Raw genomic sequence first — 115,307 nt, 5'->3', positions numbered from 1 at the left:
ACAGTTTGTAAATGTTACCAGCGTTATCCCCCTTAATATATGAAACACGTTTGTTTTCCTTTCATACTTGGAATGAATATTGGGGTTTGTTTTGGTTATATTTGACAACATAATTTGGGTTATTTAGGTGAGCACCTGAGGTAGACAACATTCAAGTAATGATAGTTTTAATTGTCACCATTGCACTTCACAGCTTCCATTATAGGGATAAATGATATCAGTTAATGAAATTAAGTAACACTACCTGAGATAGTGATAGAACAGATTAAAAGTAAGTGTCTATAAGTTGCTATAATTATGTGGGCATTTGTAACATAAATACGGGCAACAGTAGAATACCGGTGTTCAAATGTCAAATTGATAGAGAGAAAAACAAATCCAGGCTACAAACTTAAACCGATGGAAACACATCAATAGGAAAACAAAGGAACAACAGGAACACTAAAGTGCAATAAAAAAAACACCAGCATACTTAGAAACGAACTATATGAAACCAACTACCATACTCTGACATGGTTCAGGAAATAAAAAAAAGAAATGGCTGAACCTGGTTTTATGGCAAGCCAACTACCCGCTTATATGAATATGTTTAAATAATATCGCAAAAATTACAAAACTACGTGACATAAATACAAAACAAACACACGGAAGAACACTTTTTTCAGAGAAACTCACAAACAAATGATATGATAGTCGACACAATATGCAAACTTTAGATCAACAACAAACATCTACCATCAAAGACAGACACCACATGACAATTGGACCTACATACTTATTAGACATAACACATTTTCAACCGAAACCATAACAGAAACATAAAAAAAACATGAATGTTGGATTACGAGACAGGATGTATATCAATGCAAATTCACACTCGGTATAAAAGTCATATTCGGGAATAGGTCATGTTCGCTATAGACAACAAAGATGTTCAACCACAATCTAAGACGTGGCAAAATGGCTTTGTTAGTACATACACATCTTACAGATCTACCAATTCGTGATGGAATCCATAAGATGTACATAGTGTCATTTTAAATATTTCCTCCTCATAACTCTGTTGGAGCAATTTCTGCGTAAGCAGCACACTACTGTATATGAAGTCAGTATAGTGTGAATTTGCACTAGCATTACGTATCAATTAAGATATGTAAACACCATACGACGGAGCAGAGGGTGTGTTTCTGCTGAGAGATGGGAAATTGATAATTGGGAATCCCGTTTGTCGTAGATTTTCGTGTGAAGTCGTCCATCTGTGTCAATATTGAGAAAAAGATTAATGTATGATACAGTCCTTCTTGTATCAGTCGTATCATTAACCATGTTAAACTAAAGTTCACTGGGATATATGAGATGCAAGTACTGACTGGAATAAGGATTATTTAGTGATAGGACATCACCAATTTATCTCTGTTATACCGTACATTGTAAATTTAACTAGTATTGCTAAAAAAAAAATTCTCGTTTTACTACTAAAAGAACACCCACCAAAATAAACGACTATTTGATTAATGGTATAGTATTTTGATCTATGTTTGTCATGAAATATTGAAAGACCGATATACGTTGGAGTGTCAAATGTAGGTCATACACCGGATGATGTGTAGGTCAAATGATGGAAGATACGTACGTACCAGAATACGTCTTAATCAAAATGGCAATACATGTAAAGATAATTGAACTGTTGTCCACCATAAAGAATGGAAATTATTTGATAATTTTATATCTTAAAAGGAAGCCTGTAGAATATTTCCTTTTTTAAAAATTGCACAAACAGAAAAAAATCTTATCTTATAAAGATGTTACAAGTTTGACCTTTGTTTTCGTAAGCTGTTAAATAAATACAGACAGTCGTCAGCATGTATCAGATAAAATGTGACATGTTAAATATTTTCGTTAAGCACCAAAGAAGAACAATGGGATTTAAAACGTTTATCTTGATTAGTTTACACTTAAAGTTACCTTGTAGTGCAGTTTATTTGCTTGTACAATTCAATGGTTCAATAAAATTCTTTTTATCTAGTAACGACATTATACACCTTTGTTATGCAAAGGAAGCGGGAGCAATTGTGAAAAAAATGTGAGTTAAAATTATATTGAAGTGTATATTTTCTATTATGTGTGTTGATGTGCTTCACTCGGTTTTAGTTTTTAACCCAGATTTGTTCTTTTCTCAATCAATTTATGACTTTCAAACAACGGTATACTACTGTTGCCTTAATTAATGTAAGAAAATTAAAGTCACCAAAATACCATGTAACTGGGTATAGAAATACCGGTTGTATGTCTATTTGAATGTTTGGTCGTTTGTTAGTGTGTCAATATGTCCAGTGTAATGGAAAGTGAAATGGTAAATTGCATCTCAAGCACCCCGACACAAGTAAGATCGTGGTGTTTGTTAATATGTTGATACAACAATGCACCAGCGTTCAAATCACGTTGAGACAAATTAAGAATATCATTATTATTGGCATTTTCACGGCCTTCAACAATGATTAAATCCATATATAACGTATAGTCAGGTTTAAAAAATGTCCCCAGCATGACAAGCTGGATGATAATTCAAACCATTCAATATTTAGTTGAAGATGTGGTTTGGTTGCCAATCATTTCAAGCAAATCTGATGTTTAGCATGTTTACCCATACTTATGTAGCAATAGTATACATTCAACGGATTTAGTTTAAAGACGTCATAAACAGTTTGAAAAACGCATAATTTTTATGTAACTTAATACAATGTATAAAGAAACATAGAAAAACAAAGGATTTGGGGTGTCCATCTATGACACAAATAAGTTTATTCACAGAAAAAAAAGGATTAAGGCATATGATTTTTTTATGAAATTATAATTTTATTAATATCAGTACCAAAACTCGATAGTCAATGTCCATCTACCATTTTGACAGATATATTGTCCATTGCATTATTTGGGAGTAGATTCAAATAGAAAATTACCTGAATACGATTTAACGCTTTCATTTCTCACAGTAACATTATCGGTAAGGGTTTCACTGTACTGGATGTGCATTTTGACGATTAATATCTCCTCAGTGATGAACAAGGTCGAATTATTGTATGATTTGTATGAAAAATAAATGTAATAAACCCGGAAAACAATTTTCATTGTTTAACATATAAAACATGCGCATTGTCAGGTGAAGTGGGTTTGCTTTGAAATGACGTTCTTTTCCTTGGAGTGTGGTATTTGGTTAGTTTACTTTTTACTTTTCAATACTATTATATTAATTACTGAAATATGAAAAAAACTTGTCATTAAAATGTGAGACAGCTTTTCTCTTAAATCATACAGCAAATTCCTGCATCCCTTTAAAAAAGAACACTATTATATTTCTTCTTATTACTTAAACATATAACAGCCATCCACAATGCAGAATTAAAACTAAAACACGAAATACAATACCATACAAAAACAAAACAACAATAAACAGAGAAACTCCTCCACAAAACGTTACATAGAATAACAGTTCCACCTACATGGGTGACAGGAATAATTATAAAGAAAAGTAATCGCAAATCTATGTCAACCGCCGTGTTTGTGACTAGCAGAAATGTTTTCACCAGAGGAGACATTACAAATCCTATATATAAACTTTTTCCCCATAATATACAGACTGCGACTTGGTCTACATTTGCACATAACATCATTGATGGTCTTATAGGAATAGCCATCATCGTTTAAGCATAAAGTATAGCAGTTTGAGATTGGTGCAACCCCCTCCCCCCTAAATAAAAGATTAAATAAACCCCTTTCACTAAACTGCTGACTAGAATAAATCCGCAATGTTTCAAAACTATATATATACAACTCGTCTAAACATCAACCCAAAAATGTTAGATCTGTAAATTTGCTTTCGCAATTTTTTTGTTCTTCCCTCGCCGGGATTCGAACCCATGCTACTGTGATATCGTGACACCTAATCGCCTGCACTGCAACCGTCCCGCTAGACCACACAACCATCTGGGCTTCACAAAAATAAAGCTTTCAGAGGCAGACATATATATATATATATATATATATATATATATATATATATATATATATATATATATATATATGTTAAGTAAAGTTAAAATACATTATAAGGTCAACATTTATCTGTTACTGATTTACGATTTCGTTTACGATGTTGCTAATAAAGTCTTTAATGTGTCAACTACTGTTTGAAATAGATATACAACGTTTAATAGTTCATTCAATATTTCTACTTATTTCATTATATCATTGTTTGCAATATTCTAATGTATGTCATTATATTATTTACAATGTTTAATAAATAGTTTATCAAACTAATTTCCTTTTCTTTAACGGATTTACAAGATCTCAAAAGTGGTAAATTATTTTAGCCTCCAATTTTACCATGTTTACGTACATCAATGAATACTAGTATGGAAACCAGATGAATAACCTATTGAATCTAGTTTTTCCTTTTGGGTTTTTATAATCATTTTGTTTTTGTAAATCATGTCAAAGTATCTTATATCTTATATCTAATTGATAGTCTGACTAAACTTTGTTCAGTGAAGTTATAATCCGACAGTTTTCAGTTGAATTTACTATTTGAATTTGATGCGACTGTCATACAAGTGAGAGGTTAAGCGCTATAAAACCATTATTTTTGTATTGTAGTCCTGTCATGTTAGTTTGTCATTTTAATGTTATATTTAACATTGCCATTAAAGCGGAAGGTCTGGCATATCCCAAAACCAGGTTCAACCTACCAATATTTTTCTTAAAATGTCCTGTACCAAGTCAGGAAAATGGCCATAGTTATATTAGAGTTCGTTTCTGTGTGTGTCGTAGTTTTCCTCTTAAATTTGATGTGTTTCCCTCAGTTTTAGTTTGTAACCCGGATTTTTTTTTTCTCAATCGATTAATGATTTTCGAACAGCCTACTGTTGCATTTATTTATCAATCCAGCATTTTTTTCATTTGAAAATGCCTGTACCAAGTCGGGAATGTGACATTTTGTTTGATGTGTTTTATTATTTGATTTTGCCATTTGATCAGGGACTTTCCGTTTTGAATTTTCCTCTGAGTTTAGTATTTTTGTGATTTTACCTTTGATGACGTGTTAGATTTTCATTTGATCATCCAAATCGTTTCCATCGTTATGCATTATGTCCCCGGTGCGATGCAGTACTTTCCTTTATATTTTCATGAATTCAACTAAACAAACCAGAGTTGTAACACTTACATTACATAGACCAAAACGCGCAGTATTAAAACCTATAATTACTTAGTTGCAACCCCAATTTAGGTTATAAATTGTGACCTTATGTAGAAAATGGTGGATAAAACCAGATTTTATAGCTTATTAAACCTCTCACTTGTATGATAATCGCATACCATTCCATTATATTATTAACAATACAACACTGTGTGAGCAAAACAAATAGACATACATGTATTAGGTAAAAACCTCAAAAGTTTTGGTACAGCAGTCAACATTGTAGTATAATCGTTATCACTATAAAACAAATACCTATTACAACAAAGAAACACAAAATGACATTAAGACAAGTACATTTGCGAACATGAACGACGGGAACTCAAAATTGACTAATATAATATTTCAGTTTTAACTCACCCACAAGGTGCATTTACTATTTAGGTTCCAAAAATATGCATTCAATCTGTTAATACTAGTATACCAATTGTGCGTATTCCCGAGTATAACATTTTGACTTAGTATGGATTCACATGTCGGTATTACCCGTATCGTTCCTTTTAGAGTTGTTTATGATTTTACTTTTATTTTTAAAAATTAAAATTGTTTTAATGGATTTGTTAGAGAATCGATTAATCCATAAAAGGAAAAGATATTATAGGGATAATCTACAAATAAAAAAAAAATGATTACAGAAATCCAAACAAAATGAAAAAGAACAAATTTCTAAACCGATGTGAAGTAAACTAAAGATTATGCTACATAAATCCAAACCAACACCCGGAGTGCATTCCTTAACACTACTGTTGCCTATTATTTAATTCTAAAAGTATGAGTTTACATGTTGAGTTTGCACTTATTTATACCGTGAATTTCCTTTCATATGAAGTTCTGGTCATATGTTAAATATGTGATATAAATGTCATTCTATTGACCATCGTAAAACTAATGATACCCGAGATCACCCCTAGTTTTTGGTGGGGTTCGTGTTGTTTATTCTTTAGTTTTCTATGTTGTGTCATGTGTACTATTGTTTTTCTGTTTGTCTTTTTCATTTTTAGCCATGGCGTTGTCAGTTTATTTTAGATTTATGAGTTTGACTGTCCCTTTGGTATATTTCGTCCCTCTTTTAATGATACCTTGATATTCTATTGATTTATTTTTTTGGCACCATTTAGTGTTCATGGTGCGGGTTTGAAATAGAAATTACCCTCAGGACTGCCTATCAGACATATCACTATAGACAGTAGGTGTTTTATATATTTTTTTTCAAAATATCAAATCTCTAAATTTACTTGAGAGTATATAAATAATATTTTTCACAATATGAAGATCAGAGACACAACCAGACTCTTTGTAAAAATGTTAGTTTCTCTTATATAAGTTGGTGGACATAAATCTAAAAATATTAACCTGAAAAATTTCAAAAAGGAAAGTCCATAAACATATGGAAAATCAATAGCTCAAGCACATCAAACGAATCGATAACAACTAACACCTTCCTGAATTGGTACAGGCATTTTTTATGTAAATAATTGTGGATTAAAAATGATTTTAAAGCTAGCTAAACATCTCACTTGTTTGACAGTCGTATCAAATTCCACTATGGTGTATCGATGTGTGAACAAAACAAACAGACATAATAGATAAAAATGCCTAAAATAGTGGTACAGCAGTCAACATTGTGTTATGATCTTAATCACTATAAAAATAAACAAATATGGAGCAAAGAACCACAAAATGACATGTAGACCAGGCATATCAAAAAATATCTTACATTACCAATTCCAGTGAGATTGACACTGTTAGTTATGTATAAAGTAACGAGGCAGATTAATAAAACGTATATTCAAATATAAAGATTTACAATGAGCAAAAATTGTATTCCTTAATTGGAATAAATTAAGTTTGAAATGCATCAATGATAATGTGGGTACATGATAATAATTGTAAAACAAAATCATACTCTAGACAATTCAAACGAAAGTGATTGTACCGATTGCACGCTAATTTTCCGTTGTTTCAATGCACATATATTGATCACATTGTTATAAACGTTTTTGTTTTAGTAAATTGATTGTTGTTATTGTTTAACTTTTCCTTCAGACAAATATATGACCAAAGATTGTATTAAATTCCTACGTGTGAGAGAATTAAGTGACCGAGTTACCGTAACACAATACAAGTGTTTAGTATTTAAAGCACCTGTCATTTAGTCTCTCGTTAAAGGCAACAGATCGATGATCACCGAGATTTAAATGTTTATTGCATGATTAAAGAACAAAACATAAAGATAATCACTGCGCCACGTGATTATGTTTCTTACTATTTAAGACTGAAGCGAAACTGCTATACCACAATTAACTTGTGTGTATAAAAAAAATTGTAATTGATGTCATTTCAATACATTATTTGTTCCAAATAGCTCAATTTGTGAAATTTGTATAAGTCAATCTTATGCATATTATACATTTCTCTTAAACATTACAAATCACTGATTTCAGACTTGTTTTTTAAATGACTAAAACGATAGAAAATAGTTTTAAAATGTATTGATTAACTACTGAACACTTACGTATTAAATGACAACCAATCAATTGTAGTTAATTATACCACTTGAATCTAATTAAATTTCTGTTTTAACCCGACAAGTTGTACAGTGATTTAAACAAAGATCTATAGATAATCCTATTGTAACGTTGATTTAATCTTATATTGTTACAAAAGCTAATCCTTTATACGATCAGTATTATTATTTTATAAATTTTAATACTGAAGGACCATTTTATTCTATCTAGAGAAGTATATTTTGTGTTTTATTGGTAAGTATGAAGTTAGAGATAAGATATGATTGTTATGTTTAAATGCTAGATGTTGTTAAGTTATATAACACCATTATCTGACTTTCAAGTTGGCGGTTGCATAATGCATTAACAAATAACAAAAATCTTGATTAAACTTTGTAAATTCATTGATACTAATTTAGAGCTTGTTGTTATTGTTTTCTTAGTAACACAATTCCCAACAAAAACGATACAAAGCTTGGTTGATATGTAGTCCATTAGTTCTTTCTAAATTTCTGGCATGGAGCCGATGGTTTTTTATGTGTATATTTTTTTCGAAGCTCGATACATATTGTAAACTGTTATAGTTAGGAGTAAAAGGTAAGACATCTTATCATTGTTAATTAAAACCAACACCACACGCACACACACAAACAAAAAACGTTTCAATTAATGCAATAGTTATCAAAGGTACCAGGATTATCATTTAATACGCCCGACGCGCCTTTCGTCTACACAATATTTTTTTTGTAAAAAGTACAATAGGAAAAACTTTGAATTCCAAAGAAAATTAAAAACAGAAAGTCCTTGATCAAATGATAGTCAAAACCTCAAACACATCAAATAAACTCATCATAATTATCAAGATTTAAATTTTGTATTTGAGCGAGAATAACGTTTCGTCTACAAAAGACTTATCCCAGACGCTCGAATTGAAAAAATCATCAAGGCCAAATAAAGTAAATGAAGAGCATTGAGGACCAAATATTCCTAAAATTGTTGCCGTATACAGCTTATGTAATCTTTTCATGAGGTAGAAAATCCTTTGTATTATAAAAATTCAAAGATTTGTAAACAGTCGAACAAATGAATAATGTTGTTCTTAAAATTGTTGAAAATGTTCAAACATGATTTTCTCTTTGGAATCTTGTTGAAAAAAAGGCCAAAGTAGAATAACGCTGTTCAAATTTCACAAATCGATAAAGAGAAAACAAATCAAGGTTATAAACTAAAACCGAAGGGAAACACATCAACAGGATAACAACGGCATAATTGAAACACTGAGAGGCTACAGAAACAGACACCAACATACAAAGAAACGGACTATTTATTACATCCGTTATATTCCTGACTTGGTACAAAGTAAAATCACAAAAATACTGAACTCCGAGGAAAATTCAAAACGGAAAGGCAAAATCAAAAGCTAAATCACATTAAACGAATGGATAATAACTGTCATATTCCTAACTTGGTACAGGCATTTTCGTATGTAGAAAATGGTGGATTGAACCTGGTTTTATTGCTAGCAAAACCTCCCGCTTATATTGCAATGTTTAAATTAGTCAATTTGCCAACACTACGTGACAGGAATACAGTTCAAAGCACTCAACACAGATAAATACATAAATAAATAGCATAATCATACATAACAACAGGTACATTGCAAAAAACAACGAACATCTATGAATTAACGACAGCACAGGACACCACAAACTGCGCGCCACATGAATTGACGTATTTTCGTGGCGTAGAGATTATCAAAGGGCGTCTTGTAACGCGTACAATTGTATTGAACGAGATCCAAAAATTCACCATGATTTTCTGGTCTAGGTAATCATCATGTTACTCACGGCCTTGAAAGGCTATTTTGAGTTTTCCATGATGTGCACCATGAGCATCTTATTCCAATAGTCGGCGCTCTAGGGCTGTCGTGAAATAGCATTGATGCGGTCATTTTCTGTCAAGTAACTCTTTGAAATGCTAACTTTAGTTTTAACAATGGAGTGTTGAGTTTCTATGGTAAACGACCTTTATCATATTTGGCATTTCTTTTATGCATTTTTGTGTTTTTGAATGATTCGAGTTTCGACTTGAGAGGTGAATTGACGTATGTTATGTCAACGAAACGTTAAGGCTTTTTTGATAATCTTTTTATATTTCATAAAACGTGGTTCTCTATCGGATTTAACTATTTAGTTATACGACGTGATGCTATAACAAAAAGATAGATACTCTGCTAATGAAAATCTGTTATCCTCTATTTACAGCATCTAGTATCAGTTGCCTTTTTTCTTATTCAATAGTATTCATCAGCTGGTAAGTCTGATATCCCTCAGAACGAATATTTCATATCTCTCTGCAGGAATGTTTGACAACCCATTTTTGTAACATCAGTTCTGGAATTGTTGTATGTGTACATATTGTATAAGATTGAATCTGAAAATAGCAGTTGTTATCATATAGTTCGGTTCTGTGTGTGTTACATCGTCTTTATTGGTTTTTTGTTGCACTTTTATCGATAATGATTCTATTTAATTTCGTATTTGATCTGACTTTATATCTGGGCGTCACTGGTGAGTCTTGTGTGGACGAGGCGCCGCTTCTGGCGTATTGAATTTTACACCTGGTGCCTTTTGTTAGCTATTATTCATGTGTTTCTTTGTCTAATGTGTTCTCCTATTTATTTTTGTTGTAGTCTTGTAATGTTATGTTGTCATTTTAATGTTATATTTAACATTGCCATTAAAGCGGGAGGTTTGGCATGCCACAAAGCCAGGTTCAACCCACCAGTTTTTTTCTTTTAAAAAATGTCTTGTACCAAGACAGGAATATGGCTATTGATATATTATAGTTCGTTTCTGTGTGTGTTACATTTTAACGTTGTGTCGTTTGTTTTCTCTTGTCTCACTTGTAGATGATATAAACTTAAGTTTGTGGGTACATGTTTATCCATCTTTTTCATTGATATTTTCAGGAATTTTCGAGAACCTCAAATGGCAGTTGTTGTTGGCAAAGCACCAATACCGCACCTTCCAAGGTCGCCACCTAAATCTAGTCAACAAGAATCGTCAGGAAAAGTACAAATACTTCCACTCCAGAGACCAAACACTGGAACACATGGATACCACCAAATGTCACTTCCGCAAAAAATCTCGTTTTCTCGACTTCCAAATATTGTTAATCGAATGCGCAGAGAAACACTTTCAAGTAGTAGAAAGAAGTGGCGTTGGTATAAAGGAGATAACTATGTTGATAAAAATAGCTACACATGGAGAAATCTAGCCTTATTTACACATTATCAAGCGCTATTATGGACAAGAGATGGTGCTGTGAAGCGATCTTATACAAAATAGTTATTTATGTTGGTATATTTCTTTATACGGTACCACTTATTTGTTATATTTGTATTTTCGTATGTTTATTCATAAATATTTTGTGAGTAGAATGGGTTTTAGTCTAAATACGTTGATGCGGCGCTTTAGCGTCAATCTCTTCGGCTTACTCGGCTGTAACATTTTATTGCTGGTTTATGTTGTTTTATGTATTCGTTTTTATTCTATAGCTAGTCACCACTTTGGTGTTATCATGTATATCTATTATAATAATATTTTATAAATTTACTGTTTGCAGAAGAATGAATTATTCTAATACTAAGGATGTTCTTATCCGAGGCAGAAAACATTTGCCGTATTAGGCACAACCTTTTGGAACTGTTGGTTCTCAATGCTCCTCAACTTTGTACTTGTTTTTGCTTTCGAACTTTATCGACCTGATCGTCACTGGTTAGTCTTGTGTAGACGAAACGCGCGTCTGCCGTATTAAATCATAAACCTGGTACCTTTAGTTAGTTGTTATTCGTTTGTTTCTCTGTCCTATGTGTTCTCCCATTTATTTGCATTGTAGTCCTGTCATGTTATGTTGTCATTTTAATGTTACATTTAACATTGCCATAAAAGCGGGAGATTTTGCTAGCCATACAAACAGGTTCAACCCACTATTTGTTTCTCAAAATGTCCTGTACCAAGTCAGGAAAATGGTCATTGTAATATTATAGTTCGTTTCTGTGTATTACAATTTAATGTTGTGTTTCTGTTGTGTCGTAGTTCTCCTCTTGTATTTGATGTGTTTCCCTCAGTTTTAGTTTGTAACCTGGATTTTTTTTCTCAATCGATTTATGAATTTCGAACAGCGGTATACTACTGTTGTCTTTATTTATACATTAAAAAGTATAATGTGTGTGACGTCACATGGAGGCTACACTGTAAATAAATTCAGTGATGTAGTAATTTTCATTCTATAAGTTCTATAAAAAAAAATTAAGCAAAACGGGAATCGATGATATTTTTTTCCCGAAGAATGGACCACAGACGAGAGCATATACACATAATATGACGAATAGAAAAGGATATGATACCAAAGGGAGATCTTAACTTATAAAATGTCGGCGACAAACTGACAACGCATACAAATACCATAACAACAAAATCTAGAAGATGATACAAATTAAAACATAAACTTAGAAAGTTCAGTATTTTTGTGATTTTACTTTTAGAAGTATCATGAAATCCCGATAATTATCTAAAACAAACAGACTTAGTAGGTAGAAATGTAAAATGGACTAAAAAAGGACCGAACACAAAGGCAATAGCCAAATTCATCTAAGGACAATTTTGCCTTAAGAAATTGGAACCTTATTTCATTTTTTTTTTAACTTATAATAAATAAGTAATAGTTAACATCACTGAAGCTGTAATTGACAACTGAGGTAAATAAATGAAATCGAGCACTAAATAAATACAAAGCCATTATCATGGTATTTGTTGATGTGTTCATTAGGCGTTTCAATACACTATCCGTAGTCAGTCACTTAAAAAAAAGACTTGTACAATTAAAATTTGCGGAATCAGAATATCAAACGAAAAAGAATCATTGATAATAAACTCATCATAGATACCAGGACTAAATTTAGTATATACGCCAGACGCGCGTTTTGTCTACAATAGACTCACCAGTGACGCTCGAATCCAAAAAAGTTAAAAAGGCCAAATAAAGTACGAATTTGAAGAGCATCGAGGACCAAAATTCCTAAAGGTTTTGCCAAATACAGCTAAGGTTATCCATGCCTGAGGTAGAAAAGCCTTAGTATTTCAAAAATTTTTAAAATTTGTAAACAGTTAGTTTATAAATATAACCATATCAATGACAATTCATTTCAGTACAAAAAGTGCTGACTACTGGGCTTGTGATACCCTCGGAGAAATAAATCTCCACCAGCAGTTGCATCGACCTAGTGGTTGTTAATAAACTCGTCATAAATACCAGGACTAAATTTAGTATATACGCCAAACCAGACGCGCGTTTCGTCTACAATAGACTCATCAGTGACGCTCGAATCCAAAAAAGTTAAAAAGGCCAAATAAAGTACGAAGTTGAAGAGCATTGAGGACCAAAATTCCTAAAAGTTTTGCCAAATACAGCTAAGGTAATCTATGCCTGAGGTAGAAAAGCCTTAGTATTTCAAAAAATTCTAAAATTTGTAAACAGTAAATTTATTAATATAACCATACCAATGACAATTCATGTCAGCACAAAAAGTGCTGACTATTTGGCTTGTGATACCATTGGGGAAATAAATCTCCACTAGCAGTGGCATCGACCCAGTGGTTGTAAATAAACTCATCATAGATACCAGGACTAAATTTTTCAGTTTCAAATAGGACGTCACTTGGCGTAGAGGTTTAAACGTATTCGGATGTGTCTACTTTTGTGTTTCAAATGTCTGGTTATGTAAATGTATTTCAGTTGTTTCCTGTAATTAGTTAATACTTCAGCTTTATCATGTACATCTTTTGAATATTCATTTTATTAAATTTACTGTTTGCAAAAGTATAAATTACTCTAAATTATAGGGATTTTCTGGTAACTTAACAGAAAACCCTTGCCGTTTTTGGCACAACCTTTTTGATCTTTTGGTCCTCGATGCTGTTCAACTTTGTACTCGTTTCGGCTTTCAAACTTTTGTATCTGTGCGTCACACATAGGTCTTGTGTGGACAAAATACACTTCTGGCGTATTAAAATTTTGAACTTGTTGCCTTTTGTTGGCTGTTGTTCGTGTGATTCTTTGTCAATTGTGTTCTCCAATTTATTTATATTGTAGTCCTGTGTTGTCATTTTGATGTTATATTTCACATGGCCATAAAAGTGCGAGGTTTGGCATGCCACAAAACCAGGTTCAACCCACCATTTTTTCCTTTAAAAATGCCCTGTACCAAGTCAGGAATATGGTCATTGTTATATTATAGTTCGTTTCTGTGTGTATTACATTATAACGTTGTGTCGTTTGTTTTCTCTTATTTTTGAGTGTAAATTCACATTGCGATAAGACGTGTCACGGTACTTGTCTATCCCAAATTCATGTATTTGGTTTTGATGTTATATATATATGTTATATTTGTTATTCTCGTGGGATTTTGTCTATATGTGTTACATTTTAGTGTTATGTCGTTGTTCTCCTCTTATATTTAATGCGTTTCCCTCGGTTTTAGTTTGTTATCCCGATTTTGTTTTTTGTCCATGGATTTATGAGTTTTGAACAGCGGTATACTACTGTTGCCTTTATTTATATATACGCCAGACGCGAGTTTCGTCTACAAAAGACACAAGAGCGCCTGTCATAGTGCAAGTTGATTTAGTGCCACGATATCTAAGTAGCACGAGTTCGAATCCCGCCCAAAGATACCAGGACTCAATTGAGTATATACGCCAGACGCGCGTTATTGCAAACTATGTCGGTAAAACAAGTAAGTGTGAACAATATCAGTCTCTATATGATTTGGTTACCACAGACTGTGGATTATATCGTCGGTGTATACTACTAGAAGATGGATACAATACAAATTGTTCAAGACAAACCATGCCTGGTTTTAATATGTCACACACTTTCTTTCTCTAAATTGATTGTTGTATCAGGCCTTGTATAATATTATGCAGAATAATATTTTCATTTGAATTCAGGATTAAATGAAAATCATTCTATTTAACCACAATATGATACATCAACGTAGTATATCACACAATCCACAGTAAGAGATGCCACCTAACACTGACACATTGTTCGGACTCCCAGCGGACAAGTCTTTGCTCTTACTCTTAAATGATGCGTGTTGAGTGGAGAAGCAGCGTATAACAATTTTAAGTCTAAGTTTGACCCTGCCTAGGATCGAACATATAACCTTCCACACTCAAGTATTCATGTACCAAGTAGATTGTGACAGGCAAAATTAAATATGGCATTGAACCCTTAATATTTTTCATACATGGGACAGTATTGTTACACCAAAACATAAGAACAAAATATAAAGTTCAGTTGGAATTGGGTTCACACCACAGATACATTAAACAGACAGTAACGGTAGGCACTGTGTCTGATATTCATTTGATGAAGACATAATTTTTCATTCAGTTTAATGGACGTCTGTAGCTGGCATGTCAGTAACTGCTAGTAGTCTGTTGTTAATTATGTTTTATTCTCATTTTGTTTAATTTTTTTTTGACATCGCACTCGGACTTCTCTTGACTTTTCTACATTGGCTAGAGGTATAGGTGGAGGGTTAATCTCCCAAAAATATGTTTAACCCCGTCGCATTTTTGCGTCTGTCCCAAGTCAGGAGCCTCTGGTCTTTGTAAGTCTTGTATGATTTTTAATTTCAGTTTCCTGTGTATAATTCGGAGTTAAGTATGACGTCCATTATCACTGAACTAGTATATATATATTTGTTTAGGGGCCAGCTGAAGGACGCCTCTGGGTGCAGGAGTTTCTTGCTGCATTGAAGACCTGTTGATGACCTTCTGCTGTTGTCTGTTATATGGTTGGGTTGTTGTTTCTTTGACACATTCCCCATTTCCAATTTTAGTAGTTCATCGATTCTCAAATTGTACAGGTGAATCTATTACTTATACTGAGAAAAACAGCCATACCACAATAACGTAATTTGGCAAATTAACTATAATAATTAGGTCAAGGTCGGATGAAATATCAATCTCTTCCAACCAGATATAATGGCCTAATTGCTCATAGTATCTGAGAAATAGACCCAACCTGACATGGAAACTCAGCCTACTCTCTACACATGGTGCAATATATTCGAAGTCCCATAACTCCAGTTAAAATGGTTGGACCAAAATAACAGAAGAGTATTGTTGGACCAAAATAACAGAAGAATATGGTCAACTACAGTTGATGGCTAAAATCTTACCATGTATCACAGCTTTATATCAAATGGTCTCAGAAAAGTGAGATTACAAGGTGTTATTGTCATGATACTAAAACAAAAGTCAAGTCATATCATTCCTGTAAAACATTTCAGGAAAGAATGAGAGCTTACTGTTAAATGGTCTCAAAGGAGTTAACCTCACTAAGTGATACTGCCACATTACTAAAACAAATAGCCAAATTCCAATTATCCCATAATTTAAGGCAGTAAGAGCCTATGTCTCACCTACACCTGTGTATCTTTTACAGTTGACATTCTCCAACATTGTACAATCAAAATATTATCTCTGACTTAAATGTATTATTTGTTGAACAGAGTTTCCTATTTAGAATTTCCTCTCTATCTGTTATGGTTTTTGCCCAAAACACAATGCAAAGTAACCATAACAAGTATTTTTCTGCAGATTAATTATTCAAATGTTTATTTTTAGTTTTACATATCTATTTGACATACTCGGCTTAATTCTTTCATTGATTTGTAGAAGTTGTGTATAAAAGTTATAGTATTCTGTTTATTGTCTATTGGATATTTATATTGTGTAAATCCAATAAGCTGTATTTGTTTACAGAAATAATGTATTATTATTACATCATTTGACAAGGCAAACAATGGAAACATTATCATGTGTTTATTATTACTAATAATTCACTATTTTGAGAACAGAATACAAATACATGGCTAATACAACATATTTACTGAATCTCACATGACTAATTAGTGTGCATTAGTATGAAGTTCTCGTTATCATTTCCTATGCTTAAAGTCTAACTTCATACAACACCTACGTATGGTTTGGTGGTCTTTACTTTGATACTTTAACATGTTTAAGATGCAAGTCTGTATCCATCACTTATGATCACTTATTTCATTCTAATATCTTCTGTAAAGTGTATTCATACATTCAAGATATTTCAATATCCTCTCATTTGCTTAAAGCTTGTGGTCTGTATAAAATTTTGAAATCTTATTCAGTTGTAAGCTTTGAGCACATTATAACATTTGATTGTTTCAATGTAAAAGTCTGTTATATTCAGCCATTAACTGAGACTTCTTTACAGCATCCCAAGTCCTCGCTGCATAATGAAACCTACAAATAGAAATGTACATGGATTAACAATACGTAGGGCAAATCAAACTTTTACTTCTGTGATATCAATATAATCAATCAACAAACAATCATTTAGCATTACAATTTTGGTAGTTTAATTTATCTTAGTGTATGGATTTTAAAAATAAAATAGATGTAGCTATTTCAAGGCTGTAATAAAACTTCTTTATTGGAAGGACAACATTCTATTTTACATTAACAGGCTGTTCTAAACCCTGTAAATAATTGTCATCTACAGAATTAATAAAGAACAGATAATATGCAGCGTCTTTTCATTTTTATGTCCATTTCTATATCTAATGACTGTAAGATTCAATGAGCACCATCATCTATAACACTAAACACTTATTATTATCTTCAAACATTGTTCTAGTATTTTAAGTAAATTGTACAAAACATACATGTGATCATAATTGAAAGTATAATAATAGACATGTTTTGGTCAGATCTAAATCAGATGTAGCGGATGTCTTTCCCTCAGTTTTAGTTTGTTACTCAGATTTGTTTTTGCTTAATCAAATTATAACTACTGAACATCAGTATAATACTGTTATCCCATGTAAAGTTGAACAAGTTTCAAATCTATCAATCAATCATTTTTCAACAACCCAACAACACAAAAACAAGAATGTGTCCATAGTACACAGATGCCCCATCCCCACTATCATTTTCTATATTCAGTGGACCATGAAAATTGTGTAAAATCTCTAATTTGGCATTAAAATAAGAAAGATCATATCATAGGGAACATGTGTACCAAGTTTAAAGTTGATTGGACTTCAACTTCATCAAAAACTACCTCGACCAAAAACTTTATCCTGAAGTGGGACAGACGGACAGACGGACAAACAGTCGGACGAACTGACGCACACACCAGAAAACATAATGCCCATAATTAGGCATAAAAAATAAAGTCCAACACAGAATATACAATAATTAACAGGTGCCTATACAATATGTAAACAACTCTTTAAAATGACCAAGAGTCTAAAATGATAATGAATGAACTGAACTGAGACAACCATGATAATTAGTGGCCTTTGGTATAATCTAGATAATTAACTTCAGATAAAAATAATTATTTACCAATTTTTCTCAGACAAAGTTGCATGTGTCAAGTGTTCTCTTGGCATGTAATAAATCTGTTGACGGAGAGAATTAATCAAGTTATCAAAACTTGGATATCCCCTGTAATCTGGTAACAGCATGGACATTGGATCTGCTAATAGAAGAAAATAGGATGTGATGATGGCTGAAATAGTTTATTGTGAATGGCTACTTTAGTGTAAAAGCTGCCTTGTTTGCTAGGACAACAATATAACTAAAAAAAACAATATAGTTGTTAATTTATTAAAACCCTGTAGCTCATAACTGTGAAACTTATTGAAGCAACATTCCAGCAGCGCTTGCATACAGATTATATAGCTCCCAATTGATACAATATTCTCAGACTTTTATTTTCTATCATGATTTCCTTGATAAAGGATTGCTGCTCACAAGGAAGCTATTTAACCAAGAGTTTCAAATAGTGAAGTTGAAATCATTTTTTCCTAAATTTTACGGACGCCATCACAAGTTGGTTGACCATTACAGAATAACCGTTTCACAGATGATATTGGATATGTTCCTTATGTGACCTACCGAATTTGACTATTTACCAGATTTGTAATAACATAAGCAACATGTGCCACATGTGGAGCAGGTTCTGCTTACCCTTCCGGAGCACCTGAGATCACCCCCAGTTTTGGTGGGGTTCGTGTTGCTTAGTCTTTAGTTTTCTATGTTGTGTCTTCTGTACTATTATTTGTCTGTTTGTCTTTTTATTTTAGCCATGGCGTTGTCAGTTTATTTTCAATCTATGAGTTTGACTGTCCCTCTGGTATCATTCGTCGCTCTTTTATTCTATTTTTTATAAATTAATTTATGTCTCATTTATAAAACGCTTTATATATATGTTCACTTTTCATTATTTAGAAAATAGACAGAACTCAATTACAAAATTCATATAAGGTCAATTTTGATTGAACAACATGAAAAAAATATATGGCATCAATTCTATGACTGAGGCCATTGAAGTTTTTATCAATTACTGTGTTGTAAAGGCAGCAAATTATCATAAACTAACTTAAATTTTTAATCACCAACTTAATCAGTTTGATACCTTCAAATAAGCAACTGATACCTGTAAACATTAAACAATAATGTTTTATTAAAAAGATCTTGTAATTTCCTTTTTTTTTGTGAGAAAATTTGATATAGTTTTAAACATATTTATTTATAGTGGATTGCAAAACATTTGTAATAAGCCAATACCTTCTGTTTTCATATCATCTATATTTGGTAACAGGAACAAGTTGACATCTAAATAAACTGTTTTATGATTTAATCCAGGAATAATTTTTCCATCAGCCATAGTTACACCTTCTGAAAAATAGAAAAGTATTTTTTAACAAAAGTCAAATGAGACAATGTTAAGATTTGAAGTGTAGAAGTAACAAAATAACCTTCAGCTTGAGGGTTTTATTCAGTAAATGACATCATGGTTGACCATGAAGTTAACACATCAAGATTGTTCATGAAAAAAAAGTGGTTCTAAACATTACAGAGTAATTTTTAAAAACATTGAATTGCAATGGACAACATGTTGACAATTGTTTCACTGGAGTTATCTACCTTTGTTTATAATTGACAAACTTGAATTAAATCAGATAGATTCGTGAACCATGAACAATTTGTGTAGTTTATCTTAATTAAAAAAGTTTTATTTCAAAACAAGTATGGTTAAATACAGAATCATCTTTTTAATATGTATATCTGAGTAAATATTATTAATTAATTGTTTGACATAGGCATTGCTTTATTATCTATATAATGTACAAACTAGTGCTCTATGCTGCTTGAATTCTGAAAAGAGAGGCTAAAACATACCAAAAGGGGACGATAAATGGCTGACTTGTGTTAAGAGAGCAATATCTCTTGCAAGTAAAAGACACCCTTGTAGATTTAAAAAAAAGAGCAGGCTAATGCCACTACAAGGCAGCACTCACACCCACAAAGTGGAAAGGGATTAATATAAGTTGCAATAACTTGTTTCCCAATCCACTATAAATATGTTCAAACTAAAACCAAAGGGACATTTAAACTTATCAGTCAAAAACAAACTGACAAAAAAATAAGACCACAAAGGCAAACAAGAGTTTAAAAAAAAACACAACATAGAAATCTGAAACATGATCACCACAAATCCCACCAAAAAAAGGGCCAGTCTCAGGTGCTCCAGATGGGTAACATTGGAACATTGGATCATTAAAGATGGAAATGAGATAACAATATGTTAAATTTAACACATATTAAATCATTTATCCAGAACCACTGTTAATCATATTACCTCTTTCAAAGCTATGAAATTATTGGTTTTCCAAGCTGTTATTTACCTAGTATATTTAATTTGGATGTATCAAAAGCCTTCTTGAGTGTATACTGCATACTGCCATAACTCTGTATACTAAAATCATCTCTGTTGGCTTTATTTAATATAAACACTGAAACAAAATTAAAATGCATTAAATATTTGAGCACATGTACACTCAACCTTCATGTATCTTTTCTATAATAGAAAAAGAATAAAAATATATGATTGTAACTAAGGGGATCTAACCAATTGTTTATTAATGAGTGTTTAATATATGATTGTAACTAAGGGGATCTAACCAATTGTCTATTAATGAGTGTTTAATATATGATTGTAACTAAGGGGATCTAACCAATTGTCTATTAATGAGTGTTTAATATATGATTGTAACTAAGGGGATCTGACCAATTGTCTATTAATGAGTGTTTAATATATGATTGTAACTAAGGGGATCTAACCAATTGTCTATTAATGAGTGTTTAATATATGATTGTAACTAAGGGGATCTAACCAATTGTCTATTAATGAGTGTTTAATATATGATTGTAACTAAGGGGATCTAACCAATTGTCTATTAATGAGTGTTTAATATATGATTGTAACTAAGGGGATCTAACCAATTGCCTATTAATGAGTGTTTAATATATTGTAACCAAGGGGATCTAACCAATTGTCTATTAATGAGTGTTTAATATATGATTGTAACTAAGGGGATTTAACCAATTGTCTATTAATGAGTGTTTAATATATGATTGTAACTAAGGGGATCTAACCAATTGTCTATTAATGAGTGTTTAATGATTGTAACTAAGGGGATATAACCAATTGTCTATTAATGAGTGTTTAATATATCTTTTACTGCAAGCTCATTATTCTCCTATCAGCTAAGTCATACATTTGTAGTTATAATCAGAAGAATACAGATTTCATGCAGTCATAGTTGGTCTGCCTGTAATCCTTGGTTAGTACGAATACTTCAACGGGGGACAAAGACAAATTTACAAAAATAAACAATCTTTGACAACCAATTTGGAAAAGAAAATGACATTTTTTAAGTGAGTGACTTTAAACTAAAGGTAAATATTATGTTGCCCAAAATCATAATCTCTTGATAGGTGCATGAGTAACAAGTACCTGAACTGAAATTAAATACTTCTATATGCTTGTATAAAAAGTTGTTCCTTTGAAAAAGCTTACGACCACTTTACAAAGACAATAAAGTTGAGCTTTTAACAAAAGTTTGTGAACATTGCAGAACACATCCTGAATTAATTCTTGGTTACAAAATTTACCAAATTGATACCCCATGAAAATGACTTGTTTGTTTGTATTGACTTGTCATTTTTCTAGTAAGCCCCTGGCCTTGTGGTCATAAACTCAATTATTGTACTCATGCAGACTCAGAAATTAACTTATCAAAATACTGGATTTAGAGTTTCAAGCACAAATTTTGTACTTCAAGTACTTGTTTGGTAAAGTTTTCATGCTGAGACATCAACCTACCAACATTAGGAAAATAATCAGCATTTTCTTCAGGAGAACTATCATGACTAGTTGATGGGGTCGAAGGCTTCAACATTTCTGCTGTTTGTAAAAACCTGCAAGTTAAACAAGATTTTAACATCAATTTTTTTTCACTTTAAAACAAATTTCGATGAATTCTTAATAAAAAAAACCCAGATTATTTCAAAGTCAAAAGCAACTTATAATTATATTTTTCTGCAGAGTTGTAACTGGCCAACACCAAATTCACTTTCCTATATTACTGTAAACCAACCTATTTTCATGGATACTTTATATCTCGTCTAGCCCAATTCTCAAATTTGCTTGATGAAGTTAAGTATTCTTTAAAGGAAGAATCTCAAGTTTTACATATTTGGAACGATTTATATTCACAATATTTTTCTACACCCCAAAGTCGCCCTAATAAATCACTCAAAAAAATTAGTTGGTTTACAGTAATTAAGGTAATATAAAACAGTAGTTTTTGACATATTTGTTTAATGAAAGAATATATTTATCTCAAATAAGTGTTTTGTCATGCATCAATCTGGCAAGTAGAACAAATTCCAAAGACAATATATGATTATCCTACCTGAGTAAACTGGTATCTGTAAACCAGTCCTGTACAACAACAATAATATGACAAACTGTCATCAGAAAAGCTGTCTGTTGAAGTGCCTGAAACATAGAAATGATATTCCAGTTATTCATAAAATACAAAGGATTGAAGACTTTTACGATATGTCTTGACTATGGAAGATGCTACTACAATTCAATACTTTTATCAAACTAAACTTAAAGAGTAATCACTTCTACATATCCTCTCCTCCTTACCAAAGATATTAGAGTTAAGACCTACAAATGTGAAAACAGCCAACAAATTAAATGTTTTCATGTACATTGTGCTTATAAAACACTCTTTGAAACCACTTTGTCTTTCTTCAAGGATATTTGTCCATAAAAAACTAAATATTATTTAAACTTTGTTGTGGTTGGATAGTTTGAAAGGGATTTTGTTGTCTCATTGACACTTTCCAAATTTCCATTCTCTATTGTATATTACATTATTAGATACTCAAAATCAATCTCATGCTTCTGAAAAATAAAGGCTTTATAGCTTGCTGATCTGTGTGAGCCAAGGTTTCATGTTGAAGGCTGTACTTTGACCTATAATGGTTTATTTCTACAAATTGTGACATAGAGAGTTGTTTCATTGGCACTCATACCACATCTTCTTATATCTTTTAAAATCTTCTTGATGTATACTTTCTGGGATATGACATTTATGAAGCAATAACATAATTTGGCAAAACAAACAAAAGACATTTTTCTTTGTATATTCTTTTTTATCAATTTTCATGGTCATATTTTACTGTTTTTCATTTTGATTCCAATCAAGATGTTATTAACAACATACTCATTGATGTTAGCAATCTAATGTGTGAATGTATATTTTTCAGAATACAGTAAATGCAGAATTAAATAAAGCAAATCTTCACAAACAACAACGTAAGAATAAATGTAATTCCTCTTCACCTAAGAAGTTAGAGGAACTTAAATAATATTATCAATTATTCTGATATTGCAATTGTTATAATGTTATAAATTATCTTGTTATTATAATTGTAAGTTTTGTATTTATCAGGCTAGCAGTTTAACTAATAAATAAGAGTAGGGCATCATATTTTTTATTTGCTGTAAAAATTAAAGAAAGTATGTATAACTTTGTTAAAAAGACTCCCTGAATGACGGTATGTGCCAAACATGATATGCCTTCAGCCAACTACTTGTAAAAACTGTTTGTGAGACTCCTAAAAAAAAAGTAAGATGTAAAAAAGTGTTTTCCTCAAATGATCTTTTTAGTTAGTATGTTTAATAGCTTTGGCGTAGACTTTTCTGAAAACCTTTTTTTTTTAAAACAAAAGAAAACAATACTTACTTGTATTTCCATGTAATTCTCTACTGTTGTAAATTCTGTGGAGACTTTTTTGTCATTTTTGATAAACTGTTCTAAGACTGAAGCACTCAATATAGGCTGCAATATAGTTTATTGAATAAATGCACATTTTTACCCATATGGGTTAAAGGCATACATAAATCAACATAATAATTTTACAATACATCATACAAAAAAAAAAGAAAAAAAAGAACAAAACATTATATACATATATATGTATCTATCATGCAGTTGTCGAGTCCACCCTCCTCAGTGACCATGACTTTTTAACAAATGGAGCAGCATACTGCATAATTGACAGACACAAAAGAAATAAAAACCAATTTATCCAAATTATCCATATAATCTATATCGGAATAGATATTTCTAACTTTCTGCAAAAATTCAAATCTCAAATCTTTATGTTTTGTACATGTAATTAAAAATCGTTCTTCATCATCTTTTTTATTTAGACAACAATGTTGACATAAACATTCTTCCCTTTTTATATTTTTGTACCTACCCCTTTCAATTTCCAAAATATGGTCTCTTAACCTTAATTTAGTAAATTCTTTCCTTATTTCAAAACTATTCTCTTAAAGAATGACAATACAATTACTCTTTTATTATGATAATATATAAAATGATTTTAATTTAATACTGAATTTGATTTTGAAAAACTTTGTTCAGTACACTGTGATGACAAATGTAGACATTTGTGGGATGCAGAAAACAGAAATATAATATTATATATTATGTACAATATATAGGCAGCATACATCTTGATGTGTTATAAGGATGTAAGAGTTTTGACAGTTGACAAGCACTTTTTATATTGAATCTCAAGACTTCTTCTTGTTAGTCTCTAACAAAGAATTAACTTCTCCCCCTATTATGCTGTGGAGAATTTTGAGTTTAGAATACTGTACTATTAAACATTATTGAATGTGATTTTTTTTTAAGCTTTGATGGAGGTTGTTGTTATGTTTTATACTGAATGTACTGTGGAATTAGTATGTTTTGTAGGATACCAATTACGGTGGAATTTGCAGTTAAATAAACAAACCACAAATTTTAAATGTTCATTGAAGTTCATATTTACTAAAGGCTTGTTTTAATACACACTTTGACAAATAAAAAAAATAAAAACTTACCTCACTCCCCAAAAAAATGAAACCAAAGAAGATTAAGATATTTCAATAGGACTTAGTGAGACCAGCTGCTTCGTGAGACCAGCTATTTCAATGCCTCCAGAGTGACATACCTGTGTATCTAAGAATATAACTCTCTGTCCAGTAACAAACATATCTATACCATCAGTCAGGTGGACACACGATTCCTGGCAATCTCTATTTTGAGGTGCAAATATGTAACTTCTGGAATGTATAAAAATGATAAACAATTTTCATTAATATTAATAAATTGATTGATTGAAAGATTGGTGTTAAATGTCACTTTCAGCACTATTTGTGTTTTTTGTGGCTGTCAGTTTTGATTGGAGGAGGAATCCTGACTTCCCAGAGAGAAACACCAACCTTTATTTGGTAAACTGACAATCCTAGCCAGTTAAGACTGGAAAGGAGTCCACCTTCAATATATCAGTACAGTATTTGTAATCAAACCAGTATAAAGATTTGATCTAGATTTGTTATCATGGCAATAAATATTGTCTTTGACCACTTAAAGGTAACTAGGGTCATTGATAATAACCTTAGTATTTGGGTTTCCATCTCATATACAAGATATCTTCTAATTTTTACAATATCCACACTTTATCATTATTTTACGAAATTTACCTTTGATCTTTCCTTTATCAGTACAGAAGAGTGATATGAAAAATTATAGCTAGAAACCAATGACAAACATGCTGTTGTCAATGTTAATGGCTCAAGCGAGATCTATAATGATCACTTTAAATAATTACCTGAGAGAGTCTTCAGGTGAGTTTCCTGCCAATAAAGACAAAATGGTGGATTTGCCTACACCTTGCCCACCTATTACACCAATGACTAGGAAATCTGTCTGATCTACTAACATCTGTAATATATATTCATTATTTGGTGACTTGATTTTGTATGTACATATATATGTACATGATTTTTTCAATTGTTTCAATCAATATGCAGCAAGGATCAACATTTTTCACAAGCAACTTATACATATATCTGAATGAATAATGTAAAAAAAACATCATGTATACAGTTTAACATTACTTTCTATAAAATGTACACTACCATTGCCTCAACCACCTTATATCTTACCTCCATTCCAGTTTCTATCCAGTTCTGATTATCATCCACCAGTTTGACTGGGTGTATCATCTCTGGAGGTAAAGCAAGTCTGCTCTGACTAGAACCTGTAAAATTACTTTGCTTTAGGAGTGTGATCTTACTAGTAAAGCAAGTCTACTACAATTAGACACCGGTGAAATAACTTTGCTTTTTGATTGTGATCTTTCTAGTAACTTATAATATCTGTATAGATTATAGAATAAAATAAAACATTTCTTGTTATTTACATAATTGAAAGGTATCCCTAACATAATGTCACTAGGTATTGTTACTTATATTTGCATCTGTTTACTCATTGGGTAAAACCATATGGAATCATCTTTTGAAAAACTTTATATTCACCTAAGGAGAATCCTGAAAGGTTAATAATACAAGATTTGGAATAGCTAAGGTGTACCTAAATAGTTATTATCCTAGGCAAAGACAGTGATGAAGGTTTATGACAACATGCAAATTCTGTTTTTGGATGGTTTTTTTTTTTATCTTTGTTAAAATTAAGTAAATTTCATTGAACAATAACATATTTTAAAACTACCAAAGCCGGTCCTACTAAAAAGCGCCCGGGAGCGCCCGAGAGCGCCCGGGAAAAGAAAAAGCGCCCGGGGAAAAGAAAAAGAGCCCGGAGAAGGAAAATTAGCGCCCGGAGAAGAAAATTATAATACATTGTATAATAATATTTTCTTACAATATGTTTTTTCCTGAAAAAAAAAATAGTCATTGCTTGTTTTGTCCTTAATATAAATGGGGATATGTACGATGCTACATTTAAAGTGTTGTTGCACTTTTACATTTTGATTTCAAAATGGTATATTAGTAAGTAAATAAATATAAATAAGAGTATATAGAAGAATCATGAATGATATTGTCTTCGATTAAAACGTATATTTTGTTATTTAAAAATAATCAGTGCCCGAGGTGTTATATTTTCGCAACTGCATGCATGGTGAACACTTTTTTATGCAGATACTGATACAGATTTATTATATCTGTTTTATATATATACTTCATGAGTATAAAACTTAAACTGTTTCAATGGATTTGCTTATCAGGGTTTTAATGCTTAAGTTTTAAATTTAAACCAAAGTCCTGCACTTTGTCCACTTGTTTTAACTACGGTACATGTATAGAACTGCTTTATTTGCTGATTTATTATGTGTAACTCTTTTAATTTTGTTTAAATTAATATTTATCAGTGAAATTTAAGTTGTGTTATACATTTTTCATTTTGATATCGTTTTTGAAAAACATGTCTTTTGATGTCTTACATATAAATCTTCCGCATAAACTGTGTGTCTTTCTCTCGAAACATTATTTATATATTATTGTTAAAGTTGAAACATTCATACTTGTTTTTGTGCTTTATTACAAATGTCTATTATCTGAATTTGCAAAATACTTGTCTAAAATTAAAAAAAAAAATGTTCATAACTTATTTCATCGACACAAAATTGTCTCATGCCAATAAAATATTTTTCATATTTTCCCCGGGCGCTATATTTTCTTCCCCGGGCGCTTTTTCTTTTCCCCGGGCACTATATTTTCTTCCTCGGGCGCTTTTTCTTCACCCGGGCGCATTTTAGTAGGACCCACCAAAGCAGAACATATATTTTATATCATGTATATAATCAAAGAGCTGAATAGCTCTGAGGGGAAAGACGGCCCTTGTTTCTATTTAATTATGTTTTTGGAAAGGGGGGGGTATCTTTTGATAGTTTTCATATGAAGAATGAAAAAGAGAACAGCTAGAACATGTAGAAAGGTTGACAATATTGAAATCAATTGTTGTTTATGTAATTTCATTTCCTTAGTTTAGGATTCAATTTGGACCAATGAAAGAGATCTGCATCTTCTAAATCTAAACATTTGATTAAAGTTGATAGCTAATTATAAAACTCAACTGAATTCTGTCATTTCACAGCAACTACAATATTTTCTGAAATCTTGATTGTGTACTACTGAACTGCAGGCTCGGGCCATTTTCCATTTTTTGTGACAGTTCTCTTGGATTTTTAGGTTTTTTCTTTAGAAAGTGTGGACTGAAAAATCTATTCAGTTTTAAATTTCCAATGAATTTTATGAAGTTCGGAGTTATAACTCTCATCACAGGGAATCAGGTACTAATAAAAAAAACAATATGAGAGATGTAAACTGTGTGAAGCTTGTTTCCAAATCTTAATTTTGAAATATTTGTAAATAATAAATATGTTTAAACTACAAAATGCAAATTTTTTTTTTTTTTTTTTTTACCATTACAATGATTATGTAGGTACACAAAAATTTAGTTTTAATAGAAGACTACTAATCCAATGAAATGTTACATTTGAAGTATTTAAATGAGACAATATCTGAAAAAGTCTAGTTTTTGGCAATAAGAAAAAACCAAATAAAAATCTTTAGACCCGGTATTTTAATAGCACAATCGAAGAACACACATTGGGGATCTAGGAACTGTTGTCTGTAATTCAAATACTTGTTTAATAAGGAAACAATGGCAATTTAAAAAATGGTACAAAAAAAATCCAGTTCTTTCCTGTTACCAAAGTGAATCAGTTTTAAAAAGTTTCTAATGGGAATAAGGAATAAGTTTAAGACACTATTTGTGGTTTACTAGTATATCCTGCAATAGTTTATCAAATGCCAATTATTGATTTTAGCATTTGCAATACAAAAGGTTTAGAAATATACTTAAATATAGTCAGATATGTCGGTAACATGAAAGAATCTTGAGTAACAGGACAACGGTAACAGGACAGAGTTGGTAACAGAAAGGATTTTTCTGCTTTATTTTAAAGTTTAAGAAAAATAAATCATTTTAGATTGGTCACAATTGGAAGATAGCAGCAAACAATGTCATTTATCCTTTGAAACTGTATTTGCAAGATGAAAAATCTGCCCAGGTAATGAAAAATTCTAAAATAAATTCCTTTCTGTTACTATCTACTATACTAGAATTGCACAATGTTCTCTGCTGTTATCAACAGCAAAAAACCTATTTTTTTATTCAATATACTGTATATTATTTTGAAATTTATTTGATATGGAGGTGATAACTTATATTAAATGAAATGGTTGGCATATAGTAGATTAACTGTTCGATTCTTCAGTGAAATTGTCTTGAACATCCTTCCTGTAACTGATGATGGTTATGCTGTTACTTTTGATCAGGTAACATGACAGAACGTAACAGAAAGGAATTACGCGATAGTTTTTGTCCTTTTTATCACATTAAATGTAAGTGTATTTCCTGTGACATATAACTTTTAAAAAGATGATATAAAAACACACTTAATGTTGTGGTGCACACTTAAAAATATTCTCAGAAAGTGTAAAAAAAGGCTATAACAGGATAGAACACCAATAAGTATTTTTCTATAAATTCTTACCTTGGATGGGCTTGAATTTTCAAACCTGGCCGCCTTTCCAACTATTTCTTTGTACTAATACATTCAGGGAATGATGCTCTTCACAATACATAATGGGAAAATAACTTTTGGTCTTGTAAACGTTTCCACAGGTAAAAAAAACCAGTGGTAACAGGAGGGAAATCACCCCTGGGGACAAATTTTTTTTCTCTTAAAATTTGCAAAATTTTATTACATGCTATAGTTATATTATAAAAAGACAAATTAGGGGCAAGTTTATTAAATAATATATCATATATGTGAGAATCAGACGCCTGTTTAGTTAATTTGGATATTATTTGTATGATTTAGTTTTCAAAAAAACACAGGGGACAACATGATTTTAGAGGGGGTTGAACATTTAAATTACAATATTTTATTGGAAGAAATATAAGAATGAGTGTTTAATTGACAGGCCATGGTGCATTATATAATTTAGTTTATACTAAAACTTAAAATTTTCAAAAAAGATGATTGAATAAAAAAATAATTGCTGGTGAAGTGCGGGACATGGAAATTAGACTTTTTCAGATATTGTCTCAAATACATTAACTTTTATTTTAGTGGATAATTACTCATCAATTGAGGTGCTCCTGAATTGGAGGAAGATTCTCAGAATTTTTACAGAAAAAGTGGTATCACTAATTAGCGACAAGAAGAATTTTAGCGACAAGAAGCGACAAGAAGAATATTTTTTTCTTGTCACTAAATAGTCTTCTTGACGCTTCTTGTCGCTTTTTGACGCTTCTTGTCTCTGATTAGTAGGACTCGAAAAAAGTAATAAAATAGTTTCTTTCCCCTGTCTCATGTAACCCCACGATCTTTGTTGATTTTGAAAGTTTTTGACCTACAAATTAAAGTATTGTATGTTGATGTTTAAATCATCTACAGTAAACAATATTATGTTTAGATTTAACAAATACAAATTTGTATTTAGTGCTCGATCTCTAAGAATGATTGAAATATTAAACCAGTGAACTGGTGAAGGATATCCCTGCTTCTTCCAAGAATGACGTCACTATAAAATGCAATGTAGGTTAGATATATTTAGAATATCTCGTCATACTAATTTTTCCGGATTGTAAAATAAGCGTTAATAGTGTAAAGGAGAGTTCAAGATACGATAATTTTGTGAGAAACAGAAGGGAAATGTGTAAAAAAGTGTTTAAAGTCAAACTATTCATTTCTGGGTCTCCTTCTCTTCAATCTAAGTAAGATTTGTTGGGGGGTTTTCCACACTTTAACATGTATAAAATCAAAATGAATGATGTGAGGGAGTGTCACTCTGGTCAACCCCATAGGGGATTGACGGCTTGAAGCCGTCTTTCCCCAAAAACAAGGAGCAGTTAAATAGCTTGAATAAATACCAGAAAATAAGAGATGCATAAAAAACACATATAATAGAACAATACTGTGGTTTCATTATTATCCGTTGGATACTAATTTTGGTGGATTTCTTGGGTACAGGCCTAGGGGAACCATGAATTTAAAGGTTTAACAAATTACAAATTTTCTTAAGAAATATATGCAGATTTTTCCAAAACCATGAATTTAAATATCCACAAATACGCAAGTTTTCCTCAATCCACGAATATTCATACCCACAAAAATAAATAAATCAACAGTAGTTGACTTTTGATATCCGATGATGTGATGGTTTGTGAACTCGAAAGAAAATATTATTCACCCTCAGCCATTGGCCACAGTGAATATCATATCTCTTGGGTTGATAATTCACTGTTTCAACATCATCATTAACAAATTAGTGTATCATAATATCAAGTTTAGACATTCTATATCTCTTAAAAATAGCTATAAAAATTTACTGTCAGAGATGAGTGTTTGCTGTGATAAATGTCTGTGTAACTGTGGAGTTGCCTCCCCTGATGTGTCATCTTTCCTCACCATGACAACAGGTTTATCTTGTGACTTTGTTATTGATACTTGACTCAGTGTCTACAAGGTACAAGTAAAGTAATCTAAATATATAATTATTATATATATTCTATTATATCATTCTGTTATTGATACTTGACTTAGTGTGTACAGCGATAAAGTAAAGTAGCATTAAAGAATAATCTACAAAATGTAAATATCTAATTATCAATCTACATGATCTAATATAATTTAATTTGGGATGTAATGCGTCTTCTGATTGGCTGACGTCATTTTGTTTATCATATCATAGACACAATTTTGTTATGTGACCATACATTTTTTCATGATTTACACCGGTTTAAAATGGAATTTAGAATTAAATTATAAGAAATGACTGTAATATTTTTTCTGTCTATTCAAAATAACATAAAAATTGTGGTGCACACTGTAGATAACCCGCTACACGCGTTATTCAGTGTGCACCACATTTTTTATGTTATTTCTTCATAGACAGAAAAAATATTACAGTCATTCCTTAAATGACGATCTCCTTTCACTTTGTAAATAACAGTGTCATAAAAATATATATATATATCTATATATGTATTGAGGGCAGATAAATATAGATTCTACCACTGCATCAAGTGTGATACGATATTTATCCACTCCAGACAGTTAAATTTTCAAATCTAAAACGCGAGGCTTGCCCGAGCGTTTTAAATATTTAAAATTTAACTGTCGAGAGTGGATAAATATCGTATTACATGAGATTTGGTGGTAGAATCAGTTTCTCTAATGATTTTTATGCAGTATGCAGGCAAACTTATTCCTTCTTCTGAAAAGATGTGTTCTTTTTATGTGATGTCATCAGGCATGGTCACCTTTTTTCATGACGTCACAATAGGAAATTCAGAAGAAAAGCAAGAAAATTTGTGGTGAGATAATTAAAAACAAAATTAATCTAATGACACTAGCTACGAGAAGCATAAAAAATCTAACATCTTTTTTTATTTGCTCAATCAATAATGAAATACAAATAGTGTAAATAATAATTAGCTTTTTGCATCCAGTATGGTTCAATTTTGTCAAAATAAGCTAAAAAACATTGATTTTGAATTATTCACTTGCAAGTGAATAATTCAACCTCATTGAACCTGTATTCATGTGAACTTCAATTTAACCCATTAGCTTGAGATGGATAACACGTGAATTGTATGTGTAAACTTATTTAAAGGAAAAGAATGTCAACATTGAAAGTGAAACAAAGGTAAATGATTTGATTGACTGGTTTCGATCCAAAAAAAATATTCTTATACTTATATTCTTATACAAGTAAAAACTACCGGTATGATAAACATTTATTTTTCATCTATAAAATGAAATTAAATAGACCTAGAATAATCACACAGCACTTGTTTATTTTAAACTATTTATATATGTTTACATCGCTTATATGGTCATCGTATGACTATAGAGGTCAACTCGATAATTAATTAGATGATGTCTGGAGTAAAATACACACGAAACGAAGCTACGTATTTTCATGTGTGTGCCCTGTTAATTAATTATTTTAGACTTTTAATAGTTTGGATAGACTTTTTACATTGTTATAAATAAAATATGAGATTTTGAATTAAATCGGTGAACATGAATTTGACAGCTTTACTAGGTCCCCTTTAAAAGAGTAACCCCATATTTTGTATGTGCCTGTCCTAATTCAGGGGCCTTTATGTTTCCAATAATTCTTCTTTTGATTAAATGTTTTTAGCAAAAATCAGGCCATTGGTTTTCTCTAGCTAATGAATTGTTCTACAATGTTCTACATTTTGTGCCTTTTACAGGTTATATACTGTATGGATTTTGCTCAATGTTGAAGACTGTACCCTATACTGCAGCTGTTTACATTGCTAATCATGAGGGTAGGAATACCCTTTACCGTCAAGCAAAAAACAGCAATTTTCTACTACTGTTAGCATCAAATTGGTTAAAATTTTACTGTGATTCCTCAAAATATCCTTATCATGAATTGTCAGAGGTCTTAAATACATGTAATTATCATTAACGTTGTTTTTGGAAAATAGTTAACCCTGATGCATAAGTTACATGTATTGCTTATATCAAATGTGTATAAACCTTTGACATAAATTTCTTTGAACTTAAATGAAAAGTGTTGACACAATAAGAGTGCTTCAAATGTTAATTTTTCATACCATTTACATTTCTAAACACATCAAAATTGTCATGATTGTTAATTTGCCCCGATTTCAAACTTGTACAAACATTTTCTGATGTTGTTTAATAGTTATAGCTGCTGCACATTACCTGTTCTTGTGACGGCTTTGCTAGGATAATTGGTGGCTTAGCAACTTCAGGTGGCTCATATTCCCTTTCCTGTTAACAAAGGAGTAAAATAAGTAAGTGATGGCTTTGCTAGAATAATTGGTGGCCTACATGTACATGTAGGTGGCTCATATTCCCTTTCCTGTTAACAAAGGAGTAAAATAAGTTAGTGACGGCTTTGCTAGAATAATTGGTGGCCTAGGTGGCTCATATTCCCTTTCCTGTTAATAAACAAGTAAAATAAGTTAGTGACGGCTTTGCTAGAATAATTGGTGGCCTAGGTGGCTCATATTTCCTTTCCTGTTAATATTAATAAACAAGTAAAATAAGTAAGTGATGGCTTTTCTAGAATAATAGGTGGCCTAGGTGGCTCATATTTCCTTTCCTGTTAACAAAGGAGTAAAATAAGTAAGTGATGGTTTTGCTAGAATAATTGGTGGCCTAGGTGGCTCATATTTCCTTTCCTGTTAACAAAGGAGTAAAATAAGTAAGTGATGGTTTTGCTAGAATAATTGGTGGCCTAGGTGGCTCATATTCCCTTTCCTGTTAACAAAGGAGTAAAATAAGTAAGTGATGGTTTTGCTAGAATAATTGGTGGCCTAGGTGGCTCATATTTCCTTTCCTGTTAACAAAGGAGTAAAATAAGTAAGTGATGGTTTTGCTAGAATAATTGGTGGCCCATGTGGCTCATATTTCCTTTCCTGTTAACAAAGGAGTAAAATAAGTAAGTGATGGTTTTGCTAGAATAATTGGTGGCCTATGTGGCTCATATTCCCTTTCCTGTTAACAAAGGAGTAAAATAAGTAAGTGATGGTTTTGCTAGAATAATTGGTGGCCTAGGTGGCTCATATTTCCTTTCCTGTTAACAAAGGAGTAAAATAAGTACATTTTGTAAGTGATGGTTTTGCTAGAATAATTGGTGGCTTAACAACTTCAGTTGGCTCATATTCCCTTTCCTGTTAACAAAGGAGTAAAATAAGTAAGTGATGGTTTTGCTAGAATAATTGGTGGCCTAGGTGGCCCATATTTCCTTTCCTGTTACAATGGTTAACAAACAAGTCAAACTGAATAATTGGTGGCTTAGCAACTTCAGGTGGCTCATATTTCCTTTCCTGTTACAATAGTTAACAAACAAGTCAAACTGAATAATTGGTGGCTTAGCAACTTCAGGTGGCTCATATTCCCTTTCCTGTTACAATGGTTAACAACAAGTCAAACTGAATAATTGGTGGCTTAGCAACTTCAGGTGGCTCATATTTCCTTTCCTGTTACAATGGTTAACAAACAAGTCAAACTGAATAATTGGTGGCTTATCAACTTCAGGTGGCTCATATTCCCTTTCCTTTTACAATAGTTAACAAACAAGTCAAACTGAATAATTGGTTGCTTAGCAACTTCAGGTGGCTCATATTCCCTTTCCTGTTACAATAGTTAACAAACAAGTCAAACTGAATAATTTGTGACTTATCAACTTCAGGTGGCTCATATTCCCTTTCCTGTTACAATAGTTAACAAACAAGTCAAACTGAATAATTGGTGGCTTATCAACTTCAGGTGGCTCATATTTCCTTTCCTGTTACAATAGTTAACAAACAAGTCAAACTGAATAATTGGTGGCTTAGCAACTTCAGGTGGCTCATATTTCCTTTCCTGTTACAATAGTTAACAAACAAGTCAAACTGAATAATTGGTGGCTTAGCAACTTCAGGTGGCTCATATTTCCTTTCCTGTTACAATAGTTAACAAACAAGTCAAACTGAATAATTGGTGGCTTATCAACTTCAGGTGGCTCATATTTCCTTTCCTGTTACAATGGTTAACAAACAAGTCAAACTGAATAATTGGTGGCTTAGCAACTTCAGTTGGCTCATTCCCTTTCCTGTTAACAAACAAATCCAAATGGTATGTCAATGTATGAACATGTAGCAATCCTTGTGCAATACATTTAAATAACACAATCTTGATAATAAAAGAGTGGACACACAGAAATGTCTCCCCATATAAATCTACTAATGTAAATAGCTAAATGATCGATCAGCAGACAGCCTTTGACCTATCTATTATACACAAAAAAAGTATATACAAATAAGTATCATACTAATGTACTAAATTATATTATGTTTACCTAAGTATATATCTCTATTTCTATGGAAGGCAGTGTTTAGAGTCTTAACTAAACCATTGGAATAAATATTTAAAAACAATGTAATTAAGTTTACATACTCAATGTACCAAATAGTCATATGTATATATAGACAGGAAAATGGTATCTTGAATAATGAGTGATTTGAGTGTGAGAAAGATAGTGTGTTAGTTATCATTGAGTGGAGGTCAAGGTTTTCTGCATTGACCATGTTGACAGTGTAAAAAAGGCAGTTGTAACATGTGTAAGTCTGGTAGGTGTAGAAGAATGAAAGTTTTGAGCTACTCAAGGTGTCACATGTCTCCGTCTTCAGCAACAAGTAAAACAAACTTGTTTCTAAAATGTTACTTATGAAAATGTAGTATTTTATGAATGCTGTTTAATAATGCCACTTCTTTTGCCTTCGATTATTGTTTTTTGATTTTTAATAAATTTCAATCGCGCAGGTGTATTCTGCTTCATTAGTATTTTCAAATTTTGTACAGGTTAAAACCATTTCTAAGCAATATTTAGTACATGTTGTAACATGTACAAGGTACTTTTGTACATGTTATAACTTGTGTTTTAGCATTGTACAAATTATAACATGTCATGCATGTACAATATGTTTGTACAGGTTACAAACCTGTACAAAATTGCAACTTGTACACGACATATATATATCAATCAAAGATCTGGAAATATTTTCACCTTCAGTCATTTTGAGATAAATTAATTTAAACATGCTAAACGTTGATGCCTTTTAAAAAATAAAGATAGGGGTCAAAATCACATTACTGCATGAGTATGCTCATACTCGTAGCATCAACTAATTTGTTCAACTGTTGCATTGCATTTACTTCATGAATTTTCCTACCATTTTTCTAAAATCATTCAAGAGCAATTAAGGGAAGGCAACAGTCTAAAAATGAAATGATTATAACAACTCATTCAAAAGGATAATTTTCTCAGTCATGGCTTATGTTTCTTTTGATTTTGAATTAAAGGAACAATACTTAAACGAGCAACTATCATGATTATTGACTCATTTTCGGGATTAGTTTTGTTTAACAAATTCACAGGAAATCATTAGCTTTTTAATTTTTACCTATGATAGTGGTTGAATATTAATGATAATAGTTGCACTTGCTTTATTTAGCATGACATCATTTTAAATGTAGGATTTAGTGTCTAATCTGGGGAAGAGAATTTCAAGCATGCGTATTACATACATGTAGTAAACAAAGCACATGTGTCCGTAGTGAAAAAAATACTTTTTTTCTACGTAAAATTTAAATCAAGTTTTAATTTAGATTTAAATCTGACAATTGTCTTAGCATTATTGTTATCCCACAAGGACGTGGTGTGTCAGTGTAAGATCACCACGATGGACGGAGGCCAGAGGGTGATCTAACACTGACGCACCAAGTCCGAATTAATTTATCTTTCAACATACAATGTACTAGTCCAAATAATTACGACGTCTGGCCAGGCTATTTAAAAACTTTTTCTGGGACGCCTTCCTACAACGTCTGGCAAGGCTATTTTAATTTATTTTTTTCTCAGACGTCGTAATTATTTGGACTATCAACCAAGGACGTATATTAGATGTTAGTTATACATCCTTGCATGTATCAACATACTACTTTTCTCCCCCTTCCACTTGGCAACATATCTCGTCTCCTCGGGCGTCGTCTTCCACCACCGCCTCTGTCACGGTCACGGTCTCGATCTGATCGATGGTCTCGATGATCTGAAGCTTCTGACATGTTTTAGCGCTGAACAAATTCTAAATAAGAAATAAATCATCAAAACATTTTGACAGGAAATTCAGAAATTCTAAAAATAGGAACAATTTCGGAAAAGGATTTCCGGCTTTGATTTTGAAAATAACATTGTTGTCGTAAAACACGTGGTTCCAAATCCTACAAATTTCACAGAAGAAATGTATGATGCAATAATTTATATATTTGGTTAAAATGACAAGACTCAAGCACATGCTCATAATTTCTGGATATGCGAAGAATATTTTTCGCAGTTTTACAACAAACAAAGTTTTGAGAATGGCGGCAGTCGCAGATGGTGATCTAGGAGCACTGAAAATGAACGGCATGGAACGTATACCCCGTCCATTTGTTATTGGAGTAGCCGGAGGAACAGCATCAGGAAAGGTTACAATGATAATTCATCTTTTTTCACACAATGTTACACGTAATTATTTGTCTCTGGTTCTCAAATGTGACCAAGTGCATCGCCTGTATCAGCTGTTTGTATGTACTGGTAAATGTCTCCGATATCCGAAGAACCCCTCGAAAACTGCGAGGGTACAGTGGCATCCATGTACACTCCCTAACGGGATTAATGGAGATGTGTCACTAACGTATGTTTATACGACAATTATTTTTACAAGGACAATCAATCCCCACCCAACACAAAGGGAGTGCTAGGACACCGGACAGTCTGTTATTATGGTGGAGGAAGCCGAAGTACTCGGAGAGAACCACCGGGCCACTCGTTGGAAACAGACAAACCAGAGAGATATCAGAAGATTGATCTCCAAGTCAAAGTACGGGACAACTTTGACCAACCGAGGCCCCCAAAGTACCCATTCTAGTTTAAACTCCGGTCTGGGTACCAGAGATGTGTGTGAGAGGGTGAAAATTACCCTTCTGATGTGCTGATATTTTTAGCACCCCGAGTGAGAATCGAACTCGGGACCTTCACCACTGTAGCCATCGGTCTTAACCACTAGACCACGAACTCACATGTTTATGATGATGGAAGGTTTTAACGACCTTGACTGACTATACAGACTATACAGCCCTTGCAAGGTCGACCCTGGCTTGTGCTTTTTTGAGCATTTAAATAATAATTGTTTTACCTGCTGTATATCATGTATATTTTGCAGCATCTCTATCAACGATACTATTTATCGTGGTGTCATACATGTATGTTTTTTCGTATCAACGTACATGTACTAGAACACACCCGCGAAATCACAGCAATTTAGAGCTTGCTTAAAAGTATGTAAACTATATGGAGAATGTTTGTAAGATATTTCTGGAGAATTTCAGAAAAGGAGCATATGTATACTATACATACAGTGTATTTGCTTTTAACTATCAATTTCAAGTTTCTTCTCCTAGGCGATCACTGCTATATTATATAGAGTCTATCAACGCGATAATAATTGTCCTGTCCCTGAGAACTCTTATGAAATTTATATTAAGTTTAAAACCGGAAGTCCTGTTTGACTTAAAAGCGAAATCGCAGGTATGTTAAGCTTGGTTGAAAGTATGTTAACTATTTTAGGCAGTGATCGGGAAGGACGTGCGACCTGCGCCTATAGCGCATATTGACAAAAAATGGCGCATACAGTGACAAATGTAAGCGCCCACGTGGCACACAATATTTTTCACGTTTAGATATCATCAAATGAAATTTCCGATCATGTTCCATGCCGCCATGTGTGTGTACACAACTGTGTAATGTTCCTCCAATAATAGGAGCACCTATATATTTTTGGGACGTCTCCGGTGTTTCCCTATCATAATAGAACCATGCGATTTAACGTCTCTGTGTTTTCCTATTGTAATAACAGAACCATGCAGAACTGATAACTTGCCCGAAAAATGTAATTAACCATCATTCATGATATATTTTTTTTTATAAACACAACTTTAAATTTGCGAAATTTGGCTAGTACAGACAAGATTTAACTCTAATAATAAACTCAATTAGTTTAGTTTGCTATTATTTCGATTAAAAAACCCCAAACCGTTTTTAGGAATATAGTTTTTGTCTCCATAAAAGACACTTAATTGTCCTTGTCATTTTTTGGTCTTTGACTCCTTTTAACATTTTGTAAACATGACTTCAGCGATTTGTTGTTTTGTTCTGTGAATTAATGGTACTCTGTACTGTTATTCTTGTCACCGTGATGAAGTTATAATAATACAAGAAGTGCAGAGGAAATGCCTGAAATGTCCTCTGACACAGAAGTCTAGAATAAGTATGGTATCGACGAAGACCAAAATTTAATGTACAAAAAAAAACATGAACAAGGCAACAGTACCAGTTTAAACATTGTAAATAAAGGTTAACTTAAATATTGTTGGGGTTGGAAGAAGTTCTTGTATATTCATTGAAATTGAAATTACAAAATCACAGGAACAATAACCATGATTTTATTTAAAATCATAAAGGTAAGTATCACATCTCTTTGCCAAAATAACCTGATACTTTTTTTTACAGAAGTAAATTCAAATGGCCCACTCATTAGACAACATGGCCCATTATTTTTTAAAATGGCCCATTGAATTTATTTTTGAGGGGCCCTGGGCCCATAGTGAAAAAAACCTTCCAGATAACTGTAGGATGAAATTTTGTAAAAGATTTTATGTCTGGAGAATTTAAGAAATGACATAAAAAATCTGACAAATATATGTACATGGAGACAGGACAATATTTTTAAGCCCTCTCTCTTTTTTTCAAAGTCTGTTATTATTTTGTTTTCTGTTATATTCCATTATTTTTGCGTTTCTGTATACTATGAACATACGTATCTCTATTGTAAATATTAAAGTGATTTAATTCTATTAACTACATGTATATATCGATTCTAAGTTTCTTCTCCATGGTGATCACTGCTACATGTATATTATATAGAGCGTCTCTATATATTATAGTAGTATATTAATCATACTAGTATTCATATAGATAAATGGAAAATAATTGTCCTGTCCCCGTCTGAGTACTAATACAAATTATGTATAAGTTAAAACCGAGGTATAATAGTAGTGGTTCTTCATTTTTGTTATATATCATACGATTGGATCTCAATTGTTAAAACCGGTAGTCATGTCTGACTTAAAAGTCAGCTAATTTAACAATATCCGGATACCTTTTTTTTCTCGTTTTTCTCCCAAAATAACCCAAACTGAATAGTCATAAGAATGGATGACAAATGCGACTATGCATGGTACCTAAAGGACATGATGATTAATATATTGTGGGAGGAGGAGAAGCGACACACAAAATGAGGTCTTCTCGTTTAAAAGTATAGATAAGAATATTAGGAATTGCCCCCGCCCCGCAACCGAGTGTCCCCCAAGTACATGAAGTACTTATGAAAAGTATGTGAATTTCCTAAACAGAAGTGTTTACATGACTCAAAAGTCAGTCCGATGGCGGAAACAATACCATGAATACCTGGACCCCTTTATTTTCTATTCTCCCGAAATAATCCAAACTGAATAATCATAAGCAAGATGAAATATACGACTATGCATGGTACATTTTTGTACCTAAAGGACGCAGAGGCATGATGATAAATTTATTGAGGAAGGGAGATAAGCGACACACAAAATGAGGTCTTCTCGTTTAATAGTATAGATTTGTTGGTTTCAATTGCACACTTGTACATGTTCACAGTGGCATGTATTTTGGTTTCTATATTTGGAACAACAACAACACTTGTACCATTGGAATGACTACAAATTGTACAACATGTACAACGTTACATATCTGTGACATATTTAAAGTTGATTTTAAAGAACTTTTAAAGTATGAACTACATTTGTAATGAAATCAAAATAACCTGTTCATCCATTTTTAATTTAATGTTTATACCAGAGCATACATGAATACTAAAATTTATGATAAAAGGGATGATTTTTCATTTCCTATCGTTAATTATCCGTTTTTAGATGGTGACGTTCCCTTGTCACCATCTTACGGTGTTTATATATCTCAACTTGTACGATTCGCTCGTGTATGTAACAATGTTTTAGATTTTAACGAAAGAAATTTATGTATTACTGAAAAATTATTACACCAGGGTTTTCGATATCACAAACTAGTCAAAACATTTACTAAATTTTATCATCGGTATAAAGACATCATTCGTAAATATAGCTCAACATGCAGACTTCTAATACGTTCAGGTATTTCACATCCAATTTTTTATGGTAATATTCTTTATAAAGCACAAAGGTGTCAGTATTCACCTCAGAAACTTACAAAACCTTTGAATAGACTTATTAAGAAGGGATATAATTACGATACTGTTGTCAAGTCATTAAAGATTGCATATTTTGGCGTTAATATTGAGTCACTGATAAGGTCTTTGCATCGGAACTAAACACATTTATTCTAAAACAGTTGTTGGCATGACACGGGTTATGTTCTTCTCATATATGTTATGATGGTATGATACTAAACCCCTAACGGGAAGGATTGTGCCTGATGTTCATATGATGAAATCATAATCTTTCAGTCAGTTTAATTGAAGTCTGGAGCTGGCATGTCAGTTAACTGCTAGTAGTCTGTTGTTATTTATGTATTATTGTCATTTTGTTTATTTTCTTTGGTTACACCTTCTGACATCAGACTCGGATTTCTCTTGAACTGAATTTTAATGTGCGTATTGTTATGCGTTTGCTTTACTACATTGGTTAGAGGTATAGGGGGAGGGTTGAGATCTCACAAACATGTTTAACCCCGCCGCATTTTTGCGCCTGTCCCAAGTCAGGAGCCTCTGGCCTTTGTTAGTCTTGTATTATTTTAATTTTAGTTTCTTGTGTACAATTTGGAAATTAGTATGGCGTTCATTATCACTGAACTAGTATATATTTGTTTGGGGGCCAGCTGAGGGACGCCTCCGGGTGCGGGAATTTCTCGCTACATTGAAGACCTGTTGGTGACCCTCTGCTGTTGTTTTTTATTTGGTCGGGTTGTTGTCTCTTTGACACATTCCCCATTTCCATTCTCAATTTTATGTATATATAAAAAATTCTGATATTCTGCAAAATAATTTAGCTACTTCATTAAAACATGATCAACATTGCCTTTAGTCATGTTTATAATTATTGCATACAAAATATCATTTTCCTTTCACAATCAAACATTTTTTGTAAATTTTTCTCTTTCACTTTCAACAATTGAAATATCTGTATGTTCCACAGATCTGAGGCAGTATAATTATTCTTTGGAAGCTGATCAGCTATGACAAAAACCCATATTCTTACAATAATTACTACAGAAACATGATTGGAACAGTTGAAAAGATGATCCCAAAAGGAAAAAAATATGCTTTCCATGCATAATGACCTCATTTTCATTGATCATTGATAATGTTAAGGTTATGTGATACTGGTACTAAGTAAAACCTTCATACTGCACACTTTTATCATAAATTCAGTCATGATATAAAAAAAATGCTGGCAAGACATTTAAGTGTGTACTCTTTTTTCTGTCATCAGTTTGTGATTAAATCATATCTGAGTTAGGATGTACTAAAATTAGACATATGTACATGTTTTTTTTCAGTCATCAGTATGTGATTAAATCATATCTGAGTTAGGCTGTACTAAAATTAGACACATATGTACATGTTTTTTTCTGTCATCAGTTTGTGACAAAATCATATCTGAGTTAGGCTGTACTAAAATTAGACACATATGTACATGTTTTTTTCAGTCATCAGTATGTGATAAGATTATGTCTCAGTTAGGACAGGATGATATGGACAGAAAACAAAGGAGGGTAGCCATTATCAATCAAGATTCTTTTTACAAAACTCTGAATGAAGAAGAAAAAAAGAAGGCATTAAAAGGAGAATTTAATTTTGATCATCCAGGTACTGTAGTCTGTAATCATGATAATGTTGAAATTAGTAATAATCATGATAATGTTGAAATTAGTAATAATCATGATAATGTTGAAATTAGTAATAATCATGATAATGTTGAATTTAAGTAATCTTCATCATACATGTACATGATCATGATGATAATTTTGAATTTTATTATTAGTCATGATAAAATTGAATTTAAGTAATAATCATGATTTATTTGATTTTGATCATATCAGTTATACTATTAAATACAAGTATTTTTTATTTACTTGTATAGCTGATTATTATTTTGGAGGTCCATGTAGAGTTATTTCCCTTTAAATGATGGTTAAATTGTCTTTCATTGATAGATGTTTTGACTTTTCAAAAAACAAATAAAGGACAGTGAAATTCTCATCGGTCTTTTATTTGGAAAACACTGAGAGACTGGCCCCTGTCCAGTGAGCGATTCTCTTTACACATTTATACTTTACTTCTGTGCTGAGTATGTAGCTTTCTTGGTCTAGGTCTAAAGACAAAGGTACAAAATATTAGCAAATTTTATGAGAAAAAAAAAGTAAAGGCATGTTTTTTATACCTATTAAATTTTGAGATTTTAACAAGTTTAACTCAAAAATGTTGAAGATGTTTTATAAAAAATACTTGTATATGTAAATGATTTGAGAAGAATTTAAGAGGAGATAATTCAAATCTCGAAATGAAAATAAAAATCTTACAAATTTACTTCTACAAGTAAATATACCATCTTCAACATGTTGAAATAAATTATAAACACAACTAGTGAAAGTATTGCCACTGATGGACTGTGGATCCCTCTTATATAATATAATTTCTCTAATTCTTCGTTAATTTATCCCTTTCTGTACCCATTGTATAAAAAAATTTAATCAACGTAGGGTTCGTTTGATCTCAGTTCTTCATTGGTTAAAATCCGATTATGACGTCAAATTTTCTTGTTTTCCTCTCAATTTCCAATTGTGACGGCATGAAAAAAGGCCACCAATGCCTGATGACGTCATATAGAAAGAACACATCTTTTTGCAGATCAGTCGCAAAGAAGGAATAACTTTGCCTGCATATTGTCTGAAAATCATTAGAGAAGCAGATTCCACCACCAAATCTTGTGTAATACGATATTTATCCACTCTTGACAGTTAAATTTTGAATATTTAACTGTCTCGAGTGGATAAATATCGTATCACACTCGATACAGTGGTAGAATCTATATTTATAATGTGATATTAATTTTGGTGGAAAAAAATAATATTTGGATGATTCACTCTCTTATTATATTCAACATGTTCAAGTACAAATGTATGATCATAAAACTTCATTTCAGATGCATTTGATTGGGAAAGAATTAAAAATACAATGAATGAAGTTATAAAAGGAAGAAAAGTTATGATACCAGGGTATAACTATGTAGAGAACAAGAGGTATGAAAAATTATCAGCAGGTTTTATTTCCATAAGAAGTTATTGCTACTTAAATGTCAATATTTAGAAAGTTTTACATTTTGAATTATTATCTTGAAAATTGTTATAGTCAGAGAAAACTAAAGCAGAAAAAAAATTACCAGACCATACACTCTTACAGTCAAAATGACAGTAACAAAATAAGTCAAAATTGCCAACAATCTGTCAGATTATCATCAATCGACTCCTTAAGGAGGCTCAAGGGTATAAAAATTTCAGAAAAAAATCAAACATTTGTTTTTCATTACAAATTTTATTTATTTCCTTTTGTAGTTGCTACTTTATCATATGGTACAAAAATCATTCAAAACAATCACTTCGTGATGGCCCCAGATGACTTTCAAAATGTATACATCATCAAAAAAGTTCCAAATTATCTCCCTTTGGTGGAAAAATGCCATTTTTTGGCTCTAAAATTGAAATATCTTTTTCAACTCATTGGTGACCTATCTTTTTTAATATGATTTCCATATAAGCTGTACTTAAACTAAATTATTGTAAAATTTTAGCGATTTCTGTAATAAATTTCTTTTTTTATTTCGATATTCCCTTTATTTCTCCTATTACTTCAACAGAAAAAAAACACCTTTACAAAAATGTATGCTTTTTTCAAAGGCAGATTGTGAGTGCAAATGAACGGTGACCCCACTTTTTATTTTATTTTTCTATTAACTATAAGATAAAGGTCATTTATAGAAAAATATAGAGAAATCCTATATAAATGATTTAGACCCGCGAACCCCCTTAACAGTGATGATCTGATCCTGTAAAAACAATGTTATTAACTTAATTAACATGATTAATGTCTAGTGAACATGTTTTATGTTTTTTTAGTACTATAACAAATTATAATTAATTAAGATATGTAGGATGTGCAATACGTGTATATATGTGCAGACAAACAGACTTTAACAGTGCAAATGAGCTTGTAAGTAAGCCATTTATTTTGTAGTGATGAGTCGTGTCATCCAGTTTACCCAGCAGAAGTTGTACTGTTTGAAGGAATTCTGGCCTTTGCTGACAAAGAATTGAGAGATAAGTTTCATATGAAGCTTTTTGTTGACACAGATCCTGACACAAGGTTATCTAGAAGAGGTAGATATATGTAGATTTATGATTATGACAGTATTCATGGTATTGGTAGTGAACAAAATTTTGTAAATTATGTTGAAAACATGTCGTTCAAATTTTACCAGTTCTAAATTTTCTGAAATATGTTGTAATATTTCAAAGCCAAAAAGGTTTTGATATAACTAGGGCCTTAAGCAATCATCTTGTCAGTCTGTCTTGTTTTATCAAAAATGTTTCCTGCTGTGTTACTTTAAACCCCCTTGTAGTTTGTTGTTGAATCTTTCCATTACCATTTGTTGCTTTCGTCACTGTTGCCATACAGTGTACACTGAAAAAAAAATTCTGAGTGTAGTATGACGTCCATTATCACTGAACTAGTATACATTTTTGTTTAGGGGCCGGCTGAAGCACACCTGTGGGTGCGGGAATTTCTCGCTGCATTGAAGACCCATTGGTGACCTTTACAGTACGCCCAGAGAGTATGTAATCGCGAACTCTAATCACCGATTTCCGAGTGTAGCGGTGTGACACCGCGAATCATGGATTACACTCCCAATTTCCTCCAAAGATTCTCTCCCAACACCGCGTGGCTGTTTATTGGTTTATTGCCCATCAGATGTATTGAAAATTAATGACGCGTGACAACATCATCGGATTAGCCAGATTTATTACATTTGTACATTTAATCAATCTTGATTGCACGTGTGTGCTTTAAAATACGTTATTTAAATGTCCTTTCATTGTCAGATAAAAGTGTGACATTTTTATTTAAAACAAGATAATTATTCTTTTATGTATACCGGTATGCACATGTCATTGTCATATGACATACAATGTACAAACGTATAAAAATACGAATTAAACACTTATTTTGTATTTTCATTATAGTCCGATCAGGTCATAATTTTTGTTTTTTCAACAAAGACGATTTTACCACAATTAGAACCTTTTATGACCTACTCAGTGAGCAATATTCGGTTCATTAATAGTTCAATATTATATAATTAATATCAACTGGCTTATAACAAAATGATGTTTTTTACGGTAATATCTCCAATCTAAATTAAACCCAAGAGTTAATTTATCGGATCAACAAGTGAACTCTGTTACTTTCAATTTATTTTGAAATGTAAACTATTATGTTTCACCAACTCGGTAGATTACCGACTTGAAATATTTGAATTTAAAAAAGAAACTGTAAAGTGACAAATAGTTTTGTATGCAATGTGGCAGCCCTATATTCATAAATACTGAGATACATTCGCCGCCCAGACACAACACAATAATCACAACCTTTAAATATTTAATTATATGGAGAAAAAAAATCATGTGTTTTTTATCCGTTATGATCTGTTATTGATCTTTAATTATTTAGAATAAAATTGGATTGGCGCAATCCGTATTTTACTGCTCGTTAAAAGTCCTCGGCGAAATATAAAAAGAAGTATTTCAACAATTTATAAAATAGAATATTTAAATGAAATTATATCGTGTTCTACAAGAAAGAAATATGTAAAAAAAAAATGTCGATCGGATTTTTACGATCGACAAATTTTCACAGAGGATCTCTACCAACACCCATCAGGAACTGAACGACATGCATCCTGTTTTCATCTACCATTATTATATAGTGTTGACTATGGACGTATAAATAATGTCCGATTTTATGTCCTCTGTTGACTGAGAAACGTAAAAATAAAAGGCTGATGTTGGTTAATTCAGAAAAGGAATGCAATTTAGAATCCGGTTAATCAATTGTAAAAGTACCTTCTAGAGCCTCAATCTTAACGCACACAAATTTATGTCAATCATTACAAAGCAAGTTTAAACCTTGAATGAATTTTCCCACGGTTATCCAGAAAGGTCACCTGAGTTTACTGTTACATGATACTATTTCCCGCCAAATAAAAATCTCGTGGACAAAATTGATGTCTCTATTTTTAGCATTCAATATTGTGAGCGAAGTCAAGTTCAAGTTCAACTACGCAGTGTTGATCACTGAGATGCGTATCGTCTTCCCACGGCAATTAATTGCTTTAAAAATATTTAAAAATCACTGTTCTAGATACAACACAAAAGTTTACATTCATTGTGCGTAAATGAATATTATGCAACGACGAGTTGATGCAGCTATAGAAGTATTCCTGTTGTAGCCGAAATGTATTATTTATCCTAAAGTAATGCTAACTAATCGTGAAGAGAAAATGCCGTAGACTTATTAAGCATAAGGAATGGTGAAAAGTATTTTCTTTTTTTCTTGCATATACAAGTTTTAAGACACGTAATTTTCTTTCTCACATTTTATACCTTCAGTGTTAATTTCCGTTTATTTTCACGCAAGTATGTCTCTTTTCGTAAGTTATAAAAATTACCGATAAAAAAAACCGAGGTCATAATCAAGTATAGATTTTTTTTTTTATAAAACTTTAATGCAATTGAAAGCATTAACAACAACCTTTTACTTTTTAAAACTTTTATTTTGTAATCGTAAAATGGAAATGGCGTAGACTTATTAGCATAACAGATAGTGAATAATATTTTCTTTTTTACTTGTATAAAAAACTTTGAGACGTGTAACTTTTCTTTAAACTACCCTAATTTATTCAGCGTAAGTCTCCATTTATTGTTACACAATTATATCTCTTTTAGTAAATTAAATATTTATTTACTGATAAAAAAGTCAAAATCAAATATAGTTGTTTTTAAAAATTGATTTAAATGTACAGAGTAATTGAAAGAATTAACAACAACGTTTTTATTTTTATTTTAATCTTTCATTTGTTTCAAGCAATCAGATATAAACTGATAATCAATAGACAGGAAATACAATTGTTTAATTACATTAGAAATCTCGCATACCTTGACTGTCGCGTGCCGGCATAGATCAGAAGGATTAGGGCAATTAATTACCTGGTGTGACACCGCGTCACTCCAGACTGGGAGAGATGTCGCTAATACAATAAACAAAAGGTAACGGATTTACGCGGAAGTTGGAGGGAATACTCCCAAATTTCTCCGAGAATTTAGGGAGTGATGTCGGAGTTTCCTGGTGTCACACCAGGAAAAAACTCGGTGTATGGAGTTTGGGATGGCTTTCGCGAAAATTGTACTGTAGTTGTTGTCTCTTTGACACATTCCCCATTTCAACTCTAAATGTTAATTGTTGATAAATATGGTAAAACAGTTGAACTGGTATTAATTACCATGGATTACTGTGGAACTGGTATTAATTACCATGGATTACTGTTGAACTGGTATTAATTACCATGGATTACTGTTGAACTGGTATTAATTACCATGGATTACTGTTGAACTGGTATTAATTACCATGGATTACTGTGGAACTGGTATTAATTACCGTGGCTTACTGTGGAACTGGTATTGTAATTACCATGGTAAAACATTTGAACTGGTATTAATTACATGTACCATGGATTACTGTGGATTTGTTAATATTTTTTGAATACCAGTTTTCGTTGATTTCATGGGGACAGGAGAATCACCAATGTAAATGTTCAACAAATTACTAATTTTCTAAAGGAATGAATGCAGAGTTTGCCAAAACCACGAATTTAATTATCCACAAAAATTCAAGTTCTGAAACCGCGAAAAATTGGTACCCACGAAAATAAATCAATTCACAGTTATTAATTTCATGCCTATATATATAGCTATCACAGTTATAACCAATGAGACAACTACCCACCTGATACTAAAGGTTGAGGATGTAAACATAAGTCACCATATATACAGCCTTCTTACATAAGAATATAGCAGGGTTGATCATGTTCCAACACTCAACCTTCCCTAACATGATACAGGGGTGTAACAGCACAAGTTACCACAATTGAAGACTAACTGTAAAAATTAGTTGGAAATGATTTATTTTATCAAATCGTTACAATTGCAAAGCACCAAAAAAATTATATAAATAAAACCCTGACTAAAAGTTAAAAGAATGCAAGCAATCTTGTGGACAGTTGTCTCATTGGCAATCATGCCACATCTTCTTTTTTATTAGCAATGACAAAGTTGTGATGTATTTATGTATTACTTATAAAAGTTTTATTCTTCATTAGTTTTACGTGATACAAGAGAAAGAGGAAGAGATATAGAACAGATTTTACATCAATATACAACACTAGTCAAACCTGCCTTTGAAGAATTCTGTTTACCAGTGAGTAGATAACAAGTGTTTGAAATGCTTCAAAATGAGTTTTTTTTTTAAATGATTTTATTTTAAAAGTATGAAAATAAGGAGATGTGGTTAATTGCCAATGAGACAACTATCCACCAGATTTCAAATGCAGTGGATGATAGTAATTATAGGCAACTGTAAGACCTTCAACAATGAGTAAAACATACAGTAAATTTAAAGTTGGCTTTAAAAAGTGCTGACGTGTAAAATGTGAACCAATGAAAACTGAACTACTTCCACCACTCTTAAGTATGTGACAGGTTTCAACATTTGAAATCTAAAATGTACCTTGAGCTGAAAATTTAATTACCGTATAAATCGTTAAATAAGCCGCAGGTTTTTTTCTCTGTCTTTGTCCCTGCGTGTTATACTCGGGTGCGTGTTATGTAAGTATTATTTTCTGTTTTCAGGACGACGGTGAAAGAAAAAAATATCTGGATTTGTTTTCTGGAGACAGTCAGATTGTCAAGTGCTTGCAGTGACTTGATAAATTGTTAATGTTGCATATTTTGTTATGAATAAATAAATATATTAACTAAATCGTTTGTTTTTATTTCATTCAATCATTGTTGGTTTACAGGAAGTCGATAACCATGTGTTTAGTGTTCATTTCGTAAACAAAGAAAGATAACTGTGTCCATACAGGATATTAATTGTGTATTTATCATAAATATGTAGTTGTTAGTTGATTTAATGTGTTTTAATATAAAATTTTCTAATGAAATAATAAAGAAAGTGATTGTGTGTCTTGCCAATATTACAAGTTTCTTTAAATGACGATGGTGATGCATGTGCTTAAATCGACACTTTAAAGTGCTTCATAAACAAAGAGAGATAATCGTGTTTGAGAAGAGGTACCAAACAGGATAAAATACTGAAGAGTAACTGTTTGTCGTTTTATTGTGTTTCAAAACGAAATATCTTTACGAAATATTGTTGGATGTTTAACTAAAAAAAAAAGAATACTAATTTTTATAATTTAATCTGTTAAAACATTTATTTATTGCCGTCTTCTTTTAATCCCCCTTGTCATTGCTCATAACACTTTCATTTCAAAATAGACAATGACTTGCAAAAAGTAAATTGTTTTGTTTGTTGTATTTATCCACAAAATTAAAATTGAAAAATGTTTGTTACGTTCAGAACTTCAACTTTTATTTTATAGACAACAATAAAATTCTTAAGATTGATTTAATTAAAAAAAAATCTTGACTTTTGGGTGAACAGTTTTCACACGTGGGTACAGGTAAGTAGGTCATAATCAAGGTAAACAATGGCAGTTTTATGGCTTGGGTGACCTTTCATGCATACATTTTTAAGATTAATTTAAATCCTTAATGCCAATTCAAACAATAAACAAGCAATCAATACCATACTAATTTTAATCAAAACAACAAGGTTCAATGGACACCCAAGCTGTCAACACATGGCCATTGTTGACAAAAAACATCAAACGAAACTGGCATAATTAAAACAATGAGAAAAGTATAATTATTTTATTACGATTTTTTATTTTAATATGACACAAATAAATATATTCAAAAATACTCTCAACTTTCTCACCAATCTGAAAATAGAAATGAAACAAATTACGGTGTGAGTTACAAAAGGAGAAAATATTCATGACACTATCAGGTCAGTAGAATAAATATACGTTTTCTTCAGTGTGCGCTTAATATTCAGGTGCGTTTTATGTAAGGACAAAAACAATCTTCCCCCCAAAAAACGGCCGTGCGGCTTATAAAACGATGCGCTTTAAATTCGAAAATATACGGTACAAATAATAGTTTAAATTTTAGGGTTTCAACAAGTGAAAAAAGTGTGACGATATAGTATCTTGTACATATTATTTTTTATGTACATGTATTAAGTTTTATCCTTGAATGTGCATGGTGATATTGCACTTTTATGTTTTGTGTAAATAACAAAACTATGTTTTATTTCTGATGTTTTATAATTGTATACAAGTCTCTTATGGTTCTTTTGAGAATGGCACATGCATTCTAAATTTTTATATTGTGTTTATACTTGTATGTATGTGGTGAGACTTTAATAAACTATTGAATCTGAATCTACATTACAAAAACCCTAAACAGACATAGTCTTAAATTTCCTTAGATTTGAATTGATCTTTGTGATCTGGATGATCTAAATGCCTCATGATATTTCTGACATTCATGTTTTTTCCTACTTTTATAGACAAAGAAGTATGCAGACGTTATCATTCCAAGAGGAGCTGATAATACAGGTACTCAACATGCTCAATACTCATATTAAATCACTGTTTTTAAAACTTGGGCATTATGGGTAATATTTTTAAATGTAAACAATGATATAATAAATTTGATAGAGATAAAGATACCTAGTGGGTTAATAAAAATCATAAGTCATACATGTATATAAACAGACAACACAAAGGCAAAAATGAAAACAACAAAAATAAACACTACCAGAAAACTAAACATTAAAATGTATATATTTGTTATTTTTTTGTGATTTTACTTTTTGTAACATTCTTTTAAAAAAAACCTTAATGGCTATGTTTGTTTTTTTTCAGTTGCTATAGATCTGATTGTACAGCATATTCAAGAGTTATTAAGACCAACAAAACAGTCAGTTAAAAGATTCAGACATAACTCTGATTCATTTGTGGGACGACCACATTGATCATGTATTTTAATTTATAAATATTGGGATATCTTTACTATTTGATGGATTGGAGGATATGTAGTAAATCAACAGTATTCTGCATTTATCAGTTATCTTAATGAATGAAATAAATCATTAAGTAGTTTTAATAATGAAATTGTGCAATTTTCAGAAATTTGAGTAGTGTGTAAGAAATATATTCTAATATGTGTTTTTGAAAGTGAGAGAGAGAAACACATATGAAATGAACAAAAAATCATTAAGTATGTTTTTCAAGAGATGAAGAAGGAAAAGGGGGTTAAATAATGTTTGTGTTTCAATCAGAAGGGGTTTTATTATGTTTGTTTTTTTTAAATTGTGGTATATATTAGTGCTATAAAATTACTGTTTACATCTCCCTTTTACTGAAAGTTTCAAATATAACCTTTAAAGTTCAGTTCATTGCTTTAGGCACTGTCGAAACTGGTAATTATAGAGGTAGTTAAAACCTGCATTTGTAAAATACAAAAAATGTCTAAATTGAAAAGCTGAATTATAATTTTTTTTAATGTACTGTAAATTAAGAAATTATTACGTGCATTTATTATGATTTTTGAAGAATGGAAAAAAATGTGAGAATAATTTGATTTCATGAAAATCTGCATACCGTACATATATATGTATTAGATATCAGAATTTGAGTTCTTATTTTTGTGATAATCACCAAGTCCCATTAACAGAAACTTCACAATAGTTTCTTAATTTACAGTATACAAGTTCAAGTGTCAATATAAAATTGTGGCATCAATATGAGATACTCATCATTATCATATATCAAGAACATTATAACATGCTAAAGGTTTCACACATAATAAACTTTTTCTGGTGACAGATATAACAGATGTTGAAATTAAGTTGTCAATATTGTCAATGGTTTGTGTGTAATTTGTTTTCAGGGGTCACATGTCAAGGGTCACATCTCAAGGGTCACACATCAGGGCTCCCATTTGTATTGTTGAATTTTCTGTAAATAGTAGTGTTCTGTGGATTAATTGATTTTTATGGGTATCAATTTTCGTGATTTAAGAAAAACTCACATGTTCGTTGATATTTAATTTCAGGGTTTTGTCAAAGTCTGCATTTATTCCCCTAGATTATTTGTAATTTGTTGAGCATTGAATTTCGTTGTTGACCTGTACCCACTAAATGAATGAAAATTGGTATCCCACGAATATTAATGAATCCACCGTAATATGTTAATTGTCACAGGTTAAATTAAATGGTCTAAATTTAAGTCTTCCTTTTCTTAATTATGATTTTCTTTATTTTACTACATATAAATATCATAAGCAAGTTTATTTATGTTCAACATCCTGTTTAAAGTGTATTTTATTATTAATTTATTATTAGCACATTGATATTTCTATTTTCGTACGTTTTGGACATAAGTTTGTATGATCAACATGTGTTCACTGTTGTTTGTATGTCAAGACAAATGGGTGAGCCTGCAATAATCAGAAATATGATTTTAATACAATATTTAATGTGACATGTAAAACTATTACTATTTTGAAGAGCCACCACTATGAATTTAACTTTTGAAGGTTGCAGATATTCATTGTTATGCATATGCAACAGTCGAATTCTACATTGAAGATGGCAGCTCCTCAAATACAGGTGTATTGTTATTAGTTAAATACAGTAGAATAATTAACCTTTTGGTAAATAATACAGATGCAAACTTTAGAGGTACTTTTGTAATTAGAAGTTTTATCTTATTAATGATACCTCACTTCCATTTATTTATTTTGTTTAAATACATCTTCCTGAGGTGTGTTTGACACAGGTATGTGTTAATGCAGGCAATGCTAAGAGAAAACATAACAACAAATGTGAGTGATACATAAACTATTGATTTTATATCAGTTGATCTGAACTGTAGCCCGGTTGTTTCATTGAACATATTTTAATTAAAAACTGTAAAAGATCATCTGTTGTTTTGTTTTAATTATTTAAAACAACAAACTCATGCATGGGAGACAATTACAAAATTTTACAGATTCAAAGAATTGTCTTTTTATTCCTTCAATTAAGGAGTGATCCATATTCTTTTATAGGATGAAAGGGAGGAGGCTTTTGTTTCTTTCATGTCTTTGCTATTGTAGGATTGTGTCATAAGGGAGACAAAAAACTCATTGGATATTTATGTACATGTTGTAGCATTGGGGAAAAAAATTTGAAGTTATTTTCAGGTACAAAATAATGAGATGCAAGGTTTAAAGTGCTAGTAGTTTCCATGGAAATGTTGTATCTGATTCTTATCAATGAGCTGCATAAATAGATTGACACTGAATATTGAAGTGAATGCAATACAAAATAGTGTCATACATCAATCAATATAGACAACTCAGTGTGAATAAATAGAGGAATAAAATAAATTATCATATTATGGACGAAGCTTTTTATACGACCGCAAAATTTGAAAAATTTTTCGTCGTATATTGCTATCACGTTGGCGTCGTCGTCGTCGTCGTCGTCGTCCGAATACTTTTAGTTTTCGCACTCTAACTTTAGTAAAAGTGAATGGAAATCTATGAAATTTTAACACAAGGTTTATGACCACAAAATGAAGGTTGGTATTGATTTTGGGAGTTTTGGTCCCAACATTTTAGGAATTAGGGGCCAAAAAGGGCCCAAATAAGCATTTTCTTGGTTTTCGCACTATAACTTTAGTTTAACCCTTTCAAGGCGAACAATGCGTTGAGGCATCCCCGTAGCCAGGCCGAACAATGTGTTGAGGCATCCCCGTAGCCAGGCCGAACAATGCTTTCAGGCATAGACAATCACGTGATAATCATATTTTTTTTGTCTTTTAACTCATTTCCCCCCGTAAAGCTACGTTTAACCAATACATATAGAGGTTTTCAGGAAGCTTGTATATCACAGTTAAAGAATACCAATTCTGACTGAATTTGATACCTTATATATACTTCAATACAATGAAAGATCGGTAGCGTCAACAAACAAAATAAGCCGCCGCCATTTTGTACAAGACATGTGATGCGAACATGTGATCTTTTTCGTCGAAAAAAGGTTATTTGGATTGAAAGTTGAATTTAATTTCATGAATATTTTGATTAACATTATGATACAAATTACGAAAAACGATTTTAAAAATTGCACGGAGAATAAAATCAAGTAATAATCCGACTTCCGTCGGCGCGGTAATTGGATTTTTCCCACGAGTGCAAAAGGTCGCACTCCTTTTATGGAAGTTCTAAATAAAACAATCCAATCACATTCCTCTCTCACTTGCCGATGTCAAGGACGCAAAATTATAGTAAATATTAGTAAAATGTCGTTTCATGGTCTGTATCGTGTCTGTAACATTCTGAGACAAAAATGTCCGATAGTTCTGAGAACGAGTTTGAGGGATTTTCGGTGGGAGAAGTAGATCTTCTTGGTCAACGGTATGAAATGCATTGACCTCAAAATGACATCGGTGATGATTTCATGATCACTCCTGAAGTGATGTTGAAAGAGAAGGGGTCAGCGAACTTTCAGACGAAAAAAATTACAGCTGGCAGATGTAAATATGTCCCTCAACAATGACTGATGGCACCAAGAATTTTATATTTTGAAATTTGAAAGAGGTCTTCCCCATTCATCCCAGAAGTAACTGGTCCACAAAACATATGAGGCACAAAGAAGGATATTTTTTCCAGATGTTTCTATCTCACAACCAAATAATTGATAGTTATAATTAGATAAGATAAGACATTTTTATTCCAAAGATAGGATATTTTGATTACAGAGATACGATATTTTTATTCTAATTAAAGGGCCCATGAAGAGCAAAGTAATATTGCAATGATTTGATAATTAACATGAAACCGGTAATGTTTTTATAAATCATATATAAATGTGAATATAATCATCTCAAATCTAAGATGTTAAACCGCAGCCAGATCAGAGCCACACACATATATTAAAGTAAAAAATATTTTTATATTAACAGGCAATTATTCTCATATTCAATATATATGTACATTGACGGAAAATAAAATATAATTGTATGAGCTTTAGAATTTAGGACAAAAATGTTATATTTTCTGACAATGTACATAGATTGTTTTTATCCTGAAATTTATTAATCCCAACACTTGAAGGTTTTATCATGTTTAAAGTTATTAAAAATATAAGTCATGGTCTCTTAATTTTTCAAAGAAATGGACGTAATTATGCAGATAATAAGGTATCTTCACTTCACTGATACGCACCAGCGAGGTGAGCAAAGATGGGAGGCTAATAATGATGTATCTTACAAACTCAGAAATAAAAGACCCCCTTAACAGACAAAAATGAGGGACCAACATGTCCCCAAACGATAGGTGACCATTCATGATACCTTACAAAGTGAGGGATGCATTCAAGCAATTCATGCCTCCTAAAACAAAGAAATGGGCCATCAAACTTTGGGTTTTGGTAGCGTCAGACACAGTGTATGTCATATTGTGAAATCTACCACGTCAAGACAGATCAAACACATGTAGGTTAACTCTGTTTGCCAGTAGACTTTGGGAAACAAGATAAGGTGTCACATATGCTGGGCTAGGGTAAATATTAAAGGTACACAGGAAAAAAGGTTTCAAAATATGGTTGTGTTGAATGTAGAAAACCCCTTTGCCTACCCCATTGCTTCAATGTCTCCCACTCAGTCAAAAATTAAACTTTAACAGTTATTTTGTTACAATTTTTAAGTTGAAAGGATATTATATACATAATTTGTTGAAAAGGTTTTCACAGATAAGTTGTTGAAAGGATATTCATAATTTATATTTGTTGTTACAGTTGACATTTTCATTTAATAATTTTTGTCATTTTTTTTAAATAAGGAACATTAAATTATCTTCATCATTGAACAATACAAAACCAAAGACAGTGAAAATTCTAGCATCCCATGGAGTCAGGACACTTATAATAAATAATTTTAAAAATAAATCATAGACTTTTTCAAAGTAATTTTATTTTTAAAAGTTCATGATTGTCTTTCAACATTTAATTATGTCTCACTTAATTTATCAACACATTATTAAAGTGAGTGTTAAATGTACATGGATTAGTGTGTCAGGTCATCTTACATTTAATTAATATTTCCATGCAGTCAGTGGTTTGATACAAAAAAAAAAACAGAAAAAAATATTGGCACATTAAAAAAAAAAGCACATATTAATCTCAAAAGTTTTGATTTTACCAGATTAAAATATCATTAGATATCTCCATTAAAATATCAAAAATTCCACAAAAGATCCCAATAGTCAATTTATATCTATATTCATACAAAAGTTCAAAGAAAACATCGGACTAAGAAAGACAACTCCAACTTATCCAGGGACACAACTTCCTATCTGGTGATTGCATTGTACAGGTAAAAAAATGGCCGCCGCGGAATTTGACAAACCATTTTCATTCGTATTTATTCTGACTAATAAGCTAGAATTTTGACTCTGGAGTTATTTTTTTCTATAAAACTTCGATAAAGGAACACTCGAAATTGTTAATTACCGTTTGTATTGTTAATTTAGAAGATGGGAGGCAAAAATGTAAACCGGTCACAAAAAAAAATAGATTTTGCAAATCAAACGTCATTTTCTTTCCACAAAAGGTTAAACAAAATCAAAAGTAGGTATTGTCATGTAAATTTATTTATATGGCAACACTCCTTTGATACTTAAGTGTAACAATATCGAGTTTGAAACCGATTTGATGAGAAACAACAAAGATACACACGTTTTTTCTAAAACGTCATTTTTTTCCCCATTCACACGTCAAATTAATTCAGGCCAGGCAAACTGCGCGCGGAAATTTGATCAGGTCACACAACGTCGCGGCAAAAAACAATTCAGTAAGGAAAGTGTTAAGTTAATAGAAATCTATGAAATTTTGACACAAGGTTTATGACCACAAAAGAACGGTTGGGATTGATTTTGGGAGTTTTGGTTTCAACAGTTTAGGAATTAGGGGCCAAAAAAGGGCCCAAATAAGCATTATTCTTGGTTTTCGCACAATAACTTTAGTTTAAGTAAATAGAAATCAATGAAATTTAAACACAATGTTAATGACTACAAAAGGAAGGTTGGTATTGATTTTGGGAGTTTAGGTCCCAACAGTTCAGGAATTAGGGGCCAAAAAGGGACCCAAATAAGCATTTTTCTTGGTTTTCGCACCATAATGTTAGTATAAGTAAATAGAAATCTATGAAATTTAAACACAAGGTTTATGACCATAAAAGCAAGGTTGGTATTGATTTTGAGAGTTTTGGTCCCAACAGAATAAGGGGCCCAAAGTGTCCAAAATTAAACTTTGTTTGATTTCATCAAAATTGAATAATTGGGGTTCTTTGATATGCCGAATCTAACTGTCATGACTGTGTATGTAGATTCTTAACTTTTGGTCCCGTTTTCAAATTGGTCTACATTAAGGTACAAAGGGTCCAAAATTAAACTTAGTTTGATTTTGACAAAAAATGAATCAGTTAGGTTCTTTGATATGCTGAATCTAAAAATGTACTTAGATTCTTGATTATTGGCCCAGTTTTCAAGTTGGTCCAAATCGGGGTCCAAAATTAAACTTTGTTTGATTTCATCAAAAATTGAATAAATGGGGTTCTTTGATATACCAAATCTAACTGTGTATGTAGATTCTTCATTTTTGGTCCTGTTTTCAAATTGGTCTACACTAAAGTCCAAAGGGTCCAAAATTAAACTTAGTCTGATTTTAACAAAAATTGAAATCTTGGGGTTCTTTGATATGCTGAATCCAAAAATGTACTTAGATTTTTTATTATGGGCCCAGTTTTCAAGTTGGTCCAAATCAGGATCTAAAATTATTATATTAAGTATTGTGCAATAGCAAGTCTTTTCAATTGCGAATATAGATTCTTAATTTTTGGTCCCGTTTTCAAATTGGTCTACATTAAGGTCCACAGGGTCCAAAATTAAACTTAGTTTGATTTTAACAAAAATTGAATCCTTGGGGTTCTTTGATATGCTGAATTTAAAAATGTACTTAGATTTTTAATTATTGGCCTAGTTTTCAAGTTGGTCCAAATGGGGGTCCAAAATTAAACTTTGTTTGATTTCATCAAAAATTGAATAAATGGGTTCTTTGATATGCCAAATCTAACTGTGTATGTAGATTCTTAATTTTTGGTCCAGTTTTCAAATTGGTCTACATTAAGGTCCAAAGGGTCCAAAATTAAACTAAGTTTGATTTTAACAAAAATTAAATTCTTGGGCTTATTTGATATGCTTTATCTAAATATGTACTTTGATTTTTGATTATGGGCCCAGTTTTCAAGTTGGTCCAAATCAGGATTCCATATCAAGTATTGTGCAATAGCAAGAAATTTTCAATTGCACAGTATTGCACAATAGCAAGAAATATCTAATTGCACAATATTGTGCAATAGCAATTAATTTTCAATTGGAGTTATCTTTCTTTGTATAGAATAGTAGTTGATAATATATGTTGGAAATTTGCCAGACATGACTATGATGTCATTTTCTATTTTTATTTGCCAATAACTTTATGTAAATAACTACATTGGAAATTTGCCAATATAAAATGTTGCTGATGAAGCTTTTTTTCCTTATCTTATCTAAAATGTTTTTAGATAATGTATGTTGGACATTTGCCAGACATGACTATGATGTCATTTTCTATTTTTATTTGCCAATAACTTTATGTAAATAACTTCATTGGAAATTTGCCAATATAAAATGTTGCAGATGAAGTTTTTTTTTATTGTTTTATACAATAAACAATGTATATTCACTTTTACTACCAACCAATCTTTACCATTCAGTGATAACAAGCACTTTATTTTACATTTTAATATTTTATGATGTATTTAAAAGAGTAGTTATTGTTGCAAACTCCATTAGAAATTTGAATTGATATCAGTTTTGGCAAAAAGGGAAACGGGGATGTGAAAAAAAGGGGGGGGTTTAAATTTTTCTCATTTCAGATTTCATAAATAAAAAGAAAATTTCTTCAAACATGTTTTTGAGAGGATTAATATTCAACAGCATAGTGAATTGCTCAAAGGCAAAAAAAAAAAAAGTTCATTAGACCACATTCATTCTGTGTCAGAAACCTATGCTGTGTCAACTATTTAATTTTAGATTTAAAAAGTTTGAAGAAGAAATCTTTAATTGATTTGTAAAATCTTGACATTTGTTTTGTGTGAAAAAAACCATGTTATGTCAAAAATTTGATCACAATCCAAATTCAGAGCTGTATCACGCTTGAATGTTTTGTCCATACTTGCCCCAACTGTTCAGGGTTCGACCTCTGCGGTCTTATAAAGCTGCGCCCTGCGGAGCACCTGGTTCTTATTGGCCCAAATATCAAAAATCTAAATACATGGTTAGATTCAGCATATTAAAAAAACCCATATATTCAATTTTTGTTGAAATCAAACAAAGTTTAATTTTGGACCCCGATTTGGACCAACTTGAAAACTGGGCCTATAATCAAAAATCTAAATACCTGTTTAGATTCAGCATATCAAAGAACCCCAAGGATTCAATTTTTGTTGATATCAAACAAAGTTTAATTTTGGACCAACTTGAAAACTGGCCCCATAAGCAAAAATCTTAATACATGTTTGGATTCAGCATATCAAAGAACCCGAAGGATTCAATTTTTGTTGAAATCAAACAAAGTTTAATTTATGACCCCGATTTGGACCTACTTGAAAACTGGGCCAATAATCAAAAATCTAAGTACATGTTTAGATTCAGCATATTAAAGAACCCCAAGAATTCAATTTTTGATAAAATCAAACTAAGTTTAATTTTGGACCCTTTGGACTATAATGTAGACCAATTTGAAAACGGGACCAAAAATTAAGAATCTACATACACAGTTAGATTCAGCATATCAAAGAACCCCAATTATTCAATTTTTGATGAAATCAAACAAAGTTTAATTTTGGACCCTTTGGGCCCCTAATTCCTAAACTGTTGGGACCAAAACTCCCAAAACAATCCCAACCTTCCTTTTGTGGTCATAAACCTTGTGTTTAAATTTCATAGATATTTACTTAAACTAAAGTTATAGTGCGAAAACCAATGTGTCTTCGGACGACGACAACGTCATACCAATATATGACCGCAAAGATTTTTTTCGGTCGTATAAAAACTTGATTTTGTGTTCAACTAGTAAAATAGAGCACACATTTTACTCGTCTAGTTTCCACATTGTCTTGACGGTACTTGACTAGGTCTTGACTTTACTTAAAGTCATATGAAACGAGTGAGTGGTGAAAAATAATGTTTATCTAATTCTTGAACCAATGCATGTATATATCATAAACTAAGTCCTCTGTGCACGATTTAATCATTATTTTCGCAAATATATCATATAATCGTCAATTTTTTTTCTCTCTGTTTGTTATGATTTAACAAATATGGCTGCTCATTAAATGCCGTGTTTTGAAGCCGAGTTTTACCGATTGTCACCTTATAGTAAACAAATCACAAAAAACATGGGTATTGAGCACGTGTTTAACATGTATAATCAGATATTTGTTTATTTCAATGACAGATCCATGCGTATTGCGATCACCGGATTTTTACGAGGAGGGTTACGCTCGGGTCACTATGAATACGGAAAATATGTCGGCGAATTGCTTCCTGGAAGCAAGCAATTAAAAAAAAGTAAACTTCTTCTTAATGTGGACAAATTAAAGAATTTTCCTCAGAAAAAAAGTATATGTACATAAGTTGTATAATGAAAACTATCCATTTAGTTATAAAAAACATATGCATATTTTTTTTTAATTTGAGGTTTCTTATGTCTTTAATAATCTGATTCAGTACTTGATGATCTTGGTGTGGTCTGAAATGATCTCTACCAAGGCTTGACCAGTCTCAACCAATCTTGACTAGTCTGGATCTTCAAATATAGTCTTGACTGGTGTAAATCAGCTCATCTAACTAAATTAAATATACATAGTTGATCTGTTGCTTATAGTATCTAAGAAACAAACTTAACCATGAAAACTTAACATTGACTAATGAACCACCAAAATGAGGTTTAGGTGAGATGATACCTGCTAGGCAGACTTATACAGCTTACAATCCTCCAATACAACAAATATAGTTGACCTTTTGCTTATAGTTTAAGAAAAACAGACCAAAACACAAACATTTAACACTGCAATGAACCAAGAAAATGAGGTCATGGTCAAATAAAACCAGCAAGACTGACATGTACATAATAAAATATTTCCATATACCAAATATGGTTGACCTATTACATATTGTATTAGAAAACAAGGAGCTGTCAGAGCGACATCAAACCAGATTTATTAACATTTATTTGTGTCCTGGCATTTTTCAATATCACAAGAACCATAGCTGCTGATAGGTGAAAGTGAAAATCGTCATTATTAAATTTGACCTCCATTTTGTCATCAGGAGCAACATATTAAAATTTTAAAAGCTTTGGTTGAACAGTTCATGAGTAAATGCACAAACACAACTGGAAACACCATTTTTCAATTTTTCAAGAACCATAACTCTGAAACAGTAAAAGTGAAAATCGCCATTAATGAACTTGACCTCCATTTTGTTGTCAGTAACAACATATTAAAATTTTAAAAGCTTTGGTTGAACAATTGATGAGTAAATGCACGGACAACATTAGGCTACTGCCATTTCAACCACCTGTCCGACCGACATACATCCCCAAATCAATAATAGACATTTTTGTCACAAAAATCTAGTTAAAAACCAAACCTCAAAAACTGAATTTCGACCAGTGAACCATGAAAATGAGGTCAAGGTCGGATGACACATGCCAGTTGGACATGTACACAGAACAATCATTCCATACACCAAATATAGTAGACCTATTACATACAGTATAAGGAAAACAGACCAAAACATAAAAACTTGACTATAACCACTGAACTATGAAAATGAGGTTAAGGTCAAATGATGATTGCCAGTTGGACGTCATGTACACCTTACAACCTAATTCCTAAACGGTTTAAGCCCCCAAAAATAATCTTGACCATCCCTTTGTGGTATGGAACCTTGTGGTAAATTTCAGAAAGATCCATACACAGTTCCACAGGTTATTGTCTGGAAACTAGAAAAATGCTTATTTTGGCCCCAAATTCCTATACTGTTAGGACCACAACCCCCAAAATCAATCCCAACCTTCCTTTTGTGGTTATAAACCTCAAAATTTCATAAATTGCTATTTACTTATACTAAAGTTATTGTCCGGCAACCGAATGTCTTCAGAGGACAATGACGACAATGTGATACCAATAATATTGGTCTTATATTGGTCCAATATATCAATATATACCGCAAAAAGTCATATAATTAAGAAATAATTCATGGAAGCCATAGATTGTTTGAAATTTACACATGGCCTGGGCTGTGATATTTGATATTTTATCCTGAGCGTTAGCGAAGGATAAAATTAACGAATATCACGGCCCAGGCCATGTGTAAATTTCCGATTCTAATAGGACAAATACGGTAATTAAAAAACTGAGGCGATGGTAGGAATGATGTGTGTGTGGCTGTTCTTTTTTTACTCCCGGTTCGATAAAGCTCAAACATTCATAAAATCTGTAGCTTGCATGGATTGTTTCGTGAATAACCACTAGAAAAAAATTTGTTTAATTCTTTAAATTCTCAAACCCAACATTTGCCATTTTTAGTTCACACGTTTTTCCAGTAAGCTACCATCAAATCCGAAGTTGACATTTCGTAACTAAGGAGCCGTCATGTTGACTTGCTGAAATCAGTAAATATTCGAACAATGCATTAGAAAATAAAATAAAACAAAACCTATATATACCTTACAAATCAATTTTAATACAATATTATACGAATTTCGATGGCACACGTATCAGAAAACGTTCAACTGTAGCGTTTTCATTTGTATGACGTCATATTTTGAAATGACTTACATGCGTCAAAAACATTAAAAAACTTTCGGGGAATTTTATTTTATTTTTATTTTGTTGATTTTTCCAAGCTCTTGTGCATTACTTCTTTTTATTATGCATCCGAATAAGAATAAATGTTATGTTTTGTCTTTTTTCAACTGCAATTTTTAAAACAATAAAATCGGCAAAAGGTTTGCAAATAGATTCCAATACATGTGGATTTACGTGGGAAGTATATTGTAACAGCCATATTATGTATATCTCTGAGTCTGCGCTAAGTATAGATATATGGAGAATTCTATCACGGTGTTGTTTACAAAGCGATAGAAGCACGTCATATTAGAATAATAGTTTTAATTCATTATCAAAGGCCAATAACTCCAATAAAGGGTTGACTGACTATTTTTAAAGGGTGAGACTGTCTACATATCTGTAGATCTTGAGTACTGATCAACTTTTCTTAAAAGTTTATATCTTTGAAGTTTTCAAAATAATAAGGAAAGAATCTTAAAAAGTGGTATAAATTGTCATTCAAGGGCAATAACTCAATGAGCAGTTGATTTTCCCCAAAATTGCAGTAAAACATGTATCAAGCAGACACTTATGGAAAGTACCAATAGTGACCACTCAAGAAAGCTGACCTCTTATATGAGATTCTGAAAAATTATATTCCATCATCGCAAGTGGCCAACATACTGCAGAAATACTGGAGAAAGCAGTCATTACTAGCATAAACAACAGAACTATAAAACCATGTTTACTTCAAATTTATAACAATAAATAAATAATAAAAGTCAAAGTCCTTTCTCTCTCCTATATATCTCATGTAACAGCTTTGATGGAGCGGGTCTCACAAATTTTCGATACCACAGAAATCCAGTTATAGCACAGAGGGAAAACCTGAAAATAAATTATAAAACAACATTATGCAAAGGTAAATTTCCAAAATTTTTGTCAACAGAACTTAATATTGACCATCTAAAATATAATTCAAATATTTATCTCTTTTATAAATTGTATGCCTATATAGTCCCCACAGAAATGTGTTCTGTTTAAATTTTTTATACATTAAAATGCATTCTTTCTATGAAACAATCTGGCTATCTTGTTAGTTGTTGGTGTGGTTGGCTATACTGTCCAGTATTTTTTGTCATTTATTTTATCCTTTTTAAATAATATACTTTCTTTTTCATAGATAACTTAATAATCACACATAAATAAGGTGGTTATAAAAACTCAAAAATTAAACCTACATGTGTGTAATGGTTTAATGAAATAAATATCCTGATGAAGGTCTAATTCAGAAAAGATAAACTTATAAATGAAGATTTTATTATAGTTAACAACAGAACTTTGAAAACTTAATAAATAACTTCTCTGACTATAGCTTGACTACTTACATGTCCAATGTTTCCTAAAAGCATTTATAACATATTAATTTTTTCTTAAAAAAGGTTAACCAGTAAAGATCAGACTGGACTCACCATGTAAAAATATATGATACATGATCATTATGTAGCTTGACCACTGTTTGACCTCCAATAGGTCCACCTCTTACTGTGCTTGCTGAAAATAAACAAAAAAATCAATCTTGTGTAAAAATAAATGGTAAAATTTTTGAGAAAGTTACCAGAAAGAATTTGAAAATATAAATACATGTTCAATGACCAACTACAAGATTTATCAGAAGTCAAAGGTCAGAAAGGTGATGTTGCTTTGGTTGATTCCGTTAAATAGGACATGGAAGTTTAGGATGGGAATTTTTAATATCAATCAACCAAAGCAGTGAGAACTTTGCATTCATCAAATGGAAATAAAACATAAATGATTAAATCACACATAAAACATATACTTCCATTCATACCCTCACACATAAAACATATACTTCCATTTATACCCTCACACATAAAACATATACTTCCTTTCATACCCTCACACATAAAACATATACTTCCTTTCATACCCTCACACATAAAACATATACTTCCATTTATACCCTCACACATAAAACATATACTTCCTTTCATACCCTCACACATAAAACATATACTTCCTTTCATACCCTCACACATAAAACATATACTTCCATTTATACCCTCACACATAAAACATATACTTCCTTTCATACCCTCACACATAAAACATATACTTCCTTTCATACCCTCACACATAAAACATATACTTCCATTTATACCCTCACACATAAAACATATACTTCCTTTCATACCCTCACACATAAAACATATACTTCCTTTCATACCCTCACACATAAAACATATACTTCCATTTATACCCTCACACATAAAACATATACTTCCTTTCATACCCTCACACATAAAACATATACTTCCTTTCATACCCTCACACATAAAACATATACTTCCTTTCATACCCTCACACATAAAACATATACTTCCATTTATACCCTCACACATAAAACATATACTTCCTTTCATACCCTCACACATAAAACATATACTTCCTTTCATACCCTCACACATAAAACATATACTTCCATTTATACCCTCACACATAAAACATATACTTCCTTTCATACCCTCACACATAAAACATATACTTCCTTTCATACCCTCACACATAAAACATATACTTCCATTTATACCCTCACACATAAAACATATACTTCCTTTCATACCCTCACACATAAAACATATACTTCCTTTCATACCCTCACACATAAAACATATACTTCCTTTCATACCCTCACACATAAAACATATACTTCCATTTATACCCTCACACATAAAACATATACTTCCTTTCATACCCTCACACATAAAACATATACTTCCATTTATACCCTCACACATAAAACATATACTTCCTTTCATACCCTCACACATAAAACATATACTTCCTTTCATACCCTCACACATAAAACATATACTTCCTTTCATACCCTCACACCTTTATTTGTATGGACAAGCTCTTAGCAATGCTGTATATGAGGTACCAGGGTATCTTGAATTGTCTATACTAGAAATGTTTTTACTAATAATAACATGCTGGTGATATTTTCTCTTTCAAAATCTTTTTGTGTACATAATCATAGTAACTGTTTCTTTGACAAGCTCAAATTGTATACAGTTATTAGGGATCAATTAAAAAAAACTTTGCCTCACCTTGTTCTCTACCCAGTCTAACAAATACCCACTCGCACTATCATTTCCTATGTTCAGTGGACTGTGAAATTGGGGCCAAAACTCTAATTTGACATTAAAATTAGAAAGGCAGTATCATAGGAGACATGTGTACTAAGTTTCAAGTTGATTGGACTTCAACTTAATCAAAAAATCTACCTTGACCCCAAAAACTTTAACCTGAAGCGGGGCAGATGCACGAATAAACAGACTAACGAATGAACAAACAGACCCACGGACCGAAAAACAGAATGCCCCTAAATGGGGCATAAAAACAGGAACTGACCAAACTATCAATGTTTTAATTGTTAAAAGTGAAAGTCAATGCTAAGATAATATACCTAAGTTTGCATCAAGATAAACAGGGACTGTTCCAAGATTTTTGGCGATCTGTTCAATATCTCTGTAATACCACAGATTATGCCCTGGATTATTTTTTGGTGTAAAACTATTTTTCTGAAAGAAAGTTGAAAAGATAAAGCATCATTCATTTTAACAACAATACATGTATCACAACTATTTATATATATATAAACGGTACACTAAACTAAGGTGACCATAAGTAAGGTCTAGTTCAAATGATCTTTCAGATGCTACTCTGAAATAGACCACAAAACTAAGAGGTCTAATTCAAGTAACCTTTCAGATGCTACTCCAAATTGGACCACAAAACTATTGTCCAGTTCAAATGACCTATCAATATATTTTTTGCAGTACCTGGTATCCCCTTTTATCAGTTTTTCAGCAATGTATTTTTGAAATTGTTCTAGTTTGTTGATGTGCTTTTACAATACTACTTTCCAAATATATATACCATGTATGCTATATAGCAATTTATTCTTTATAAAGTTTTAAAATCAAATATGACTAAATATGAATGTAAAAATGTTTCTAGTGTATTTTTTGTACATATTCTTTAAGTTGGAGATTTTCAGTGTGATCTTTTGATAAATTGTGTTTAGATGTCTTCAATTAATCAATGCCACCACAGTATTTATGAGGTATTATAATTTGTTCTATGCAGGGCATTTACTTTATGCCAAACAGAAAAGTATATGAGACAAATAATAAACAATAATAGGAGATACCATTAAAGTGTGATAATTGCATTTATGTTACAGAACACATATGGACAAAGAGGTGTTTCCAAGTGTTTCTGTGTACATGTACATGGATGCACTGGTATCTCTGTTAGATAACTAGAATATCAAAATCAAAGTTTTCCTTGAACTTAAAAAGTAACCTTTACAACTAACTTTTAACATCTAACATAAAACAGAATGCCTTACTTTTTCATCTGTTCTGACAACACCAACTATTTCAACCTCCCCTTCTGGCTGAAATAAAATGTCAGACAAGTTTTAATATATTGTAAAAAAAAACATTTCATGAATAGTGGCCACAATGCTTAAACATATTTGTTAATCTAAAATTGAAAATGAAAATGGGTAATGTGTCAAAGAGACAACAACTCGACCAAAGTTTAGAAAACAGCTGAAGGCCACCAATGGGTATTCAACACAGGGATAAAATCCCTCACCAGAGGAGTGCCTAAGCTTAATCTGTACAAGACATGTTTCCTTCATTTAAAAGAGAACAAAATATCCAGCAATAATTGAATGGCTGCTGTATGTTAACCAATCATGCTGCTGCACTAATATGTAATTCTGTATGGATTTAAACTGATTTATAAATTGTGATTAGCCACTTTCTATTTTTTGTGCTCTATATCCACTGGTCAGGAGTGTATCACATGACATGTTATACTTGCTCTTTTCTATTAAATCAATAGAGAATCAGATTTTACTTTATATTTACTCAGTTGATTACAATATTTGTTTTATCTAGGTTGATCAATAGACAAGTGTAATAGACTGAATCAATTTTTATCTACATTCTGTCCAACTGTAATGTTGGAATAGTCAAATGAAAATCAAATATATAAATTTACCTGTGTTTCTGGTCTTTTGTATAATTTTCTTTCATCTTTATTTTTTGGTATCCATCCTCTATTGACTAGAATTGTGGCACTATAACAGAGAAATATATCTAAACTTTGTTAATTTTTTATTCTGATTTTTAGATCTTAATTTTTATTTGATAAATAATATCTAACATGTCTCACTAAACTTTCAAATGAGTTTTAAATTTTATTTTTGAGTTATTGAGTATTTTGTAAAAAAGGGGAGGTTTTTTTTTACATGTCGCGCCGTATCTCAAAAACAATTTATGATTATTGCTTGAAACTGTACATACTTCTTTGTTATACTAATTTAAAGATCTGTATACTTTTTGGTTTGATTCAAAATTTTATTTTAGTGATATTTGTAAAAAACTAGAGGCTCTAAAGAGCCTGTGTCGCTCACCTTGCTCTATGTGACTATTAAACAAAGGAAGCAGATGGATTCATGACAAAATTGTATTTTGGTGATGGTGATGTGTTTGTACATCTTACTTTACTGAACATCCTTGCTGCTTACAATTATCTCTATCTATAATGAACTTGGCCCAGTAGTTTCAGTGGAAAATGTTAGTAAAAATTTACAAATTTTATAAAAATTGTTGAAAATTGACTATAAAGGACAATAACTCCTTAGGGGGTAAATTGACCATTTCTGTCATGCTGACTTATTTGTAAATCTTACTTTGCTGAACATTATTGCTGTTTACAGTATATCTCTATCTATAATAATATTCAAGATAATAACCAAAATCTGCAAAATTTCCTTAAAATTACTAATTTGGGGGCAGCAACCCAACAACAGGTTGTCTGATTTGTCTGAAAATTTCAGGGCAGATAGATCTTGACCTGATAAACACTTTTACCGCATGTCAGATTTGCACTAAATGCTTTGGTTTTTGAGTTATAAGCCAAAAACTGCATTTTACCCCTATGTTCTATTTTTAGCCATGGCGGCCATCTTGGTTGGTTGGCCGGGTCACGCCACACATTTTTTAAACTAGATATCCCGAAGATGATTGTGGCCAAGTTTGGATTAATTTGGCCTCGTAGTTTCAGAGGAGAAGATTTTTGCAAAAGATTACTAAGATTTACGAAAAAATGGTTAAAAAATAACTATAAAGGTCAATTACTCCTAAAGGGGTCAACTGACCATTTTGGTCATGTTGACTTATTTGTAAATCTTACTTTGCTGAACATTATTGCTGTTTACAGTTTATCTCTATCTATAATAATATTCAAGATAATAGCCAAAAACAGCAAAAATTCCCTAAAATTACAAGTTCAGGGGCAGCAACCCAATAACGGGTTGTCGGATTCATCTGAAAATTTGAGGGCAGATAGATCTTCACCTGATAAACAATTTTACCCCAGTCAGATTTGCTCTAAATGCTTTGGTTTTTGAGTTACAAGCCAAAAACTGCATTTTACCCCTATGTTCTATTTTTAGCCATGGCGGCCATCTTGGTTGGTTGGGCGGGTCACCGGACACAATTTTTAAACTAGATACCCTAATAATGATTATGGCAATGTTTGGTTAAATTTGGCCCAGCAGTTTCAGAGGAGAAGATTTTGTAAAAGTTAACGACGCCGGACGCCGGTAGGACGCCGGACGACGGATGCCGCCGGACGCCGGACGCCAAGTGATGGGAAAAGCTCACTTGGCCCTTCGGGCCTCGTGAGCTAAAAAAACAGGGTGGGGGGGGGGGGGGGGGGGGTTTCACATGTAACGCCGTGTCTCAAAAACAATAAATGGTTATTGCTTAAAACTTCCTCAGAAACTATTTATGATTATTGCATAAAACTTCCACACAAGACGTCGGGCGTATCATGCGTTCATGGCGCAGCTGTTTATTATTTGTTGGTTCATTTATTTCGCTGATTTCAGACAAGCTGTTTGTCCTGTTAACCTTTTATATGAAATGGACCCGTCCAAACTTTAAGTAAAATTTTCTAGACATTTTTCTTAATGTAAAATTGCTCATGCAAACCACCTCTTGTTTACAAACTTAAATATTAATTTTATTATATGACAAAAAATGCTTTTAAATTGAAATAAAAATAATTTTTGTAAGAATTTGAAACATAACCCTGCGGCTGCCTGTCAAAGGACAATCCAAACATATTAAAAAAAGGTACTCTGACAGGTGTATTACGTTTCCACTAATTTTTCAAAGTCCCAATACTACGTTTCCGGAAATTTAAAATATACGTTTCCGCAATATATGTATTTATTACTTTTCCAGAAATATTTGAATATGAATAAGATAAATTATTCATTTTATTTTTTTAATAAAGAAAAGGTTCTGGTCTAATATCTACAATAAACTAGATATAACCGGTTGACTGATTTTGGAAAAATGGCTAACACATTTCTTTGGTATGGCTTACTTGCCAACTAACAAGATTGAAGAATGCCACTGTTTTATTGAATTAATAGCCGATGCTTCATCTGACGATAAATGCATGACGTTTGCCGATTATATATTGGAATTTTTATATAGATGGCAATTCGAGATTTTCACCAACCATTTTGGCATCACCTCCTGACCCGAGGAAAAGAAAACATCGAATGGTGCCAAGTCTTTTCGTGCCCACCTGAACAAGCAGTTTTACGCTAGCATCATAACATTTTTATCTTTGTCGATGTGTTATTGAAACTGCAAACAACATCATACATAAAGATGAGAACTCTAACTGTAAAAACACCCGCTCCGAAATATGAAAAGGAGAAGATAGATTTCCTTCCTGAACAAAATACAAAACTTGTAAAATTAACGGTGAATGTACTTCTGTGCAGTCAGGATTCTACTTCGTCAAAATTATCTCCCCATTACGCCAGTTCATTTTCACAATCGTAGAAATGAAAGCCATTGTAGGGATGACGCGCTGTAAATTTTGCTCTGGGAAACCGATAAATTTATCCACATTGCACCATTACGATCCTTATATGTCAGTTGTATTTTAAAAGACAAATGTATCAACTAGCTAATGAGCATCAGTTAATGATCTTGTCTGCATTGATTCAACTTAAACCTATTGTCTGATTGGTTGTCAGGTGGAATTTTCGAAAATTCATAAACATTTAAAAAAAATCTAATTAAATATTTCGTGGAAGGGCAGACTAGATTTTTTTAGTGGTTGAAGACTATAAACCCTGGTTATAACACACAAAAAATTATAATTTTTCGAAGAAATGCATTTTCATCATCCAACTTGAAAGACTGTCGTCAAGTACTTTCAGTTAAAAAATAGCTATTCAAACACACCTACTCTGTTTTTGTGATTCACTAGATAGGTATTTCACTTGACCCATATATTTCATCTTAAGTACTGTGATTTTTTTATGTTATAAAGTCAACCTGTAGCTTTGATATATAAAAATGATAGAATCTGAAGCGAAACGATGTATGAAATATTCTTGCTTTGTACGATATCAAGACAACATATTCAACTCAAACACGCCCTAACATAAAAAGGTGCACTCGATTCTCTCTTTTCAATACAATTGTTACCCATTTTTGAAATTTTTTCTTGAGTCACATAATGGAAGGGCAGACACGACAATTACTGAACTAATAGATTGATATGTTTTCCGTCCGTGGTAATTTTTTTTTTAAATCAGAGGTTATGCATTTTCTACATCCTACTTGAAAGATACCCATGTCGTCGACTTGATATTTAATTGTTTTGCTTAACTATGTACTAGATAAATTGAAAACTTATGCAAATGGTGTTTTTAAAATAAAAAACTTCGTAATTGAGAAGAAAATTATAATTTTGTTTGTTTCGAATAACTTAAAATTTTTTTGTCACTATAGTAAACATTACAGTAAGCATTTATCGCCTTCTCTAACAAAGAGCTTCGATTCTTTTGTTTTAATTCAACCGGGTTTTCGACTTTGTGGACCTCTTTACAACGTGTTGGCTACAAATATTCTGCAAGAACTGACTTCTGAACTCATATCAAGATATATCTGATTAGTGCTGACTTTTGAACATACGTTTTCATACATTTTAATGATGAATTTTACTTGCATGTTATGACGACCTTTAGCTTAACAAATTTTTATTTTTCATTATGGCTTTGCTTTCGTTCAACAGGTATTCCTTAATTATTTGCGGAAAAGTATTCATTTATTTTTTCCGAAATAGTTACTTTTTTTTCTGGAAAAGTAAGATATTTAATTGCGGAACATAGACTTTTTTTTACGGAAACATCATCTTTTTTTTCTGGAAATGTAATGCCAATTTGCGGAAACGTAAACGCTGACTCTGACATTTTGAATTAATTTATTTCAAATGGAAATTAATATACTGGTACCCTAAACAGGACAGTGAGGTTACCTTTTCTCTGTATTACAACTGAAAGATTATGATGATTTTGAATTAATGTAATCTTCCTGTTACCCTTCATTGCTAATTTATTCAGTCTGTCTACCTGAGGGTACTAAACTGTTACCCTAAATTGTAAACTTACTTTCTGTCTGACAATTTAAGTGGTGTGATGAGCCAGAAACCAGTCTGTCTACCTGTGGATAACAAACTACCACCATGACCAGAAGAGTACATTGCATCTTTTATATTTGTTCTAGGTCCAAGTTCTATAGATTTAGAGTGGTCAAATACACCTCGGACTTTTACACACTGGTATTCTAAGTCATAAATGTCATCTAATCTGTAAAAGATAAATATATTTGTAAACAATGTAATGATTTATTTATACGCTGAAGTAGTGTGGTATAATGAGACGATTTAAAATATCTTTTTTCGATCTTTTTTCAAACGGACAAACTTATAACTCTGACAGTGTCATTTACATTGTTTTATAAATCGACCAAGCACTTCACATTAACCTATGTGATGCACTTATGCATGATTTCATGTAAATAATTGTAAAAAAACAGGATATAGCAAAATCATAATTCATACTTGCTAGGAAGAGGAACTGGGTTATTTCCTGTTTTTTCTTCTAAACTTTTTATGAGCTCCAATTTTTCTATACGTCTCTGAATTTGCCATACTCCAAGACAGAAAGCTGCTACAGGGACAGTCTGATAAAATGAAGAACAACATGTATTTTAAACAACATAATAATGAGAAATTTAAATAATGTTAGCATTCCTACATGTAATATGTTTGATTCATATCATTGCCATCTCTGGAATAAAACTCTTTTACTTTACACTGATTTCTACCACTATTAATGTTTATTAGCTAACTGGATCCCTGACTCTTTTAACTGACAGAGTAATTGTGACCGCTTTACATTTTTCAAACACCCATCTTTATTCTTATTTACATAAACCAACCCTGACTTATGAAATATATTGATTTTACAATTTAACACATTTATCAGTCGTCTGGAAATGATCTCCATTATAATATTTATTCCTTTGCTCAGTGTACTAACGTAAATTTAATAAATAAACCATGTTATCCTTAACACAGTATCAACCCAAAAAAAAGGTTTAACATCGATAATGACTTTGTTGACAGTTCTGTTAAAGAAGAGAGGTGTATGGTCAAAATCTAAACATCTAAACTAATAGGGCAGGTGATCTCAGGTGCTCCAGAAGAGTGAGCAGATCCTGCTCCATATGTATAACAATATATAGTTTTGCTATAAGTTTATTAACCTGCCTGGGCCGATGTAATTCATACAAATAAAATACACAAGTATATATACAGAATATAACGGTGTCAAGGTTTCTATCAATTTGACCATTATAGTCTTAAATCAAAAGATACAGGGATGAATATCTATTAAGTTGTCTCTAATTGACATGTTTTGACATGTTTTGACCAACCTGGAGATTGATGGTCAAAGAATGCACATATTTCTCGTGTTTTAACTAATTGCTACATGTCACCACCTGGTCCGCATGTAAACATGTTATATATATATGCAACCCAGCGGTCAATTAAACAACCTTTTACAAGGTCATGTTTTTCTTAATAGATATTCCCTTGTATTTATTTTATTCAATTTAATAAACATTTTTGAGAATATATAATCCTAAATATAAATATAAATATATATAATATATATTTATATATATATTTTAAGCCATCATATTGTCACATTCCTCCCTTTCTTAAGAAATATAATTTTATATTTTAGTTAAAATCGGTGACAATATGAATGCTTGCAATTTCCCTAAAAACAACAAAAAATATTCATAAACAAAATCATTTCAAAAGTTCAACAACATCTAAATGTTCAGCAATGTATAGTTCATACAATTCTTGTGTGAATAACTAAGTTCGTAACATCAAATATCGGAACTTCTTATTTCAAAAAAAAAAAGGCGCAACCATTAACTGCGGACCGTCTTCATAACCCCGACTCCAGTGAACTGCTCCTCTGATCGTCGTTGTCAACTCCAACAATCCATTTGTTTATCTGCAACGCCAATTCCCATCATTTAGAAGTACTGCAATTACTCCGACCTGCATGTGATCCACCATCCATCGTTGAAAACTCCAACCTGCATGTGATCCACCATCCATCGTCGAAAACTCCAACCTGCATGTGATCCACCATCCATCGTCGAAAATCCAACTTGCATGTGATCCACCATCCATCGTCGAAAATCCAACCTGCATGTGATCCACCATCTGTCGTTGATTTACTCCTAACTGACCCTAAGCTTACCTACTCAGTTAATTCAGAGTCCCTGACTAGGTTGCTCAGTTATCACCGGCTGAAACATTACAGGCAAATCTACCTGTGATGCTGTAGAACGATTCCCTCTACCAATATAAGTTATGTGATCGTATAGTTTTATGTACATCTAAACGTCTGCATTGTGTCCAATAATCAAAGCCAATATCCAGTGGTTTTGTCCAATCATCATTTTTTTTTAGTCAATTTACTTGATAGCTACTACTCATTGGTTGACAAATTGAGTACTGGATAATGGTTCTTAGTGGTTGATTCCAATAATGGTGCAGAAGCTATTTTATCATCTCTGGAGGCAGTACCATCGCCCTCAACATTAGTTGACACCACTTGATCACCACCAAGGTACCTTGTGACTATTTGAACCTCTTTATTATTATTCATTCTCTTGGCTAAACACCTATTCTTAATATTTTGACGATATTTACAAAATAAATATAACATTATCCCTATGGCAAAAGCAACAAAAAAATAGATTAAAGCATAAGCCCAATTTGGTAGTCCAAGGTCTTCCTCAATAGAATCTAACTGGTTTAATTGGTAAATTAAGTTATCCATTGGTATATTATCGATATTTTTTAGTTCTTTTGGTAGCATTGTTAAATTGAATTTGTATTGGTTGATTGTCAGACTTTAGTTCAACCTTTTGCCGTTCTGCCTATGGCAAAGTATATCTCATCCGGTTCATGGTTAATTACTACAAGGATTCCTTTAAAATTTGCAATAGCTTGTAGATATGGGGATCAGAAAATAACTTCTAGTATAGAAATTTTTCCACCTATAGATATTTTACGATTAAATGAATCATGTACTGCTAACAATGATTATATGGCGCTTTTGCCTTTTCTTCACTCAAAAAGTAAGTTTCAAGTTCAAGATCAATTTGCAGAATTAATCAAGGCATATAACTTTACTAACATAGTGATATGGAAGCCTTTTCATAAAACTTTTCCAAAATTCAATTTAATAAACATTTTTGAGAATATATAATCCTAAATATAAATATAAATATATATAATATATATATATTTATATATATATTTTAAGCCATCATATTGTCACATATGTGGTACCTGTCATGTTGCTAATCATGCTAATGTACATGATGTAAGACAGTAAGTATACAAACCCTGTGATGAGTAGATCACAATAAATAGAGGAAGCTTGATATTTACATACAGATATAAAATCAATCGAAAAAGTGCATTGCTTTTGTATTTCTATTTTATCAACTCTATCCCTGAAATGTCCATGCCTACAACAGTAACAATATTCTTTTACTGTACCAATAATACAATTCCGCCTTCATTAAATAGTCCACTTTTTATGTATGGCTCTAGTCTTGATCTCTGTAAAGGTTTGGTAGACTTTAATCTCATCAGACGCAAACATTGTGACATTATCCTCTTCATCTGAAAATAAATAAATGGAATGTTTTATTTTTTTTTACAGAAAATTGCTACAGAAGGCCCAACAACACAGCCATCTTGTAATGGTTTTTTTAAGCATGTTAAGACAAACCAGATGCTCCGCAGGGTGCAGCTTAAGCCTTTATACGACTGCAGAAACCCTGAACGGTTGGGGCAAGTATGGACACAACATTCAAGCTGGATTCAGCTCTGAATTTGGATTGTGATTAAATAGTTGACACAGCATAGGTTTCTGACACAGAATGAATGTGGTCTAATGAACTTAAAATATTTTTTTTGCCTTTGAGCAATTCACTATGCATTGAATATCAATCCTATCAAAAAAATGTTTGAAGAAATTGTCTTTTTATTTATGAAATCTTAAATGAGAAAAATTGTTTTTGGCCCCTTTTTAGCCCTTTATTCCTAGATAGTTTGCCCCATAAGGCATAACTCTTAAAATATATCCCAACCTTCTACTTATGGTATTAAACATTGTTGTACAATTTCAGAGCAATTGAAATATTTATACACAACTTTTTGTCCTGACACTAGATCATGTAGATAAATGCTTGTTTTGGGCCCTTTGGGCCCCTAATTCCTAAACCTTAGGGACCATAACCTCCAAAATCAATCCCAAGCTTCCTTTTGTGGTTATTAACATTGTGTTAAAATTTAATTGATTTCTATTCACTTGTACAAAAGTTATTATCCGGAAACCATCCATCTTCGGACGACGCTGAAGACGCCGCCGTCGATGCCCCCCCCCCCCATATGGACAATTTTATGTTGCGGGTCTTAAATCATAATAATTCAGTTTAACAGCTTCAGGCATACTTATTTTTGTCCTTTTCAAACTGCACCAACTCACTACCTCAACTGAAAATCTATACCATGTATACCCCAATTTTATTTATACATTTTTGGTATAAATCAGTTATACCACATGTTGCTGTTATACCATAGGAAAATATATAAAAAATATATAGGCGTTGCTCCATTGGTGGGAACACTACACCGTTTTGTATGTATACATATGGCGACACGAAACACATCCGGAAATCCATTTTAGGATATCTAAACGTTCAAAACAGAGTGGAGAATATCTTGCGCCTCTGGCAAAAATGTCTGGTCAAAAAGCGCAATTGGGGCATGGCGCACTTCCTTCCTGATCACTGGTAACACAATTACTCATCATGGTGCTTCTAAGAAAGAAGGAAGATGCAGACCATTATGTTATTAAAGATAACTTTTTACAAATTGTGACTTGGAGGGATAGTTGTCTCATTGACATTGCACTCATAGTCATACTGTAAAGCTGTAACTGTTACCTCAACAAGTGACAAGTCATCTAAGGTCAATACAACGGGTACAAGTCAAATCGGCACCTGGTCAAATCGGCACCCATAGAAAAAGTCAAATCGGCACCTGGTTAAATCGGCACCTGGTCAAATCGGCACTCAGTATAGTCAAATCGGCATCCAAAAATATTTGATATTATATATGTATAAATAATTTTAAAATGTATAAATTCATGATCTATTTTGGGGTTTGGATTTTATCATGCATTACATCATTAAAAAGCATCAAGCAGTTAGAAAACATAGGTTAATTATTTAAAGTTTTCCCAACATTCTATGACTGATGTTTTGATAAGTTTTCTTTTCAATTAATTTTAATAACTTTAATCAAGTGCATAGTTAATATGTTTGTGGTTTTAACTCAACAGTAGAATGTTAAAGGTATTTATTAATGTTTTATTCTTCAAAAACTTCATAAGAAACAAAGAAGCCCTTACACAAGCTAATGTTTAACAATGGGACAATTAGAAGCAATAAATTGGAAAACTACGAGTCCCTTTCAATAATTCAAACTTTCATGCAAAATAATTAGCAATTCAAGGTGTTTTTTTTCAGGAGAGTTTAAACAGCATTAAACCAACAATCCTGCAAAATGTTCAACTGTTAAAAAGTGCATACAAAATATCCACTACCTCATATATCATTGCAAGGATTTGTATAGTGAGAACTATAAAAATCCTTGATCATTGTATATATAACTAAAATACGCATTTAGTTAAGAGAAAAATATATATACATCAACCCCAAAAAATGTGAAATAATTAAGTAAATATTTCTGGACAACCCCTTCCTTATTTTTACTGTTTTTGCTTAAATTACTGTTAAAATATGTATATTAAACAAATCTATAAACATGGGTGCCGAATTGACTATATAAAGTGCCGATTTAACCAGGTGCCAATTTGACTAGGTGCCGATTTGACTATACTGAGTGCCGATTTGACCGGGTACCGATTTAACCAGGTGCCGATTTGACTAGAATTCAATACAACTGACAATGACTGATCACCCAGCTGAATATGCTCTAAATAAAAACAAAGCAATTAGTCAAAAACTTGATGCCTCAAATCGAACATTCTCAGTAGTCCCTAAATTTAGTCCTGGTAACTTAGTGCTTACATTCACTGCCGGTGCCTATGAGGAATTTAAAATCGTGACCTTGAGTGTGCTTCAGGGTGAGGGGCTCTCAATAAGAAGGACTAATACGACCGACGTAAATAAAGCAGTAGTCTCTGAATCTGTCGTTGTCAATGATGCACAGAACAAACTCTATGTATCTGATGTATTAAACTTTTACAATACCTCGTCAAAAGTAGTTTTGAATGGTAATCAGCTACATATGTCAGTTTATATTTCGTCAACCCTACCTGATATCTTGAATGTATTAGACCATAACAAGGATTTCATAACAATTAACAGTAAAATCAGACAATGCTGCACTGCATATCTTAACTCAAATCAGACTAGTTGCACTCGACCAACTGACATTAATACTAGTATTCAACAAGATCAGTGTCAACATTCTAAACTAAATAGTGCTTCCGCATCTTTAAAGTCACTAATAAATGCTTCTGATCAACAACAAAATGACTACTGTCCTATATGTGAAAATCTTTGTAGTTCTGACAATAAGGCTGTTGAATGTGAAATCTGTAATAAATGGCTTCATTATAAATGTGAAAATCTTACTGTTAACATGGTTAAGGAGGTTGATGAGATAGAGAATGATCTTACACTTCAATATAATTGTAACAGCTGCAAAACTTTAAAATCATTGCAATCAGATCTACTTGTTTCTCATTTAAAACATGCTCCGTAAAACACTGGTATTCAACCAACCACAAGTATACGGTCACGTTCAGAAAATAGCAATCCTTCTACAAACTTGAGTCACCCCACAGTTCTGTGCTCCACTCCGCCACATTTAACTAACTGTAACATACATGTATACCTATTCCTTTAACCATCAGTGCCATTCCAATGACAACATGTAATAACACTAACATTTTAGAAGAGGAAATAAAATATTTAAAATCTCAACTTGGACTAAAAGATAAGCAACTTAAAACCAAAGAATTGCTCATTTGTAAACAAGATTCCGAAAAAAAATTAATGAAAAAAGAATTGGCTACTGACAGAGCCCTCACTATTAAATTAGAGCAAGATGAAAAGGATCTTGAACATTCCTTATTGATAAAACAACAAAACCCTAGCAATACAGTACATGAACCATCTGCGTCGAGAAGATAATTCTAGATCATATGCCATGGAACAACGTGTGTGTTCATAAGAATTTGAAATACTTAAACAAGACAATAAAATTTCAAATTTAGCTGATAAATTCATCGACTTTAAAATAGAGAATGGACGTAAACAACCGAGAACACGAAAGAACAAACAAAATGTGACCAATAATCAAACTGCTGACTAGTTTAAGTATGAGAAACCTTCAAATGACTCTTGTACTAACATTTTATTTGATTCTGAGCTTGAAATGCATGATGACGAGGTAGGAGATGAACAATCTCCTGTTCATAGTATACATGGTATATCATATACTGAACAGTACCCTTTTTTAGGCTAAGTTCGTGCGCCGAAAAGACACCTGCCACATATGAATTATTCTCCACCAAAGAAACCAATGTACATGTACCACCCTCCTCCAACAAGACAGAGAATTCCGAATCATGTCCGTCAACCAAATGTCCATCGACAATACCAAGTGATCCCGAGATTTCAGAACCAGAGTCCACAATTTCACCCTCGATTCAGTCTAGAATTTAACATCACATTTGTTAAACAGTCAGGGGACTTACTTAAATAAGTGATTTTCTAAATCACTGATTCAAGTAACATTATTTCCATAAAGGTTGGAAGTTAGAGTTGTCTTTCTTTAATAATCACCTATTTAAGTAGTACAAATTAATCACTAGAAGAAGTGATTTAATTTTACTGTAGCTTTAAATATAGAATACTAATGACCCAGGGACTAATTATGTTTCTAAACTTATCAGAACCAACATCTGTGTTGTCTAGGATGACCAGGTCATTTCAGGTGATGACCTTGTACTGAATCTAGGATAATGACATAAAAATCACTTGTTTAAGTATCAGACCTCAATTTCCTTCCCAAAAATCACTTCTTTAAGTATCATTCTTTTAATTTATAACCCCCACTAATTTCAACACCCCCGAACAGTGAAATTTTTATCGCGAACAGTAGAATTTTATTACATAATCTGAAAGATGAAACCTTGAACTTCACAAGAAAAATACTGCCACTGCTGGAAAAAATCTTTTAAGAAAGTATCAGTTCATTATGTAAAGCCATTATTATAGCATTTTTTCAACTAAAATAGAATTTAGCATCAAAGGCATAAACCTTGCTACTTAAAAGAAGCAAAAAGTTCATTTTTTTAAATTTTACTAATTAAAAGATATTATTTAAACCTATGTGTTTAAAATTTTGAAAAAACTACAAAATCCAAATTTGTGACAAAACCTCGAATTTGCTACTCAAATAAGTGATTTTAAAATCACTTATTTCAGTAAGTCCCCTGACTGTTAAATATTTTATCTTTTAACATTGAAGGCCTGACCTCTAATTTAGCGTATCTTTATAAACTTATTAAAAGATCTGATATTATTTTACTTCAAGAGCACTGGCTCTATAGCCATGAGAAGGATAATTTGTATAATAATTTTACTGATTTTAACTGTCACATAAAATGTTTTGACGATGGAATTATTGATGATGTAGTTGACAGAAAACGCACACATGCTGGGGTCGCAATTTGCGTAAATAATATATAATCCATATTTGGAGAAACTCCCTGATGGAAATAATAGAATTGCCGCAATATGTTTGAACTTTGATGTACCTCTGGAATTCAGCGGAAATCCACAAAAGAATTCTTGGTATCTTTAAAAACAGTATTGATAATGATAACTCTGTCGAACGTGACTTAGCATTCCGTCAACTTGCAATGAAATCCAAGTCATGAAACAGTTGGTTTCGTAAAATAGTAACTATCACAGAATTATATGATCTACCGTCACCTCATGATCTACTTGTCAGCCCTCCTTCAAAGTCTAAATGGAAAAAAACTGGTTAACTCCTCTGTAAGCTACTACTGGATAATTAAACTAAAATCTGATGTGTCAAAAAAATGATCTTTAAATCTTTCAAACTATGACATGTATGATGATGCAGAATTTGGAAGCATTCATCCTATTTGGAATACTTGTGGATCTGAACCTTACTCTACGTTACGTGCCTGCATCAAATCCAAATTAGTGTGTAATACATACTCTTCAATGCGACAATTCTAAATTTAGTAAACGACAAGTCAGTGCAATTTGTCCGTTATGTGGAACTGAGGAAGAGAACCGGGTACATTTTGTTTTGAGATGCAGTAAATTAAATAATGCGAGAAACAGCTTTATACAGAGTCTAAAAACTTTTATAAAAGATGTTGTATCAACTAAACTTTACGATGAACTAATTTGTTCCGAAATTAACACTTTCATGACTTTACAGTTAATTATTCACTAGAGGACTTAGCTGCGAAAAAGTAGCTCTATAATTGTCCTTTGATTTTTTTTTTGCCATATCAAAACCTTTAAAAAAGAATTTGTAACTATTTTTCAATTTAAAAGTCCGCAAATATCAAAAATCATCAAAAGGATCTTAAGAGCTACGTTTTCGCAGCTATAGAGAACTATGCCAACAGGCCTTAAGATTGAGGATTGAGGCAGGTGGATCGACTTTATTGAGGTAGTACTAATGAATCAATATCAATCAGCTTTATAATGAAAAAGTGCTCAACTGTGACAATTGTTAATTTGAAATGGGGCAACAAACATTTTGAAGTCCATTGACTTTCCCTCCAGTTTCTGATATGTATATTCATGGGATGTACTTATTCTCCTGAGTAAATAGAGGTGGTGGTTAATGTGTATAAACAAACAATATTAGTGCATTGGATTAAATGACAATTTAAATGATATTCACACTGAAAAGTGGGTCGTCTGATATAGGCGGAACAGTACAGACTAAAGTAAAGTAAGTAAGGCAGCAACCATTTGATTTTCTGGGGGGGGCTATGGTTTTTTTTTCTGGACAAACTTTTTTTTTTCGCCTACGGCGAAAAACAATCTATTTTTTTCGCGACAAGTCGAAAACAATTTTTTTTTCTTTCAATTTTAGCATTACATATAGTGGCAGCTGAGGGTGAAACAAACTTTTTTTTCCAAAAAAAAACCATAGCCCCCCCCCCCCCCCCCCCCCCTAAAGTAAAGTAACTCATAGTCTGACATACATGCATACCACATCTTATTATTTTGAAATATATGACAACTATTGCAAATGATATTTTAATGAAAAATATTATTTGCCTTGACACACAGTTTGAAGTTATTCAAATAAACATAATTGTTTAACCTTTCTTATGCCTGATGAATTCATTTTGTCAGTCAAATATTAGCAGCTCTCATTGAAGAAGGTGAGTTTTATAATGTTAAAAGTAAAAGTAGAAGTAGCAATGCAACGTTTAATTGGATTGGACAAGTGCTCTGAAATTGACCAATCAAAATTAGTTTGCCAGAAAATCTCTTCTGTTTCAATATGGCCGAACTTCAGAAACGATTGCAGAGCGATATAGAAAAATATGACGCATTCCAGAAAGGTAAAACTAATTACAAATTATCTTGATGACGATAAAAAGTGTGAACAACACACTGAGATAATTTGATAAATGTCCATCTCTATCGTTTTATACGTCCAGCTATGTCATAGTGTCAGTGAAGTCATGTTTTTATATCCATGGTCACAGACACACATGTTTATAATAATTTGAAAGGTAAACTATTCTTATATAATAGATCGACGTCGCCTAGTGCCTGGAATCTGGGTCCGTTCGCGCCCATTCACTTTCGCACACGATCACGTTCGCGCCCTTTCACTTTCGCACCCTACACGTTCGCGCCCAAGTTTTATTGGTTTTGTGTTTGATAACTTTATAACCAAGTTTTGGCAAGTGTATTCATATTAGTATATTTGTTTTCATTGTCTCAAAATAAAGTGAGACAACGTGTTTTTTGTGTTGAATAAATCTTAATCATAATTTGCCGGATAGTGTATTGTTAAAATATTTTTAATCATTTAAATAAAGTGAGATTCTGACGACCGGGATTTTCGGGTGGAATAAATCTTAAATATTAATCAATTTTGGTTAGTGTATTGCTATAATTTTTTTATCTATAAATTGTTTCAGGTGCGAACATGTAGGATGCGAAAAGTGTATTGGGCGCGAACAGACCTGATACCTAGTGCCTGTGTCCATGATCACCATGCAATGGAATTCGTGGAAACAAGAGGTTTCGGTCTTTGTCGTTTCGTCCATGTGCTAGTCCCATTTATTTATTAATACCATTTATTTATTAATATGAGGTCTTGAAAGAAGTTCTGGATTGGGGTCCTTCAATTCTACATTCTTTACTGTTTTTGAAAAAATTTCGGTATTCTTTAAAAAATTTGCCCATCATTCTTCCTTCTAGTCCGAATAGTTATGAAGTCTGGCGAGGCTATATTAATTTTTTTCTGGGACGCCTTCCTTTGAAAAATTTAAAGATAAGATAGCCTTGCCAGACGTCATAATTATTTGGACTATCTCTCTTCTAAATATTTTATATGATGACGTATACACTATTCTTTAATATTTTAGTCTATTTTTCTCTATTTACTTTTTTTCTCTTTATTTTAAACTTTTTGCCCATTATTCACTCTTCTTTGCCTCTTGTTCATGTTGTTACGCTTTTTCTTCGAAGATGTCCCACAAAAAAATTAAAATAGCCTTTCAAGATCAATTATATAGATAGCAATGTATTACATAAATGTATTAAAGTAGTTAAAGGTAAAACTTTTTATAAAATTCTACTTCTGTCATGTCTGTACAGGATAATGGCCACAATCAACTAACTGAATATTTTGCCATGACTTCTGTGCACATACAGACCCCTCCCCACACTGTTTTTTAAATTAGTTCAGCTTTGGCACCTAGGCTTTGAAAGCCTCAACTGTCAAATTATGCTCATGATGCTGATAAAGATACATATACACTAGAATACACCCGTGATATCGCGGGTCCGTGACTGAATTAAAGTATATAACTATGCGTAAGCCTTATTTTAATATTGGGATTGTCATCTGATAAAGTCATGCCGATTATAAGACGCACAGTTTTCTCTGCTTTCAAAATTTTTCTGTTTGAACACGTCGACCTGGAACTTATCAATTATTGGTAATATTAATTATTTGGAAAACAAAAGGTCCTGGAATGGAGTATTTTTTAATCAACAGCATTGTCCTATATAAATAAAGGCAACAGTAGTATACCGCTGTTCAAAACTCATAAATCCATGGACAAAAAACAAAATCGGGATAACAAACTAAAACCGAGGGAAACGCATTAAATATAAGAGGAGAACAACGACATAACACTAAAATGTAACACACATAGACAAAATCCCACGAGAATAACAAATATAACATATATACATGTATATAACATCAAAACCAAATACATGAATTTGGGATAGACAAGTACCGTGACACGTCTTATCGCAATGTGAATTTACACTCAAAAATGAGAGAAAGCAACCGACACAACGTTATAATGTAATACACACAGAAACGAACTATAATATAACAATGACCATATTCCTGACTTGGTACAGGGCATTTTTAAAGGAAAAAATGGTGGGTTGAACCTGGTTTTGTGGCATGCCAAACCTCACACTTTTATGGCCATGTAAAATATAACATCAAAATGACAACACAGGACTACAATATAAATAAATTGGAGAACACAATTGACAAAGAATCACACGAACAACAGCCAACAAAAGGCAACAAGTTCAAAATTTTAATACGCCAGAAGTGTATTTTGTCCACACAAGACCTATGTGTGACGCACAGATACAAAAGTTTGAAAGCCGAAACGAGTACAAAGTTGAACAGCATCGAGGACCAAAAGATCAAAAAGGTTGTGCCAAAAACGGCAAGGGTTTTCTGTTAAGTTACCAGAAAATCCCTATAATTTAGAGTAATTTATACTTTTGCAAACAGTAAATTTAATAAAATGAATATTCAAAAAATGTACATGATAAAGCTGAAGTATTAACTAATTACAGGAAACAACTGAAATACATTTACATAACCAGACATTATAAGTTATGCATATATTGGGGATTTTGAATCTGTTCAAAGTTTTGATTTTTCTACCCTATATCATGTATATACCACTTTGCCTCATATTCTTATTAAGAAAAAATTCACATCCCATATTAACTAGGCATTTAAAAAGTCAGAATGCGAGTACATATGTTCAAACTCTTTTAGGTCATTTTTTAGTAGCAATTAACAAATTAAAAGAACTATGTCAATTGGACATGCTTTGATACTATATATGCCCTTGAATTTTTGCTTGATAACATTTTTGTTCGCTTTGGAGATTCCGTATATCGTCAAGTTATTGGAATTCCAATGGGGACTAACTGTGCACCTCTTATTGCGGACCTGTTTTTGTATTGTTATGAGTTACAATTTATGACTAAAATTAGCAAAGACCCATCAAAACAACATTTGATACAAAAATTTAACAATACTTTTAGATATTTTGATTCATATTCTACATGTTCTAAATCAATGGAATATTTTCAGATAATACTCTGATGTTCATCAAACTGTAAAATATTTACTGAAAAGGCATCTTCTTTATCATAATAATGGGATATTGTTTCACTCGTTTTAGGGAAAGAAAGTTATCATGGTCATTTGGTGGGATGTGCATGATACGTATACCCAGTCTTTATATACAGACAAAGTAGTGTTTTAAAATATCACTAATAGAATAAACTTGATAAATACACATTTAAAATTACATATATTAATCAAGAAGATACTTTATTGTTTTCTAGACTTGCAGAAACATATTTCACAAAGACAACAACTTGAAGGACAGTTGACAGAAAACACTTTAGTGAAAGAGGTATAATACATCTCATTTATGTTTACTTGTGTTGTCCATGTTGTAAACAGTTCATCAGTTTTACGGTCAGAATATCCAATACCCCAAAATGCTTACATGTACCAGTTAACCAGACAAGTTTTTCAATTTTAAAAGATTCGATATAAACATGATAAAAGTGTATGAAATCTTTAATATTTTTTTAATGGAAGTACATGTACATGTAAGTCATGCTTTATATTAATTTGACAGATGAATTGAAACACTCCGTAAATTTTTTTGAGACACCTGAGAAAATGAAACAATCATCAATTTCAGACTTTGTCAACTCGCCCACATCAAGAAGATTTCCATCTCCTTAATATGAAGTTAATAAAAACTCCATTCTGCATATAAATAATTTTCGTGATCTTGGTAGTATTGGATTAATGAAAATAAAACATTACCAGGACTGCTCAAAGCCTCATAATTTTCAAGCATGACTCCATGAGCATCAATTCATATTATTAAGCCTTGCATTTTTTAAGTACTAAAGATCTTTGAAACAATGAATTACCATCACATTCACGACTAGTTAATTGGTAATTTGGTAAATAGACTGTCCAAGTAACTGGTTAGACAAAAGAGTTATATTTGACAATACTATTTACCTAATGACTATGATGACATCCTGTACATTTTTACATGTATAGTTTTGATTATTATCAGCCAACATACAATGTACTCACATAGAAAAATAAGATTGCTTTCAGAGTAGTTTTAACTGCTAGAGAATTTTTATTCTTTCTGAAAATAAATACCATTATGTTTAAATATTTAATACTTGTGCCTGTGTGTATAAATAAATGTAATATAAAATTATATCTGGTCAGAATCATGTAAATGTGAATTGTTTGGCTGCACAGGATGTTACTTTAAACACAAAAGTATACATTTTTGTACATTTCAGAATATAAGGATATTTTACAACATATTAAGAAAAAGTTAACTTATTTATTTTAGGAGCTTGACAGATTAGAAAAAGATGCTAGTGTTTATAAAATGATTGGACCTGTTCTGGTCAAACAAAATTTAGACGAGTCCAAGTCAAATGTACAGAAAAGAATAGACTATATTGCTGATCTCGTGTAAGTATGCATTATGTATCATAAACAAACATGTACAGAAAAGAATAGACTATATTGCTGATCTCGTGTAAGTATGCATTATGTATCATAAACAAACATGTACAGAAAAGAATAGACTATATTGCTGATCTCGTGTAAGTATACATTATGCATCATAAATAGACTATATTGCTGATCTCGTGTAAGTATACATTATGCATCATAAATAGACTATATTGCTGATCTCGTGTAAGTATACATTATGCATCATAAACAAACAAATGCAAATAAACCCCATCAATTGTTTATGTTTCACCTAATACAAATTACAAAAAAAAAGGAGTTTTTGTCTTCCCTTGACATACATGTAGTAAAAAATTGAGACATAGGCATGCTGCTTCTCATCTGGCAGCAGTTTATAGGTTACCATTTAGTGGCATGTCTGATTGTTATGCCCCACCTACGATAGTAGAGGGGCATTATGTTTTTTGATATGTACGTCCGTCTGTCCGTTCGTCTGTTTGTTCGTCCCGCTTTAGGTTAAAGTTTTTGGTCAAGGTAGTTTTTGAAGAAGTTCAATCAACTTGAAACTTAGTACACATGTTCCTTATGATATGATCTTTCTAATTTCAATGCCAAAAAAGAGTTTTGACCCCAATTTCACAGTCCACTGAACATAGAAAATGATAGTGTGAGTAGGGCATCTGTATACTGGGGACACATTCTTGTTAGTATATTTTTATTATCTTTGGCACTTCTCATTTCCCTGGAGATTATTTGACCCCTTCCCTCAGGGTCTGTTGACTTTGAAGCTTTTACCTAGTTAACATGTATTAGTTTCTGAATAGGTCAGTTAATGGGGAACCACTAGCATGACTAGTGGTAGGTCAATGTATTTGATATGAAGATGTACAAAATGTATTAGCATTGGTACATCTCATCTCCATGGAGATTGTTTGGCCATGTACCTTCAATCATGGCTTTGACCTAAATTCATCATTGGACAGGATTCACAATCTATTATAATTCAGTCTGTATTACAATTTTATTTTATTGTTGATGTATGAGCAATGCATTTATGCCTAGGGATTGGGAATAATCAAGAATGATGATATATTTGTAAATATTTATTTACCATACTAGCTATAGCATACCATGTCTGACTGTCTGATGATTTGCAATGATGAGGTTACATGTTGGCCAGCTTTCAGGATTTAAAAAATGATATTATATATATTTCAGAAAAAGACATGAAGAATCGATCAAAGATTTAGAGAAGAAACAAGACACATGTAAAGAAGGAATTACTAAATTACAACAACAGTTTCAACAGGCTCAAGTTAAGGCGGCTGCTGCTAAATAAAAACTTTGTCAGGCAGCTGCTGATTAATAAACTTTGTCAGGCTTTTGTAAGATAACATCCATAAACATTAAAAATCTCTGAACTGATTGTTGTTTTTTAATCAGTGAACCAGACTTTTAGGTTCAATCAAGAAATTCTTTAGAAGAAGTATATATAGTCAATTATTTCTTGGTTTTGAAAGCATACATATGAAAAGAAGTCATAAAATTGAAAAGATTTCAAATTGTTTTATTAAAATAAAGCAAAGTAAGTACCTATACAGTTAATTTGGATGCAATTTTGTACAACATTGATACAAATGAGAAAGCTGATTTTGTACAGCATCTATAAATAAAGGAAAGCTAATTTGGTACAGCATTTATACAAATGAGAAAGCTGATTTTGTACAACATCTATACAAATGAGAAAGCTAATTTTGTACTACATCTATAAATAAAGGAAAGCTAATTTGGTACAACATCTATACAAATGTCAGAGAAAGCTAATTTCAAACAACATTTATACAAATGAGAAGCTAATTTTGTACATCTATAAATAAAGGAAAGCTAATTTGATACAAAATTTGTGCAAATAAGAAAGCTGGTTTTGTACAACATCTATACAAATTAGAAACCTAATTTTGTACAACATCTATACAAATGAGAAACCTAATTTTGTACAACATCTATACAAATGAGAAAGCTAATTTTGTACAACATCTATGAATAAAGGAAAGCTAATTTTGTACAACATCTATACAAATAAGAAAACTAATTTTGTACAACATCTATACAAATAAGAAAGCTAATTTTGTACAACATCTATACAAATGAGAAAGCTAATTTCAAACAAAATTTATACAATGAGAAAGCTAATTTCGTACAACATCTATACAAATGAAAAAGCTGATTTTGTACAACATTTAAACAAATGAGAAAGCTAATTTTGTACAACATCTATGAATAAAGGAAAGCTAATTTGGTACAACTTGAACATCTATGCAAATAAGAAAGCTGGTTTTGTACAACATCTATACAAATTAGAAAGCTAATTTCCTACAACATCTATATATATACATGTATATACAAATGAGAAAGCTAATTTTTTACAACATCTTTACAAATGAGAAAACTAATTTTGTACAACATCTATGTAAATAAGAAAGCTCTACAACATCTATGAAAATGAGAAAGTTAATTATGTATACTATCTGTACAAATGAGAAAGATAAGTATGTATACTATCTTCAAATGAGAAAACTAATTTTGTTCAAAATCTATACAAATTAGAAAGCTAATTTCCTACAACATCAATATAAAAGAGAGCCACTTTTGTACAACATCTATACAAATGAGAAAGCTGATTTTGTAAATCTGTATAAATGAGAATGCTAATATTGTATCGCATCTATACAAATAAAAAAGCTGATTTTGTACAACATCTATATATACCAGGAGAAAGCTAATTTTGTACAACATCTATGCAAATGAGAAAGCATATTATGTATAATATCTGTACAAATGAGAAAACTAATTTTGTACAACAACTATACAAATTAGAAAGTTAATAACCTACAACATCCATACAAATGAGAAAGCTGATTTTGTACCACATCTATACAAATACTAGTAAGAAAGCTAATTTTGTACCACATCTATACAAATACTGGTAAGAAAGCTGATTTTGTACCACATCTATACAAATACTAGTAAGAAAGCTGATTTTGTACCACATCTATACAAATACTAGTAAGAAAGCTGAATTTGTACTACATCTATACAAATACTAGTAAGAAAGCTGATTTTGTATCACATCTATACAAATACTAGTAAGAAAGCTGATTTTGTACCACATCTATACAAATACTAGTAAGAAAGCTGATTTTGTACTACATCTATACAAATACTAATAAGAAAGCTAATTTTGTACTACATATATACAAATGAGAAAGCTGAGTTTGTACGACATATATATATATATGAGAAGAAAGCTTATTCTGTACAATATACAAATTAGAAAGCTTATTTTATACAAATGAGAAAGCAAATTTTTGTTGTTTTATGCAAATGAGAAAGCTATAATCTATACTTTGTATTCATTATTCGAAGTAAACATTGATTGTCATGCTTTACAAGATCCAGCATGAGGTAGTGGAGATCAGTGGACATTGATGACAGTTCAATCAAACAATCGACATAATAGAGGCAAACATCATATATACCAACCACCATCAAACCACAGAGTATATAAATACTCATACTTCCCTCGGACTATACTAGAGTGGAATCATATGCTTGGCTCTATGATGACATTAAGATGTTGTCTGTATTGTTTGGTGACTAACTTACTGATGTTTACTCAACATTTACTTTAAACTTACAGTTCTATACTTATAGAACTTCAGCAGTGTCAGTTTAAAGTTTTCTCCTTACTGTATTGTTATAAAATATCACTTTACAAAATAATTACAATTGTTACAGTGGCAAACAGTTGACTCATGTGTATATCTTGCAACTTTATTTTTAATGGACAAACTTAGTAAAAACAATGTTTGCCAGAACTCCAAAAGGACTGTTTCTTGCTATTCATGCATCATTGGATGGGACCACAAGGGGCATATAGAGAGTACATGTACAAGGAAAAAGAACATTGATTAGCATAGCTACATATAATCGAAATACACAACTACAATACCATCAAACTGTAAAAAAAGCCCTTGGTTTAAAGTATAGAAAAGAACAGAACAAGAGAGGAGAAAAACAGAACAGAATAGAAAAGAATATTTTTATTCACCAAATTAGGGCCCTAGGAGGGCATATATTGCATACAAATCGCGGTACAATTGGAAAAGTGTTGCAACAAAGAGTGTGGACACAGTAATTGAGTAAGGATTTGGACACGATTAATGTTCTTCCCCCTCCCATGGGAGTAGTATGTCACTGTTTAATGTACATGTTCGATGTGAGAACAACAAATGTGCGGGTAAATGCGAATTATCAGTGAAACGGTGCTTCTTTTAAAGAACGTTAAAATAAGGTTGTTCATCTATAAAAGCTGGACCACTTGTACACCCCTTTTAAATGGTTCAAGGGATGTGCAGCTTACTAGGTGTCTGTGTGTCCTCGTACTGTTACAGGCTGTAAATTTGTTTATGGTAGTGGTATGGCAATCAGTCCGGGTACTACTCTATAAAACATGATGACTTTTTCACATTCAGCTCTCCTTTTCTGTATTGTCTCCCGATTTAGGGTTTGTAGCATTGATGTAACACTGCTCGTTCTTCTATAGTAATCATTTAGTGCAAATCGTGGTTGTAAACAGTGGCGGATCCAGAAATTTTTATAATATGGGGGGCGCTTCGGTTATAAACCAAATTTTCCCTCAAAAGGGGGGCCCCTGAAAAAACCTCTAAATCCGCCTCTGGTAAAGGCTTCTAATTTGTTTATGTTGACTTGTCCTAAGTACTTCCAGATGTTTCTATGGTATTCCATGTGTGGTCTTACAAGCGTTTGACAACATAAAGATTCAGTTTAAACTTTTTATACTAGGACGATTTTTTTATCGATCTCTTTAAAAAACGATTTAAAAAGTAAAACCACAAAAATACTGAACTCCGATGAAAATTCAAAACGGAAAGTCCCTAACAAATGACAAAATCAAATGATAATGCATTCAATTGAAACTAACCCAAACAATTATTTACATAAGAGACAAAGTGCATCAATCTTATAGCGCACAATGATCTCACAGGAGTCAGAGATGAACAATACAGGCTGTCTGGAGCTTTATATCTCTTTTACACCTCCAGCTTCCAAATATGTACTTTCACATTTTAATTTAGGCAATTTTCATAGCTGTTCTCTGGGATTGTATACTACTAGTAATTGTATAATAGTCCCAGCTTTTATATAGTGCATTAAATGCAAAATTGCCAAAGTGAATAGAAATGCCAATTGAATTTAGACATAAGACACAACACATAAAGCTTTATTTAGGGTCGGTATAAGCATTGCTCTGAAGAACTTTCATGTTAAAACCGACATAACAAAAGCAATATGGAAATACTTATAAAGTCCAAGTCTAAAACAAGATCAGGAATAGGTGAACTATTAACAGACCAAAACGACGAAACGTCTAGAAAGACCGATGACGACAAAGAAAAGGCTGAAATTTTAGCAACGTTTTTCAACAGTGTCTTCACAAAAGAACCAGAAGGAGAAGTACCTACCTTACCAATAAAAAACACTAAAAATAAAATGCTACAAATGAATATAAATAAGGAAGAAATAGCTAAGATACTTAAGGGACTGAAGGTTGAAAAATCTCCGGGACCAGATAGGATACACCCAAGAATACTCATAGAGTTAGCAGAAACAATATCAACACCATTATGCATAATATTCAACCAATCAATAAGAAACAGTCAGGGGCGGATTCAGCCATTTTAAAAAGGGGGGGTTCCTAACCCAGGACAAAAGGGGGGGGGGGGTTCCAATTACATGTCCCCATTCAAATGCATTGATCGTCCAAAAAAAAGGGGGGGTTCCAACCCCCGGAACCCCCCGTCTGGATCCGCGCCTGACAGTACTGTTCCAAGTAGATGGAAAGAAGCACAAATTAGCGCTATTTTTAAGAAAGGAAAAAAATGTATTGCTGGTTACTATAGACCTGTCAGCCTAACCTCAGTGGTGTGCAAAGTAATGGAAAAATTGGAACGTGAACATATTGTCAAACATGAAAATCAACAAATTCTTTACTGATCGTCAATATGGATTTATATCAGGCAGATCAACATCTCTTCAACTTTTAAATGTATTGGACAAATGGCTAGAAGCCCTTAATAATGAGAAATCTATCGATGTTATTTACATGGACTATATTAAATTTAAGCATTCGACACTGTTCCGCACAAAAGACTAATGCACAAACTCAGAGCATATGGCACGGGACTTTCAGTTCTGAATTGAGTCGATAGTTTTCTAAGTGACAGAATACAACACGTTTCAATAAACGATAAAACATCATCATGGTCAAAAGTAACTTCAGGTATACCTCAAGGATCTGTGCTTGGGCCTCTACTTTTTGTAATTTTCATAAATGACCTTCCAAACCTGGTTGATTCCGACGTATACCTCTTTGCAGATGATACTAAAATTTTTAACACAATTAGTCAGAAAGAGGATAAAACTCAATTACAAAGTGACTTCAATAAACTATATCGCAATGGAGTGATATCTGGCTATTAAAGTTTCACAGTGCAAACATATGCATATAGGTAAACCGGGACCGGAACCAGACTCAAAATATACACTGAAATCGACAATACTACAAAAAGTTACTGAAGAAAAAGACATTGGAGAAATTATTGACTCTGTATTAAATTTAGAAAAACATATAAAAGAGGGACGAAAGATACCAAAGGGATCGACAGTCAAACTCATAAATCTAAAACAAACTGACAACGCCATGGCTAAAAATGAAAAAGACAAACAGAAAAACAATAGTACACATGACACAACATAGAAAACTAAAGAATAAACAATAAACTATAAGTGAGAAAGTTAATAAAGCAAATTCCATGTTTGCACTACTGAGAAGAACTTTTCAATATTTAGATACAGATACCTGTGTACCACTATACAAGACACTAGTAAGAACACATTTAGAGTTTGCAAGCTCAGTATGGCATCCATATAAAATAAAATATATTGACACGATTGAGAATGTGCAGCGCCGGGCAACTAAACAACTACCAGGATTAAAGAATTTAACATACTCAGAAAGACTGCAAAAATTAAAACTACCATCTCTAAATTTTAGACGGGTCCGAGGTGACATGATTGAATTATATAAAATACTGAACGGAATATATGATAAAGAGGCGGCCCAATTTGTTAAATTATGGAAGGATGTGACTACACGAACAGGGGTATGTAGGATTTAATAATGTCCCCAATGAAAAAATGTCCGCCGGACACATTTTCATATGATAGTAAATACTGTCCAAGGATAATATTTACTTATTTAGATGTGTCCTGGACACAATTTTCTATAAAAATATAAAAATATGTCCTCAGGTATGAAAAAGTGGCCATGAATATGGACATAATTCACTACCATAATATTGTCCAGGTGGACATTTATTTCACAGGACATTGTGTACGCAAAGGCATTTTTTCATATGACTAAAGTTTTAAATGATATAATTACCTTGTTATTACTGAATGTATTTTACATGTTTTAACTCTAATTGCAAATTTTTATTAATTGTTACTTTGACAACATAGAGCTGTCTCATTTGCCCTAATACCATCCTTATCTTCATATTTACTAGAACACACTCGTTTATCGCGGGTCCGTGACTGAATTAAAGTATTAAACTATGCGCAAGCCTTATTTTAGTATTAGTATTGTCATCTGATAAAGTCATGCTGATTATAAGATACACAGTTTTCTCTGCTTTCAATTGCAAATCTTTCTGTTTGAACTCGTCGAACTGGAACTTATCAATTATTGATAATATTAATTATTTGGAAAACAAAAGGTCCTGGAATGGAGTATTTTTTAATCAACAGCATTGTCCTATATTAGTTATAAATATTGAATTCTTTGATTCGCTGTTTTACGTCATGCCCGCTAACAAATTGAAAACTGTACCTATACGCCTTATTTTAGTCCAGATTTTTAGTATTCGTATTGTTATCTTAGAAAAAAGTAAAATCACAAAAATACTGAACTCAGAGGAAAATCAATTCGGAAAGTCCATAATCACATGGCAAAATCAAATAACAAAACGCATCAAAAACGAATGGACAAGAACTGTCATATTCCTGACTTGGTACAGGCATTTTCAAATGTAGAAAATGGTGGATTGAACCTGGTTTTATAGCTAGCTAAACCTCTCACTTGTATGACAGTCGTATCAAAGTCTAACTGATTAAAATACTACAATAGGTAACAATTTGACAATTAAGTAGTGTCAACCCTGTGATTATGACCCGTGTAATACTATATAGCATATTAATCCAGAATACACCGTTTGGTGGTGCGCCTGTCAGATGCGGAACGTACAGATAAGGTAATCGGTAACAGGTGAATATACTATTGGTATCGGTATCGGACTCGACCCGGAACTTCTAAATTATTGGCAATATTAATTACGTGGAAAACAAAAGGGCCTGGAGTGGTGTAATTTTTAATCTACACCTTTGTACTATATTAGTTATATATAAAGTTGAATTCTTTGATTCGTCGTTTTTACGTGATGACGGCTGACAAATTGGACCTCGTAATTTTAGTATTATCATAGATGTAATACCCATAGATAAAGCTCGCCAAAAGTTCCCCACTGTTCTCTATTGTTAGATACAAAGAACCATGACCAAATTGACTCTCTTTGATGTTATATGTGTGTTGTACCCAATCAAGTAACTCTAGCCGTATCTCTTATCTGTTGATCTCATTGACCAGTACAGCATAATAGATTTTCTTAAATGTTTTCTCGAGTTATGTCCCTTCTGTTGTTAATATATGTCTATTTTTAGCGCACTGGACAGACAAACAGAATGGTCAAAAAATGGATGAAATCGATCAAAAATTCCACATTTTACGAGGGAAATATTGAACTAAATTCAAAAATGTATTTTTTAGGCTTGTGTCTTCATATTTCATAAAAACTGTGTTCCTGTTAGTTCCTGAAAATGGGAATATCACCTTTCTGTGCTTCTGAAATACACCTTTTCTTTGATAAGCTTCATTAAGGTGTCGAACTGCGTCGAATTTGGGAAATAAATAATAAGAAAGTACATTATTTTCCTTTTTTCATCAGTTTTTCTGGTTTTCAAAGGGAAATTGTCTTTTTAAAATCATTTTTATATTTTTCAGAATAAGTTAGTTAATATATCATAGATGAATTTTATATATTTTATGGCTAATTACAAAAATTATACTAATTTCATTCAAGTGGTTTATGAAATATGTATTTATAATTACTGTAAAGAGTTTTAAGTTTAGTGAAATAACAAAACATACAATGCATGGAAACAAATTTTTGGAGCATACATATTTTCAACTTGTTTAATGTTTTCTAACAATTATATTTTCAATAAACTTGTTTATAAATAATAGTAAACATTGTTAATTATAAGATAGAGTTAAACTTGATATAAAATTTAAACAGGATCAAAACAAAAGTTCTGCCTAAAAAAGAAAAATATTTATATTTATTAGTTTCTTTTCGAGAATAATTTGTTATATTGTTTCATCTAAACAAATATTATTTTTTTATAATCAAGTCAATATAAAATATATTTTTTTATTTTGTTTCTTTCTGATTTTTAGCATGTTTAATTGCTAAGTAACTTTTAATTGTCAGTTTTCTATTGCCATGGTTGTAAATCTGCATCTCCATGACCAACTGGTTCATGTCATTATCAGATAAGTGTGAAAGCCATTACAACGCACATATAACCTTTGAAGTAAGGGTTGAGCTTCATCTATGGGTATTACATCTATGGTATTATAAATATCTTTATAATATAATTATATACATGTATAAATCAAACTCAAATAAGTAACAGATGCTGTTCAGTTTTATTTTCCTTGGAGGACACAATTTAATAACATTTACTACAAAAGTTGCTGTAAAATGCTGCCGGCCCACTTAGGAGACAGTATTTCATGGCAGTGCATGGACATTATTTATTTTCTATTGCCTTCTTCTCTGACATAATAAATATAGTTAAGTTCTTCAGATTTGATTTTACACTTCCTTCTTATTTTTATTCTTTCATTGTCATTACCATTTGCTGGGAATTTCTAAGAACTTAAATTTCTATATTTCTAAGAACTTAAATTTCTATAGTTACAAAAAATAATTACTTTTGGTTTGTTTTTCACAGTTTTCTTCTTATAAGTTTCAAAAGTTGACAAAAGTCACTAACATCATTCAAGGACGTATATTAGTTAGTTATACGTCCTTGCATCATTTTAATTTATGTCGCTGTTAAAACTCAACTAACGCGGACGTCGAAGAAAACACCCAATAAGCAAAAACGGATTCAATGACCTTATCCGGTTTATTTTTAAGAACGTTATTTGGAACTCTACACAGTGTTTTAAAAAAGGAAAGTTCGAATCTGCTAAATAAAGATTAAACTGACATCGAATAACAACAACGTTGGTTCTTGGCTGTAGTAACCGTAACCAGAATGACAGAAGAAGCCACAGTTGTTCCCTTAGTTATACCTAAAGTTGGTTCAGTGGTTGTACACACGGGGAACATTGTTCACTGGAACAGATTGAAGAGGAAAGCAAATGAAACACCTACTACAGAGGTATTGATTCTTTACTAGACTCTAGATTCATTGCATTTTTATTTTAATTTTTTAGGGCCGATCTTGAAGTCACTATAGTTTAAATAATTTGTAACTTAATTTAAAATCGAGACTGGATATTTTACTGTCATACATTATTAAAACTAAAAGATCAATAGCATGTGTTTATAAGTTTGAAGCATTCTGTCATTGACTGTGTCAAAATTTAGGACTACATGACAAATCATTTTTAACAGGTCAAAATATGTTTTCAGTTTAAGTATATCATGTATATTTAAGTTATATATTTTGGTTAATCAGTTAATAGAGGACAATGTCATCATAATAATCAATACATGTTATATATTGTTTTTATGTAAATTTAAGGCGTTAGTTTTTTCGTTTGAATTGTTTTACATTGTTATATCGAGGCCTTTTTATAGCTGACTAAGCGGTATTGGCTTTGCTCATTGTTGAAGGCCTTACCGTGACCTATAGTTCTTTAATGTCTGTGTCATTTTGGTCTCTTGTGGACAGTTGTCTCATTGGCAATCATACCACATCTTCTTTTTTATATATACATTTTTTTGTACCAAAATCATACACCTTTTTTACAACTGTTGCACCTGCATGACATGCGCAATTATCTTTCTATTTTCACTCAATCACACCTTTTACCATTACGGGTCAATGCATTTCCTGTATCTGTATGTATATGTTGGAAGATACCAATTCTGACTTTTACTTAACAGTAAACAGGCATTTGTGCATTCATTCTCAATTTCAAATTGAGACTGCCATGATTTCCTGTAAATAATCATGTCAGATTTTGTACTCTTTCATGGTATTTATGATGAGAAAACTGTGTGATGGGACTAAATCAAGATGACATATCTATCTAGTGGTATTCAACTGCATTGTAAAACTTAAATTATTAGTGTTTAGATAAACTTTATAATTATAACACAAGTGATGATTTCATGATATATTTCAGATAACTGAGAGTGTTGGGTCAACTTTCAGATCTATCATTGATGCTACAGATAAAAACCAGTTACAGGTAAAAAGAATAAAATTGCATAAGAAATATAATTCCACATATATACATATATAAACTTTACTTGAAAAGGTTGAAATAACCTGTCACACAGAAATTCTTTAATTTATATATGGACCATAATTTGCTATTGGGCTCGTTTCCTATAACGATAGAAAAGTGATAAAAATGTGTATTACTGTAAGAAAAGTTGTAACTACATCTAAAGATGCCTTTATTTTTATCAACATACAAGTGTATGCTACTCTTCCCTAGAAAAAAAATTGAAATTAACAAATTTCAAAGATTATACGACTGTATTTTTGTGTCGTTTCTCGCGTTACTTTTCGCTTCCGAAGTGCATAACGCTGACTGATTTATAGATAATTGTCACCGGCAAATTCGTAACTTTTGCTTTCAAATAATAAAGAACATCGACCAATAAGAATAGTCAGAAGAAAATGCTGAGAACTATAAGTATTCCTGTAGCAGGTGTAAGAACACTAGCGTTACTTCGGTTTCCGATTTCGTAACGCAAATTTTAGATGATGTAATCTGCTTTGTTGTAATAGAATTCTTTCTAACAGTATGCAAATATGAACTCTCGCAAGATGTTCAAACAGGTAAATCAGAGATGATTTACATTCTAGTTTTGTTCTTCGTAATAATTCAGTTAGAAAATGACGTTATCGTTATGCATTACATTTCACACGAAACAGAAGTCCAGTTATTTCCTTTTTGTTATTAAAATTGTTTTTGTCGTTAAGTTCTAATCATTTCCGGTCATAGGTGAAACATGTGACTAACATGTGATCATGCCCTTAATACGGCCGGATATATGAAATACTAGGACTAAACATTGTTTTTGTTTCCAACGGGATGTTAGCAAACATAATCTGTAGACTTGTTTCGTCTTGTTTAAAAAAGGAAAATACAATTTTCAAAGAGATTGCGCCGGGAGTCCATTATTCTTCCTATGTGCATAATGATACATATGATCTTGTGTGAAAAGAAATGCCCAATGACTTGACAAACTCGATTTCAGATTTGACAGACGTTATAACACACTTCGTTTCCCGATAACGATGTAAAGGGTCCTTGGAAAATTCAATCGACATTACGTCTCTTATCATTGTGCCGATGCTCGTTGGATTGATTTTGCTTCAGCAGTAAATATTACTGGATATTTTAGGTGAATAAAGATAATTTAATAAGAAATACATGTTAATATACAGTTACACTTGGAATGTACAAAAGTGGTATCTTTGTCACAATTTTTAATTATTTTTTTTTATTCATGTTCTGCAAACACTTTTCAGAAACGCAATAAACTTGTCAAAGGAGAAGTAAACTTTTACCATGTATGACTTGAAAGGAAGTACTTTATTGATTTTAGCCCACTAAAGTAGGTTAAAATGTGGAAACCATGTAGATGGTGTACAGGTCACAAATATCACATGGTGCCTATTTTAAAGATTTTAATTACAAGTTAAAAGTTTTTTTCTTTACTGGATTTAAAGAATTTTACATTGCCAATGATTTGGAATAAATTGTATATAACTGGAATTTCAAAACCAAATATAAATACATTTTTTTGGCTAAAACATCAAGATACAACGATTATGGTATCCTGTATCAATGAACATGATGAAGAAAATATGGAAATTTCTAAATAAATTGTACTAATTGTTTTCAAAACAAGAACATATTTACGAGTTTTATAATACTGTTACATTTAAGTTGGATTTTAAGAAAAGTATACATGTACTGTTCAGATTATTTTAAGCAGATTTTGCAATAAAATAAAACTAAAAAAATGCTATCGGTTTCTTATGGTTTCCTGTCGCGTTTAAAAAAAACTTTAATTTAACATTGAAAATAGATTTTAAATATTAACATGAAGCAAGTAACACTAGTAATGGTGTTCATTTCAAATATATTGTGCAAAATAAAGAAAATAAAGATTAGTTTCCTGTTTGGTTTCCTGTCACGTAAACGGTGAATCAAAATGTATTAATTTTTTCTTGAAAAACTCAATTGTTCCATTAATACTATTCTAACACCAACACAACCTACAGAATAAAAGTTAAAGTTTTAGAACTTATAAAAAAGGATACAAAAAGAAACCAAAGGCTGAATACCAAATTATGGTTCATATAGCTACACCAAATACATATCATGATTTCTTTCTGTTGAAAAATTTGCATGTAATTTTTTTTGAAGACTTAAAATTTATAGTCATTTCAATTATTATATTCCTTCAATAGAGAAATTTGACAAAAGATGAAAGATTTTTATACTTGAATAACAATGTATGTAAACATTAGTTTATATGTAATTTGTTTATGCATTAATTACAGTACCAGACCGAGCTGACATGTAATAATGATAAATTTATAGAAACTTTACCAGAAGAGGAAAGAGGAGACCTCAAATTAACAGGTAAAAATAGTTTGTGTTGACAATTAGAATTTATTTCATAAAACCATTAATTACATCAAGTGAATTTCACCCAAAAAAATGGAAAATCACTTTAAGGAAACCTATACCACAGATTAAAAAAAAAAACATTTTTAGCATTTTTAAAATTTAGGCATATATTACCTGAAATGATTAAGTTACTCATAAGTTTGTTAATAAACCAGTGATTTATTTACTCTTAAGTTTGTTAATAAACCAGTGATTTATTTTTTTGACACTCATGCATTTACAAATAACATGATATTTTACTGGGGTGAAGAAATTATTTTATTTTTACTCATTTTATGTAAACAGCGAAGTTTTCTAAACAGAAACAAAAATATAGTTACTTTCAAAAGAAGTTTTAAAAGTTTTAACATAAAAACCAACAACATTCAAATTTGTCTGTAATAAAGACAAAAGTTATAATAGAAATGCAAGAAGTTTTCATTTGTCTGTACTTTTTGCCTCATTTATGCTGACACTGTTGTGTGCATGGAGAAGTAATTGACAATTTAAGATAACCTTAACTGGTGCTTTACTGACATAAATGCACTAAATGATATTATTTATGCCATTGAAAAGTATGTTTTAACAATAATGAGAGCCTATATTTTACAGTCAAAATATTTCTGTGCAGTCTATTACCAGCTGAACTACTTAAAGAGGCAACAAACAAAGGTAGGAATATCATTCTGTTAACCAAGGCATTAAAAAGTAAAATCACAAAAATACTGAACTCCATGGAAAGTTCATTATCAAATGGCAAAATCAAAAGCTCAAACACATTAAACTAATGAATAACAACTGTCATATTCCTGACTTGGTACAGGCATTTTCTGATGTAGAAAATGGTGGATTGAACCTGGTTTTATAGCTGCATGTAACTTAAAGTAAAACCTCTCACTTGTATGACAGTCGCATTAAATTTCATTATATTGACAACGATGAGTGAACAATACAAACACACACAACCGGCAAAAATACCAGCAGCCAATATTGTGTTACAATACCAATCACTTAGGGGGCTCGCGTGTCTAAATCAAATTTTTTATTTAATATAGGATTTCGCTATATTTTTCTATAAATTAACTTTATCTTATACTTAATAAAAAAATGAAATAAAAACATGGGGTCACCGTTCATTTACGCTCACAATCTGCCTTCGAAAGAAGCATACATTTTTTTTAATGTCCTTTTTTTCTGTTGAACTAATAGGAGAAATAGCGGTAATATCGAAATAAAAAAAGAACTAAATTACAGAAATCGCTTAAATTTTACAATTATTTAGTTAATGTACAGCTTATTCGAAAACAACAATAAAAAATATAGGTCATCAATGAGTTTCAATTTTAATGCCAAAAAAAATGGCATTTTTGTATCAAAGGGAGATAATTTGAAGCTTTTTCAATGATATCTACATTTCAAAAGTCACCTGGGGCCAACACAAATTGATTTTTTGGAATGATAAAGTAACAACTACTAGAAGTAATTAATAAAATTTGTAATGAAAAATAAATGTTTAATTTTTTTTGGAAAATCTTATACCCGCAAGTCTTCTTAGAGAAGAATCACAACATAGCATATAGAACAAGCATATCAGCAAAAATAAAAGACAAGAATACACAGTTTTACCATAGAACAATAACACATTGACGGGATGTACAGAGCCACGTCATATATATCAGACTTGGGGTAATTGTAATTGTAATCGTTAATCAGCTGTAATTGATTACAATTTTCCAAGTAATCATTGTAATCATTAATCAGCCAAAAATCGAATTACATATAATTTAATTTAATCAATTACTTTTCAAAATGCCCTGTAATCCTGATTACTTTATGATTACATTCTGATTACAATGAAAAAAATCTTGAACTGTGTTTATGGTCAATCAATGAACCTTTTTGTTCTACTAATTGAATGAATATTCAACAAGTTAAGATAGTTTGGTTTACTTTTTAAAGCATGTTTATAATTGATTTGTATACTTCAGTAAAAAAATAAACTGTTACAGTATTTAAAAGTCATCATTAGCCTAAGAAGAGACTTGCATACAATTTTATGTCTCTAGAAAAAGATATTGTACATATATTTACAATTTAAAGATGTACATATATATTTGGTTAAAAATTATTATATTTAAGTAGTATTATACTTTTGTTTAACCCTGAATTATAATCTTTTGTTAATATTGTGATTTTTGTCAACTCTGAATTGACAGGTAGGAAACCAATTAAGGTTTGTTTTTATTGCAATTTCCAATTGAGTATACATAATGTAGCTGTAGGACAATATATATGATAAAAGATTAATCAGACATGTGAAAATTTATCTAATTAGCACAAACTAAATTAAAAGTTGGACAAATATCTTGCTTAAAATAAGTAAATTTTAGCATGTAATTGAACTGGACATGTAAAATGCATTGATTTATAGTATTGTATTTTGTTAACAATTTGTTTAAACAATTCTATTAAAATTTTACATAGTTTTTATCTGGTAACTTTATTTCATCCATATTTTAACTTTCATACACTGCACCTTGAAATACATACAAAGTCTGGAAGAGGTCAGAAGACAAACAGCAAACTATTAATAAAGCCAGATTCAATTGAAGTCAAAATAATTCAGAGATAAATTATGATAAAGTGTAATGGGTGACACAATGTTCATGTATGTATGTAGTGAACTTTTGTGGTTTATTAAATAGATGAAGTTTGAGGTTGTCATTTTATAATATACAAAACAAAATCCTTTTGAAAAAGTGCTATATTTATATATTAAACGTTAATTCATTCACATCATTCAAAATGATTTTTTTTTGGTTTTTTTATTCATTGTAATCAGATGTAATCATGATTACTTTGCCAATGTAATCATTAATTTAATCAGACACTTTCAGAAATGATGTAATCGTTAATTTAATTTAATCGTACAAATGACAAAGTAATTGTAATTTAATCAATTACATTGAAAGTAATCGGACCCATCTCTGATATATATATGTAACAAAGAAACATAAAAAACATTTAACAAAGGTTAACCAGGACAACTTAGCTAGGAATATCATTCTGTTAACCAAGTCAATAAAGAAAAGTAGGACTATGGTACTGGTAAGCAAGACAACTTACAGGACTGAAACAGTATCTATCTGGGAACTCTTGCATTCTATAATATTTGACATTTGTTTTGTCATGAATAACAATTACATTGTACTTCTATAAGGAATCAAATATATACAGCCAGCAATCAACAAGTCAGAACTATTTTGAAATATTTTGTTTCAGCTTTAAAAGAATTGAATGTGAGTTTTATAGAGACAGTGTTGTTAGCTCTGCCTGAATTTGAAGATGAAGATGATTTAACACTAGACGTTATCAAGCCATACTGGACATGTCTTGAAGAATTAGTAGATAGTGAAGCTGTTCTGTCTTTAGGAATTGCTGATCTCAATAAATCATTACTGGAACAGCTGTATAACTGGGCAAGGGTAAATATGTTCTATCACTTAGTGGGGTTGATACCAAGAAAACATTACAGAAACACCTATATAACTTGGTTTGGGGAAATATTTTCCGTCAAAAGGGGGCACTGCCCTCAACAAAACATTACTGAACAATTAGTTGACTGGGTTAGGGTGAATATCTCTTTGCATTAGAGGGCTTTGTTCAAACACAATAATACTGAAACAGCTGAATAACTGGCATGGGTAAATATGTTCTGTCACTTGGGGATGCTGATCTCAACAACACATTAAGCTTTATATTTCAAAAACAAAGAGCACACACAGTGATGACCTTGTGAAATGAGAAGACAGCATAAAGAGCACACACAGTGATGACCTTGTGAAATGAGAAGACAGCATAAAGAGCACACACAGTGATGACCTTGTGAAATGAGACAGCATAAAGAGCACACACAGTGATGACCTTGTGAAATGAGAAGACAGCATGTGCATGCTTCTTTTGTCAAGAATAAGGAAAATGATGTTTTAAAAAATTAGTTGTATGTAATGAAACGTTTTTGAAATTAAATTTGTTTGATTAATATTACAGATTTAATATGCCATATGTTATACCCCTTTATGTTTAGGTGAAGCCACACATCAATCAAGTTAACTTAGAATCATGTTGTGTAATGCCAAAAGATTTAGTGGAGTACGCCAAGGATAATGATATACAACTGCTCACACACAATGATCCAAGAGGTAATTATGAAAACTGTTATTAATCTACCTTAAGTTTAATATCTATGACCTTAGTCTATGTAACCACCATATCTGTATCTGTATATTTTCTGCTAATATAGGCACACCTTCAGTATGAGGTCAATAATCCCCCTTCACCAGTAGAATGTTATAAGTTAAAATATCCAATCACCAATAGAATATGTATAACGATGTACACTATATACAATTGTCAGTATATCTCTACACCAATATAACACATGTTCTTGGCTATAAAATCTTAAAATTCGTAAGGGTTTCGCGGAACTCAGTGTCTCGCCTACTTTTGCTGTTAATCACAGGCTCAACAAAAATGAGAAAAAAATAATCAATAAAAATATTCCTCTTGATCTATCTTTTGATTGTAAGAAGCTTCTGTCCCAGTTTGGTCAAAATCTGGGATAGTTTATGAATCTAATATAATAAAGAAGATGTGGTATGATTGCCAATGAGACAACTATCCACAAAATCCACAAAAGACCAAAATGACACAGATACACAGGTACAAAATTTTAACAAAATTTCCTTCTAGATACTAGCTTTTGATCATTAACAAGCGTATGTCCAAGATTGGTACAAATCCAAAATAGTATAAGAAAGTTATTAAAATTTAAAAAATTAATCACAGAGTGAATGTGTTGTTTCCTGGCAGAAAAATTAAGTCCATCTATAAGTAAAATACAGAAAAAACAGATTTATATTTTAACAAAATTTACATCTATATACTATCTTATGATAAACAAGCTTCTGTCCAAGTTTGATACAAACCCAGGATAGTATAAAAAAAAGTTTGGTAGAAATCCAGTACAGTTTAAGAAAGTCATTACAAATTTCAAAAACTTTAAACACAGAGTGAATTTTTGTGGCCACCGCCCACAGAATGTAGAATTTCTATGTCTCGCTTTTTTGACAAAATTCGAAGGCTCGACAGAAATGAGTCCTAAGATGACATGAGATTTGAAGTCCACACACAACCTTTTTATTAAAAAGAGCTATGATCTTAAATTATTTTTTCTAGATAATGGTATGATTTGAGGACATTCCTTATTTTAATGGCATAACCTAAAATAAGCTTTATAATCATGATAATAGAAAATCTGGAATATTTCATCTACAAACTACAAAATTTAATTTTTTGACAAATTTGTGTCCAATAGAATTCTCATGAGTACACAATAACATACATATGTAATTCATAAAGATTTTTATTAGCAATTAAGAAAGATTTGTTCAGTTGCTGTTTTGGGAACTAAGATTCACAAATTCTTGTGAGAAGGAGAGTCAATGAAATCTCAATTGGGCATAAATATATGTAAATAAGAGCTATTATCTTGAGATTATTAAGATTTTATTAATTTTAACAGGTGTGCAATCAAGGTTTTGTTTGTTAAATCAGAAATATATGTTTAGTTGGGTATATAACGTGGATGCATTGTTTAAAAAAAAGACTTTGTAAAAAGGATCGGAGTTAATACCGGAATTCCTAGGAAAAAGGAAGAGGAGTAAAAATATAGAAGATAATCCCTGAATACACTAGGAAAAAGACAGAGGTTTAACAAAACATAAGGAATAATCCCTTAATACACTAGGAAAAAGACAGAGGTTTAACAAAACGTAAGGAATAATCCCTTAATACACTAGGAAAAAGACAGAGGATTTACAAAATATTAGGGCTTATCCAGAAATACACTACGAAAGAGGCAAAGAAGTTACAAAATATATGGGATAATCTAATAATTCCCTTAATACACAAGGAAAAAGGTAGAGGAGTTACAAAATATAAGGGATAATCCATGAATACACCAAAAAAGGCAAAGGAGATACAAAATATATGGGATATTCCCTAAGCACACTAGGAAAAAAGGCAGAAGAGTTACAAAATAAAAGGGATAATCCTTGAATACACTGAAAAAGGCAAAGGAGATAAAAAATATATGGGATATTCTCTAAGCACACTAGGAAAAATGGCAGAAGAGTTACAAAATAAAAAGGATAATCCTTGAATACACTGAAAAAGGCAAAGGAGATACAAAATATATGGGATAATCCTTGAATACACTGAAAAAGGCAAAGGAGATACAAAATAAAAGGGATAATCCTTGAATACACTGAAAAAGGCAAAGGAGATATAAAATAAAAGGGATAATCCTTGAATACACTGAAAAAGGCAAAGGAGATACAAAATAAAAGGGATAATCCTTGAATACACTGAAAAAGGCAAAGGAGATACAAAATAAAAGGGATAATCCTTGAATACACTGAAAAAGGCAAAGGAGATACAAAATAAAAGGGATAATCCTTGAATACACTGAAAAAGGCAAAGGAGATACAAAATAAAAGGGATAATCCTTGAATACACTGAAAAAGGCAAAGGAGATACAAAATAAAAGGGATAATCCTTGAATACACTGAAAAAGGCAAAGGAGATACAAAATAAAAGGGATAATCCTTGAATACACTGAAAAAGGCAAAGGAGATACAAAATAAAAGGGATAATCCTTGAATACACTGAAAAAGGCAAAGGAGATACAAAATAAATGGGATAATCCTTGAATACACTGAAAAAGGCAAAGGAGATACAAAATAAAAGGGATAATCCTTGAATACACTGAAAAAGGCAGAGGAGTTACAAAATATTCGAGATTATAACTTCATTTCCTGATTACTTTTCTTTTTTTACAGATATTTTACCAACAAAATCATTCCAAGAGTTGATATCTACCAACACAACAGAGAAGGACGGAGAAGGATGGGATCCCTTGTGGGTCCTTAGATACTCAGTTCTGGTCAAGTGCAGGGGAATCATTAAAACTAAAGGATATATCATGAAAGGTTACAGGGACACAAAGAAAAGGAAATAAACTACTTATCATTGATTTTAAAAACTTGAAAATCATAGGGCTGTCATATATGCTTTTAAATCTTTACCTATATTCAGTAAGGTTTTGTGAGCAACATGATTAAATTGCTCATTGATATTTTATGATTTAATCTTGTGCTAATTGTCACACAAACATAAGATCGTTTCAAAATGTAAGCACTCAATGCTTTAACTTTCATATGTGTATTTCCTGCTAAATTTGTTTTCCTAATTGATTTCAGCATCACAGTAGAAATTATTGGACAAAAATTATAAGTAGGGCTAAATTCAAATGTAGTAATGTACCACAAAACTGTAATTTAGTATGGAAAATAAGATTAGTAATTTACTAAACTCACCAATATATGTAATGTTAGTTTAAAGTGATGATGTGTTGAAGGAAAATATAAAAGGTGCTTTATGTAATATAATAAATTAATATGCCCCACTTTCGATAGTTTAGGAGCATTATGTTATTTGGTCTGCATGTGTTTGTCTGTCTGTACGTCTGTCTGTTTGTCCGTCTGCCCCGGTTCAGGTTAAAATTTTTGGTTGATGAAGTTTTTTGATGAAATTGAAGTTCAATCAACTTGACACTTAGTTTCTTTCTAATTTTAATGCAAAATTAGAGTTTTTACCCCAATTTTAAGTTCAACTAAACATAGAAAATGATAGTGCGAGTAGGGCATCCCTGTACTATGGACATATTTTTGTTTGATAGAATTAATTAAACAGTTGCCTATATTTTAAAAATATTGCTGAATGTTTTAGTAGCTGAAACCCACTAGAAGAAACTCTTTGTATTTTGTTACCTGAGATATTTATTAATATGGATGGATCACAATTTATAGTGAATCATATTTATAGAAGACGCTATTATCTATTTATAGAATACGCTATTATCTATTTTGTAGATACTTGTTGTTATTATATACAGATAAATAAACTTTTAATGAGTTATCAGTATATTTTATTGATGATCAATGCTGTTGAAAGGGGGCATATGATTGGAACCCTACTTTATCCTGGGCTGGAACCCCCTTTAAAAATGGATAGATCTGCCCCTAAACAAGGAGGGTTTAAGTTGTGTCTGTCATTGCCTTTTTAAAAACTAAAACCTAAAAATAAATGAATGGATTTGTATTGTAAATATTCTGAAACATCAACTCATCAATCACAACAAAAGGACATGAAGAAATGAAATGATCAAAGCTGGGTTAATAATATGCATCAATAACTCATCAACCACAATAAAATGACATGAAGACATTGTATGATCAATGCTTGGTAAATAATATGTATCAATAACTCATCTTCTACACTAAAAGAAGACATTAAACAAAAAGTAAATGTAGGGTTAATATCAACCAATAAACAACATATTAACAACAATAGAACAAAAAAGGCATGGTATGTTTATGGTTAGGTCACTCAGAATAAGTAAAGATTGACTATTTATACCTTCTTAAATGAGTTCATACATCTTTACTGCAAGAAATATGATGACCTTTGCTCTCAGTCATACATTAGTCATTGTGAAAATGTGCTTCTTGCTATTCACAATAAAACAATACACGTGATGGCTATTGATTTCTGTATATTGCGTCAACTCATGAGGCATCGCTATTAGATTACATTTAATATTTCTAACAAGACATAGGATTCCTTGTTCTAAAGTTTCAACACTATTCTGATTAGATGAGTTTGTCAATAAGCATGTTGATAAGTACCTTAATAGATGATACCATTTGTATATAGAAAGCTGCTGGATTGCATTTTTCTTGATTTAAAACAAAACCATTAGTTCTACACACGAATCTGAATGAAATTAAGTAAAATTCTTGAAATCTTTGAATAAATGTAAAATTTCTGTGTTTGTTGGAATGAACAATATTTCCTTTAAATGAAAATGTGGCAATTTTTCAAGGAAATATGTAACAGTTGAAGACTGCTTTATCTTAGCTTTATGTAAACTATTTGTGATAAGTTAACAGATACAAAACTAGAATAAAAATTGGAACAGAAGATATCTGAAATACAGCTATAAATTATAGAGAGAAATTACCCAAAAGAAAAAAAAAGATTAAGAAGTGAAAAGAGGGTTATATTATTCAACATTTCTAGCATCTCTTTTACACCCTTTCGAATTGCTATTTTCTTCACCTTATATGCAACTCTGGAGAAAATTAGGATGTGCATAATGTATTTAGCTTGAATTAAATTAATAAATAAATTATTAGTTATATAAACTTAAAAGTTGGCTAATACATATTTATCTTTGAAATACCTATGTTTAGTGATTTGAATATTTCGAAATAAATAATTACCAGTTTTGGCTTACCATTTATTTTAGGACAGCATTATTGATTAACATCCTAATTACTTTATGTTTGAAGACAGCTTTTCTTTCATACAAGGACACTAGCTTAGAAAAAAAAGTAAGGCAGTGGATATCAAAGGATTAATCAAAATCGAATGTCGACAATGCTATATAAAAAACGACCAACATTCAAATTACAGTATATAACCTCTTGGGGGGGGGGGGGGGGGGGGGCACTTCAATCTTTTTTGGTAGGGGTTAGCAGCTGAGACAACAAGTATCCCACCCTTTTCATAAATATGGTGTGTCAAAAATATATACCTTTTCATATATCAATTCACAAAAGACATGATAGATATATTTATATGTTTTTCGTCTTCTGGAACATTGGTATAGAGAATATTTTTGGGGTCTCGCTCATCATCCTGTTTATGTTCAGAAGCAGCGCCATCCTAATAATTAAATCTTGCTTTTTTTTTAAATTCGCCACATCTTAAACACTTTTCTCTATTTGATCCTTTTTTTTTTTTATCTTTTATTATGAAGAAATTTCAATTTCAACTAAGAGAATAACAGTAAAAACAATGTGTTTATAAACACCCCTGTGAGTTTTATGTTTTAAATAAAAAAAAACTAATAAAATGCTACATTGCCGTTCCCTCTTAAAAGACGCTAACACTTTGGAATTCCTTTTAATAATTGTTTTCATGTTTCATGTATACAAAGCTTTGAATGTTAACTAGGTGCAAATAGTTATCAAAGGTACCAGGATTATAATTTAGTACGCCAGACGCCCGTTTCGTCTACATAAGACTCATCAGTGACGCTCATATCAAAATATTCATAAAGCCAAACAAGTACAAAGTTGAAGAGCATTGCAAATGTCAAAATGGTTGGATTTATAGCATCTATAACTAGCATCAGTGGAAATACCACATTTGAATAAATAGAGATTAATTGGTTTGACAAATAGATGATGCACCTACGACTGGTTTAATCGCATCAAAAATAAATACTGACATAAGATTATAGTTTCAGATACTTATGATATAATTAAGCAAGTGATGATATCAACCTTTTGATATATTTAATCTGAAGTTCTCACCCCTTTCATATATCACGAAGCATGAGACCTATTCCAGGGGCTCATCCCTACCACCCATTATATAGTTAGTGCCCCCCCCCCCCCCCGAGTATACAACACACAATATTCAGTCTTACTTCTATTACCGTTACATGATTAGTTAACTGGTAGGTCAGGAAAAAAATATGTTTGTCTTGGGCTGTTTTGATAAGGGTCTACTGAAGTATACTTTTTCCAGGCAGCGAGTACCTGTGGGTTCATTCAGATACCTTAAAAGCATTATAAACATTTCCTTGGTTTAGACTTTTGACTGAGTGTGGATTCGTATGTCGGCTGATGCATGCGTTGCTGTAGGTTGTTCTCGCTTACTATGGACTTCATGTGATTCCCCCATTCTTTAGACTTTTGACTGAGTGTGGATGCGCATGTCGGCTGATGCATGCATTGGAGTAGACTCGCCTGTTCTTGCTTACTATGTAGTTCATATGATTCTCACAGTCTTTATTTTGTCTTCAATTTGTATTTATCTAATGGGTAATTCAGTTGAATATTTGCTTAACGGCTGTTCTCATTCTAATTAAACTATATTTAATATACTAGTAAAGCTATATTAAAAAGCGTGTACTTGTTTGTCTTAATAACTATTTTGATCTGAGCGTCACTGATGAGTCTTGTGTAGACGAAACGCGCGTCTGACGTATATCATTATAACTTTGATAACTATGATGGCACTGCTGGTGGACGTTTCGTTCTCGAGGGTACCACCAGTCCAGTAGTCAGTAATCGGTGTTGACATGAATATCAATTATGTGGTCATTTTATAAATTTCCTGTTTACAAAAAAGTATGAATTTTTCGAAATGCTAAGGAGTTTCTTATCCCAGGCATAGATTACCTTAGTCGTATTTGGCACACCTTTTGGGAATTTTGGTCCTCCATG

The 115,307-nt window shown here is 31.7% G+C and overlaps 5 protein-coding genes and 1 long non-coding RNA gene across 7 annotated transcripts; 4 read left to right on the top strand and 2 right to left on the bottom strand.

Annotated features, from left to right (window-relative positions):
* Positions 1-7,847: 7,847 nt before the first annotated feature.
* Positions 7,848-11,203, top strand: LOC139511184 (uncharacterized). The gene is made up of 2 exons (XR_011661979.1): positions 7,848-8,016; positions 10,733-11,203. It is a non-coding gene; the product is annotated as an uncharacterized lncRNA (long non-coding RNA).
* Positions 11,204-16,646: 5,443 nt separating this feature from the next.
* On the bottom strand, positions 16,647-37,793 carry LOC139511181 (nonsense-mediated mRNA decay factor SMG9-like). Of its 2 annotated transcripts, none has more exons than XM_071297761.1 (13): positions 37,668-37,793; positions 33,885-33,953; positions 31,511-31,640; positions 26,254-26,348; positions 25,917-26,029; positions 25,257-25,368; positions 23,996-24,091; positions 22,649-22,734; positions 22,057-22,151; positions 20,576-20,683; positions 19,455-19,565; positions 18,228-18,363; positions 16,647-17,120 (listed from the first exon to the last, which is right to left on the bottom strand). In XM_071297761.1, the coding sequence occupies exons 1-13, from the start codon at positions 37,791-37,793 to the stop codon at positions 17,042-17,044; spliced, it is 1,356 nt and encodes a 451-aa protein (XP_071153862.1). In that variant the 3' UTR covers positions 16,647-17,041. The 2 variants fall into 2 exon arrangements, with proteins under 2 accessions (XP_071153862.1, XP_071153863.1); XM_071297762.1 differs by having other exon boundaries at positions 18,228-18,360.
* Positions 37,794-38,003: 210 nt separating this feature from the next.
* On the top strand, positions 38,004-55,022 carry LOC139511183 (uridine-cytidine kinase 2-like). The gene is made up of 7 exons (XM_071297763.1): positions 38,004-38,195; positions 43,504-43,663; positions 45,000-45,096; positions 46,088-46,230; positions 50,286-50,383; positions 52,604-52,652; positions 52,962-55,022. Exons 1-7 carry the CDS (start codon positions 38,004-38,006, stop codon positions 53,069-53,071), a joined length of 849 nt encoding a protein of 282 aa, XP_071153864.1. The 3' UTR covers positions 53,072-55,022.
* Positions 55,023-65,756: 10,734 nt separating this feature from the next.
* On the bottom strand, positions 65,757-85,149 carry LOC139511179 (surfeit locus protein 1-like). The gene is made up of 9 exons (XM_071297759.1): positions 85,032-85,149; positions 78,105-78,230; positions 75,066-75,187; positions 74,614-74,811; positions 70,125-70,203; positions 69,463-69,510; positions 68,515-68,629; positions 66,497-66,578; positions 65,757-65,912 (listed from the first exon to the last, which is right to left on the bottom strand). Exons 1-9 carry the CDS (start codon positions 85,053-85,055, stop codon positions 65,807-65,809), a joined length of 900 nt encoding a protein of 299 aa, XP_071153860.1. The 5' UTR covers positions 85,056-85,149; the 3' UTR covers positions 65,757-65,806.
* LOC139511180 (prefoldin subunit 6-like) lies at positions 85,117-91,172 on the top strand. The gene is made up of 4 exons (XM_071297760.1): positions 85,117-85,275; positions 88,568-88,638; positions 89,620-89,744; positions 90,966-91,172. Exons 1-4 carry the CDS (start codon positions 85,215-85,217, stop codon positions 91,084-91,086), a joined length of 378 nt encoding a protein of 125 aa, XP_071153861.1. The 5' UTR covers positions 85,117-85,214; the 3' UTR covers positions 91,087-91,172.
* Positions 91,173-100,141: 8,969 nt separating this feature from the next.
* LOC139511178 (glutamate--cysteine ligase regulatory subunit-like) lies at positions 100,142-111,924 on the top strand. Its single transcript, XM_071297758.1, has 7 exons — positions 100,142-100,400; positions 101,374-101,439; positions 103,776-103,857; positions 104,497-104,556; positions 107,167-107,369; positions 107,972-108,086; positions 110,787-111,924. Exons 1-7 carry the CDS (start codon positions 100,275-100,277, stop codon positions 110,963-110,965), a joined length of 831 nt encoding a protein of 276 aa, XP_071153859.1. The 5' UTR covers positions 100,142-100,274; the 3' UTR covers positions 110,966-111,924.
* The last annotated feature ends 3,383 nt before the right edge of the window (positions 111,925-115,307 follow it).

This window comes from Mytilus edulis, chromosome 2, assembly GCF_963676685.1.
Source record: "Mytilus edulis chromosome 2, xbMytEdul2.2, whole genome shotgun sequence".
Taxonomy (NCBI): Eukaryota; Metazoa; Mollusca; class Bivalvia; order Mytilida; family Mytilidae; genus Mytilus; species Mytilus edulis.
The sequence above is the reverse complement of the archived record's forward strand: the minus strand, read 5'-3'. Positions and strand labels throughout refer to the sequence as shown.

Coding starts and splice junctions, on each gene's coding strand:
- LOC139511179 (XM_071297759.1), bottom strand. CDS start 85,055: ATGAATTCATCAGGCATAAGAAAG. Junction 74,812..75,065: donor CCAGTTCCTCTTCCTAGCAA/GTATGAATTATG, acceptor TATCTTTTACAG/ATTAGATGACATTTATGACT. Junction 70,204..74,613: donor CTTAAATTGTCAGACAGAAA/GTAAGTTTACAA, acceptor TCTCTGTTATAG/TGCCACAATTCTAGTCAATA.
- LOC139511180 (XM_071297760.1), top strand. CDS start 85,215: ATGGCCGAACTTCAGAAACGATTGCAGAGCGATATAGAAAAATATGAC. Junction 85,276..88,567: donor ATATGACGCATTCCAGAAAG/GTAAAACTAATT, acceptor ATTGTTTTCTAG/ACTTGCAGAAACATATTTCA. Junction 89,745..90,965: donor GACTATATTGCTGATCTCGT/GTAAGTATGCAT, acceptor TATATATTTCAG/AAAAAGACATGAAGAATCGA.
- LOC139511181 (XM_071297761.1), bottom strand. CDS start 37,793: ATGTCAGAAGCTTCAGATCATCGAGACCATCGATCAGATCGAGACCGT. Junction 22,152..22,648: donor ACAGATACCAGTTTACTCAG/GTAGGATAATCA, acceptor TTTAACTTGCAG/GTTTTTACAAACAGCAGAAA. Junction 17,121..18,227: donor ACTTTGTCTGAGAAAAATTG/GTAAATAATTAT, acceptor TTCTATTTGTAG/GTTTCATTATGCAGCGAGGA.
- LOC139511183 (XM_071297763.1), top strand. CDS start 38,004: ATGACAAGACTCAAGCACATGCTCATAATTTCTGGATATGCGAAGAAT. Junction 38,196..43,503: donor GAGGAACAGCATCAGGAAAG/GTTACAATGATA, acceptor TGTTTTTTTCAG/TCATCAGTATGTGATAAGAT. Junction 50,384..52,603: donor TTGAAGAATTCTGTTTACCA/GTGAGTAGATAA, acceptor CTACTTTTATAG/ACAAAGAAGTATGCAGACGT.
- LOC139511178 (XM_071297758.1), top strand. CDS start 100,275: ATGACAGAAGAAGCCACAGTTGTTCCCTTAGTTATACCTAAAGTTGGT. Junction 101,440..103,775: donor CAGATAAAAACCAGTTACAG/GTAAAAAGAATA, acceptor CATTAATTACAG/TACCAGACCGAGCTGACATG. Junction 108,087..110,786: donor CACACACAATGATCCAAGAG/GTAATTATGAAA, acceptor CTTTTTTTACAG/ATATTTTACCAACAAAATCA.